At 40.8% G+C, this 144,179-nt stretch overlaps 1 protein-coding gene, 1 long non-coding RNA gene and 1 other non-coding gene across 4 annotated transcripts; 1 reads left to right on the top strand and 2 right to left on the bottom strand.

Annotated features, from left to right (window-relative positions):
- Positions 1-47,332: 47,332 nt before the first annotated feature.
- Positions 47,333-66,169, bottom strand: LOC144581302 (1,5-anhydro-D-fructose reductase-like). Its single transcript, XM_078364489.1, has 11 exons — positions 66,157-66,169; positions 65,943-66,079; positions 61,855-62,022; positions 59,656-59,772; positions 57,411-57,548; positions 55,657-55,779; positions 53,388-53,485; positions 51,376-51,448; positions 50,734-50,817; positions 47,894-47,976; positions 47,333-47,646 (listed from the first exon to the last, which is right to left on the bottom strand). Exons 1-11 carry the CDS (start codon positions 66,167-66,169, stop codon positions 47,604-47,606), a joined length of 1,077 nt encoding a protein of 358 aa, XP_078220615.1. The 3' UTR covers positions 47,333-47,603.
- A 58-nt stretch (positions 66,170-66,227) lies between these two features.
- Positions 66,228-121,463, top strand: LOC118155244 (uncharacterized). Of its 2 annotated transcripts, none has more exons than XR_013531934.1 (6): positions 66,228-66,332; positions 102,321-102,429; positions 108,417-108,477; positions 109,256-109,291; positions 114,393-114,452; positions 117,403-121,463. It is a non-coding gene; the product is annotated as an uncharacterized LOC118155244 (long non-coding RNA). The 2 variants fall into 2 exon arrangements; XR_004745466.3 differs by lacking the exon at positions 117,403-121,463 and adding an exon at positions 114,959-116,772.
- On the bottom strand, positions 82,745-82,885 carry LOC144581343 (U4 spliceosomal RNA). Its single transcript, XR_013531953.1, has one exon. It is a non-coding gene; the product is annotated as a U4 spliceosomal RNA (small nuclear RNA).
- Positions 121,464-144,179: the final 22,716 nt, after the last annotated feature.

Genomic DNA, 144,179 nt, shown 5'->3' with positions numbered 1-144,179 from the left:
TGGGTGCAAACGCGATATTGAGAAATATCTGCTTCTAAAACCAAAACGGAGCTACCTAACAGAACGGTCTTCAATGTATGCATTCAACTTACGGAGTTAAACAGATGTGTGTTTGCAGGAGTTTCTAAACCCTTTCTGTGAAGAAGTGGAAAACGCATTTTCCCAGCCAAATCCAGGCATTCAAGAAATAGCTGGAAATCTCCGTCTAAAACACAAAAAGAATGTATCTTGCAAACTGTTCGCTCAGCTAAGGGAGTTGAATCCGCCTTCAGAATCAGAGAGTGAGAAGCACGGTTCTTCCAGGAGCTGCGTTTCGTTATACCCGGGTGCATTGGAACAAACGCGGTATTGAGAAATATCTGCTTCTAAAACCAAAACGGAGCTACCTAACAGAACGGTCTTCAATGTGTGCATTCAACTTACGGAGTTAAACTGATGTGTGTTTGCAGGAGTTTCTAAACCCTTTCTGTGAAGAAGTGGAAAACGCATTTTCCCAGCCAAATCCAGGCATTCAAGAAATAGCTGGAAATCTCCGTCTAAAACACAAAAAGAATGTATCTTGCAAACTGTTCGCTCAGCTAAGGGAGTTGAATCCGCCTTCAGAATCAGAGAGTGAGAAGCACGGTTCTTCCAGGAGCTGTGTTTCTTTATACCCGGGTGAATGGGTACAATCCCAATATTTAGAAATATCTGCTTCTAAAACCAAAACGGAGCTACCTAACAGAACGGTCTTCAATGTGTACATTCAACTTACGTAGTTAAACTGATGTGTGTTTGCAGGAGTTTCTAAACCCTTTCTCTGAAGAAGTGGAGAACGCATTTTCCCAGCCAAATGCAGGCATTCAAGAAATAGCAGGAAATCTCCGTCTAAAACACAAAAAGAACGTATCTTGCAAACTGTTCGCTCAGCTAAGGGAGTTGAATCCGCCTTCAGAATCAGAGAGTGAGAAGCACGGTTCTTCCAGGAGCTGGGTTTCGTTATACCCGGGTGAATGGGTGCAAACGCGATATTGAGAAATATCAGCTTCTAAAACCAAAACGGAGCTACCTAACAGAACTGTCTTCAATGTGTGCATTCAACCTACAAAGTTAAACTGATGTGTGTTTGCAGGAGTTTCTAAACCCTTTCTGTGAAGAAGTGGAAGACGCATTTTTTCAGCCAAATCCAGGCATTCAAGAAATATCTGGAAATCTCCGTCTAAAACACAAAAAGAACGTATCTTGCAAACTGCTCTGCTGGGTGTTCGCTCAGCTAAGGGAGTTAAATCGGCGTTCAGAATCAGAGAGTGAGAAACACGGTTCTTCCAGGAGCTGGGTTTCGTTATACCCGGGTGAATTGGAACAAACGCGGTATTGAGAAATATCTGCTTCTAAAACCAAAACGGAGCTACCTAACAGAACGGTCTTCAATGTGTGCATTCAAATTACGGAGTTAAACTGATGTGTGTTTGCAGGAGTTTCTACACTTTTTCTTTGAAGAAGTGCAAAACGCATTTTCCCAGCCAAATCCAGGCATTCAAGAAATAGCTGGAAATCTCCGCCTAAAACACAAAAAGAACGTATCTTGCAAACTGATCTGCTGGGTGTTCGCTCAGCTAAGAGAGTTGAATCCGCCTTCCAAATCAGAGAGTGAGAAGCACGGTTCTTCCAGGAGCTTGGTTTCGTTATACCCGGGTGAATTGGAACAAACCCCGTATTGAGAAATATCTGCTTCTAAAACCAAAACGGAGCTACCTAACAGAACGGTCTTCAATGTGTGCATTCAACTTACGGAGTTAAACTGATGTGTGTTTGCAGGAGTTTCTAAACCCTTTCTGTGAAGAAGTGGAAAACGCAATTTCCCAGCGAAATCCAGGCATTCAAGAAATAGCTGGAAATCTCCGTCTAAAACACAAAAAGAACGTATCTTGCAAACTGCTCTGCTGGGTGTTCGCTCAGCTAAGGGAGTTGAATCCGCCTTCAGAATCAGAGAGTGAGAAGCACGGTTCTTGCAGGAACTGGGTTTCGTTATACCCGGGTGCATTGGAACAAACGCGGTTTCGAGAAATATATGCTTCTAAAACCAAAACGGAGCTACCTAACAGAACGGTCTTCAATGTGTGCATTCAACTTACGGAGTTAAACTGATGTGTGTTTGCAGGAGTTTCTAAACCCTTTCTGTGAAGAAGTGGAAAACGCATTTTTCCAGCCAAATCCAGGCATTCAAGAAATAGCTGGAAATCTCCATCTAAAATACAAAAAGAACGTATCTTGTAAACTCCTCTGCTGGGTCTTCGCTCAGCTAATGGAGTTTAATCCGCCTTCAGAATCAGAGAGTGAGAAGCACGGTTCTTCCAGGAGCTGTGTTTCGTTATAACCGGGTGAATTGGTGCAAACGCAATATTGAGAAATATCTGCTTCTAAAACCAAAACGGAGCTACCTAACAGAACGGTCTTCAACGGATGCATTCAACTTACGGAGTTAAACTGATGTGTGTTTGCAGGAGTTTCTAAACCCTTTCTGTGAAGAAGTGGAAAACGCATTTTCCCAACCAAATGCAGGCATTCAAGATAGCTGGAAATCTCCGTCTAAAATACAAAAAGAACGTATCTTGTAAACTGCTCTGCTGGGTGTTCGCTCAGCTAAGGGAGTTGAATCCGCCTTCAGAATCAGAGAGTGAGAAGCACAATTCTTCCAGGAGCTGGGTTTCGTCATACCCGGGTGAATTGGAACAAACAAGGTATTGAGAAATATCAGCTTCTAAAACCAAAACGGAGCTACCTAACAGAACGGTCTTCAATGTGTGCATTCAGCCTACGGAGTTAAACTGATGTGTGTTTGCAGGAGTTTCTAAACCCTTTCTGTGAAGAAGTGGAAGACGCATTTTTTCAGCCAAATCAAGGCATTCAAGAAATAGCTGGAAATCTCCGTCTAAAACACAAAATGAACGTATCTTGCAAACTGCTCTGCTGGGTGTTCGCTCAGCTAAGGGAGTTGAATCCGCCTTCAGAATCAGAGAGTGAGAAGCACGGTTCTTCCAGGAGCTGGGTTTCGTTATATCCGGGTGCATTGGAAAAAACGGGGTAATGAGAAATATCTGCTTCTAAAACCAAAACGGAGCTCCCTAACAGAACGGTCTTCAATGTGTGCATTCAACTTACGGAGTTAAACTGATGTGTGTTTGCAGGAGTTTCTACACTTTTTCTTTGAAGAAGTGCAAAACGCATTTTCCCAGCCAAATCCAGGCATTCAAGAAATAGCTGGAAATCTCCGTCTAAAACACAAAAAGAACGTATCTTGCAAACTGATCTGCTGGGTGTTCGCTCAGCTAAGAGAGTTGAATCCGCCTTCAGAATCAGAGAGTGAGAAGCACGTTTCGTCCAGGAGCTGCGTTTCGTTATACCCGGTTGAAATGGAACAAACGCTGTATTGAGAAATATCTGCTTCTAAAACCAAAACGGAGCTACCTAACAAAGCGGTCTTCAATGTGTGCATTCAACTTACGGAGTTAAACTGATGTGTGTTTGCAGGAGTTTCTAAACCCTTTCTGTGAAGAAGTGGAAAACGCATTTTCCCAGCGAAATCCAGGCATTCAAGAAATAGCTGGAAATCTCCGTCTAAAACACAAAAAGAATGTATCTTGCAAACTGTTCGCTCAGCTAAGGGAGTTGAATCCGCCTTCAGAATCAGACAGTGAGAAGCACGGTTCTTCCAGGAGCTGCGTTTCGTTATACCCGGGTGCATTGGAACAAACGCGGTATTGAGAAATATCTGCTTCTAAAACCAAAACGGAGCTACCTAACAGAACGGTCTTCAATGTGTGCATTCAACTTACGGAGTTAAACTGATGTGTGTTTGCAGGAGTTTCTAAACCCTTTCTGTGAAGAAGTGGAAAACGCATTTTCCCAGCCAAATCCAGGCATTCAAGAAATAGCTGGAAATCTCCGTCTAAAACACAAAAAGAATGTATCTTGCAAACTGTTCGCTCAGTTAAGGGAGTTGAATCCGCCTTCAGAATCAGAGAGTGAGAAGCACGGTTCTTCCAGGAGCTGCGTTTCGTTATACCCGGGTGCATTGGAACAAACGCGGTATTGAGAAATATCTGCTTCTAAAACCAAAACGGAGCTACCTAACAGAACGGTCTTCAATGTGTGCATTCAACTTACGGAGTTAAACTGATGTGTGTTTGCAGGAGTTTCTACACTTTTTCTTTGAAGAAGTGCAAAACGCCTTTTCCCAGCCAAATCCAGGCATTCAAGAAATAGCTGGAAATCTCCGTCTAAAACACAAAAAGAACGTATCTTGCAAACTGATCTGCTGGGTGTTCGCTCAGCTAAGAGAGTTGAATCCGCCTTCCGAATCAGGGAGTGAGAAGCATGGTTCTTCCAGGAGCTTGGTTTCGTTATACCTGGGTGAATTGGAACAAACCCGGTATTGAGAAATATCTGCTTCTAAAACCAAAACGGAGCTACCTAACAGAACGGTCTTCAATGTGTGCATTCAACTTACGGAGTTAAACTGATGTGTGTTTGCAGGAGTTTCTAAACCCTTTCTGTGAAGAAGTGGAAAACGCAATTTCCCAGCGAAATCCAGGCATTCAAGAAATAGCTGGAAATCTCCGTCTAAAACACAAAAAGAACGTATCTTGCAAACTGCTCTGCTGGGTGTTCGCTCAGCTAAGGGAGTTGAATCCGCCTTCAGAATCAGAGAGTGAGAAGCACGGTTCTTGCAGGAACTGGGTTTCGTTATACCCGGGTGCATTGGAACAAACGCGGTTTTGAGAAATATATGCTTCTAAAACCAAAACGGAGCTACCTAACAGAACGGTCTTCAATGTGTGCATTCAACTTACGGAGTTAAACTGATGTGTGTTTGCAGGAGTTTCTAAACCCTTTCTGTGAAGAAGTGGAAAACGCATTTTCCCAACCAAATGCAGGCATTCAAGAAATAGCTGGAAATCTCCGTCTAAAATACAAAAAGAACGTATCTTGTAAACTGCTCTGCTGGGTGTTCGCTCAGCTAAGGGAGTTGAATCCGCCTTCAGAATCAGAGAGTGAGAAGCACGGTTCTTCCAGGAGCTGTGTTTCTTTATACCCGGGTGAATGGGTACAATCCCAATATTTAGAAATATCTGCTTCTAAAACCAAAACGGAGCTACCTAACAGAACGGTCTTCAATGTGTGCATTCAACTTACGTAGTTAAACTGATGTGTGTTTGCAGGAGTTTCTAAACCCTTTCTCTGAAGAAGTGGAGAACGCATTTTCCCAGCCAAATGCAGGCATTCAAGAAATAGCAGGAAATCTCCGTCTAAAACACAAAAAGAACGTATCTTGCAAACTGTTCGCTCAGCTAAGGGAGTTGAATCCGCCTTCAGAATCAGAGAGTGAGAAGCACGGTTCTTCCAGGAGCTGGGTTTCGTTATACCCGGGTGAATGGGTGCAAACGCGATATTGAGAAATATCAGCTTCTAAAACCAAAACGGAGCTACCTAACAGAACTGTCTTCAATGTGTGCATTCAACCTACAAAGTTAAACTGATGTGTGTTTGCAGGAGTTTCTAAACCCTTTTTGTGAAGAAGTGGAAGACGCATTTTTTCAGCCAAATCCAGGCATTCAAGAAATATCTGGAAATCTCCGTCTAAAACACAAAAAGAACGTATCTTGCAAACTGCTCTGCTGGGTGTTCGCTCAGCTAAGGGAGTTAAATCGGCGTTCAGAATCAGAGAGTGAGAAACACGGTTCTTCCAGGAGCTGGGTTTCGTTATACCCGGGTGAATTGGAACAAACGCGGTATTGAGAAATATCTGCTTCTAAAACCAAAACGGAGCTACCTAACAGAACGGTCTTCAATGTGTGCATTCAAATTACGGAGTTAAACTGATGTGTGTTTGCAGGAGTTTCTACACTTTTTCTTTGAAGAAGTGCAAAACGCATTTTCCCAGCCAAATCCAGGCATTCAAGAAATAGCTGGAAATCTCCGCCTAAAACACAAAAAGAACGTATCTTGCAAACTGATCTGCTGGGTGTTCGCTCAGCTAAGAGAGTTGAATCCGCCTTCCAAATCAGAGAGTGAGAAGCACGGTTCTTCCAGGAGCTTGGTTTCGTTATACCCGGGTGAATTGGAACAAACCCCGTATTGAGAAATATCTGCTTCTAAAACCAAAACGGAGCTACCTAACAGAACGGTCTTCAATGTGTGCATTCAACTTACGGAGTTAAACTGATGTGTGTTTGCAGGAGTTTCTAAACCCTTTCTGTGAAGAAGTGGAAAACGCATTTTCCCAGCCAAATCCAGGCATTCAAGAAATAGCTGGAAATCTCCGTCTAAAACACAAAAAGAACGTATCTTGCAAACTGCTCTGCTGGGTGTTCGCTCAGCTAAGGGAGTTGAATCCGCCTTCAGAATCAGAGAGTGAGAAGCACGGTTCTTCCAGGAGCTGGGTTTCGTTATACCCGGGTGCATTGGAAAAAACGCGGTATTGAGAAATATCTGCTTCTAAAACCAAAACGGAGCTACCTAACAGAACGGTCTTCAATGTGTGCATTCAACTTACGGAGTTAAACTGATGTGTTTTTGCAGGAGTTTCTACACTTTTTTTTTGAAGAAGTGGAAAACGCATTTTCCCAGCCAAATCCAGGCATTCAAGAAATAGCTGGAAATCTCCGTCTAAAACACAAAAAGAACGTATCTTGCAAACTGATCTGCTGGGTGTTCGCTCAGCTAAGAGAGTTGAATCCGCCTTCCGAATCAGGGAGTGAGAAGCACGGTTCTTCCAGGAGCTTGGTTTTGTTATACCCGGGTGAATTGGAACAAACCCGGTATTGAGAAATATCTGCTTCTAAAACCAAAACGGAGCTACCTAACAGAACGGTCTTCAATGTGTGCATTCAACTTACGGAGTTAAACTGATGTGTGTTTGCAGGAGTTTCTAAACCCTTTCTGTGAAGAAGTGGAAAACGCATTTTCCCAGCGAAATCCAGGCATTAAAGCAATAGCTGGAAATCTCCGTCTAAAACAAAAAAAGAACGTATCTTGCAAACTGCTCTGCTGGGTGTTCGCTCAGCTAAGGGAGTTGAATCCGCCTTCAGAATCAGAGAGTGAGAAGCACGTTTCGTCCAGGAGCTGCGTTTCGTTATACCCGGTTGAAATGGAAGAAACGCTGTATTGAGAAATATCTGCTTCTAAAACCAAAACGGAGCTACCTAACAAAGCGGTCTTCAATGTGTGCATTCAACTTACGGAGTTAAACTGATGTGTGTTTGCAGGAGTTTCTAAACCCTTTCTGTGAAGAAGTGGAAGACGCATTTTCCCAGCCAAATCCAGGCATTCAAGAAATAGCTGGAAATCTTCGTCTAAAACACAAAATGAACGTATCTTGCAAACTGCTCTGCTGGGTGTTCGCTCAGCTAAGGGAGTTAAATCGGCGTTCAGAATCAGAGAGTGAGAAGCACGGTTCTTCCAGGAGCTGGGTTTCGTTATACCCGGGTGCATTGGAAAAAACGCGGTAATGAGAAATATTTGCTTCTAAAACCAAAACGGAGCTACCTAACAGAACGGTCTTCAATGTGTGCATTCAACTTACGGAGTTAAACTGATGTGTGTTTGCAGGAGTTTCTACACTTTTTCTTAGAAGAAGTGCAAAACGCATTTTCCCAGCCAAATCCAGGCATTCAAGAAATAGCTGGAAATCTCCGTCTAAAACACAAAAAGAACGTATCTTGCAAACTGATCTGCTGGGTGTTCGCTCAGCTAAGAGAGTTGAATCCGCCTTCCAAATCAGAGAGTGAGAAGCACGGTTCTTCCAGGAGCTTGGTTTCGTTATACATGGGTTAATTGGAACAAACCCGGTATTGAGGAATATCTGCTTCTAAAACCAAAACGGAGCTACCTAACAGAACGGTCTTCATTGTGTGCATTCAACTTACGGAGTTAAACTGATGTGTGTTTGCAGGAGTTTCTAAACCCTTTCTGTGAAGAAGTGGAAAACGCATTTTCCCAGCCAAATCCAGGCATTCAAGAAATAGCTGGAAATCTCCGTCTAAAACACAAAAAGAACGTATCTTGCAAACTGCTCTGCTGGGTGTTCGCTCAGCTAAGGGAGTTGAATCCGCCTTTAGAATCAGAGAGTGAGAAGCACGGTTCTTCCAGGAGCTGAATTTTCTTATACCCGGGTGAATTGGTACAAACGCGGTATTGAGAAATATCTGCTTCTAAAACCAAAACGGAGCTACCTAACAGAACGGTCTTCAATGTGTGCATTCAACTTACGGAGTTAAAGTGATGTGTGTTTGCAGGAGTTTCTAAACCCTTTCTGTGAAGAAGTGGAAAACGCATTTTCCCAGCCAAATCCAGGCATTCAAGAAATAGCTGGAAATCTCCGTCTAAAACACAAAAAGAACGTATCTTGCAAACTGCTCTGTTGGGTGTTCGCTCAGCTAAGGGCATTGAATCCGCCTTCAGAATCAGAGAGTGAGAAGCACGGTTCTTCCAGGAGCTGTGTTTCGTTATACCCGGGTGAATGGGTGCAAACGCGATATTGAGAAATATCTGCTTCTAAAACCAAAACGGAGCTACCTAACAGAACGGTCTTCAATGTATGCATTCAACTTACGGAGTTAAACAGATGTGTGTTTGCAGGAGTTTCTAAACCCTTTCTGTGAAGAAGTGGAAAACGCATTTTCCCAGCCAAATCCAGGCATTCAAGAAATAGCTGGAAATCTCCGTCTAAAACACAAAAAGAATGTATCTTGCAAACTGTTCGCTCAGCTAAGGGAGTTGAATCCGCCTTCAGAATCAGAGAGTGAGAAGCACGGTTCTTCCAGGAGCTGCGTTTCGTTATACCCGGGTGCATTGGAACAAACGCGGTATTGAGAAATATCTGCTTCTAAAACCAAAACGGAGCTACCTAACAGAACGGTCTTCAATGTGTGCATTCAACTTACGGAGTTAAACTGATGTGTGTTTGCAGGAGTTTCTAAACCCTTTCTGTGAAGAAGTGGAAAACGCATTTTCCCAGCCAAATCCAGGCATTCAAGAAATAGCTGGAAATCTCCGTCTAAAACACAAAAAGAATGTATCTTGCAAACTGTTCGCTCAGCTAAGGGAGTTGAATCCGCCTTCAGAATCAGAGAGTGAGAAGCACGGTTCTTCCAGGAGCTGTGTTTCTTTATACCCGGGTGAATGGGTACAATCCCAATATTTAGAAATATCTGCTTCTAAAACCAAAACGGAGCTACCTAACAGAACGGTCTTCAATGTGTACATTCAACTTACGTAGTTAAACTGATGTGTGTTTGCAGGAGTTTCTAAACCCTTTCTCTGAAGAAGTGGAGAACGCATTTTCCCAGCCAAATGCAGGCATTCAAGAAATAGCAGGAAATCTCCGTCTAAAACACAAAAAGAACGTATCTTGCAAACTGTTCGCTCAGCTAAGGGAGTTGAATCCGCCTTCAGAATCAGAGAGTGAGAAGCACGGTTCTTCCAGGAGCTGGGTTTCGTTATACCCGGGTGAATGGGTGCAAACGCGATATTGAGAAATATCAGCTTCTAAAACCAAAACGGAGCTACCTAACAGAACTGTCTTCAATGTGTGCATTCAACCTACAAAGTTAAACTGATGTGTGTTTGCAGGAGTTTCTAAACCCTTTCTGTGAAGAAGTGGAAGACGCATTTTTTCAGCCAAATCCAGGCATTCAAGAAATATCTGGAAATCTCCGTCTAAAACACAAAAAGAACGTATCTTGCAAACTGCTCTGCTGGGTGTTCGCTCAGCTAAGGGAGTTAAATCGGCGTTCAGAATCAGAGAGTGAGAAACACGGTTCTTCCAGGAGCTGGGTTTCGTTATACCCGGGTGAATTGGAACAAACGCGGTATTGAGAAATATCTGCTTCTAAAACCAAAACGGAGCTACCTAACAGAACGGTCTTCAATGTGTGCATTCAAATTACGGAGTTAAACTGATGTGTGTTTGCAGGAGTTTCTACACTTTTTCTTTGAAGAAGTGCAAAACGCATTTTCCCAGCCAAATCCAGGCATTCAAGAAATAGCTGGAAATCTCCGCCTAAAACACAAAAAGAACGTATCTTGCAAACTGATCTGCTGGGTGTTCGCTCAGCTAAGAGAGTTGAATCCGCCTTCCAAATCAGAGAGTGAGAAGCACGGTTCTTCCAGGAGCTTGGTTTCGTTATACCCGGGTGAATTGGAACAAACCCCGTATTGAGAAATATCTGCTTCTAAAACCAAAACGGAGCTACCTAACAGAACGGTCTTCAATGTGTGCATTCAACTTACGGAGTTAAACTGATGTGTGTTTGCAGGAGTTTCTAAACCCTTTCTGTGAAGAAGTGGAAAACGCATTTTCCCAGCCAAATCCAGGCATTCAAGAAATAGCTGGAAATCTCCGTCTAAAACACAAAAAGAACGTATCTTGCAAACTGCTCTGCTGGGTGTTCGCTCAGCTAAGGGAGTTGAATCCGCCTTCAGAATCAGAGAGTGAGAAGCACGGTTCTTCCAGGAGCTGGGTTTCGTTATACCCGGGTGCATTGGAAAAAACGCGGTATTGAGAAATATCTGCTTCTAAAACCAAAACGGAGCTACCTAACAGAACGGTCTTCAATGTGTGCATTCAACTTACGGAGTTAAACTGATGTGTTTTTGCAGGAGTTTCTACACTTTTTTTTTGAAGAAGTGGAAAACGCATTTTCCCAGCCAAATCCAGGCATTCAAGAAATAGCTGGAAATCTCCGTCTAAAACACAAAAAGAACGTATCTTGCAAACTGATCTGCTGGGTGTTCGCTCAGCTAAGAGAGTTGAATCCGCCTTCCGAATCAGGGAGTGAGAAGCACGGTTCTTCCAGGAGCTTGGTTTTGTTATACCCGGGTGAATTGGAACAAACCCGGTATTGAGAAATATCTGCTTCTAAAACCAAAACGGAGCTACCTAACAGAACGGTCTTCAATGTGTGCATTCAACTTACGGAGTTAAACTGATGTGTGTTTGCAGGAGTTTCTAAACCCTTTCTGTGAAGAAGTGGAAAACGCATTTTCCCAGCGAAATCCAGGCATTAAAGCAATAGCTGGAAATCTCCGTCTAAAACAAAAAAAGAACGTATCTTGCAAACTGCTCTGCTGGGTGTTCGCTCAGCTAAGGGAGTTGAATCCGCCTTCAGAATCAGAGAGTGAGAAGCACGTTTCGTCCAGGAGCTGCGTTTCGTTATACCCGGTTGAAATGGAAGAAACGCTGTATTGAGAAATATCTGCTTCTAAAACCAAAACGGAGCTACCTAACAAAGCGGTCTTCAATGTGTGCATTCAACTTACGGAGTTAAACTGATGTGTGTTTGCAGGAGTTTCTAAACCCTTTCTGTGAAGAAGTGGAAGACGCATTTTCCCAGCCAAATCCAGGCATTCAAGAAATAGCTGGAAATCTTCGTCTAAAACACAAAATGAACGTATCTTGCAAACTGCTCTGCTGGGTGTTCGCTCAGCTAAGGGAGTTAAATCGGCGTTCAGAATCAGAGAGTGAGAAGCACGGTTCTTCCAGGAGCTGGGTTTCGTTATACCCGGGTGCATTGGAAAAAACGCGGTAATGAGAAATATTTGCTTCTAAAACCAAAACGGAGCTACCTAACAGAACGGTCTTCAATGTGTGCATTCAACTTACGGAGTTAAACTGATGTGTGTTTGCAGGAGTTTCTACACTTTTTCTTAGAAGAAGTGCAAAACGCATTTTCCCAGCCAAATCCAGGCATTCAAGAAATAGCTGGAAATCTCCGTCTAAAACACAAAAAGAACGTATCTTGCAAACTGATCTGCTGGGTGTTCGCTCAGCTAAGAGAGTTGAATCCGCCTTCCAAATCAGAGAGTGAGAAGCACGGTTCTTCCAGGAGCTTGGTTTCGTTATACATGGGTTAATTGGAACAAACCCGGTATTGAGGAATATCTGCTTCTAAAACCAAAACGGAGCTACCTAACAGAACGGTCTTCATTGTGTGCATTCAACTTACGGAGTTAAACTGATGTGTGTTTGCAGGAGTTTCTAAACCCTTTCTGTGAAGAAGTGGAAAACGCATTTTCCCAGCCAAATCCAGGCATTCAAGAAATAGCTGGAAATCTCCGTCTAAAACACAAAAAGAACGTATCTTGCAAACTGCTCTGCTGGGTGTTCGCTCAGCTAAGGGAGTTGAATCCGCCTTTAGAATCAGAGAGTGAGAAGCACGGTTCTTCCAGGAGCTGAATTTTCTTATACCCGGGTGAATTGGTACAAACGCGGTATTGAGAAATATCTGCTTCTAAAACCAAAACGGAGCTACCTAACAGAACGGTCTTCAATGTGTGCATTCAACTTACGGAGTTAAAGTGATGTGTGTTTGCAGGAGTTTCTAAACCCTTTCTGTGAAGAAGTGGAAAACGCATTTTCCCAGCCAAATCCAGGCATTCAAGAAATAGCTGGAAATCTCCGTCTAAAACACAAAAAGAACGTATCTTGCAAACTGCTCTGTTGGGTGTTCGCTCAGCTAAGGGCATTGAATCCGCCTTCAGAATCAGAGAGTGAGAAGCACGGTTCTTCCAGGAGCTGTGTTTCGTTATACCCGGGTGAATGGGTGCAAACGCGATATTGAGAAATATCTGCTTCTAAAACCAAAACGGAGCTACCTAACAGAACGGTCTTCAATGTATGCATTCAACTTACGGAGTTAAACAGATGTGTGTTTGCAGGAGTTTCTAAACCCTTTCTGTGAAGAAGTGGAAAACGCATTTTCCCAGCCAAATCCAGGCATTCAAGAAATAGCTGGAAATCTCCGTCTAAAACACAAAAAGAATGTATCTTGCAAACTGTTCGCTCAGCTAAGGGAGTTGAATCCGCCTTCAGAATCAGAGAGTGAGAAGCACGGTTCTTCCAGGAGCTGCGTTTCGTTATACCCGGGTGCATTGGAACAAACGCGGTATTGAGAAATATCTGCTTCTAAAACCAAAACGGAGCTACCTAACAGAACGGTCTTCAATGTGTGCATTCAACTTACGGAGTTAAACTGATGTGTGTTTGCAGGAGTTTCTAAACCCTTTCTGTGAAGAAGTGGAAAACGCATTTTCCCAGCCAAATCCAGGCATTCAAGAAATAGCTGGAAATCTCCGTCTAAAACACAAAAAGAATGTATCTTGCAAACTGTTCGCTCAGCTAAGGGAGTTGAATCCGCCTTCAGAATCAGAGAGTGAGAAGCACGGTTCTTCCAGGAGCTGTGTTTCTTTATACCCGGGTGAATGGGTACAATCCCAATATTTAGAAATATCTGCTTCTAAAACCAAAACGGAGCTACCTAACAGAACGGTCTTCAATGTGTGCATTCAACTTACGTAGTTAAACTGATGTGTGTTTGCAGGAGTTTCTAAACCCTTTCTCTGAAGAAGTGGAGAACGCATTTTCCCAGCCAAATGCAGGCATTCAAGAAATAGCAGGAAATCTCCGTCTAAAACACAAAAAGAACGTATCTTGCAAACTGTTCGCTCAGCTAAGGGAGTTGAATCCGCCTTCAGAATCAGAGAGTGAGAAGCACGGTTCTTCCAGGAGCTGGGTTTCGTTATACCCGGGTGAATGGGTGCAAACGCGATATTGAGAAATATCAGCTTCTAAAACCAAAACGGAGCTACCTAACAGAACTGTCTTCAATGTGTGCATTCAACCTACAAAGTTAAACTGATGTGTGTTTGCAGGAGTTTCTAAACCCTTTCTGTGAAGAAGTGGAAGACGCATTTTTTCAGCCAAATCCAGGCATTCAAGAAATATCTGGAAATCTCCGTCTAAAACACAAAAAGAACGTATCTTGCAAACTGCTCTGCTGGGTGTTCGCTCAGCTAAGGGAGTTAAATCGGCGTTCAGAATCAGAGAGTGAGAAACACGGTTCTTCCAGGAGCTGGGTTTCGTTATACCCGGGTGAATTGGAACAAACGCGGTATTGAGAAATATCTGCTTCTAAAACCAAAACGGAGCTACCTAACAGAACGGTCTTCAATGTGTGCATTCAAATTACGGAGTTAAACTGATGTGTGTTTGCAGGAGTTTCTACACTTTTTCTTTGAAGAAGTGCAAAACGCATTTTCCCAGCCAAATCCAGGCATTCAAGAAATAGCTGGAAATCTCCGCCTAAAACACAAAAAGAACGTATCTTGCAAACTGATCTGCTGGGTGTTCGCTCAGCTAAGAGAGTTGAATCCGCCTTCCAAATCAGAGAGTGAGAAGCACGGTTCTTCCAGGAGCTTGGTTTCGTTATACCCGGGTGAATTGGAACAAACCCCGTATTGAGAAATATCTGCTTCTAAAACCAAAACGGAGCTACCTAACAGAACGGTCTTCAATGTGTGCATTCAACTTACGGAGTTAAACTGATGTGTGTTTGCAGGAGTTTCTAAACCCTTTCTGTGAAGAAGTGGAAAACGCATTTTCCCAGCCAAATCCAGGCATTCAAGAAATAGCTGGAAATCTCCGTCTAAAACACAAAAAGAACGTATCTTGCAAACTGCTCTGCTGGGTGTTCGCTCAGCTAAGGGAGTTGAATCCGCCTTCAGAATCAGAGAGTGAGAAGCACGGTTCTTCCAGGAGCTGGGTTTCGTTATACCCGGGTGCATTGGAAAAAACGCGGTATTGAGAAATATCTGCTTCTAAAACCAAAACGGAGCTACCTAACAGAACGGTCTTCAATGTGTGCATTCAACTTACGGAGTTAAACTGATGTGTTTTTGCAGGAGTTTCTACACTTTTTTTTTGAAGAAGTGGAAAACGCATTTTCCCAGCCAAATCCAGGCATTCAAGAAATAGCTGGAAATCTCCGTCTAAAACACAAAAAGAACGTATCTTGCAAACTGATCTGCTGGGTGTTCGCTCAGCTAAGAGAGTTGAATCCGCCTTCCGAATCAGGGAGTGAGAAGCACGGTTCTTCCAGGAGCTTGGTTTTGTTATACCCGGGTGAATTGGAACAAACCCGGTATTGAGAAATATCTGCTTCTAAAACCAAAACGGAGCTACCTAACAGAACGGTCTTCAATGTGTGCATTCAACTTACGGAGTTAAACTGATGTGTGTTTGCAGGAGTTTCTAAACCCTTTCTGTGAAGAAGTGGAAAACGCATTTTCCCAGCGAAATCCAGGCATTAAAGCAATAGCTGGAAATCTCCGTCTAAAACAAAAAAAGAACGTATCTTGCAAACTGCTCTGCTGGGTGTTCGCTCAGCTAAGGGAGTTGAATCCGCCTTCAGAATCAGAGAGTGAGAAGCACGTTTCGTCCAGGAGCTGCGTTTCGTTATACCCGGTTGAAATGGAAGAAACGCTGTATTGAGAAATATCTGCTTCTAAAACAAAAACGGAGCTACCTAACAAAGCGGTCTTCAATGTGTGCATTCAACTTACGGAGTTAAACTGATGTGTGTTTGCAGGAGTTTCTAAACCCTTTCTGTGAAGAAGTGGAAAACGCATTTTCCCAGCCAAATCCAGGCATTCAAGAAATAGCTGGAAATCTTCGTCTAAAACACAAAAAGAACGTATCTTGCAAACTGTTCGCTCAGCTAAGGAAGTTGAATCCGCCTTCAGAATCAGACAGTGAGAAGCACGGTTCTTCCAGGAGCTTTGTTTCGTTATAACCGGGTGAATTGGTGCAAACGCAATATTGAGAAATATCTGCTTCTAAATCCAAAACGGAGCTACCTAACAGAACGGTCTTCAACGTATGCATTCAACTTACGGAGTTAAACTGATGTGTGTTTGCAGGAGTTTCTAAACCCTTTCTGTGAAGAAGTGGAAGACGCATTTTTTCAGCCAAATCCAGGCATTCAAGAAATAGCTGGAAATCTCCGTCTAAAACACAAAATGAACGTATCTTGCAAACTGCTCTGCTGGGTGTTCGCTCAGCTAAGGGAGTTAAATCGGCGTTCAGAATCAGAGAGTGAGAAGCACGGTTCTTCCAGGAGCTGGGTTTCGTTATACCCGGGTGCATTGGAAAAAACGCGGTAATGAGAAATATTTGCTTCTAAAACCAAAACGGAGCTACCTAACAGAACGGTCTTCAATGTGTGCATTCAACTTACGGAGTTAAACTGATGTGTGTTTGCAGGAGTTTCTACACTTTTTCTTAGAAGAAGTGCAAAACGCATTTTCCCAGCCAAATCCAGGCATTCAAGAAATAGCTGGAAATCTCCGTCTAAAACACAAAAAGAACGTATCTTGCAAACTGATCTGCTGGGTGTTCGCTCAGCTAAGAGAGTTGAATCCGCCTTCCAAATCAGAGAGTGAGAAGCACGGTTCTTCCAGGAGCTTGGTTTCGTTATACATGGGTTAATTGGAACAAACCCGGTATTGAGGAATATCTGCTTCTAAAACCAAAACGGAGCTACCTAACAGAACGGTCTTCATTGTGTGCATTCAACTTACGGAGTTAAACTGATGTGTGTTTGCAGGAGTTTCTAAACCCTTTCTGTGAAGAAGTGGAAAACGCATTTTCCCAGCCAAATCCAGGCATTCAAGAAATAGCTGGAAATCTCCGTCTAAAACACAAAAAGAACGTATCTTGCAAACTGCTCTGCTGGGTGTTCGCTCAGCTAAGGGAGTTGAATCCGCCTTTAGAATCAGAGAGTGAGAAGCACGGTTCTTCCAGGAGCTGAATTTTCTTATACCCGGGTGAATTGGTACAAACGCGGTATTGAGAAATATCTGCTTCTAAAACCAAAACGGAGCTACCTAACAGAACGGTCTTCAATGTGTGCATTTAACTTACGGAGTTAAACTGATGTGTGTTTGCAGGAGTTTCTAAACCCTTTCTGTGAAGAAGTGGAAAACGCATTTTCCCAGCCAAATCCAGGCATTCAAGAAATAGCTGGAAATCTCCGTCTAAAACACAAAAAGAACGTATCTTGCAAACTGCTCTGCTGGGTGTTCGCTCAGCTAAGGGAGTTGAATCCGCCTTCAGAATCAGACAGTGAGAAGCACGGTTCTTCCAGGAGCTGCGTTTCGTTATACCCGGGTGCATTGGAACAAACGCGGTATTGAGAAATATCTGCTTCTAAAACGAAAACGGAGCTACCTAACAGAACGGTCTTCAATGTGTACATTCAACTTACGTAGTTAAACTGATGTGTGTTTGCAGGAGTTTCTAAACCCTTTCTCTGAAGAAGTGGAGAACGCATTTTCCCAGCCAAATGCAGGCATTCAAGAAATAGCAGGAAATCTCCGTCTAAAACACAAAAAGAACGTATCTTGCAAACTGTTCGCTCAGCTAAGGGAGTTGAATCCGCCTTCAGAATCAGAGAGTGAGAAGCACGGTTCTTCCAGGAGCTGGGTTTCGTTATACCCGGGTGAATTGGAACAAACAAGTTATTGAGAAATATCAGCTTCTAAAACCAAAACGGAGCTACCTAACAGAACGGTCTTCAATGTGTCCATTCAACCTACAAAGTTAAACTGATGTGTGTTTGCAGGAGTTTCTAAACCCTTTCTGTGAAGAAGTGGAAGACGCATTTTTTCAGCCAAATCCAGGCATTCAAGAAATAGCTGGAAATCTTCGTCTAAAACACAAAAAGAACGTATCTTGCCAACTGCTCTGCTGGGTGTTCGCTCAGCTAAGGGAGTTGAATCCGCCTTCAGAATCAGAGAGTGAGAAGCACGGTTCTTCCAGGAGCTGGGTTTCGTTATACCCGGGTGCATTGGAAAAAACGCGGTATTGAGAAATATCTGCTTCTAAAACCAAAACGGAGCTACCTAACAGAACGGTCTTCAATGTGTGCATTCAACTTACGGAGTTAAACTGATGTGTGTTTGCAGGAGTTTCTACACTTTTTCTTTGAAGAAGTGCAAAACGCATTTTCCCAGCCAAATCCAGGCATTCAAGAAATAGCTGGAAATCTCCGTCTAAAACACAAAAAGAACGTATCTTGCAAACTGATCTGCTGGGTGTTCGCTCAGCTAAGAGAGTTGAATCCGCCTTCCGAATCAGGGAGTGAGAAGCACGGTTCTTCCAGGAGCTTGGTTTTGTTATACGCGGGTGAATTGGAACAAACCCGGTATTGAGAAATATCTGCTTCTAAAACCAAAACGGAGCTACCTAACAGAACGGTCTTCAATGTGTGCATTCAACTTACGGAGTTAAACTGATGTGTGTTTGCAGGAGTTTCTAAACCCTTTCTGTGAAGAAATGGAAAACGCATTTTCCCAGCGAAATCCAGGCATTCAAGCAATAGCTGGAAATCTCCGTCTAAAACAAAAAAAGAACGTATCTTGCAAACTGCTCTGCTGGGTGTTCGCTCAGCTAAGGGAGTTGAATCCGCCTTCAGAATCAGAGAGTGAGAAGCACGTTTCGTCCAGGAGCTGCGTTTCGTTATACCCGGTTGAAATGGAAGAAACGCTGTATTGAGAAATATCTGCTTCTAAAACCAAAACGGAGCTACCTAACAGAACGGTCTTCAATGTGTGCATTCAACTTACGGAGTTAAACTGATGTGTGTTTGCAGGAGTTTCTAAACCCTTTCTGTGAAGAAGTGGAAAACGCATTTTCCCAGCCAAATCCAGGCATTCAAGAAATAGCTGGAAATCTCCGTCTAAAACACAAAAAGAATGTATCTTGCAAACTGTTCGCTCAGCTAAGGGAGTTGAATCCGCCTTCAGAATCAGACAGTGAGAAGCACGGTTCTTCCAGAAGCTGCGTTTCGTTATACCCGGGTGCATTGGAACAAACGCGGTATTGAGAAATATCTGCTTCTAAAACCAAAACGGAGCTACCTAACAGAACGGTCTTCAATCTGTGCATTCAACTTACGGAGTTAAACTGATGTGTGTTTGCAGGAGTTTCTAAACCCTTTCTGTGAAGAAGTGGAAGACGCATTTTTTCAGCCAAATCCAGGCATTCAAGAAATAGCTGGAAATCTCCGTCTAAAACACAAAATGAACGTATCTTGCAAACTGCTCTGCTGGGTGTTCGCTCAGCTAAGGGAGTTAAATCGGCGTTCAGAATCAGAGAGTGAGAAGCACGGTTCTTCCAGGAGCTGGGTTTCGTTAAACCCGGGTGCATTGGAAAAAACGCGGTAATGAGAAATATCTGCTTCTAAAACCAAAACGGAGCTACCTAACAGAACGGTCTTCAATGTGTGCATTCAACTTACGGAGTTAAACTGATGTGTGTTTGCAGGAGTTTCTACAGTTTTTCTTAGAAGAAGTGCAAAACGCATTTTCCCAGCCAAATCCAGGCATTCAAGAAATAGCTGGAAATCTCCGTCTAAAACACAAAAAGAACGTATCTTGCAAACTGATCTGCTGGGTGTTCGCTCAGCTAAGAGAGTTGAATCCGCCTTCCAAATCAGAGAGTGAGAAGCACGGTTCTTCCAGGAGCTTGGTTTCGTTATACCTGGGTTAATTGGAACAAACCCGGTATTGAGGAATATCTGCTTCTAAAACCAAAACGGAGCTACCTAACAGAACGGTCTTCAATGTGTGCATTCAACTTACGGAGTTAAACTGATGTGTGTTTGCAGGAGTTTCTAAACCCTTTCTGTGAAGAAATGGAAAACGCATTTTCCCAGCCAAATCCAGGCATTCAAGAAATAGCTGGAAATCTCCGTCTAAAACACAAAAAGAACGTATCTTGCAATCTGCTCTGCTGGGTGTTCGCTCAGCTAAGAAAGTTGAATCCGCCCTCAGAATCAGAGAGTGAGAAGCACGGTTCTTCCAGGAGCTGGGTTTCGTTATACCCGGGTGAATTGGAACAAACGCGGTATTGAGAAATATCTGCTTCTAAAACCAAAACGGAGCTACCTAACAGAACGGTCTTCAATGTGTGCATTCAACTTACGGAGTTAAACTGATGTGTGTTTGCAGGAGTTCCTAAACCCTTTCTGTGAAGTAGTGGAAAACGCATTTTCCCAGCCAAATTCAGGCATTCAAAAAATAGCTGGAAATCTCCGTCTAAAACACAAAAAGAACGTATCTTGCAAACTGCTCTGCTGGGTGTTCGCTCAGCTAAGGGAGTTGAATCCGCCTTTAGAATCAGAGAGTGAGAAGCACGGTTCTTCCAGGAGCTGGGTTTTCTTATACCCGGGTGAATTGGAACAAACGCGGTATTGAGAAATATCTGCTTCTAAAACCAAAACGGAGCTACCTAACAGAACGGTCTTCAATGTGTGCATTTAACTTACGGAGTTAAGCTGATGTGTGTTTGCAGGAGTTTCTAAACCCTTTCTGTGAAGAAGTGGAAAACGCATTTTCCCAGCCAAATCCAGGCATTCAAGAAATAGCTGGAAATCTCCGTCTAAAACACAAACAGAACGTATCTTGCAAACTGCTCTGCTGGGTGTTCGCTCAGCTAAGGGAGTTGAATCCGCCTTCAGATTCAGAGAGTGAGAAGCACGGTTCTTCCAGGAGCTAGGTTTCGTAATACCCGGGTGCATTGGAACAAACGCGGTATTGAGAAATATCTGCTTCTAAAACCAAAACGGAGCTACCTAACAGAACGGTCTTCAATGTGTGCATTCAACTTACGGAGTTAAACTGATGTGTGTTTGCAGGAGTTTCTAAACCCTTTCTGTGAAGAAGTGGAAAACGCATTTTCCCAACCAAATGCAGGCATTCAACAAATAGCTGGAAATCTCCGTCTAAAATACAAAAAGAACGTATCTTGTAAACTGCTCTGCTGGGTGTTCGCTCAGCTAAGGGAGTTGAATCCGCCTTCAGAATCAGAGAGTGAGAAGCACGGTTCTTCCAGGAGCTGTGTTTCTTTATACCCGGGTGAATGGGTACAATCCCAATACTTAGAAATATCTGATTCTAAAACCAAAACGGAGCTACCTAACAGAACGGTCTTCAATGTGTGCATTCAACTTACGTAGTTAAACTGATGTGTGTTTGCAGGAGTTTCTAAACCCTTTCTCTGAAGAAGTGGAAAACGCATTTTCCCAGCCAAATGCAGGCATTCAAGAAATAGCAGGAAATCTCCGTCTAAAACACAAAAAGAACGTATCTTGCAAACTGTTCGCTCAGCTAAGGGAGTTGAATCCGCCTTCAGAATCAGAGAGTGAGAAGCACGGTCCTTCCAGGAGCTGGGTTTCCTTCTACCCGGCTGAATTGGAACAAACGCGGTATTGAGAAATATCTGCTTCTAAAACCAAAACGGATCTACCTAACAGAACGGTCTTCAACGCGTGCATTCAACGTGTGGAGTTAAACTGATGTGTGTTTGCAGGAGTTTCTAAACCCTTTCTGTGAAGAAGTGAAAAACGCATTTTCCAGGCCAAATCAAGTCATTCAAGAAATAGCTGGAAATCTCCGTCTAGAACACAAAAAGAACGTATCTTGCAAACTGCTCTGCTGGGTGTTCGCTCAGCTAAGGGAGTTGAATCCGCCTTCAGAATCAGAGAGTGAGAAGCACGTTTCGTCCAGGAGCTGCGTTTCGTTATACCCGGTTGAAATGGAACAAACGCTGTATTGAGAAATATCTGCTTCTAAAACCAAAACGGAGCTACCTAACAGAACGGTCTTCAATGTGTGCATTCAACTTACGGAGTTAAACTGCTGTGTGTTTGCAGGAGTTTCTAAACCCTTTCTGTGAAGAAGTGGAAAACGCATTTTCCCAGCCAAATCCAGGCATTCAAGAAATAGCTGGAAATCTCCGTCTAAAACACAAAAAGAATGTATCTTGCAAACTGTTCGCTCAGCTAAGGGAGTTGAATCCGCCTTCAGAATCAGAGAGTGAGAAGCACGGTTCTTCCAGGAGCTGCGTTTCGTTATACCCGGGTGCATTGGAACAAACGCGGTATTGAGAAATATCTGCTTCTAAAACCAAAACGGAGCTACCTAACAGAACGGTCTTCAATGTGTGCATTCAACTTACGGAGTTAAACTGATGTGTGTTTGCAGGAGTTTCTAAACCCTTTCTGTGAAGAAGTGGAAAACGCATTTTTCCAGCCAAATCCAGGCATTCAAGAAATAGCTGGAAATCTCCATCTAAAATACAAAAAGAACGTATCTTGTAAACTCCTCTGCTGGGTCTTCGCTCAGCTAATGGAGTTTAATCCGCCTTCAGAATCAGAGAGTGAGAAGCACGGTTCTTCCAGGAGCTGTGTTTCGTTATAACCGGGTGAATTGGTGCAAACGCAATATTGAGAAATATCTGCTTCTAAAACCAAAACGGAGCTACCTAACAGAACGGTCTTCAACGGATGCATTCAACTTACGGAGTTAAACTGATGTGTGTTTGCAGGAGTTTCTAAACCCTTTCTGTGAAGAAGTGGAAAACGCATTTTCCCAACCAAATGCAGGCATTCAAGATAGCTGGAAATCTCCGTCTAAAATACAAAAAGAACGTATCTTGTAAACTGCTCTGCTGGGTGTTCGCTCAGCTAAGGGAGTTGAATCCGCCTTCAGAATCAGAGAGTGAGAAGCACAATTCTTCCAGGAGCTGGGTTTCGTTATACCCGGGTGAATTGGAACAAACAAGGTATTGAGAAATATCAGCTTCTAAAACCAAAACGGAGCTACCTAACAGAACGGTCTTCAATGTGTGCATTCAGCCTACGGAGTTAAACTGATGTGTGTTTGCAGGAGTTTCTAAACCCTTTCTGTGAAGAAGTGGAAGACGCATTTTTTCAGCCAAATCAAGGCATTCAAGAAATAGCTGGAAATCTCCGTCTAAAACACAAAATGAACGTATCTTGCAAACTGCTCTGCTGGGTGTTCGCTCAGCTAAGGGAGTTGAATCCGCCTTCAGAATCAGAGAGTGAGAAGCACGGTTCTTCCAGGAGCTGGGTTTCGTTATACCCGGGTGCATTGGAAAAAACGGGGTAATGAGAAATATCTGCTTCTAAAACCAAAACGGAGCTCCCTAACAGAACGGTCTTCAATGTGTGCATTCAACTTACGGAGTTAAACTGATGTGTGTTTGCAGGAGTTTCTACACTTTTTCTTTGAAGAAGTGCAAAACGCATTTTCCCAGCCAAATCCAGGCATTCAAGAAATAGCTGGAAATCTCCGTCTAAAACACAAAAAGAACGTATCTTGCAAACTGATCTGCTGGGTGTTCGCTCAGCTAAGAGAGTTGAATCCGCCTTCAGAATCAGAGAGTGAGAAGCACGTTTCGTCCAGGAGCTGCGTTTCGTTATACCCGGTTGAAATGGAAGAAACGCTGTATTGAGAAATATCTGCTTCTAAAACCAAAACGGAGCTACCTAACAAAGCGGTCTTCAATGTGTGCATTCAACTTACGGAGTTAAACTGATGTGTGTTTGCAGGAGTTTCTAAACCCTTTCTGTGAAGAAGTGGAAAACGCATTTTCCCAGCGAAATCCAGGCATTCAAGAAATAGCTGGAAATCTCCGTCTAAAACACAAAAAGAATGTATCTTGCAAACTGTTCGCTCAGCTAAGGGAGTTGAATCCGCCTTCAGAATCAGACAGTGAGAAGCACGGTTCTTCCAGGAGCTGCGTTTCGTTATACCCGGGTGCATTGGAACAAACGCGGTATTGAGAAATATCTGCTTCTAAAACCAAAACGGAGCTACCTAACAGAACGGTCTTCAATGTGTGCATTCAACTTACGGAGTTAAACTGATGTGTGTTTGCAGGAGTTTCTAAACCCTTTCTGTGAAGAAGTGGAAAACGCATTTTCCCAGCAAAATCCAGGCATTCAAGAAATAGCTGGAAATCTCCATCTAAAATACAAAAAGAACGTATCTTGTAAACTCCTCTGCTGGGTTTTCGCTCAGCTAATGGAGTTGAATCCGCCTTCAGAATCAGAGAGTGAGAAGCACGGTTCTTCCAGGAGCTGTGTTTCGTTATAACCGGGTGAATTGGTGCAAACGCAATATTGAGAAATATCTGCTTCTAAAACCAAAACGGAGCTACCTAACAGAACGGTCTTCAACGTATGCATTCAACTTACGGAGTTAAACTGATGTGTGTTTGCAGGAGTTTCTAAACCCTTTCTGTGAAGAAGTGGAAGACGCATTTTTTCAGCCAAATCCAGGCATTCAAGAAATAGCTGCAAATCTCCGTCTAAAACACAAAATGAACGTATCTTGCAAACTGCTCTGCTGGGTGTTCGCTCAGCTAAGGGAGTTAAATCGGCGTTCAGAATCAGAGAGTGAGAAGCACGGTTCTTCCAGGAGCTGGGTTTCGTTATACCCGGGTGCATTGGAAAAAACGCGGTAATGAGAAATATCTGCTTCTAAAACCAAAACGGAGCTACCTAACAGAACGGTCTTCAATGTGTGCATTCAACTTACGGAGTTAAACTGATGTGTGTTTGCAGGAGTTTCTAAACCCTTTCTGTGAAGAAGTGGAAAACGCATTTTCCCAGCCAAATCCAGGCATTCAAGAAATAGCTGGAAATCTCCGTCTAAAACACAAAAAGAACGTATTTTGCAAACTGCTCTCCTGGGTGTTCGCTCAGCTAAGGGAGTTGAATCCGCCTTCAGAATCAGAGAGTGAGAAGTACGGTTCTTCCAGGAGCTGGGTTTCGTTATACCCGGGTGCATTGGAACAAACGCGGTATTGAGAAATATCTGCTTCTAAAACCAAAACGGAGCTACCTAACAGAACGGTCTTCAATGTGTGCATTCAACTTACGGAGTTAAACTGATGTGTGTTTGCAGGAGTTTCTAAACCCTTTCTGTGAAGAAGTGGAAAACGCATTTTCCCAGCCAAATCCAGGCATTCAAGAAATAGCTGGAAATCTCCGTCTAAAACACAAAAAGAACGTATCTTGCAAACTGCTCTGCTGGCTGTTCGCTCAGCTAAGGGAGTTGAATCCGCCTTCAGAATCAGAGAGTGAGAAGCACGGTTCTTCCAGGAGCTGGGTTTCGTTATACCCGGGTGAATTGGAACAAACGCGGTATTGAGAAATATCTGCTTCTAAAACCAAAACGGAGCTACCTAACAGAACGGTCTTCAATGTGTGCATTCAACTTACGGAGTTAAACTGATGTGTGTTTGCAGGAGTTTCTAAACCCTTTCTGTGAAGAAGTGGAAAACGCATTTTCCCAGCCAAATCCAGGCATTCAAGAAATAGCTGGAAATCTCCGTCTAAAACACAAAAAGAACGTATCTTGCAAACTGCTCTGCTGGGTGTTCGCTCAGCTAAGGGAGTTGAATCCGCCTTCAGAATCAGAGAGTGAGAAGCACGGTTCTTCCAGGAGCTGGGTATTGAGAAATATCTGCTTCTAAAACCAAAACGGAGCTACCTAACAGAACGGTCTTCAATGTGTGCATTCAACTTACGGAGGTGGAGGTCACCGTGAGCTGAGATCGCGCCATCGCACTCCAGCCTGGGTGACAGAGTGAGACTCTTGTCTCAAAATAATGGAAATTGCTTGCCAGACGGGAACCCCAAGTGATGGTGGTTCCCCAGGCTCTAGTTTGACTGTATTAAATGGTTAGGTTTCCCAAAGATAGTTAGACCCATAGGCGATATCTTTTTTGGGTACTTCAGTTACCTCAATCTAAGAAGCAATCATCTAGGGGGAAAAAATCATCAAAATGACTAAAGCTAAAGAAACCAATGCTTTGTATGAAAGGAAAATTAAAAGATGAGACTGAGAAGCCTGGTGCTGTAGCTACTGCACAGGTAAAGGCAGTCAAAGGTCACATGCAGGCTGGGAGGAAGAAATGCTTTATCACAAGCTCGTATGGGAGGGCCTGTGTTCTGTCTCTGTGGACTACTTCCCCTCACGTTTAAATGTTTTGTTTGTTCTTTGTTTTTCTAGCAGTAGTCAGTTCAGTGAACACCAGGGTTAAAGTTTCTTTGGGGTTCCTTTTCCTACCTGACTTAAATACCCAAGTTCTTTTATTTGTTTCAGATATGATGTCAGTGAATATGAAGAGTATTATTAATAGAAGAAAATGGCTCAAGAGTTTAAAAAGAAATATGTAAGTACATTTATAAACATTAACTTAATCTTCAGAGAAATAAACATTTATTGACCACAAAATATGTTGAGATGCCAGGATGAAGGCTTAGAGAGGCTAAAAAACTTGTTTTTTGGTTAAGAAATTTCACAAAGTCAAATGGAATATTCAAGAACTAAAATTTGATCCTAGTACATCTGTTTCCAAAGCCTGCACTTTGTGACTAAATCACATTACCTCATACTTTAGCTAAGACAGACTAAGTCACTTTGTCAAAACTTGACTATAGTAAAGTAGGAAGAGCCAAATCATTTCTGAGTTAAAAAATTAGGATAATAATAACAGCATTTTTGAACATCTGAAATGTACCAAATACTTTTCAGCAAGCTTTACATCTATTTTTAAAAATACAACACTCATAAAAATTCTGTGAGATAAATAATATTGTCTTCATTTTACAACTTGGGAAACTGAAGGATAGTGTTTTAGTAGGTTGTTGGAGGTTGTACATATTTATTTATCTTACACTTGCTATAGACTAGGGAAGGTCACACATTTATTAAGTGTCCGAGCCTGAATTCAAATATAAAAGTCTGATTATAGAATCCACGTTCCTAACCAGACTTCTCGTGGTGCAAGTCTGAGGAGATGAAAATTAAATCAATGAAGAGCAATTTGACAAAGAGCTCTACAGCCTAGAGTGACTTCCCAGATACAGATGCATTGGTACATAGCACCTTTGTGGTATAGAATATATCTGTTCTTTTCACAGTGCCATTGGCAATCTTCTTCCTGATGGCCTGCCCAATGGCTTCTTCATTCAGATACGAATAAGCTGAGTCAATATGGCGGTAGCCTACATCTATTGCCACCTGGACGGCTTCTTCTACATTACTCATGGCAACCTGGAAGAGCATAAAGAGATAAAGACCTGTTTGGCTCAGAAACAGATGCTCACTTCTCTAAAGAGATATTCAAAAGAATCTCCCCCACCCCCTCCACTAAGGGCTAAGAGCTAGAGGTGGCAAAGCTAAATGTTGAGTAACAATCAGTGGTAAATGTTTAACAACTAACTCTGAAGAAGTTCTGGTTTGTAGTATTTGCCAATTTCTATAGTGTAAATACTCTTCCACCATGGCTAAGGTCAAGCTTGCCAAAATGGGCAAAGATGCTCATAATACACTCTTTTGAGTCCTCGTGAGCTAGACTCAGCACATCACAGCCTTTACACCTCTATCTATGTATTTATAGTATATATATGATCTATAGATTTGCACAATCTAAAGATTTACATTCCTAACTTAATTTCCTCTATAAGAGATTACAAAATTGGTTTTGATCCAATAATTCAATGCTAATAATTATCAACATAAAGACATAACTTTAGACACAATAAAATATTGATTTACCTATTTTAACTTGGAAAAACAAAGAACATTTGAGGAAGAACAAAAATAGATACAGTTTTAAAAATTATTTTAAAGGAAAATAAGCTATTTAAAAATATTTTAAAATAACTTTTTTGATTTTTAAAATAAAATAATTATTTGAAAAGTAAAACTATTTTTTCACTCAAAAAATCTCATAATTATTTCTTCTTTTGGCTGCTGTGCTGGTTCTTAAGCAACACTTTCTCCTTCACATCCTTCTTATTTTTCTTAGGCATTCACTATTCTTCTGGCCCACCAGCCTGGACTCTTGAAGTCATCCATAATTTTTCTGTTTGTATTAGAACCCTTTATACCTCACTCAGTAATTAAAATGCCTCTTGGGTATATTTGTTTCATTTTTAACTACTGTTGAGTCAACTGAGTCTGTGAAGATAATTTAAGTATCCCCAGGTGAAAGAGCCAAGGAATGGCAAAAGCAGTACTTCATGACAGTCTTCTTTGCAGTCCTCAGTGGTAAGCATCATGTTTCTCTTGTGTTGGGAAGCACTCCTACAACTTTTCTTAAATAATTATAATGTTCTTCACCAACAACCACTGAGATGTGCCCTTGTAAGTTTGCAGTGCTTGATCCACAAACATGCACGAAGCCAAGGAGAAGGGAATTTTTCAAGTACCATGTGAGTCTTTCATGGCACCGTCTTACCAACCTGGCCTCTCAGAGACCGTGGCCACCTAGACCACACAGCTCCCTCCAAGCCTGTCTCTCTTTTCCCAAGTTCCTATGCCCCAGAACTTTCTGTTGATATTCTTATTAGTGGTGAACAGGGAGGACTTGGGTATTAAAAATTACAACACAACTTTCTCACAAGTTTGCTGTGAAGTTTCTGGCACATGGTAATCATGTCAATAGGATTTCGTTTCTTCTACTACGAAATGGCTACAACTGGACAGAAGCCAGAGTAACAGCAACAGACTTACTCACCCCTGCATTCTGAACAATTGCATGCATACTTTCATCTCTCTTGATGGAGGGCCACTCCAAGCATGGTTTTGGACAAGCAGCATCTGAATCAGTTGGAAGCTTATTATAAACGTAAATTCTAGAGCCTCATTCAAGATCTACTCAATCAGAACCTTCAGGGATAAGGCTTCCTAATCTACATTTTTAACAAGATCCTCAAGTGTTTATATATCTACTAAAACATGGAAAGCCCTGACTTAATGTACAAAGTAACCTAACTTGGTGATAAGTGTGTTACAAATGAGAAAAGTGAGGCCCACCTGAATTTCCCAAACTCACATAATGACTGATTCAGGTCAGGAACCACCTGCTACTCCTCCACCCCCAATACCATTATGGTTACCTTCCTAGGGGCAGAAGTACCAAACCCCAGCATAGGCATGAAGTGTCCATCATTCAGGATTACAGAAAGCAGTCTGGTAGAACTCATCTTCTTTTACTTTCCTGTGAAGCAGGGGTTTTTCTTCTCTTTATTAAGGGAAATCTGTAGAGAAGAGAAAATACAATGACTATTTTTATAACAACTTTAATGAGATATAATTTACATACCATAAAACCACCTCTTTAAAGTATACAAGTTAGTAACTTATTAAGTATAGTCATAGAGTTGTGACCACTCCACAATTTTAAAACATTTTCATTATCTTCAAAGGAATCCCATACTCATGAGAACTAATTCCCCATTTCTTCATTCCTCCACCTTCTGCCAACTACTCACCCACTTTCTGTCTCTATGGATTTGCCTATTCTGGACATTTGACATTAATGAATTTATACAATATGTGGCCTTTTGTGACTGCCTTTTTTACTAAGCATAATGTTTTCATGGTTCCATTATGTTGTAGCATGTATCAGTACTTCATTACTCTTTATGGCTAAGTAATGTTCCATTGTATGAATATACCACATGTTATTTATCCAGTTGATTAACATTTGTGTTTTCTACTCTTTTTATTATTAGGCATAATGCTGCTATAAACATTCATGTACGTGCTACTGTGTGGACATATATTTTATTCCCCTTGTGTATATATCTAGGAGTGAAATTGCTAAGTCATATGACAAACCAATATTTAACCTTTTGAGGAATTGCCAAATGGTTTTTTCAAAATGGGGGCATTATTTACACTACTAACAACATTTTATAAGAGTTACCATTTCTCCATATCTTCTGTGATTTATTTTCTCTCTTTAATTATAGCCATCTTTGAGAGTGTATCTCATAGTTTTGATTTATATTTCCCTGAGTGATTATATAGAGCATCTTCTCAGATACTTATTGCCATTTGTATATCTTTTTAGGATAAAATGTCTGTTTATATCCTTTTCTGATATTTTCATTGGGGTATTTATCTTTTTATTAACAAGTTATATTTGTTTTGTATATACTGTGGGTACAAGTCTTTTAATATGCGTATAAGATATGGAAATATTTTCTCTCATTATATGAATGGTCATTTCACATTTTTTGGGTGTCTTTAGAAGCACAAAGATTTACAATTTTGATAAAATCCAGTTTATCTTTTTTGCCACTTTTGTTTCTGGTGGCATAACTAAAATTGCTGAATCCTAGATCATCAAGATTTATGTCTATGTTTTCTTCTAAGAATTTTATAGCTCTAGATTTTATATTTAAGTCTATAATCTTTTTGAGTTAATTTTTTACATGTAGTGTGAGGTAGGGATCCAACTTCCTTTTTTTTGCCTGTGGTTATCTGGTTGTCCCAGAATCATTTGCTGAAAAGACTGTTTTTCCCCATTGAATGGTCTTGGCACCCTTGTCAAAATCAATTGATCATAGATACATTGATTTATTTCTGAACTACCAATTAATCTATAAAATTGATCTATGAATTTTTAAAATACATATTAGTATTTAAATCACTTTACTTGTTAAAAGACAATTCAGATTATCTATTTTTCTAGTTTTAGTATTTTATATTTTTCTAGGAATTTGTCATTTCATCTGAGTTATGTTTAAAAGGAATTGCAATGTCTCCTCTTTCATTTTTGATTTAAAAAATTTGTATCTTCTCTATGTTTTGCTTGATCAGTCTAACTAAAGGCTTATTGTATCAGACAAATCCCTAAGTAACCTTGATTTGGCAGTAATACAAATAGCAAGTTTTATCTCAACACCAGTAGCTTAATAACAGCAGATACAAAACAGGCAGGAAAGGAAATAAGAGAGAAATATTTGTAGAAGACTCTCATTAACTCTATAGTTGCAGGTTAACAATTTAAGCCCTAAAGTTTTCTTTTCAATTTGCCCATCAGTTTTAAAATGCGCACAGGAATAAGCCAAAATACATAAGAAGCTGGATTTCTAGCAGAGCTGCAGGAATTTGAACTTCTGCAGGAATTCTTACGCTTTTTCCCTTTCCTGCTCTAACGAGTCCTCAGTAGCCAGCCTTTTTGCAGAAACAGCACGTGTGGTCTCCTTATCGTACTTTGAATATTTTAGCTACTTGCAATATGTGCTCAGGCTTTGCCTGTTTTCTGAGCATCCTGGTACTCATGTGATGGCTCACAAAGCTCAAGCAGTAGGGCAGCTCCACCCCACACACGTTTCCGGTTATCCCAGTATTCCCCTGCAGACACCCCTCCCTCGCGCATCATTTGGTACCTAGGATCCTGTTCACGACTCCACTTGTGATGAGGAAAACTTGAAATTGTGTAGAAAAGCCTTCTCCCAAACTGGGAGGGAGCTGAGAGGCCAAAGAATGACTGCAACAAGTCCGGCCTGGTGAGTAGATGAGTTTAGTAGGACTTTACATGGGGCACTCCTGGACAGCGGCAGAACAGCTCCAGAGATCGGTGCCTCCTCCTGTCTCTAAGCTGCTTTTAAGCAAATTTTCTGGCTCTTTGCCTGCTGTGTGCCTGTGATGGGGCTGTTTCTCTTGGTAGGTTCTCTGATCCTTTTGGGGATGTTTGGGTTCTCAGGGACACCTGCTCCTCAGGTGGGCACCTTGGCCTTGGCTTACCACCTGGTTTTCAAGGTTTAAGCAGCAGACATTCACCCTTAAGTAACCTGGTGGAAGACCCATCACTCTACACCCAGGTGATTTCAGTGTGTGGCTAAGACAGCTGCAGTCTGAAGTCCCTTTTATTCTCCAATAATTCTCTGTTTAAAACACATGTACACACACGCACAAACACACACACACATTTGGTTTGCTGGAAGAACTGGGCCAACTGTGTTGGCTGTCTGGAGAGAATATTCTATTATTGTACATTCTGGATTTTCTGATCGGTTCTTTTGGGGTGGTAGCTGGTTTCTCTATCACTTTCTGTAAACAAATATTGGATTTAAAGACTTGATTTGATTACACTTTTTATAATTTTGTGGTTACATAGTAGGTATATATATTTATGGCATACACGAGATGCTTTGATAAAGGCATGCAATGTGTAATAATTACATCACAGAGAATGGGGTATCCATTTCCTCAAGCATTTATTTTTTGCGTTACAAACAATCCAATTATATTCTTCTCATTTTTTAAAACTGTAAAATTATTATTGACTATAGTCACCTTGCTGTGCTATCAAATATTTAGTTCTTATTTATTCTATCGTTTTGTACTCATTAACCAACTCCACTTTCCTCCCCCACCTCCCCAACTACACTTCACATCCTCTGGTAACCATCCTTCCATTCTCTATGTCCATGAGTTCAACTGTTTAGAATTTTTGATTCCAAAAATAAGTGAGAATATGTGATGTCTGTCTTTATGTCCTTGGTTTACTTCACTTAACATAATGATCTCTGGTTCCAACTATGAATGGATCCCACTCTTTTTTATGGTTGAATAATACTCCACTGTGTATATGTACCATAGTTTCTTTATCAATTCATGTGTTGATAGACACTTAGGTTGCTTCCAAATCTTAGCTACTGTGAACGTTACTGCAACAACATGGAGTGCAGATATTTCTTCTGTATACAGATTTCCTTTCTTTGGGGCATATACCCAGCATTGGGATTGATGAATCTTAGGATAACTCTATTTTTAGTTTTTTGATGTGCCTCCAAACTGTTCTCCATAATGGTTATACTAATTTACATTTTCACCAACGGTGTATGAGCCTTACTGTTTTCTCCTCTGCAGATTTTTTCTGTTTCTTGTCTTTTGATATAAGCCATTTTAATTAGGGAGAGATAATAATCTCACTGTAGTTTTTGTTTGCATTTGATTTGCATTTCTCTGATGATCAGTATGTTGAGCACCATTTCATATATCTGTTTGGCATTGGTATGTCTTGTTTTAAGAAATATCTATTCAAATCTTTTGCCCATTTTTAAAAAATTGGATCTTTTTTCCTATAGAGGTGTTTGTACTCCTGATATATTCTGGTTATTAATACCCTGTCAGATGGATAGTCTGCAAATATTGTCTCCCATCCTGTGGGGATTATCTCTTCACAGTGGCAGTTAATGATTTCCTTTGCTGTGCAGAGCATTTTAACTTATGATTGCATTTGTCCATTTTTGCTTTGGTTGCCTGTGCTTATAGGGTATTAGTCAAGAAATTTTTGCCCAGACGAATGTCCTGAAGATTTACCCAATGTTTACTTATAGTAGTTTCATCGTTTGAGATCTTAGCTTCAAGGCTTTAACCCATTATGATTTGATTTTTGCATATGTCAAGAGAGAGGGGTATTGTTTCATTCTTCTGCATATATTCAGCTTTCCCAGCACCATTTAGAGAAGAGATTGTCTTTTCCCCGGTGTATGTTCTTATCGCCTTTGTTGAAAACGAGTGCACTGTAGGTGTGTGGATTTGTTTCTGGGTTTTCTGTTCTGTTCCACTGATCTATGTGTCTGTTTAATGGCAATACCATGCTGTTTTCGTTACTAAGCTCTGTAGTGAAACTTGAGATCAGGTAATGTGATTCCCCCAGCTTTGTATTTTTTGCTTACGATAGATTGGGCTATTCTGATTATTTTAGGCTGATGACAACTCAACTGTGTTTGTATATAAACAAAAAAATTGGCAAAAGAAAACTAATAAAAACTTTATGCTTTATGTCTGGACCCGTTTTAAAATTTTTTGTTTCTGTTTATATCATATTGTACTGTGTATGTCTCGAAAAGTTGTTATTCTTTGAATTTGTTCATCAATTAATTTATCTACTTAGGATTAGTTTACACATCACAGTTACAGTATTATAATATTTGTGTTTTCCTGTGTACTTATGGTTACCAGTGAGTTCTGCACTTTCAGATGATTTCTTATTTCTCATTAATGTCCTTTTCTTTCTGACTGAAGTGCTCTCTTTAGCATTTCTTGTAGGACAGGCCTGACATTGATAAAGTCCCTTAGCTTCTGCTTATCTGGGAAAGTCTTTACTTCTCCTTCAGGTTTGAAGAATATTTTCACTAGATATACTATTCCAGGGTAAAAGCTTTTTTCTTCAGCACTTTAAGTATGTCATGCTGCTCTTGCCCAGCCTGTAAGGTTTCTATTAAAAAGTCTGTTGCCAGATGTATCAGAGCTCTATTGTATGTTTCCTTTTTTAAAATCTCTCTCTTGCTGCTTTTAGGAGCCTTTCTGTGTCTTTGATCTTTGAAAGTCTGATTATTAAATGCCTTGAGATAGTCTTATTTGGATTAAATCTGCTTAATGTTCTACAGCCTTCTTGTATTTAAGTACTGATATCTTTCTCTGGGTTTGGAAAGTTCTCTGCCATCCCTTTGAATAAACTTTCTACCTCTATTTCTTTCTCTACCTCATCCTTAAGCCCAGTAACTCAGATTTGCCTTTTTTGAGGCTCTTCTAGATCCTGTAGGCATGCTCTATTGTTTTCTTTTTTTCCTCTGTTTATTTTAAAACCGCTTGTCTTCAAGCTCATTAATTCTGCTTAATTCTACTATTAAAAACTATGATGCATTCTTCTTTTTTTTGAGAGAAAAAAGAAAAGAAAGAGAAAAAAGAATGAAAGAGAGAAAGAAAGAAAAAAAGAATAAAAAAAAGAATGGAAGAGAGAAAGAAAGAGGGAAAGAGGAAGAGAGAACGGGAGTGTTGCTTTATTGCCCAGGCTAGAATGCAGTCTAAAAATGGGTATTGAAAACCTCTTTTATGCCAATAATTATGCTTAACAATGGAAACAGGAAGAAGTAAGGGAGAAAAACAACAAACAAGCAGCCAACCAATATTTCATTTAAACCTGTGAAATGCTATGCAATTACTGAGGAGTGATTTACTTCTAATTATGTAGTCACTTTTAGAGTAGGTGTGATGTGGTACTGCTAAGAATGTATGTTTTGTGTATTGGGGGTGGAGAGTTCTATAAATGTTTAAGTTTACTTGTTCTGGGTCTGAGTCCAAGTCCTGGATATCCTTGTTAATTTTCTGTGTTGTTAATCTGTCTAATATTGACAATGTGATGTTAAAGTCTCCCACTATTACTGTGTGGGAGTCTAAGTCTCTTTATATGTCATTAATAACTTGTCTTATGTATCTGGGTGCTCCCGTATTGGGTGCGTATATATTTAGGATCGTTAGCTCTTCTTGTTGCATTGATCCTTTTACTATTATGTAATGTCCTTCTTTGCCTCTTTTGATCTTTGTTGCTTTAAAGTCTATTTTATCAGAGGCGAGAATTACAACTCCTGCTATTTATTTATTTATTTATTTATTTTTGCTCTCCATTTGATTGGCAAATCTTCCTCCATCCCTTTGTTTTGAGTCTTTGTGTATCCTTGCATGTGAGATGGGTCTGGATGCAGCATACCGATGGGTTTTGACTTTCCAGCCAATCTGCCTGTCTGTGTCTTTTATTGGGGGATTAGTCAATTTAAATTTAGGATTAATAATAATATATGTGAGTTTAATACTGCCATTTGATGCTAGCTGGCTGTTTTGCCCATTAGTTGATGTAAATTCTTCATTATGTTGATCTGCCTGTCTCGGCCTTCCAAAGTGCTGGGATTACAGGCATAAGTCTGTAGAATTGGCCAACTATAGTAAAATTGTCTTGAATGTTGCAAATACAATGTCAAAAGACAATGACTGGTGAAAAGTTGGATATTATTATACACCTAGAAAATTGAAGAGATCCTAGTAAAAAAACACTCAATAGAATAAACTAGAAACTTCTGTATTGACTGTATACAAAACAAGTGCATAAAACTTGATCCAAAGCATCTGGAAGTGGAATGAAAAAAATGCTGCATTCACTCAGATAACAACTTCAAAATACTTAGGAATAAAGTTGGCAATAATAATAGAGTTTTCACAGAATAAAACTATGCAATATCATTGAAGGCATATAATAAGGTCTGAACAAATAAAATGTAAAATTTTGGATCAGAGGACAATCTATTAAAATGTAAATCTCATAAAACAATATATATGCCTTCAAGATATTCTATCTCAAATTCCAACTGACTTGCTTTTAATTAGATACAATATTCTTTAAGTGTGCATAAAAATTAATGCAAGACAGAAAATGTATGAAAAGGTAGAACAGTGAGGGAAACTTATGTTAATGAATCTCATATCATATTACAAAGCCAATATATTCTAAACAATAACAATCACATTGGTGTAAGGTTACACAAAAATATCAGTTAAATACAATAGGAAATTCAGAATTAATTATTATTTATATAAGAATTAAAGAAATGATTCAAAAGATGGTGCATATGTCATTATATAATAAGTTATTTAATAAATAAGGCTTGAAAATACATTATTGACCTTAAAAATAGAATTGGATACCTTGTGACATCATATATATCCAAAAATTTCCAGATATATAAATGATACAAAGCATAAAAAGGAGAAATAACTTACATGCAATGTCTGAGGTGCACTCTTGAGTGAAAGGAGGCCTCGTTTAATGAACAAAAAAAAAAAAAAAAGAACTTTGCAAGAGGGAGATATCTGGATATGTAAAAAATTAATCTTTTACATGGAAAATGTCCTCAACACAGTTAACAAGTAAACAGTAGATTTGGAAAACGTTTATAAACCAGGTGAACAGAGTTTGATATTAATAACCCGAGAGAGCTATTAAAAATTGTCAAGAAGAAGACACATAATATATAAAAATTAGCTGAGCTATGTGAGAGCTGCCCAGGGGGGCAAACCAAGACAGGGCAGGGTATGTCCCCGCCTGGAATGTGCAGCCAGCTGGGAAGGTCAGGGGACTTCACCCTCTTGGTGCTCTGATTTGAATCCTGTGCTTACCTCGTCCCTCCTGTAACCGACAGTCCACGAGAGCCCTGCCAGACCGAGGGTTGTCATGCAAATCTAAGCTGTGGCTCTCCCCGGCACGGCAAGTTGTTGCACTGACCTGGGCTGAAGTTTGGACTAACACAAGCGGGACGGACGGTCCCACAGAAAGAGGCAGAGCTGAAAGAAGGGAAACAGGCCATGAGGCTGGCAGACCCCCAGAACTCAAATTCGCTAGAGAGCTTGGTAGCAAATACACCAGTTTGACCCCAACCTGGCAGATCAAGCTCTGGGAAGGAGAGATACTAGTGGAGAGGCGGGGTCAATCTCACCTGCAAACAAACTCCAGGAAAGGACCACCCACCCGGCAACCTGACTGAATTTGTGAGAGCCCAGCATCGCTATCTACAGGCCAAAAAAGATATAGCTCCAATAGAGACTCCCAAAATCACCAGCTTCAAAGATCAAAGGGAGATAAATCCACGAAGATGGGAAAAAAACAGCGCAAAAAGGATGAAACCATCAAAGACCAGAACACCTTTTCCCCTCCCAGGGATCACAACCCCTCACCATAAAGGGAACAAAAAAAGACAGAGAATGAATTTTATGAATTGACAGAAGCAGGCTTCAGAAGGTGGATAATAACAAACTTCTCTGAGTTAAAAGACTCAGATTTTAACCCAATGCAAAGAAACGAAGAACCTCGAAAAAAGGTTAGATGAAATGATAACTAGAATAACCAGGTTAGAGAGGATCATAAATGACTTGATGTAGCTGAAAAACACAGCTGGAGAACTTTGTGAGGCATACACAAATTTCAACAGCTGAATTGATCAGGCAGAAGAAAGGATATCAGAGATAGAAGATCAAATCAATGAAATAAAATGAGACGGCAAGATTAAAGAAAACAGAGTGAAAAAAATGAACAAAGCTTCCAAGAACTATGGGATTATGTGAAAAGACCACTGTTACACTCCCACTAGCATCAGGGCTTGTACTTGCCAGCAAGTTAGATAACCTAGATAAAATGGACAAATATATAGAAACACATAACCTACCAATACTGAATCATGAATGAATCTTTTTAGATTTTTATTTTTATTTTCTGTGGGTATATAGATGTATATATTTATGGAGTATGTATTAGTCTGTTCTTGCATTGCTCTAAAGAAATACCTGAGACTGGGTAATTTATAAAGAAAGGAGGTTTAATTGGCTCATGGTTCCACAGGCTGTATAGGAAGCATAATGCTGGCATCTGCTCAGCTTCCAGGGAAGCCTCAGGAAACTTATAATCATAGCAGAAGGGAAAGGGGGAGCTGGCACTTCACATTGTTGAAGCATGAGGAAGAAAAAGGTGTGTGTGGGGTGCTACAAACTTTTAGACAATTAGATCTTATGAGAACTCATTCAGTGAGGAAACTGATCTAAATCATATCAGGGCATATAAGACGTTTTGATACAGGCATGCAATGTGAACTAATGAATTATGGATGAATCTTGAATACAATATGGTAAGTGAAATAAACCAGGCATAAAAGGGCAAATATTGTGTGATTCTACTTATACGAGGTTCCTAGAGGAGTCAAATGTATAAATCCAGAAAGTAGACTGGTCGGTGCCAGAGGCTGGAGGAGAAAGGAATGGGGAGTTATTATTGTTTAATGGGTAGAAAGTTTCAGCTGGGAAAGATGAAAATACTCTGAAGGCAGATGATGGTGGTGGCTGTACAACAAAAGGAATGTACTTAATACCACTGAACAGCAAACTTATAAATGATTAAAATGGTATATTTTATCACAATAAAAACATTTGAATATGTTTTGCACAGATTTTCCAAGCCAAACCCAAGACTTCAGAGTCATATTGACCTGTCTGGAAACCAACAGGCTACCACAGCTTCAAATTCCCCTGAGATGACTATTGACCTTCCCCTGCTGTTAGGTCCATTTCTGTATCAAAGTTTGATAAGCCATGTTCTAAAAGGTAAAAGCAATGACTTAAAAGACAAGGAAAGTGATAATTTTATTTCTCACAGGTGTTCAATTTTGAGTTGACCCCAGATGATGTGAAAGCCATTAATGACCTCAACAGAAATTTTTACTATCTTGACCCTCTATTGTAAGTACTTGTCTGTGTGTCTTCTGTTGCTTTTTGTGATTTGTGGTGCAGAAGAGCAGGTCCATGTTCACCAATGCCAAAAGCAAGAAGCTGTTCTCAGGATAAAGCATGGGATACCTGCTCCACCGCTCTAGGACTGGACTGGGTAGGGTAGAACTAGACAAGGTTCATCTCTAATCCTTCTCACTGAGGGGCTTTTATTGACTCTACAATTCAAATTGGATTCCTTAAAGGAAAGCATGCCATTCCAGTCAAACCCTTGGTAAAATGACCAGTTACTCCAATTGTGTCCTGTTACAAAAAAAGGACAATTGCAAATAACTATATTGCCATAAGTTAAGAATACTCACAAATAGTTTCAAAATTTTGGAGAAATCAGGTAGAGAGAAACAAATAGGCTCCAAATGGTGTTCACAGAAGTATATTTGAGTCAATTGTTCAAAGTTGTAAATAGCTTAAGAGTTTTCTTAAGTCTGAAAAAACAAAGCAAAGGATTAGCAGCATTTTAAGCAAAGAAAAAAGTTAAAAAAGATTATCTCAGTTTTTTCTCAGGTCAGTCAATTTAGTTAATTCCTGTTCTGCTTGATAGTCATGAATATTTCAGCTCTCCATGAGAGCCCTGGAAGTTTTTTCTCTATTCTAATGACATAATTTCCAAACTTATCAGATACCTTCATTTAAGAGCAGCTATTAGAGTTCTATAGTTGATTATAAATCATGTTGTAAAGAAGACCAAAATAGGGCAAAAATTGTCCATAGATGACTAAAGTCTTAGGACAGTCAAAGTCAAAAACACAACTGACAAGAAATTTGGTTACCTCTGTGGCACAGAATAATTTTATGTAACAATTAAAATTATTAATAACATATACTTTATATCAGAATTAAAGCAATTTCCCATAATTTTGGAACATATACCAATAACATATTTATACAAATACAGCTCAAAGAAAACCAAATACCATTTCATATTTGACAATGCTTCCTGTATGATTTTTATACCAAATAAGCCAACTGTCATTGTTGCATTAGTGCATTGATGTCAGACCTAATTCTTAATAAAACCTTATAGATAAATGTATCCAATCATATTTACTCCAACCATAGGTAAGATTCTTAAACACCTTTTAAAACTCTGTACAATTTTTGTTAAAGAGCAGATCATAAGCAGAGTTTTTGCTCTAAGAAAAACTGGTTGTGCTTCTATTTCAAAGTTTAGTTTACAGAAAAACTAATAATACCCCTTTAACTTTAGCCAATATGTTCACAAACAGAATTTCTTTTACAGGATTAATTTCTCACAAACCTTCCACAACTTGCTTAAACCTTCAGCTTTACTCTATCTAACTTAATACTTTATTCTTTTAGATAGAAAATAAGGGGTGGATTATTCCTGCCTCCCTTTTTTTAGATCATATATGGTTACTTCCCGATGTTGCCATGGCATTTGTAAACTGTCCTGATGCTAGTGGGAGTGTAACAGTGAGGATGACCAGAGGTCACTCTCATCACCATCTTTGTTTCGGTGGGTTTTGGCTGGCTTCTTTATTGCAACTTGTTTTATCAGCAAGGTCTTTATGACCTGTATCTTGTGTGACCTCCTATGCTATCCTGTGACTTAGAATGCCTTGGCCATCTGGGAATGCAGCCCAGTAGGTCTCAACCTCATTTATCTCAGCCCCTATTCAAGGTGGAGTTACTCTGGTTTAAATGCTTCTGACATTTATCTCCACTTTCAGTTGTCCCACGTTTCCAGACCAAACCAAAGTATACCTCACATATACTGATTGCTGTCTTATGTCTCTCTAAAACAAATAAAACTAAGCTATAACCCAACCACAATAGGCACATGTTCTCAGAACCTCCTGGGGCTGTGTCATGGGTCATCGTCCTCACATTTGGCTTAGAATAAATCTCTTCAGATATTTTACAGAGTGGTTTTTCTTTTTTTCTGGCAGCAAGTTCCTCATTGCAATTAACCTTAAATGAACTACTGTTTGTCCAGTCTGATATATCAAAGAATATTCACAATTATCTGAAAAAGCTCTAAATCCTCCTCTCTTTACCAACTACTAATTTATAAGGCTGGATTTTTTTTTTCATGAAGTTTAGCCAAGACATTTTTATGGAATGCAAACTCAGATATGAAATCTACTAAGCCAGACATTAAAGAAGTTTACAAGCATATAAAACAATGCCAATCTTCTAAATATTTTTCTTTTGTCTTGGAGAATATATTATGAGAGTTTAGTTCTGGTTATTATATACTACAATAGTTCTTAGGGGCTTACTTTCCCCATTGCTTTGTAAATGATTCCAACTCCTAATTGAATCCAATTCCTTTGTTTCTTCTAATAACATCTATCCCCCTCTGATAATTTCCTGAGGTTTCTTAAATGTTCTTTTGTCTTAAGACATAGCCCCACAGCCTCTTATATCTCTTCAGCTTTAAAATATCCCTCAAGGTAACAGACACACACAGAAGGAAGACCATGTGAGGACACAGAGGCAAAAGTCCTAAAGATAGGACTTGGAAGAAACCAAATCTGCTAACACCTTGACCCTGGAATTCTACCCTCCAAAACTGTGAGAAAATAAATTTCTGCTGTGTAAGAAAAAATATATATTATATATATATGTATATGTATAATATCCTCCTAGGACTTTAAACTGTTTGTTGACTGTTCTTTAAACTGTAGGGTTATAGGGACAATGGCTGATTTCCCAAGAAATTTCAGTTTGCCAACTAAATAAATATTTACAAATTATGCATCTGACAAACGGCTAATATCCAGAATCTACAGGGAACTAAAAAAGGCCCAACAACAACAACAAAACATGTAACCCCATTATAAAAGTAGGTAAAGGACATCAACAGACATTTTTAGAAAGACTTATGAGCACCTAACACATATATGAAAAAATGCCCAGCATCATTAATCATCAGAGAAATGCAAATTAAAACCACAAGGAGATACCATCTTACACCAGTCAGAATGGCTATGAAAAAGTCCTGGGACAACCGATGTTGGCAAGCATGCAGAGTAAAAGAAATGATTATACACTGCTGGTAAGAAAGTAAATTAGTACAACCTTTATGGAAAACAGTGCGGAGGTTTCTCAAAGAACTAAAAATATAACTACCATTTGATCCAGCAATCCCATTACTGGGTATCTACCCAAAGAAAAAGAAATCTTTATATGAAAAAGGCATCTGCACTTGTATGTTTATCACAGCACTCTTCACAACAGCAACGATATGAAATCAGACAAAATGTCCATGAATCCATAACTGGATAAAGAAAATGTGATGTGTATGCATCATGGAATACTACTCATACATAAAAAGAATGAAATCATGCCTTTTGCAGCAATATGGATGGATCTGGTGCCATTATTCTAAGTGAAATAACTTAGAAACAGAAAGTCAAGTACCATGTTCTCAGTTCTCACTTATAAATGGAAGCTAAACAATGGGTACACATGGACATACAGTGTGGAATAATAGACACTGGAGAATCTAAAAGGTAGGAGGGTGGGAGCCAGGTGTGGATTGAAAAATTACTTATTTGGCACAAAGTTCACTATTTGGGCGATGCGTACACTAAAGACCAGACTTCAGCTGGGTGCGGTGGCTCATGCCTGCAATCCCAGCACTTTGGGAGGCCAAGGTGGGTGGATCACTTGAGGTCAGGAGTTTGATACCAGCCTGGCCAACATGGTAAAACCCTGTCTTTACTAAAAATACAAAAATTAGCCAGGAGTGGTGGTGGGCACCTATAATCCCAGGTACTCTGGAGGCTGTGGCAGGAGAATTGCTTGAACCTGGGAGATGGAGGCTGCGGTGAGCCAAGATCATGCCACTTCACTCCAGTCTAGGTGAAAGAGCAAAATTCCATCTCAAAAAAAAAAACATGTCCAGACTTCACCACCACCTAATATATGTACATCAGAAGGCTGTACGTGTAACTTTTAAATCTGCAAGAACACAAAAAAATGAAATAAAAATAAAAAAGCAGCAGCAGTTCCAGCAGACCTTGCCTACCTCTGCTGTGTTTTCTGCTTGCAAATTTTCCTAACTTGCTTCTGTGTAAATCCATTAGACACCAGGTGGGATGACAGACCCAGGTGGGTCTGCCCCTGCAGCTGTCACAACTCAATCCAACTTATCTAACTTAATTTCAGAGATTCTCGTTTGGGGTAGTCTCTAGCTAACTGTATTCTCCTTCCACTGATGGAGCTATTTCTGTCTTATTATTTTTCAAGAATTAATTGCACCAGTTTCAGGTGTTGCCCAGAATATGTTCAGGGCTCTTTCTGCCTGTAGAATCTTCTTTACTAATGAGGGCTGTGATCTTTTTCATGCTCTTCAGCTCTGTGAGACTTTTCCACTTCCCCCTAGAGATGCTGATTTTTCTAGGCAAGAAAGTGCAGCCTCTGTATCTCCTTCTAGATTTAAATATACCTCCTCTGTTTAAAAATCAGGGCTGGAAGTAAATTAAGCATATAATGGCTTGAGTTCATGTGAGTCACGAGTCCATGTCTCAGAGTAATTGTTTTTCAATGATTTCCCAGGTGAAGTAATGTTGGTCACCTATGGAATAGAGTTTTGCAGGCTTAACGAGCTCTTCTGTTTTTGTCATCCCAAACTCATCAACACTGCCAAGAAGTGTTTGGTTTTCCGCTGGTGTCACACGGAATGGAGCTGGGTGTTCAAAAGTTCTGGCATGGCCACTGGGCCACATGCCAGTCCCAGGGGTGGAATGTGTCCTATCTTCTCAGAAATGAACACCAAAAGTCTCACCCTCTTTCTTATTTACATAGTTTAAAAAGATTAATTCCAAGATAAAGAACACATAGTTAGCTGATTCCCACATGGGATGTAATTAAAAGCCCAGCCTCTGAAACCAGATTTCTTGAGTCAAACTACTTACCTCACCTAATAGCTGGGCTTTTAATTTGTGGGCAATTTCCTTAACTTCTCTACTCCTTGGTTACCTCTTCTATAAAATGGAAATAATGGTAAATCCTACCTTTCTGTGAAGATTGAGCTGCAATGTGTAACATACTTACAGAATAGTACCTGGCACGCAGAAAGCATCCAGTTAGTACTAGCAAATGTTAGGGATTGGTGTTGGAACACAGATAGGATGCTAAGTGGCAGAGGCCATATGTGACAGAAATGCACACTAAAAATTGTAGTTTTCCTAGTTCTCCATGTGTTCAAAGTACCAGAAACCAGCTGATGAAGAGGCTTCCAGTCCAGCACCAGCCTCCTAGTGACAACTGGCAGGCCATGGAAACCGGAGCTGGAGTCACACCCATCGGCCAGAGCTCCCAGTAGGGAATCCCACCGGGAGTGACAATGACCACAGCACGGTGGATGTCACATCATCTAATGTTGCTAACCTATGTCTGGATAGTTGATCCGTCCCAGTGTATGGATATGTAAAAGAATTCGGTCCTGTGAAGATATGCTGCATACCAAGCAAAAGGAAACACAACGAGGACACAGAGTCTTGATCAATTTCATGATGTAAAATGAAAATGTGTCCTAACCCACCCAGAGCCTGTCACGTCACATGTCACTTCATGAGCCTGCCTGTCCCATTTCAACGTGAGTGTTTAAGGGCAAAACCAAGTCTTCCTCATCTTTGTAACTAAGGATAACAACAAAGAAAGCTACCTGGAGAGCTGGGGTGGTGCCTGAAGCATTGTTTTAGTCACATGAAGTTTAAGGTGCATATTAGATGTTTACATCAAGAAAAGGAAAAATGGAAGAGAGAGAAAAGGCAGAGAAAGAAAAACATGCTAAAATGTGAATTGTATAATTGATTAAATTTGGGAACTAATAAATAGTATCTAAATGCACAGTTCTAAAACTGTGCACCTAGTCACCCTGAGGCCCCACAGTGAACTCATGGGAATGCCATGGACCATTTCACCAACGACATACAAATGGCCAATAAGCCCATGAAAAGATGCATCATTAGGCAGTAAGGAACTGTAATTAAATCCACGAGACACCATTTAACACCCACTAGAATAGCTGTTACAACTACAGGGGCAGTCCAAAACTATATCCTGACGAGGGTGTGGAGAAACTGGAAATTCACACATTCCTGATGGGACTGTAAGCCTGTTTCTCAAAACAATTAAACATAAACTGCCACCAGTCAGCGAGCTCCTGCTGTCCTCCCCAAGGTCTGTTGCTCCTTGATGCCAGCCACACCTCCTGAATCTGCTTCCTGCTTTTTAAGCCTTTGATCGCCACTTATCCTTGGATTTTCCATTCAAATGAAATGAGAAAGTGCCATTGAGGAGAAGCAGCTACGGAAACAAGTGTCTGAGTATCTCCCAGTCTTAAAAGTCAGGAGAGATGCTCACAATCATTTGAAGCAGAGGGTCCCTTAAGGACACACGTTTCCACTTCCTATACAGACCCTGGTCTGCAGGCCCCAGAGTGGGGAAGAACTTACACAGAAATTCCCTAGAGAAAAGCAGGGATGGAGGAAGGGGAGGGCTTGTCAGCTTGTCCACTCAGAATGAAGAGACAAGAGGCACAGAGCTATCAATTACCAACTGAAAAGGAATACTGCTCCAAAACGAGGCTGCATATCCTCTGTGAAACTTTTTAAGCTTTGCAATTGCCCAGTGTTTGCTTATTTTTGCTATGCATGGTTTCCTTCCTGTGATTATACAAATTTGAAGATGTCTTAAAAATCAAAGACAGTAAAAGGCTGCCATCTCCCGTCAGAACTGCAAATGCACTGGAACGAGAAGTCCTTCCCGGCGCCATCTGGTGGCAGGCTTCACTCATAGTTTTCATGCCAGGGAAGTAAATCCATGCAAATACTGTAGTGGATCCTCATAGGCCAGCTACGGTGAGACATACAATGCATTATTGTTAACCAAGTCACGCTACTGTGCAATGCGGCGCTGGGACTCATTCCTCCCAATTGCAACTTTATCCTTGCTGACCAACCTCTTCTCATCACCTACCCATCCCTGCCCTCCCTGGACTCTGGTAACGGCCATGCTACTCCCTACTTTTAAGGTCAATGAAAAATGGTTTGGGTATAAGTGACAAGAAAAATTCACAAAATAGCAGTTAAGTTTCTGACTCTGTGAGAGATAACATACAAGTCACACACCTACACACGTGTGTGTTCACAAGAGTCCTACATGCAGATGACTGTCTCCGGCTCCATGTGCACTGTGCTACTTAATCCTAACACCTCTAGGTAGAGAGTGGCCAAGAGTTTAAAGGTTTAAGAGGTTAAGTAATTTACACAAAGTCACACAGCTAATGAATGATAAGGAGTCATGGACATGGAAAAATTAAAAGTGCATGGTAGTAGAGCTGGGCCTGATCATATGACGGTGTCAGGAGACCCTCCCATTTCCTGGGTCCTTTGTAAACAATCTTCTGATTAAACCTCTCCTTGGCAATCTGGTCAAACCATGACACCTCATCCTCAATCTTACCCCCACTAGGGTGAGCTTCCCATGAAGCTACTGCACCAGTCACACGTCTTTTCATTCACCTGCAGCAAAGTCCTCTCTTGGGGCCAAGCCAGAAGGTTCCTACATGTCCCTGCACATCTGGAAGGCTGGGCAGGGAGGTGGATGGCAGTGATACTGGTTGTAGTAACAATGCATTCTTGCTGGGACATATCCTGGGCCAGACACTGTCTCCACAATCAGGAGGCACTGCAATTCCTCCATTGAGTGGACAAGGACACTGAGGGCTGGGAGGTGAGGCAGTCTGCTCAGGACCACAAAGCTAGAAAGGCAAAGCTTTTATCTGAAGAATCCACACCCCTGACTCAGCTGGCATGCCTGTGATAAAGTGAAAATGGGAAGTGATGTGGAGGGGTACTGTCCCCAAACAGGCCCCTTCAGCCACTGGGCAACGCCTCCATGCCTTCCTTGAACCTGATGCAGAGGGAACAGGAAATGAGAGGCTGACTGATGTGGGGGACATGGAAGAGGGAGGAGACCATGGAGCAGACATCAATTTTCTTCTGGCTTAACTCATTTTGAATAGGAGCCAAGGGCCTGTGACTTGAGAAGTTATATCCCTGGAGATTTGGTGTGAATTCCAAGACATAGGAGCTAGGCCAGATTCGCTGAGCAGACAGCAAGAAACAGGGACCATGGCCTCTAGACCACACAAAATCCATTAAACCACATCCTCCATCAACGCCTGGGTGTGAACACCACACTCTGCAGGGCCTCTTCCTGATATGTGAAACTAAACAGGCAGATGAGCAGATGTGAGGAAATGAGCTGTATTTTCACCTCTGTTATGGGGGGTTCCACAGGTATAATCTGACTTATCAGAAGACCATATTAAAAACTAGTATTTAGAAATTAACCAGCTACTTGGGAGGCTAAGGCAGGAGTATCACTTAAGCCCAGGAGGTGGAGGTTGCAGTGAGCTGAGATCACTCCACTACATTCCAGCCTGGGCGACATAACGAGACTCTGTCTCAAAAAAAACAACTAAAATTCAGATTTTTAAGGAGAAAAAAGCCTCTCTATTGAACTGAAAAAGTGCTCCAGATTTATCCCATTTTCCTTCCCACTGGGGGAAAGGAAGGACTCCGCTTTAGAATAACCTGGGTGTCACTGGCAGGGCAGAGAAAGAAGTGAAGGTGACGCAAGCTGGCCTGGGGCACAATTGGTGGAGCTGGACAATGGGCCAGAGATGGGTTACACTGTTTTCTCGGCTCTTAGATGGCTTAAATAATTTCACAAGATAATGTTTTCTTAAAATGTGAAGGCAAATTTCATTAATGAGTTATCAGTGTCTTTTTTCAGAGTAGAGGCCACACAGGCTCTCTAGGAGAAACCCCATTGACTTCACTTAAAACATGCTCAGTTCTCCAGATTACTCAGAGAAGGAGACTCTTGCACCCTCCTCTGACTGTGTGGCTCCTGTCCCAGGCACAGCTGCCATTAACAGAGGAGGGTCAACATTGCTAACGGTGTCGGTGCATCTGGGCTGAGCAGAAACAAGGAAGGGGAAGTTGTCCTCAGTATTCTATGTGGAAAGGATAGTCTTTGTGATTTTTACTTCTGAAAAACAGAAAAATAAAAAATTGAAACAAAGAGTGATTTTTTTTAAGAGAAACATTTTAAATGATATACACGTTTAACCTCCCCAGTGAAATTAGCTTCACTCAGTGGTCCATCTTCAAACAGAAAAGAATTATAATGAGAATGTTTAATTAATCTAAAATGTATATGATAAATACCTATTCAGGCACCAACCATCCAATCTGTATAGTTTTCCCTCTAGTTAAAAAGAAGGAGCCATATTTACATGGGGAACGTGGCCAGTCGGAGATTCCTGTCTAGGCTGAGGATGCTATTCATATTGTGCTGTGTTAATTCAAAATCAAACACCTGGAACCAAAATACAATGTTAATAGAAAACTTAATTCAATTCACATTTAATGGGGCACATGTTACCTACATAGCACTGTGCTAGACCAGCAGGGGACATGAAGATGTAAAAGAAACACTTCATCAGACCCTTGCAATTTCCCTGATTCACAGCCTGGATTTCCCAAATGCCTTTTGATTTAGATTTTGCCTGGTGCTGGCTTGGCTCTGGCTACATTTAGGAAGCCTTGGAAAGATGGAATATATACTGCACTCATCTTAGTGGAATAAAGAACATATGAGAATAGTTAAAAGGTAAAGCACAGAATTTTTTTCCACTGACCTGCTACCCTCAAAAAAATCCAACAAAACCATTTGTTCCATACACCTGCCAACTAGGGAGCCACTTGGCCCCGAGACTATGAATAGTACCCATATCACAGAGTGATCCTTTTTTCTTCCTTGAGAACAGTATTCTGGCCCGCCCCTCTTTCCCTTTTTATTGTTCCCACATACTGAGGAAGAGGACCCATGGCCACAGCATCAGCGTCTACCCCAGCCTGGCAGAGTGGCTGTGTCCCATGGGGAGGAAAGGTGTATTGAGTGATTCCCAATGTGAGGAGCTGGAGCACCCTAGCCTCTCTCCCACAAAAGCCTCCCACTTCTGAGGCCAGGAGAAAGTAGCCTCTGAGTGTCATCTGGAGGGAGTGGGGATTGCTGGGGCCGTGGTAGGGGGATGCTTGCATTTAAGGGTAACAGTGAGCAATTCTAGAAGAGACCCTACAAAGGGCAGGTGCCTTGCAGCAGCAGTTCTGCATGGCACTGGGGCGATAGGTTGGCCGGGCCAGCACCCTGCACTGGGTGCCTTGTGCCTGCACCCCTCTGTGCCTTTCTTCTCCTGGCCAGTCTTGTGGACCTGGCTCCCACCTCCTCCTGACAGCATGAGCACTGCCACGGCCCCTCCTAACCCGCTGCTGCTCTCTGTCCTCAGCCATCAGATCACTTCTGCTTTGGCCCTCTGGTCTCACATCATCCTGGTCCTGTCTCACTGCCTGGGGATGGCATTTGCCTTCAGTGTGCAGCAGACCTAACAGAGGAAGGGGGCATCTCAGCTGGGCCTGAGGTCCCCATGTCACATTCACTGCCCCTAGGCCATGGGGATCCCAGGCATTGAGAGCCACAAGGGTGGAACTGGGGCCATCCCCTGAGCCTATGTCCCAGGAGCAATCCTGGCTGCCCTGCAGGGCACAGATGTGGAGCAGATTAAGCAAGGCCCCCATGTGGAGCAGACGCCAGTCAGTCAGCAATGCTCAATTCTAACCACCGCACGAGACCTGCAGCCTCATTCCAAGAGGCCTGTCAGCAGCCATCACAGAGAACTGAGTTTACAGCTTAGCCAAATCCATATTCTTCAGGCTTTAGGTTGGCTGGTCACCCAGAGCTGCTATGGGCCATTCAGAGAGCAAGATGCCTGAGGAAGAAGAGGAGAAGTGTGTGTGGGCAGCAGGTGAGCTGGATGAGGGCCCGGAAGGGAGAGCGCTGTGGACACCATGAGGAGCCTGCCCATACTCAGGTCGTCCCATCATGGGTGGCCTGCCTCTCCTGCCAATGGCAGGGCTATGCCCACCTGCAGCCAGCCTGGCATGCACAGTGAGCCTGAGGGCACAGGCACTGCTATAGATCGGTCAGTCAAGAAATTTGATGGAAATGCTCACTTAGCACAACCAAATCGAGCCCCGAGGATGCAGCAGTGCCTTTTGGAACTCATGAGTAGCTCAGACACCAAGAGGGAGCTGACTCCTGAGCACCAGTGCATGTTGTCTATCAAAATGCAGCTGTGCGGCTGGTCCCAGGCTCACACACACCCATGCTGACATGACCAATGGGGGTGAGCTGCCCCCGATGCCTGTCACTGCCTGTGAGATCACCACAGGTGACATCCGGGACTGGGGGTGACTGGCAACTAAGAGCATCAGGTACTTCCTCATGCCAGGCACTATGCCACCCCTTCATTGTGTCATTACATTTCACCCTCACAGTGGTCTTATCAGAGAGGTTTTCTAATGAAGAAACAAGGCTCAGAGAGGTCAGACAACAGTTAAATGGTGAGTGGGCCTGTGGGAATCCCAAGTCCACGACTTTGACTGGGTTATAGACTATGTCATCAGGGTTGAAGCCACACATAACTCCAAAAATAGATTTCACATGCTTCTGTGGGTCTTGGCTAAGGTGAAAGGGTTGCCTGAAAAGGACCACTGCCTCTCTGTGTTCTGCACACACTCCACCTGTTCCAGTCTTCACTTTTGCCTCGGAAGTCACTAAACAGGAGTTGGGACCAGAATCTTCCCACACAACTCAAAGCAGTGCCCTCAGGCTACGCAGGCATGCTACCACGCAACGGAGGTGGAGACCTGTCCACTGACTGCCTCCCCTTTCTCCTGAGCACACACTTAGGAGACATCCAGCCACCTCTGTGGGCTGGCACAGCCATGTGACAGATGCACACGCCCAAGCCTGGTCCATAAAAATCTTCTCCATGAGATGCTCTTCCTGCCTTCCCAATCTTGGGCTGGATAGAGAAGATACCAAGACCCTAGGGGAGAGGGGGCCCTAAGATGGAAGGACCCTGGGTCCTTGGATTGCTGAGTGAACGGTCAACCAGCAACGCCCGCAGTGCAGAGGGAGAGGTCCCTGCTGTATCAAGGCACTGTGTTCCTGAGGCTGTATGCTACCGCAGTCATCTGAAACCCTCTAACATAAAAGAAGGAAAACACCTACCTGGATATTCTCTTTAATCCGACCTGGGGTGATAGATTTGGGGATCACTATTACATTCCTCTGGATTTGAAATCGGATCAAAATCTGCAAGGAAACAAAAAGTCTGCTATCACTCACAGGGAAATCCCATGTAGTCTAAGTTATTTTCTAACATTTTGAGTTTTACTGTGCAGTAAGAGTCTAAGAGTCAATGACAGCAGCAACAGTTACTGGCATTTAACCAGTTCTGATATGTTGGTAATGACAGCCAGCAGCCCAAGGAGGAGGCCAAAGAATTGGCCTTAATGAGAATTACTTAACATGCACCCAGTCCCCCACTGGACATTAGGACAAAGAAGACTAAAATAAATAGCTCTTCTGTTCCATCTCATACTAACCATGCGCAGTCGGGGGAGGGGGGGCACACGGAAAGGGCCTGGAAACTTCTCCTGAGTCTAGACAGGCTCCGAGGCAAGGGTACATGGCATGAGGAACTGGGAATGCGACTGCAGATCAACTTCTGCTCAATGCTGGGAGGTTCTGATGAGTCATGGACTCATCTGGGTGAGCAAGTCCCTTCCTGGGACCTGCCAAACCCCAGGACTCCCCAAGGATGTGGAGTGGTCAGAGGACCCCCGGCTCAGAAGAGCCCTCACTGAGTACCTGAGCGGGAGACTTGTTGTGCTCCTTGGCAATCCTCTGGATCACAGGGTCGTCCATCAGGTCAACTCCCTCACTAAAGAGACAGCACAAGGCAGTGAGCCAGAAGATCTAACGTGGATGCCCCTTTCTTTAGAAAGGAGAAATCTTTCTCGAAAATGAAGGATTAATTTTCTGATCATGACACAAGCTGACTGTAGGAAATTTTAAAACAGAAAAAAGCACGTCACTCCAAATTTCCAGTCTGGAGATGACCACTGCTAACACGTTGGTGAACACAGCTACATGACACATCACTTTTCATGTGTATTTTGTGCTTTTCCTCAAGAACCTGGTGGCCACGTCAGTGCACGAGCCAGTGAGCTCCCGTTTTAACTCCCCCACGACTCTCAAGGGTCTCTGGCTTCTCAGCTTCCACTGTAAGCCCTAGCACAGCACCAGGAATCGCTATTTGTTGATGATAATAATTTCAGAAAAATTCACCCAAAATACCACTAAAAAGTGAATATTGTGAACACGTGGAACCTTTACTACAAGTGATTTTGAAGGTGATCATAGAGTCTCTGCATCCTTTATTCAGGCACGGGTGGTCCCTGGGAACTCCGAGGATTCACTGCTTTAACAAGCACGTACTGAGCCATCACCCTGTGTCAGGCATTGTGCTAGTACTAGTCCCCAAGGTCTCCTAAAGGAAGCAAACAGAGTGCACAGCTTCCTGCCCCAGTCAGTCTTTGAGAGCTCCCTGACTCACTCCATCGGAGGATCCTCTACCCCAAAGCTCAGCTGTGGAATGGACCCAGCCTTCTAGGGACTCTCCAGCTGGTGCCACGTTCAAACACACACGCACCACTTCACAAGGAAAACACACAAGTGGTAAAACTCAAGTAATTTCAGCCTTTTTGGCATTCCCAATATGTCCCAGGTGCTGAGCTAGGAGCTGGGAAAAGAAGAATAAGTAAGATACTTCCACTCAGGTTGTTTTGACTAGTGGAAGAGACTGTGAAGAAAATCACAAGACAGTGTGACAAAGGGTATTTAAGAAACATAAATAAGGGGTCAGGAGGGCTTCCTGGAGGAGGTGATGCTGAACTGAACCTTAAATTAGAAACTGGAGTTTGCCAGATTAAAAAAAATTGTGGATAAAGAGAACAGTATCTGCAAAGGCACAGAGGTGAGAAAACATGTTTTATCTGAGGAACCATAGCAGCTTCATGTGGGTGAAGCCCAGGATGTTTACAGGGATGGGTAAGAATGAGGCCAGAAGCAGGCAGTAGTCAGGCTGGCTGTGTCTCACAGGCCACGCCAAAACCTGAAGAATTGTTCCCAGGAAAGTGACATGATCATAAGGAGACAGCTCCTTTCAGCCCCGCTGGGAGCAATGGATTAGAATGGAGTGGGCCAGGGAGGGAGCTGAGGGGCTCCTCTAATGACCTCAGGAATTGTACTTAATTAAGGCAGTGACAGAAATGGAAGAAATAAAATCACGGAACAAAGTCCAACTTTTCCTGGCAGAATAATCACTAGACTTTGGTGCTGGATTGGATTAGGGATGTGGGAAGCGATGATTTCCAAGCTTCTGGCTTAGGTGGCTGAATGGCTGGAGGATCCTTAGCTGATCTAGAGAGCACAGGACAGTTGCAGGGCCTGGGTAAAGATACCAGCAGTCTTTGCCTCATCCAACCACTGAGAGGCCTGAGGAGCATCCTTGTCAAGATGTCAGATGACTGATGCCCTAATGGAGAACTCAGCAAAGGGGTTGCTCCAGGCTGGTTTATGTCTCTGAAGAGGTCCTGCCCCTCTCAGGGCAGCCCACTTACAGCCACTCCCCACCTTCCAGTAATAAGCCCTGCTTTCACTCCGAGGTTTGAGAGGTGTGGACAGCCCTCTATGGCCCCATCCCTCCACACCCTGTCAAAACCTCCATTAAGGCCTCCCCAAATCATCCCAAGGAAATGAGAAGATGGCATCTACTTCCTGCTCAGCCTCTGACTAACATGTCACTGATGTATCCTTACCTTGAGCCACCAAGAGGACGGTAAGCAGTCACGGACACACCTCTGGATTGACAAAAACTGATCAGATTCTTCTGATTAAGATATGGGTGGCACTCAATCTACAACAGAATCACAGCTTACATAAAATTCAGACCACTAGTGTCCTAGAGAAGCTCTACAGCAGAAGACCTCCGCTGAAGTCTTGGCTGTCACTGAGTACCATGGGGCCTATCTCCAGGCCTGAGGGTTTCTGTTGTGAGAAGCCTGGACAGAGGAGTCTCCAAGTGGCCAGCTGCTGTCATGGTTTCTGAGTCTGTGGCCTCAGGGACACCTAAGTCACCTGAATGCTCCAATACCGCCTGCTCTGCAGGGCCTTCCCCGAGCACTCAGGAAAAGAGTGTAATGCTCCATAGCTCCCATCTCCCCACAGCCTTATTTTCCTCCACAGTACCTATCACTAACTGACAGCCCATAGATTTTACATACTTGCTTATTGTCTTTCTGTTTTCACCAGGATCTAAGCCTCATGAACACAGAGATTTTGTTTGAATTTTTTTCTTTATGGATGTCTTGCCAACACTAAGAACAACTTATACACATAGAAAGTAATAAAAATATATCCACTGCATGAATGAATTAAACGAAAAAACTGCATATGAGAAATACATGCTACAGGTGACTTGGATGAATATTTTAAGAAGCCAGAAGCAGGATCACTGTCTCTTGCACATTCTCCAAACTCTCATATATAATTCCAGGTTATAAGAAGATTTAAAATACCTATTTAGTGTAATTTACAGAGAACTATAAATAGTGCTTTAACTCTCAGGAATATGCGAAGCTCATCAAGATCAGCCTCTCTGGGAAGCCTCCAAAAGAGAGGCCAGCTTCTGGCACCTTCTGAATCCTGTGTTCCTGGGTATCCATCCTCCCATCAAAAAGCAGACCCTCTACCCGTCCAACCCACCTTGTCTACTCGGACTGTGCCATAACCATTCCCAGGTATTTAAATTGCTGAACAACTAAAAATACTGACACAAAACAGAAGCTACTATGCATACACACATATATAAAAACTTAATGCATATAAGGTTGTATACAAGGCAAAGCTGAACTGTATTAGCTGGGCCAGAAGCCAGGTTGCTCTTCATGGCAGCGACTACAACAGGACCTAGAGGTGCTACTGAATGGCTGAGGGTTTTTTCCTTGTTTTGTGTACTGAATACTCGAGTTTGTTCACTTGCAAAAATTCATCAAGCTATGTATGCCTTTTATGATTCACACACTTTTCTGCATCTATGCTATACAGAACTGTTTAAAAAAGCATATTTATTGAAAAAAAATAGAGAGTGATGCTCTATTCTTAACAGTTCCAAACTGGAAACTGTCCAAATGCCAACTAACACACTAACAGCAGAATGGATAACTCAATTGTGGTCAATTCACACAACAGAATACCACAATAAATAGGAGAGCACCATCTACAATCACATGCACAGAAACAGTGCTGTGTGAAAGAGGCGAGCACAGAAGGGTTTATGACGCATTATTATTTTATCTGTGTAAAGTTCAGAAGCGAATCCTGGCTGCTGGGAATGAGAACGATGCTGTGCTCTGAGGGCAGGAGTTGCAGGGGTGCTAGGTGTGCTGTTCACCAAGCTAGATGCTGGTCCTAGAGCTATGCTCAGTTTATGAGAATTTACTCAGCTCCATTTTTACATGTGTACTTCTACTCTTCAATAAAAAGCTTAAGGACTGTATAAATGATCTTTATATAGTTTGTATCATTTATACTTATACATATAAATGATACAAAGCCAGTCTAGAAAATTCAATAGTTCTTTCCCCACAAGTCTTTTCTCTACATCAAAAACCTGCATCAGCTTCAGTAGCCTATAAGCCTGGCGTGAGGGCATCTGGTCATCCATGCTTTCTTACTGCAGTTTGCAGGCTAGGAAGAGGTGGAGGGGAGACCCATGTTCCCTAATGAGGGCGACGCACCTGCCAGGACCCTGACTACTTCTGAGCACACCTGGTGTAGTCTGCACTGCACATGGAGGGCCAAGTGCCAGCTCACACCCTGCCTGCTAACAGAACCACCTACCCAGTTGCACCTTCAAGAACGCCACTTGGCTAGCTGCTGCCTTTAGTCACCATTCTGACTGCTGTCAGAGAAGAAGATGCCTGATTTGTGCTTCACCCCATCCTCCCATTTCCAGGAGCCCTGTGGAGGTAGCAGCTGGGAAGCCAGCCACATAGGTTAAACTCTCTGATGCTTCCACTGGTTTACCTGGTTGGTTACTGGTTTGAACCTCAACTCAGGCTTATTCAGAAGCCTCTCAAGCTGCTCATGGTTGAAGTTTGACACCCCGATGTTCTTCACCAGTCCACTGCTCACCAGGTCCTCCATGGCCTGTAAGAGAACAACAACTCTGCTGAGGGTGAAGGTTCTGTCTATCGAACTGACAATCTATGTCCCTCAGCAGTTCAGTACGCTATTCTACAACTGGTTCCACCCAATATTTTTACAATATTTTACCTCAAGCTTCAGAAGCATTTCTGCACTCAAGGTATGATCCCAGTCCCATCTTTCCTGGCTAGGGGATGCTGGGAAAGTTGCATGGCCTCATTTGGCCCCAGTTTCCTCAGCTTCAGAATAGGGCAACCCTGCCTGTGCCACAGGGCTATTTAGGAGTTACGTGGAATCACAGAAAACATTAGCTAAGACTGGCGTCCACCACTCAACACATGTGAGCTCTTCCTGTTCTTATTCCTCTTGACGCCTGGCAAGCACATCTGTGGATTTTATTTGTTCACTTTTCTTTCCACTGAGACTCTGATCTTAAGCACACGGATGCAACATCATTCTCCTAACCCACCCTCTGTACTTACCATTTTAAGGAACTTGAGGGCAGAGTAACCCAAAGCTCTGAGCTAGTCATTGACCAGCAAGCCAGGCTGCCCCTGAGCTTCAGGAAGAGCATGGCTTTGTGCCAGGGTCCAGGGTCAGCAGCAAGTCCTGAGTGACCAATGAGCCAACATGCAGCAGTGAGTTACTGCCTCAGCTGCAACAATCACCGGCCCCTCACTGGTGCTACATGAACCCTAGAGTTTAACCCAAATCTTTCAGGAGATAAAACAGTGTAACAGAAAGGGTTGATGCCCATGGGCCCTGGGACTGACATCTCAGATCCCTTAGTTAGTCTTTGTCTTATGCTGATGGGGGTCCTAGCCTGGGACTCCTCTGTGTTCAAGGGCTCCCTTCTGGCCTCCTCCCTGGAGAGCTTCACCCAGCAAGCTCTGTCCTAACCTCAGCAAACTTAAGCTTGAACTCACTTTCTTCTTGGGCCTCAAATGTGATGTCACATCCTACATGCTGGTTACCAAAACCGTATGACCACACATGCTCAGTCAGCCATGCTGGAGCCAAAGCCTAAGCCTCACATCAGCCTGTGGGTCTACTACCAGGAGCCTCTCAAATCCACCACATCCTTAATTCCCTGCTGAAGACTTTACTGCAAGCCCTTGCAATAAAGGGCCGTTTTTGGTCTGAACCCTAGAAATGGGCTGACCTTGGTAACCACCCCCACATTGGTCTTACCTCCCCAGCCTAAGCTTCCATGCTGCCAACTTTATCACTCTGAAATGCTTAAGAGAGAATAAAAAGGAACTGTAAAACATTAACAGTGGTACCACTGGGTGACGGGAAAATAAATTTTTTAATGTTAGTTTAATACAGAAGAACTCTCCTGTGCTTTCTGAAATAAATGTGGTTAATTAAAAAAATATTTGAGAAAAAGCAAAGTGAGGTCTGTAATGAGCTATCCCTCAAATAAAGTGGCACGAGAGCTGCACCACACCAAACCAAGGGTAATGAGAAAGTCACTGAGGTGTCTGAGTTCTTCAGGTACTGATTCCTCATTAGTACTGCAAACCCCACATCTCAGGTAGATACCCTCGATGTCTTTGAACACAAGCAGCTCACTGCATTCTGGATGAAGACCCACACAAGATGAGGCTGCCTTGTGGTGTGGCTCAGCTTACCTCCCACGTGTCCAGGAAGTCTGTATCACTGGGGATGACCATGTTGGTACAGTCCACAGGCAAGTCGTATACTCCAGGATGTGAGAAGCAGAAGGAAAGGAGCTTACTGGGAATCATGATCCAGGCTGGATGAGGAGGCTACAAAGAAGGAGAGTTGAGATGTATGAAAAGAAATACTGCATGTGTCAGGAGACCTGCATCCGAGCCATGGCCCTGTCACTAAGCAATCCCAGCCTGGCCATGTGACCAGGCCCACTCTTCACCTTTCTAGGAAAAGACCAAGGGCTCATGAACTGGGTGGCTGGCAAAACCTCCACCAGCCTGATGTTCCCTGTTCATCTCTCACAAGATGGGAAAGGAAGACCCTGCATCCTCACTGATGCAAGGTCATCCTCTTCCATCACCTCCAGAAAACAGTTTACTAATTTCAGGTAAAGAATGGGTGCAGAGTGCATTTTCTTCATGTCTTACAGAGCCCAAGCAGCCCTCTCCTAACTCTGCTGGTAGGGTCTTGTCTTCTTTTCTTAGAATCTCCATCATCATGAGAGGTAAGGAAGTGAGAATACAAAGGTGCACAGGAGGTGGAGGGCAGAGAGACACCTTGAAAGGGCGAGACCCTCTAGTCACCTTTGAGAGAAGCTATGGGCACCGATATGCAATCCAGCTACCTCCCTCACCCATCCCTACGTAGGGTGTTAAGGGTGAATGGCACAGGCATCTTTATTTACTGACACCTAATCATATTCCTAAGCAACAGTGGAAGAATGTCACATGTTCCAGCCTAATCCACATGAAAGAGGCATTTTCTATGATGAGCTGAAGTAACTAACAGTCTCACTCTAAAACCATATCCCATGTTGACATTTAACTGAGGGTCCACAAAAATGCTGCGGAGGCCTCATACTCGGACCCTGATCTAATCGTTCAGCATCACACCAGGCCTCGCAGTTCCCACTGGCCAGAAGATATGCTGATGATGCTGCATTACCCTTTTCTGTAATTTGTTGTGTGATCTGAGACCTTCTCCTTTTCTCCCATCCAGAAATCCAAAGATAGGGATCTGCTAAAGGGTGAGGGTAGCAAAGTGTAAGAAATGTCTGACCTGAGCATATGCTTCTGGGCTCCAATAATCTAACTTCAACCTGAAACTTTCTGTGTCTCAGTTTCACCATCTGTCCAAGAGGGATGTCAGCAGCGTCAACTCTGTAGAGCAGTCATGAGAATTAAAGGAGCTGCTCTGTGTGAAGCACCTGAGACAGTGCTGGGTACATAATGAAAACAATGCTGGCTGGCAATGAGTACAGTAGAGCTACAGTCACTGTTTTAATTATGACTTTCTGCATGCGATGAATTTCAAAGACATGGATATCATTCTGAATCACCCCTCTGGTTTTGCCCTCTGGTTATCTTCCACTCTCGGTCAGTGTGACTAATGGATAGCTGCCCATATCATTTATGGAAACTAGATACAAAGCCTTAGTTAAGCAAAACTGTGCTAGGAATGAAGTGGTTTTTATTTCACTCTAAACCAGTAACTAACAGTGTGGCACACGTAAAGGGACCCTCTCACGGGCAGCCATGCGGAATACCCTGAGCAGCAGCCACCCACTCCAGTGTAGGGAGAACATCCCTACAAGGGCTTCTGTGTCTCACAGGTGTTACCCAGGCAGGCTGTCATCATGGCCCAGGGCAAATGTGCAGGGACATCCTGGCCAGGACCTGTGTGAGAAGCAGGTTGCCTGGAGTAGGGAAGCTGCATGGCCAGACTGGGGTAGCTGAGTGACAAAGCCATGGCTCAGATGCACGTTACAGACACACCGTGAAGCAATTAAGAGAATAAAACCAAGTGGAAAAGTCAACTTCCACCACAACCCACTGGACCCTGCTGCAGGTGAGTAAGCACATAACGCCCATATTGTAAAACAGCATTCACTCCCCAAAGAGGACAGAACGTGCAAGCAGAGACAAGGCCTAGGACTTCACTGGAAACTTTGTCTGAAGAGAAAAAACCTGTTGCTCTGTTGGCCTGGAGGAAAAGTGACTGGCTTGAAAGACAGAACTGTGGGGGCCTCAGAGATCTTCCAAGCCAAGCCTCTCCTTAACTAAGACCCCCAGACATCAAGAGGCCTGACCAAAGGCTGCAGCTAGCATGTGGCAGATGGCCCTGACTCCTCACTGCAAGACAGGGTATGACCACGGGAGGCAAGTCCTGCAAACCCGGGAACGAACCACCTACTGACAGTACCTTGAAACCCATGGGCCAATGCATGAGGTAGAGGTCCAGATATTTCAGCTTCAAGGCTTTCAGACTCCTGCAGCATGCTGTTCTCACCAAGGGCTTTGTGTGCCAGGTGCACCACAGCTACAAAGGAGAGGGGACCAGCGTCACACACGCCCACCCAGAACCAGCACGGCACCCATTCTCTAGCCCCACGAAGCTACGGTATTGGACCAAAAATAGCCAAGATGAGATGACCACAAATACAACACGGCAGGTTCTAACAGAAGGACAGGGTCATTATCCTCAGAAGAGTTCCAGGACACCTGCAGGGAGAGGCTCCAAAGCTGGGCTTCTTCAGCCCGACTCCTCTTCAAGGAAGCTCAGGACATCAAGAGATATTTGATGGTTATTTGGATCCATTGGGACCAAAAAAAAAAAAAGAAAGAAAGAAAATGAAATTCCTTCAAGCAGAAAATACATGACAAAAAAATCAGAAAAATCTCTACCTTGTTTTTCTCACTTACACATACTCCATATTAAGGGTTCTCTGTTCGTAAGGCATTGTAACGGTGCAGGCTAACCCAGGTGAGTTCGCTCACACTGCCTTACTTCTTTTAGCTGTTTTCCCCCACATTCCCTTTTAGTAGAAAAACTTGTGTTTTTCCCCTCCTATTTCCTTCACTATACTTTTTTGACTGTGATGTAAGCTAACCTGAAGGCTCCATCACAGCAACGGAAAAACAAAAATGATGTTAAATGAAAGTAAAAGAAAGGGGAGTAAAATAAACGAAAGCAAACGAGCACAGTATATTAACAAAAAGTACAAAATAAACAACAGAAGTAAATGCATTCCATTGTTAATCACAGTTGTGTATATGTATGATTTATTTATTTGATTATATTTCTATGACTTTTTCAAATGTCCAAAATAATGAATATATTTCCACTGCTGACTACGATCCACACAGAAGCAACTTGCTCCAAATTGCAGGGCAAGCCTTAGAAATCTCCAGTTACTCACATCCCTACCTGGACTATTCTCCCCAGTTGGGCAAGCACACACAAAGGCTTCTCTCTTACCACTCTCTGCTCTAGCACAGATAGGAATGGTAACTGATGAACATTTACTTCCATGAAGTAAAACAGAAGGCAATTCAACTATAGAAATAACATTGAGCCTTGAGGTATGAAATTTTAACTGGGAAGTTACTCAGGAAATTCTCAAATCCAGAGTCTCATTTTACAAATAATGAAGCTGTGAGCCTGAGCCATCCAATCCCTAATACCCACAGCTCCTGACATGGCACAGCTGGACTTCCATGGCCTACCCCATCCACCACTCAGCCTCACTTCTCGTTACTCCTGCAGCCTGACATCCTGTGGTCCTGGAAGACCAAGTGATTTGGTTAGGCTGTGTCCCCAGACAAATCTCATCTTGAATTGTAGCTTCCATAATCCCTACATGTCATGGGAGGGACCCAATGGGAGGTAACTGAATCATGGGAGCAGGTTTTTCTGGTGCTGTTCTGGTGACAATGAACAAGTCTCATGAGACCTGATGGTTTTATAAAGGGCAGTTCGCCTACGCATGCTCTCTTGTGTGCCACCATGTAAGATGTGCCTTTGTTCCTCCTTTGCCTTCTGCCATGATTGAGGCCTCCCTAGCCTCGTGAAGCTGAGTCCATTAAACCTCTTTATCTTTATAAACTACCCACTCTCAGGTAAGTCCCATAGCAGCATGAGAATGGGCTAATACACCAAGCTTCTTACGAACCCCTGCACCTGTCATGCTGCTTCATGTCTTATGCCTGTGCTCAAGCTGCTTCTTCCATCTGTAATGCCATCTGCACTGCACCCAGAGTTTCTCATTCCACAGAAAAGGGCTAGAATTTGGAATCTGCATTTAACAATCACCCCAGTAATTCTGAGTTTAGGAATCACTGTGTAGACAGAGTTCGTGAAGGCTACGTCTTTGTCACTCAATCAGTTTGAAGAATATATTGTTAATTGGGGCTTATTGGTGCACTCCCACCTGAATGGCCAAGTAAATAATATGAAACAAACCTGTACACAATATAATTCAGCATGCTCATGAAGCTGTGAATATTCTTGTTTATTCTGATTTGAGTGTGAACAGTCATCAGCTCCCATAAGGAAAGTAGAAAGCCCTTCAGAGATGTAGCAATACTCAAGCTCTGTTGGCTTTGCACAGAGCAATCCTACCTTACTGGCAATGAACAGATCCTCCCGTCTCACGACACCTTCCTGGATCTTGTAACGGATCCCTGCTCCAACCTCATGCTCGTTGTGATATAAGTAAGCACAGTCGAAGTGCCGGTAGCCTGCGTCAATGGCCACCTTCACTGCCTCTGTCACTTTCCCCGGAGCGGCCTGCAAAACCAACAAAACAAAGTGTCTTCCCACAGTCAGAAGAATGCAACACAATTCTCCATTTCACCCAAGCATGAGGAGTAAATAACACATAAAAAATTAAGCCACTGATTTGGTACTAATATAATCAGTCTAAAACCAGATAATGTCAGAGTCACAAAGGAATTTATAAATAAGTTCCAACTCCTTTACGTATTTTGGGGAAAAAACTACAGGTTATTTTTAGTGTCTTCAGAAGACTGAGCTAGATGGTGTGTTTCCTGAATGATCAAAGCAATAAAAAAAGTGTAGAATGAATAATAATAACTGAGATGCAAAGAGGTTCAAGACTCATCCTATACCCTCAGAGACCACAGTGTCCAGTAATAAAGGGGATGAGGTGTAGACTCACATGAAGGTATCATCACAAAAAGCATATAACAAAACCCAAATGAATGTATGATGCTATGAGCAATAAGGCAGTTCAGAAAGAGAACAGTCACTCTAAATGCAGCTAAGGCAAGGGAAGAGACTAGAACTAGGAAAGACTATGGGGCTGTGGCTTTGCAATCTCATTAATCTCGAGACTGACAAGGGCTTCATAGTTCACAAAACACTTGCTAACTGGAGCTTCACAGCAACCCTAAGAGTTAGAGCAGCATCATGATCTTCATTTTATAGGCAACAGATTCAGAGTGGTTGAAAGCAAATGAACCAAGTATCCTTCTTAAGTTAGAAAAAGTACCCAAGAAATTGAATGGAAAGGTTAAAAATATGATTAAGAATAACATCAATAAAATAGAAAACAAAGATGTAACAGAGAAGATTAACAAAGTCAGAAGTTGGTTTTTTTGAAAAACTTCAGTAAAATAAACAGACTTCTGGCTAGGTTGATGAAGAAACAGATTTTTTTTTTTTTTAAACTGACATGAATGAAAAGTAAAACATGAAGATAAAATAGACTTAAAAGAAAATATTACCAATAACTATATGTCAATAATTTGGAAAAATGAGATAAAATGAAAAAATTCCTAGAAAAATTTAACTCAAGAATAAAGCTTAGTTACATAATTATTAAAGAAATGAAGCAATTAGAAAAAAAACCCACTAGTTTCATAAAACTTTCAAGAAAAAAAAAAAAATCCCAGTGTAACACAAACTTTCAAACAGTAAAAAAAGATGGACTTGTCTCAACTCATTCTACAAAACAGGCACACAGATGGATCAAGTGGCCACTAAAAAAGCAGAACCTGGCTGGGTGCGGTGGCTCACGCCTGTAATCCCAGCAGTTTGGGAGGCCAAGGAGGGGCAGATTACGAGGTCAAGAGATCGAGTCCAACCTGGCCAACATGGTGAAACCCTGTCTCTACTAAAAATACAGAAATTAGCCTGGTGTGGTGGCACGCGCCTGTGGTCCCAGCTACTGGGGAGGCTGAAGCGGAATAATTGCTTGAACCCAGGAGATGGAGGTAACATGAGCTGAGATTGCGCCACTGCACTCCAGCCTGGTGATAGAGCAAAACTATGTCTCAAAAAAAAAAAAAAATGCAGAGCCCAGGCTGAGACCTCCAGACATCTCACGGCTTGTCTTGCTCTCTTGAGCTTCAGCCATCCTCTTGAGAACACTGCCTAACTACCTGGATGAAGGCGGGAGGGGTGCGGAGTCAAGTGGAGTAGCCCCTACCATCCCAACTGAGACAAGCCAATCCCTAGACAAGTGAGGGAGCCGACCAAGATCCACAGAGCTGCTCTGCAGGAGGAATACACTTGCTGCTGTATATCACTGAGCTCTGGCGTTTGGCCATTGATGCAGCATTTCTGGGGCAACAGATAACTGATGATAGGTCTGTGATGTTCATTCAGTATTAAAAATAGCCAACTAAAAATAAGCCTTTGCATAGAACCAGTGATGAGCATTTATGATTAATCCAATTTGATGCACTTGCAGTCGAAAAAAAACCAAAACAATATTTTGACCTCTTAAGCACAATTTTCACTAATTTTTCCTTATCCTGTGTGCATGAGTCTGGACTCCTGCACCAAACTGTTGCAGAAGAAAGGGAAGCGACACTCAACAGTTTATCGAGCGCTTACTGAATGAATGGCTGCCCGATGCACGTCCTTTACTAGATGCTGAGAACCAATATGAACAAAGGGACACTTCTGATCTCTAAAAGCTGGTAAGCAGGTAGGAGAGATAATTTATATTTGATGAGCAGGGCTTGAACATTCCATTTCTGACTCCTTCAGTAACTAACTTTCTCTGTGCCTTCTTAAAGGTTTTAACAACTTAGTTTACCTTTTTTTTTTTTTTAAGATCAAATTTTAAACACTTTTAGTCAGTATTTTGTCTCAAATCACTGGCAGGAACTGTAACGTTCAAAGTAGAGAAAAATCATAGAGTAGAATGGTGGTTATCAGAGCCTGCAGGTTGGGAGGGGGGTGAGGAAGGAGGAAACGGGAAGTTGCGGATCAAAGGATACAAAGTTTCAGACACACAGGAGACATAGCTTTTGAGATTTACAGCACAAGAGGATGCTTAGTCAACAATAATTTATTATAAACCTGTATTTCAAAACAAGACAATACATTCCAAACATCTCACCACAAACAACAACTGAAAGAGGTGCTGGATATGTTAATTAGCTTGATTTAACCACACTGCATTGTATACACAGCTCAAAACATCACAGTGCACCCCATAAATGCACAGAACGATAATATGTCCTTTTTCTCAGGCATCCGGGTGGTCTACTTCTAAACAGGGAAGAACATGAGGTCCCAAAGCGTCCTTTAAAGCCTACTCAGCAATTCCAATTTTCCTTTTACATTTCTTGTTTGGGTTTTGTTAGTTGCTGTTGTTTTTGAGCAGGGTCTGGCTCTGTCCCCCAGGCTGGAATGCAGTGGCGCCACCAAAGCTCACTGCAGCCTTGACTTCCTGGGCTCCAGCGATCCTCCCACCTCAGCCTCCCGAGTAGCTGGGACAACAGGCTGGCACCCCCATGCCCAGCTGATTTTTTCATTTTTTTGTATAAACAGGGTTTCGTCAGGTTGATCTGGCTGGTCTTGAACTCCCGAGCTCAGGCGATACTACGGCCTCGGCCTCCCAACGTGCTGGGATTACAAGCCTACACCGTGCGCCCCGCCCCAACTTTTTTCTTTTTTTGAGACGGAGTTTCGCTCTTGTTACCCAGGCTGGAGTGCAATGGCGCGATCTCGGCTCATCAGAACCTCTGCCTCCTGGGTTCAGGCAATTCTCCTGCCTCAGCCTCCTGAGTAGCTGGGATTACAGGCACGCGCCACCATGCCCAGCTAATTTTTTGTATTTTTAGTAGAGACGGGGTTTCACCATGTTGACCAGGATGGCCTCGATCTGTTGACCTCGTGATCCACCAGCCTCAGCCTCCCAAAGTGCTGGGATTACAGGCTTGAGCCACCGCGCCCGGCCCCAACTTTTCTTTCTCATTGCTGGAGAGGAGGCTTCGCGTTCCCTGCTCAGGCCGAGTCCAGTGCCGCCGCCTCCCCTCAGCCTCCCCGCTCCATTTCTGAGTAACTAAGGGGCTCGGCCTCCCCCCCCCCACCCAGCAGCCCCACCCAACGCCACCGCTACAGCCCCAGGGTCAGAGGTGCCGCTGCCGAGGTCCCGGTGACTCGCAGAAGGGAAGGCTGGGCCAGGCTCTGTGTGGGCGGCGGGCGGGCACCTCAGCAGCGCCTACCCGGGCGCCGGCCAGGCGGAGAGGAGGCCGCCGCACTTTCCCCCAGCCCCGGCCTGGGCCCCATTGGGCGCCCCCAAGCCCCGGGCCCTAGGTCAGGCGCGCCTCCCCGCCCTCGACCGCGTCACCTTCCAGGTGCCCAGGCCCACGGCTGGGATATCTCCCATGGCCGCCACCGCCCCCGCCCCCGCCCCGCGCGGGACTACCAACGGACACCGAGCGAGTTACCACAGCGTTGGCGACGAAGGGCGGCTGCGATTGGCTGAAAGTGCCTTGTGACGGCTGACACGCTGACAATGGCTGGAGGCACGAACGCCAGGCTTCCTCACTGGCTGCTGGCTTCGAGTGGCGGGCACTCTGATTGGCTGGTTTTTATCAAAGACAGGCATCCTGATTGGCTGAAGGCACAGAGCCAGCGGGAGCCCCACATGGCTGGAGGCACTCACTCTGGACATTCTGATTGGCTGCGGGGGCACGGACAACGGACTTTCCAATTGGCTTGCCGAGCCACGCAGGGGCGGGGAAGGTTTTCCAGTTGAGTGGCAGTGCCGCTCAGGTCCCTGTAGGCTGGACCGCCTGGGTGCCTTCTCCTTCACGCAGGGTGCACACGCAACTGAGGTAGGGCAGAAGTGTTTGTCTGGTGGGCAGGGGTTTCTAACCTTTCCTGGGGGTCTCCATGGCGGGGCCATCGTAGGGCAAGCTCTAGGGTCAGGGCGCAGAGTCCTGCCTTCCCTGGAGCAAAGGGCACGGGAGTGGACCCCGCTTTCTTGCACCAGGGATGGCCTTTCTCGGGTGCCCCGAGGTCCCCAGGCTGGGAGAAGCTTGCCTGGCTTTGGTTCCCCGTCAGGGACCTACTGTGCCCTTGGAAAAGGCCTTCCACACTTTGGGGTCCTTCCCGGCTGCGGGGGTCCTGGGCGGTGCGGGGAGGCAGAGCCCTGCAGGAGGAGGGCAGCGTCCTTGCTGCAGCCTCGGGCCCTCATTTGGAAGCGGATGGGGTGGACGGGACACCTACGCTCATGAGTGGACTGGTCTCTCCTGGGGACAGTGGAGGGAAAGAGGCGTCAAGGGAGCCTTCCGACACCCCTCTTATCTCCCCTGGAGCTTGCAGCTCCCCTTTGTTGCCCCCCTCAGCCCTGGGAATCCCACTGCCTTGAGGACACCCACACCCAGGCGAGGGCTTGTTTCTGGGTTCCCTGCCTGGGTCTGCAGTGCCAGCACTGGCCGTCAGGGGACGCAGTGTCCATTCTGCTCAGTGGGGCCGCTGTAGCCAGAGAGGCTCCCAGGGTCACTCTGCGTGTCCCCCTGCCTCTCACCCCACTTGCATCTCCTGTTAGTAGCATCCATCTCCACCATGTGAGCTGCTCACAGGTGGGAAGGGAGCTTTTCGATACTCTCATTTATTCGTTCAAAACCTGTGCTTGGAGGATTTACCTGCGCAGGGGGCGGGTTAGGCCACGGTGCAGTGCTGGAAATGACCTGCATGGGCCTTGCCCTCAGGAGCTCAGCGTCTGGAGGAATGGATGGACAGAGGATAAAAGCAAATGCAGGTGAAAGAAAAGAGCAGGTGCCCTCTAGTAAAGTAAAGCAGGTGCTCGCAGTGAGAGGCGGGAGGGACAGAGTGAGGGAGTCCCCCAACACCTCAGCGAAGCGGCATTTGTGCTGCAATCAGAAAGGTAAGACAGAGGGGACCAGCCTGCACAAGTCTGGGAACAGTGTACCTGGGGGATGCTCAACTGCACTGCAATCGTGTATGATTCTATTTCCTTGTTTTAATAGAAATTCCAAAGTCTATGACATTGAGCATCTTTTACTCTGCTTGTTTGCCATCTGTGTATCTTTGATGAGGTGTGTTTTCAGGTCTTTTGCCCATTTTTTATTTGGGTTGTTCATTTTCTTATTGTTGTGTTTTAAGAGTTATTTGTGTATGTTGGATAAGAGTCCTTTATTAGATGTGTCTTTGTAAATATTTTCTCCCAATCTGTATTGCTTGTCTTCTCATTCCCTTGACATTGTCTTTAGCAGAAGAAAAGTTTTTCATTTTAATGAAGTCAGCTTATCAATTATTTCTTTCATTGCTCATAGCTTTTATGTTGCAATTTAAAAGTCATCTCGAAGGCATAAGAATGATATAATGGACTTTGGGGGCTCAAGGGGAAGGGTGGGAGAGGAGTGAGAGATAAAAGACTACACATTGGATACAGTGTACTCTACTCAGGTGATGGGTGCACCAAAATCTCAGAAATCACCACTAAGAACTTTTCCATGCAACCAAACACCACTTGTTGCTCTGAACTATTGAAATAAAAATACAAATTACAAAATTAGAGACTAGACAGAAAAAAAAAGTAAAATTCTAAAATAAGAATATCCTGGAACACGGTAATCAGTATAAAAAAATTTAAAAAAATCACTAAACCCCAGATAATCTAGATTTTCTCTTATTTTCTAGACATTTTATAGTGTTGTGTTTTATATTGAGGCCTGTGATCCACTTTGAGTTAATTTTAATGAAGAGTGTGAGATTTGTGTCTGGATTTAGTTTTTTGCCTGTGGATGTCCAACATCGTTTGTTAAAAAGACTGCATGTTCTCCAGTGTATTGCCTTTGCTCCTTTGCCAAACATCAGCTGACTATATTTGTGGTGGTCTATTTCTGTGCTCTTTTGCTCCACTGACCCATTTGCCTGTTTCATCAATACTACACTGTCTTGATGACTGTAGCTTTCTTGTAAGTCTTGAGGTCAGGTAGTGTGAGTCCCCTACCTTTGTTTTTTCATTATTGAGTTGTCTAGTCTGGGTTTTTTTGCCTCTACATATAAACCATAGATTCAGGTTGCCCACAAAATAATTTAGTAAAATTTTGACGGGTTTACATTGAATGTTTCAATTAATTTGGGGAGAACTGATGTATTGACTGTATTGATTGATTGTATTCATGAACATGGACTATCCATTTATTTATTTTTTTACATCTTTCATCAGAGTTTTGTCATTTTTCTATCCAGGACTCATACGTATTTTGTTAGTTTCATACATAAGTATTTCACTGTGGGGTGTGCTAATGTAAATGGTACTGTGCTTCTAATTTCAAGTGCCGCTTGTTGAATTCTGGTATATAGGAAAGGAGTTGATTTTTGTATAGTAATCTTGTCTTTTGTAACCTTGCTATAATAGCTTGTTAGTTTCAGAAACTTTTCATCAATTCTTTGGAAATTAAGACAGCCGATAATGTCACTGGTGAACAAAGACAGTTTAATATTTTTTCCTTCCCAATCTGTATACCCTTTAGTTCCTTTTTTGTCTTACTGTTTTGGTTAGGATGTCCAGTATAGTGTTGAGAAGGAATGTGGAGAGGGGACATTTTTTTGCCTTTTTCCTGACAGGAGTGCTTTTGAACAGTATAGTCTCCCTGTATGTGCACTGTTAAATCAGAAGGTTATGGTGGGTGTTTGGGACCTTCAGTCTGGACGATTTCTAATGGCCTCATGGACAGATGCATTTGTATGTTACGGTGTAACTTCACACTCAAATTACTTTTGTCGTTGTTATGGCATTCTGCTATAGTTGCTAAGATGCTGAGGCTTAAGAAATTCTTCTTCATGAACACTTACTACTCCCTTCTCAGCCACTGTCTTTTTACCCTTGTCGCTGTTTTCAGTGGACACTGGGATTTGCTGATTGTAGCTGTCATCTTGGTGATCTGTTTCTTGTGTGATACACTAGATCCATTAGTGTCTCCTGCACATCCCATGGCTGAGGGTGTGAAGAGTAATACATAAAAGAGCCTCCCATGGAAATAGCTAAAGGGTTAGTGTGTTTGGGAGAGGAAACTAGGAAAGTTCACAAGTAATTATAAACTAGAATAAAAAAGTAGCATGGGATAAATATAAATGATATTTAGTGGGACTCTCAAAGGAAGAAATTGTATCAAGTCGTGAGGAATATATGATTATTGAAATTAGCCTTCAAGATTAGAAGGACTAATGAACAGAAATGGGGAGAAATAATTCTTTGGTGGTTGAGTAGTTTTATTTGAGACAGAGTCTTGCTCTTGCTACCCAGGCTGGAGTGCAATGGCGTGATCTTGGCTCACAGCAACCTCCGCCTCCCGGGTTCAGGCAATTCTCCTGCCTCAGTCTCCTGAGTAGCTAGGATTACAGGCATGCGCCACCATGCCCAGCTAATTTTTTGTATTTTTAGTAGAGACGGGGTTTCACCATGTTGACCAGGATGGTCTCGATCTCTTGACCTCATGATCCACCTGCCTCGGCCTCCCAAAGTGCTGGGATTACAGGCGTGAGCCACTACGCCCGGATGACTACACTTTTTAAAAGTGCATTTTGGTAGTTACATGGATGGCCTGTTATCAAGGATGAGGGAAGTTACCACTGAGAGTGAGTGAGTAGTTTTGGTTTAGATAATAGGCATCTCTTTATCCATTTGCTTTCTTGGATATCATACACTCAATGATAATGTATAGGGAATAGTCTTTCTGGGGTATCCTTTGCACAGTGGCTCATTCTAAGTCAGTGCATGCATTGAGCGAATAACACACATGTTCTGCAGCCTGTGTGCATGTCTCTTGATGTTTGACACAGCTTCACACAACCTTCATCACCACCTCAGCAAACTCAGGGCTAAACCCTTACCAGACAACAGAGCAACAAGTCTGATTTCTTTGCACACATATGATGTTCAGGGATGAAGACAGGGAGAAGAAGTGCAGAAACAGCAGCAGATCTTTCGTTTCTTTGCAGCTGGGCAGATAAGCACACTCGGGAGAAAAAGTAGGGTCCGCTGCAGTTGAGAGAGTAGAAACCAGACGACAAATGCCAGCCGCCCAGGAAGGATCACAGAAACAGCGAACAAAAGCTAAGCCCTGTTATGCTGGTGGCAGATCTGCTAAGCCTGTTCTGATTGACTCAGATTTTCGCACATCTCACACCAAAGCACTCAGCCTTTCAGCTCTCGCTTCGAGTCACTTGTTTTAATAACGACATTAACCAGGGAACAGCACTAAGCGGTTCTGTTTGGGTTGAAGCCAACAGAAGCCTAAGGACGAAATGTGTCACTTCATGCGGGATCTTTACAAACACTGCTCCTGGCACTAGAGGTTTACTTGCCTTTTCCTCCCCACAGCAAAGGGACCTATCTGTCTTCTGCCAAGGTTTCAATGGAGACGACCAATCGGAGTCATCTTAGCCAAAATAAATCTCGTTTTGCCCCCCAAGAGCAGATTTGCTTGTGTGGATGATGCAGCTGTTGTCTTGCCAAGTCAGCAACTTCAGAAGTCAATAGACTACTTAGAGACCAGGGATTATACATGTGCAAAAAGGAGAAAGATTCCACGAAGAGGATGGGAGACTTACGACCTTTGAGAAATAGCACTTGGCTGAGCCAGTGATGACAAGACCAAGTAGGGAACAAGAAATTCCATCTGTTTGCTCACTCGTCAGGGCTCCAAGTATAGTGTTTTGTCTGATAAGAAGCTAAAAAGGCCCAATTCAGCCCAAAGGAAATACCATGGCCACTCAGACGGCAGCACTAGCTTACAGAACCCGGACAAAATTCGGCTGCTGTAATGGAAGGAGGCTTAAGAAGGAATTCACTGAAGTCTATATCTTAAGTTCTGTTTGAAGTGACACAAAAATAACAGCTTGTCATATGAGCGACCAAAAAAAAAAAAGGCATCATGTTTTTTAGTCGTAAATGGTGTCTTGGGCAAGAATTTGGGAGAATAATGTAAATGGTAAAGATGTAAACAAATGAACTGTGCACTACATTCTTTATAATGAAAGAATTGAATCTCTAGATGACAAGAAGGTGGTGTACATATTAGTAAATTTTAAAGCCCAGTTGTGTACACATGAGAATGTGGAAGGAAAGAGACTCGCACATATTGAGGGGACACACGTTGGACAGCAACTTGTCAACCTCAGACCGTGTGGGGACGTACCCTTCGAAGCAGCAGTTCCTCTGCATGGCAGCACTGTGTGACACAGAGAAAAAAATAGAAACAAATGATGTGTCTGTAGCAAGGTTGCTTCTAGAGGTATTAATTTATACACCTCTCCTCTCCCTGCTTCTCCTTCTTCCCTCTGCCTTCATGTCTTGCTGGAGTTCAGCTTTATAGCTCCTTGTCTGAAAGATCCGGGCAGGGAAGGAGGCAGAAACTTCCAGAAGACAAAGGCCCTTCAGGCCAAGTGCCCTGGGTGCAGGGTAAAGAGAGGGAGCTTTGGAAAGAAGGATCCGAGGGTAGAGCTGGCAACGCCTCTCCCGCATCCAAGGGTGGGTGAGTGACCGTTCCCTGGCCTATGGCTGCTACTTCATCCCCTGGTGTGGTACATCAGAGGGAGGACTCACAGCCTGAAGGAGGATGTCCTGTTCCTCTGGTCCAGAAGCAGCCAAAGTCTGATAACTGGGAGACAAGAGCAGGGGCCATCCACCTTCAGCAGGGACTGGTGATCCAACTGGCTTCTTCACCAGCTTGGTTGGAATTGAGTCCACAGCAAGGAAACAATGTTTTTAAATATGAATTTGAGTTTTTATATTGGAATTTGTTCTGCCTTAAACTGGAGGAATATAGACTGAATGGATGAATTATAGAATCTGTAAAAGGGAATATTCTGCCACTACTGACATCCATGTGGTACAGCCACACGTGCTGATAGGGAAAGTGGCCAAGGTCCCCCACTTAGTGAAAAAGCAACACATGTGATACGGTTTGGCTCTATGTCTCCACTCAAATCTCATGCTGACTTCTAATTCCCAATGTTGTTAGCGGGGTGGGGGGGATCAGGTGGGAGGTGATTGCATCACAGGGGCAGATTGCCCCTTCTTGTTCTCATGATAGTGAGTACTCATGAGACCTGATGGTTTAAAAGTATGTGGCAGTTCCTGATTCGCTCTCTCTCCCTCTCCTGCTCCGCCGTGGTAAGACATGCTGGCTTTCCCTTTGCCTTCTGCCAAGGTTGTAACTTTTCCGAGGCCTCCCCACCCATGCAGAACTGTGAGCCAATTAAACCTCTTTTATTCATAAATTGCCCAGTGCCAGGTAGTCATTTATAGCAGTGAGAACAGATTAATACAATGTGGAATTTGATAAATATGACACACATAATATACTGTACACACATACATATACAAACATATACATATGCAAACACATGCATACATAGAAATACAGAGGCACCTATACAGACATACACAGATGTACTCACAGACACATACACATACAAGTACATAGACACACACGCACATGTATACACACATACACCTGCATACACATATATAATATGCATATACATATACAGAGATACACATAAACACAAATAGACACACATATAGACACACACACAGGCACATCCCCCCATAGGCACATACACATTCATATACACATACACATTCCATCTATCCATCTGTATACTCCATATGCATAGAGAATTTTGCAGCAAATGAGAAATGTAACAGTGATTACCCGTGGGAGGGAGCAGTAAGGCATAAGATAATTTTTCAATGCTGGATGTTGTGAGAGTTTTACAATGTACGTGTCTTAATGTATAATTTTAAAAATTAGTTCATAAATTGAAACAATGTGAGAAAAGGCATTTTTATATTTACTTGAACAAGCAAGAAATGTAATGCCAACATATTTTTATCAGCCTCATTTTCTAAATAATTATTGTTGATTATTTATCGATCAATTCAGAGAAAATTCACTAATTGTAAATCAAGTTGGCTAGAATGTACTTGAACTTTGGAAATGTTTTGTGAATTGATTTAATTCAATTGACTTAATCAATTCAAGATGAATTGACTAATATAGGAATAAAACTGAGGAAAAATAATGGTATAATAAAAATAGTTCCTACATATTAAGGGACAAGTTTCCTTCTAAGAAGTTGGTGAGACCGTTGTAAGGACTTGATAGGTTGGTTCTTCCTGCCCTCTAGTGGCCATTGCTCAAAATGCAGACAGAGCTGTGTCAAGGTTAAACAATGAGATGGAGTTTTGCTCTTGTTGCCCAGGCTGGAGTGCAAGGGCAGGATCTCTGCTCCCTGCAACCTCTGCCTCCCAGGTTGAAGCGATTCTCCTGCCTCAGCCTCTTGAGTAGCTGGGAATACAGGCACCCGCCATCACACCCAGCTAATTTTTGTATTTTTAGTAAAGGTGGGTCTCACCTTTGGCCAGGCTGGTCTCGAACTCCTGACCTCATGTGATCTGCCTACCTCAGCTTCCCAAAGTGCTGGGATTACAGGTGTGAGCCGCTGCACCCGGCACAAAGAAATTACTAATTCAACCAAGGCGGTGACCCACAGAAGCCTGGGTAATACTCCAGTTTCCTCATTTTAATTTTGTAACTTAATCATGATATCTTGATTAGTCTCACTTGATATTGCTGACATAAAATTGAATTACGCCATCTCAGGTATTTGACTTGGATATTAAATTATCCAAAGCTACAGTAATTTTCTTTAAAACTTTTACATGTATAGCATATTCTTAGACTTTACCATATAAGGGGTGTTTCTCAAATAAGAAAATAAAAACACTTTTAAGTGTACTTACTTTTTTCCCCTACTGTTAGGTAAGTCCTTTAAATATTCTAGTTTTTGTTCCACATTACCACTCTGTATGTTCTGTGAAGTGTACACTCATTATTCAGATTCTACAAGGAATAGAATGACTCCGAGGGAGGCTGGTACACTCGATAATTGGCAGGCCCAGGGGCTGGAAAACATTCTGACTCCTGAGTTTATGTCTAAGCTCTCCTTCTTGTAGAAATCCATAGGGTTAATTGTGAAGTGATTTTTAAGTCTTTAACTAGAATGAGCTGATAATGTGCAACTTGTAAAAGCTTGTAAGATACAATTTTGTTTAAGGTAATGTTCGTTTACTTTTTTTTTTTTTTTTTTTGGGAGACAGAGTTCTGCTCTGTTGCCCAGCCTGGAGTGCAGTGGTCTGATCTTGGCTGACAGCAACCCCTGCCTCTCAAGTTCAAGCAGTTCTCCTGCCTCAGCTTCCTGAGTAGCTAGGATTACAAGCGCATGCCACCACACTCAGCTAATTTTTGTATTTTTAGTAGAGACGGGGTTTCATCATGTTGTCCAGGCTCGTCTTGAACTCCTGACCTCAAGTGATCCACCTGCCTTGGCCTCCCAAAGTGTTGGGATTCCAGGAATGTGCCACTGTGCCTGACTGGTTTACCATATTTTTAAAAAAGTGTATTAGCCTCAGAGTCCAAGTTTATAAATCAGGCTTCTTGATTTTAGGGGAGCTAAGTTTTTAGAATATCTAAAAGGAGGTTTTTAATTTTTTAAACCAAAATTTAGAAGGAGAGCCTACCCGGCACTAGTCATGAAAGTCTGGTCCCTCTGGTAGGGGCCAAGTGAGTGCTCGTGGCTCAAGAGAAAGTAAACCCTGAGAAAGATGGACTGAGTCAATATGGTTTTAGTAGAAAGGATGTTACCTTCAGAAGAGTTTTTTATAATTGTGGAACTCTAGACTCAACATTCTTAGGGTTTCTGGTCTAAAATAGCTTCATTAAAAAAAATGCTTGGGCATTCCACTGATAGCCGCTGTTTCAGGTGGGGTCATTTTAAGCTGTTGGTCATCTCTGGACCAGTTGCTGTGATCGTTCCAAATGATTTTCCCTCTTGGACTTCGATGATATGTAGGCCAGTCTCAAGGGTTCATGCCTATAAGCCCTGCACATTGAGAGGCCAAGGTAGGTGGGTCACTTGAGCCAGGAGTTCGAGACCAGCCTGATGAACATGGCAAAAGCCTGTCTGTACTAAAAATACAAAAAAGAAAAAAAAAAGAAAAAATTAGTTGGGTGCAGTGGCTCATGCCTATGCCTGTAATCCCAGCTACTCAAGAGGCTGAGGCACGAGAATTGCTTGAACCTGAGAGGCAGAGGTTACAGTGAGCTGAGATGATACCACTGCACTCCAGCCTGGGCAACAGAGTAAGACTCTGTCTCCAAAAAAGAAAAGAAGAAGGAGAAAAAGGAGAAGAGGGGAAGAAGTGAAAGAAGGAGAAGAAGGAGAAGAAAGAAGAGAAGAGAAAGAGAAGCAAGAAAGGGAAAGAAAAAGAAATAAAGAAGAGAAAAGAAGGAAGAAAGGAAGAAGGAAGAAGAAGTCAGTGGTATCTGGCTTATGTATGCAACTCGTACAGTGCTAACATTACACAGCAAGTATAGCAGGAGCAATGAAATGAACTAGAGAAGAATCAATATCCCATAGGAGTTAAACATATCAGATGTTTGCAGAATCATCAGTGAGGCATCTGGAGATGTGTGACTCCCTGCAGTGTCAAAGCAACTCCTGGGAAGTCTCAAAGGGGCAGAAGAAAGATTCAGTTGTAAATGCAAACACTAAATCTGGCCAACCGTACTGCCTGTGAGAAAAGCATATTAAAATAATGAGGCAACTCTTTCGAAGCTAATTTAATAATAAGAGCTATGCAAAATACTTAGAACCCAACTGTTTTAAGTATTAATTCAAGCAAGTCCCACTTCCACCCTACAGCTGGGGTATTCTTTTTAACCTTTCATGATGGATAAACTGAGGCACAGAGAATTTCAGTAATTTTTCCAGGATTCTAGTCTCATAAGTGACAGGGAGGACCAATTCCTGGGCCCACCTGGCATAGAACAACACTGTGCTGCCTGTGCCATGGCCCGCCTGCCTGTGCTGCAAGCTCCCAAGGACGGAAAGTATGTGTTACCTTTCTGCTGCAGGTCCAGCCCCTTCATCATTGCTGCTTTCCCAGTGCAGTGTGTTTGGAGTAGGGGAGTGTTCAGAAGGCAGGAATTTGCTTTTTTTCCATAGCAGTGCCCTGGAGACAGGGACCAGATCTTCAAGGGGGAATATTACTTATTCATCATCAATTACGGTTGCAGTGTGAAACAGAAACAATACAGACATAAAATACACAGTACCTGCTCTCACAGGCCTCACATCTTCTTAAGATGACAAAGTGATATTAATTTTAAGATAAAATTCTCATTTACAGGGTAACTTCTATATTAATCCTATATGACTGTTGGCTTAATATTGGAGTTTCAAAATATAGGAATCAAAAGCTGATAGAACTGAAAAGAGGAAATAAGTCTGCAATTCTAGCTGGAGATTTCAACACAGTAACTAATGGAATGAGTGCACAGACAATCTGTGAAAAGACAAGAGCGAGACGAATTTACCCTTCCTAGAACATCACTGACCACACCCAAATGAAGCAAACACACATTCTGCTCACAGGCACTTGGGACATTCACCAAGAGAGAAGAGACCACATTCTGGGTCATAACATGAATGTGAGTGTGTTGGAAAGGATTGAAGTCCCGCCACATTTGCTCCCCAGCTGCAAAGCCTCTACCTGGGTGCAGGTGGAGAGAACAAGCCTACAGTTGGGGTGATAGGCAGCACCGATGGGCGGCTGTACAGGCTTGCACTAAACAACCTCAGAGTGTGCAGAAGAGGAGAAGCTGGTGAGACATGTGATAGAGGAGCCATCAGCAGGACACGACTCCTTGCAGCAACTGTGGGGCTCGAAAGAGGAGTAACGGCCAGGAATATTCACTGGTTCCTGGCTTGGGTAACTGGGTGGTTATGATTTGATTCCCTAATCATAAAAGTGCTAGGCAAGAGGAAAGAGTTGGAATGAGTCTGTGCGTCTGTGTTATTGTGTGTGTGTCCATGTTTGTATGTGTCTCTCTGTGTGTCTGGGGGTGTCTGTGTGTATGTCTGTGCATGTGTGTGTGTGTATTTCTGTGTGTATCTGTGTATGACTGTGTTTGAGTATGGTTGCATCTGTGTATGTATCAGTGTGTGCCATTAGTTCAGTTTTTCTGTCTTATCTGTTGGAGAGAATACCCATTTGAACACAAGTGAGATAGCTCTCCTAGATAAGTGGATGTCCAGGTCAAGCACATTTGGGCGGTGGACAGGCCCGAAGTTGTGAGTGGAGTGGGGAGGAAGAAGTGATGGGAAAGGGTCTTGAACATCTCCATTAACAGGAACATTGACAGAAGGGCAGAAGCTGAGACCACAAAGCTTGGACCATGGACCTAGGACAGGAGAACCCAGTGGAAGGAGTTTGGCAGGCATTGCTGGTGGTCCACCCAACAAGCATTGCTCCTCCATCCACACTGGCAGAACCTGGCCACCCTTTTCCCTGTGGATCAGGATAGTCGTGATGAGCGTAAGCCTGTCCCGTAGTCCTCTTCCATATGGGATTGAATCATTTAGAGGGAGGAATGGCTCCTAAGTTCAAATAGGACTTCCTCTACTTTGGAACTCGTAAGCTAAGGGGAGTCTTTTCCCTCAAGGCTGTGAACCATTTATGCTGGGATAAGGGGCTGCCAAAGAATTCCTAGAAAATGTTTTCAGGCTCAAAGCCTGGGAATAAACAATTTCCCTGCATTTGGTGGATGGTGTTGTGTCTGGTTTTGGTCTTGCCAAACACAGGCACTCTCACACAGTCACACGTCACACATGCACACATGCCAAACACAGGCACTCACACAGTCACACGTCACACACATGCACACATGCACACATGCCAAACACAGGCACTCTCACACAGTCACACGTCACACACATGCACACATGCCAAACACAGGCACTCTCACACAGTCACACGTCACACACATGCACACATGCCAAACACAGGCACTCTTACACAGTCACACGTACACACATGCACACATGCCAAACACAGGCACTCTCACACAGTCACACGTCACACACATGCACACGTGCACACAGCACTCTCCGTCTCTATTTCTCTCTGTTATTCTCTCATTCTCCTTCTCTTCTTTTCTCCCAATTTCCTATGCCCTCTCTCTCTCTCTCTCTCTCTCTCTCACACACACACACACACACACACACACAGCTCAAATGGCTCAAGCCCCTACATCAGAACAACATCTGAACACGGTCACAATGAAAAAGGCAGCGGCTGTGTCCTGACGATGCAAGCCCTGATGATGAATTAATCTTAGAGACTCCAGATATTGGCAGCTCTTTTGCCAAGTGTAGCTAACTTATCTGAGATAATAAAATTCCTTATAGAGTCTTTCATTTTTACCCATTTTTTAAAAACTTAAAGCTAAAGATATTCCAATTTTTATATGGTGGCATCGCAGATATTCACCTGCAAAAGGTGAGGCAGTGACAAGATCATTGGTGACTTTTACACAAGCAGCTTCAGGGTGACCCACATGAATGGAGGATTCATCATCACTTAAGATTAGAGAGAGAATGAAAAGTGAGGAGGCAGGATGTGCAGGCCGTACACTCTTCTCTGCAGAATTTGGCTGTGAATGGAGAGGTTGGGTGAAAGCCAGATGAGGTCAGACTGACAATCCTTTCTTTTGTTTAGGGTTTAGACTCCTTTTGCTCTTGTTATTTTAGTTTTGCTTTGTTGCCTGTTAACAGGCATTGGAATGTGTTTATGTGCTGAGGGGAAGGATTCACTAAGAGAGGAAAAACTTGGTACAAAGAAGAGAAGGGATGTCATCAGCTCTTGGGCAGAGAAGCAGAGAGGAATGGCTCTTTAAGGAGAAGTAGGACTGTCCTCTGTCCTCAGGAACTAACTGGGTTGTCTGCTTGCAGAGTTGTCATGCAGCAGCCCTTACACATTCCTCAGCAGAAAGCTATAGCTTCCTCAAGGAGTTAGACTTTGCACTTATTAATTCTCTGCTCCAAACAACACCATTAAGACCCTGGCCATTTGTGAATGATACCTGTGGAGGGACAGTAAACAACCCATGATGTTGCTCTCAAGCCCCAGCGCTGACAGAGAACAGCCCAGGAGTTTTTGTCCTGCAGTCTCCTAACCAAGGGTCTCCAGCAAAGGTGGAAAGAAGACACCCTGGGTCTGTCCTAAGCCTCTGTCTTTCAGGTTCCTTCATCTGTCTGCTCATCCTGTCTTCCATTCCTTCCAGGATCACTGGGTCTTATTAGACACTGCTGTAATTTTGCTGTGCAACTCACAGTGGAAAGCCTCTATACACATTGGGAAAGGCTCACAGTTCTATGAGCCTTTTATTAAAAGTTGCTGTGTCTGTACATAGATAGACTTATTTGTAGTAAAGAACTCTCCGCATTCATTTTAAGTTTGAGATAGTCTGTGAGTCTGAAGGGCATTATGGACAGTGAAGGTAGAACTGCGGAAGAGGATTATCTCACTTCTACTCACTCTGGGCTCCAGCCAGTTCTCAGCAAAGTTTTAAGGATGTTGGCTAAGGAGACACGAATCACGGTCACATCCTTCCTCATGAATCCACCATGTCAATGCTATTTAGCCCAGAATAGTTCAACAACCATTATCAGGTTCTTATTATGGGGCAGACACTGGGCTAGAAGCAAGGGATATAAATATAATACCACTTGCAGAGTGGCAGAGTGGGAGGCAGAGGCTGGCGGATCACCTGAGGACAGGAGTTCAAGACCAGCCTGGCCAACATGGTGAAACCCCGTTTCTACTAAAAATACAAAAATTATCTAGGCATGGTGCCTATAATCCCAGCTATTCGGGAGGCTGAGGCAGCAGAATCGCTTAAACCCAGGAAATGAAGGTTGCAATGAGCCAAGATCGCACCATTGCACTCCGGCCTGGGAAACAGAGGGAGACTCTGTCTCAAAAAAATAATAAATAAATAAATAAAATACCACCCTAATTGTTCTCCAGGAACTTAGTCTTATAAGGAAGGCAACCTTTAGATAATTCACTTTTACATATTTGCATATGAATGTATACCCATATATACTAGGTATCTGAACTACCTATTATAGTACACATAAAAGAGGAAAATAGCCTTTTCTTAGAGAATGAGAGGTTGCCTGAGTGGATCACATAAAATATGATGAAAAGATGTCTTCATAATAAATATGGTAAAAAAAATTCCAGGAAAAGACATAGTGCGAACAATATGGTAGAGTCACAGAAATACAAAAATTTGGCCCTTGTTGACCACAATATTTCAGGAAAAGGGGAGAAGAGATGAAGCTGCAGGCTTTTGCCAGAGTTCCATTTTTAATATGCTGAGGAATTTATACAGTTAGAGATGAACGGGGTCTTTGGAAAGCTAAGAAAGAGCCATGATTGATATTCTACTTTGGATGGATGGTGCCAGGACTCAAATGGATTCAAGTGGGGATGAGATTGGAGGAAATGACTAATGTGGCATTGCAAATATTTCAGGCAGAAGACAATGGCACTGGATGAGAAAGGATGTGAATTATTCTAAAAATGTTTGCAAAGCGAACCCAGCAGCATGTAAAAATGGCATAATGTCGTCACCGTGTGGGGTTTATTCTGAAAATGAAAAGTTAGTTTAATATTCAAAAATTAATCAATGTTAATAAACTATATTAACAGACTAAAGAAGGAAAAGCGTATGATCTTCTTTTGAGATGCAAATAGAACCCTGTAATAATATTTATTCATTCAATACAATAAAATGTCCTCAGCTCAAAAAAATAAAAAAAAAAAAACCCTACAAAATACCTACAACTAAAGTCATGTTTATTAGTAAGCAATTGAATGGTTTCTTTCTAAAATCGAGACAAGACAAGGATGTCCCCTGTTGCTATTTTTATTGGTCATTGTAGGTAGTTCAATAAGGAGGAAGAAAAAAGAAATGAAAGCACGTGGACTGTAGATAAAAAACAACTGTTTCTCTTTACAGATGCTGTAATTGTGTAAGAAAATACAAACGAACCCATGGAATGCTACTGGTGCTGAAACATGATATTAGCAAAACAGTGTTTAAAAATCAGGCCAGGTATGGTGGCTCCTCTGTAATCCCAGTACTTTGGGAGGGAGAGGGAAGAGGATCCCTTGAAGCCAGGAGTTTTAGAAAACCCTGCCCAACATAGCGAGACCCTGTCTCTACAAAAAAAAAAAAAGAAAAAAAAAACTAGCTGGGCATGGTGATGTGTGCCTGTGATCCAAGTTACTTGAAAGGCTGAGGTGGGAGGATTGCTTGAGCCTCCAAATATGAGGCTGCAGTGAGCTATGATTATACCGCTGTACTCCAGCCTGGGTGACAGAATGAGACCCCCCCATCACAAATAAATAAATGAATAAATAACAGTTGCATGTTAATATGCTATCAATAAGCAATTTGAAATTGAAATTAGTATAAATGTAAAAACTCTAAATGACCTGTATGTCAAAAAATAAAAAAAAAAACCACTTATGAAAGAAACACTAATTAAAGCCCAACTAAAAAGACATAAAGATGAACTTTACGTTTCTCTTCCCATCATGAACTGGAAGACTCAGAAGTGATATTGTCACTTCTCCCCAAATTAATTTATAGAATTAATGCAATTTGAGTCAACATCACACACGACTTTTAAAATAGGAATTGACATAATCCTTTTAAATTTAGTAAAAATTCAAAGAAATAACCCAAACCACACGGAAAAAGAGAGAACATACTTGGAAGGATCACGCTATCTGGCTCAAGGCTCACTGTAAAGCTGTGGTGGTCCAGTCAGTGTGGCGTTGGCAGAAGGACAGACACCTGAACTAATGGAACTGAAAAGAGAGTCCAGAGATAGTCCTGCTAGGTATTATCAATTGGTTTTCTGCCAAGTTTTGCAAAGCAATTCAACTGAGAAAGAAAAGTATTTCTAGGAGTTGATGCTGGGACATTCATATACATACAAATTGCACTTTGACCCATATCTTGCACTGTATAAAAAAATTAACCCAAAATAGATTATAGACTTAAGTATTATGACCTATAAAGTTTCTTTTTTAAAATTTATTTATTAATTATATATTTTGGAGACAGAGTTTCTCTCTGTCGCCCAGGCTGGAGTGCAGTGGCATGATCTCAGCTCACTGCAACCTCTGCCTTCCAGTTTCAAGCTATTCTCCTGCCTCAGCCTCCCGAGTAGCTGGGATTACAGGCACCCACCACCATGGCCAACTAACTCTTGGTATTTTTAGTAGAGACGGGTTTTCACCATGTTGGTGAGGCTGGTATGTATGTATGAATTTATAATTCAGTCCCCATAGAGACTGCCAAAAATTGCCAATGCCATCTATATTTCAAGTTGTCCTGGCAGGGTATTGGGAAAAGTTTTCAATTAGCAATAAACCCACCTCTGTGAAACCTCATAGTCTACGATACTGCCACTGCGCAAAGCTCAGGCTGGTCTTGAACTCCTGGCCTCATGATCCACCTGCCTCGGCCCCCCAAAGTGCTAGGATTCCATGTGTGAGCCACCACTCCCTGCAAAAGTTTTTTTTTTTTTAATTATTTTACTTTAAGTTCCAGGATACGTGTGCAGAATGTGCAGGTTTGTTACATAGGTATACATGTGCCATGGTCATCTGCTGCACCTATTGACTCATCCTCTAGGTTCCCTCCCCTCGCTCCCCATCCCCCAAAGTATGTGTTGTTCCCCTTCCTGTGTCCATGTGCTCTCATTGTTCAACTCCCATTTATGAGTGAGCACATGCAGTGTTTGGTTTTCTGTTCCTGTGTTAGTTAGCTGAGGACAGTAGTTTCCAGTTCATCCATGTTCCTGCAAAGGATAAGATTGCATTCCTTTCTGTGGCTAAATAGCATTCCATGGTGTATTTTTAACCACATTTTCTTTATCCAGTCTATCATTAATGGGCTTTGGGTTGGTTCCATGTCTTTGCTATTGAAAATAGTGCTACAATAAACATCCACGTGCATGTGTCTTTATAGTAGAATGATTTATATTCCTTTGGGTATATACCCAGTAATGGGATTGCTGAGTCAAATGGTATTTCTGGTTCTAGATCCTTGAGGAATCACCACACTGACTTCCACAATGGTTGAACTAATTTATATTCCCACCAACAGTGTAAAAGCTTTCTATTTCTCCACAGCCTCATGAGCATCTATTGTTTCTTGACTTTTTAATAATTGCCATTCTGACCAGCCTGAGATGGTATCTCCTAGTGGTTTTGACATATAAAATTTCTAGAAGTAAACTTGATCATAAGTTCAGCAAAGAGTTGCTAGATATAAGACTAATAACACTGTCCTTGAAAGAAAAGATCACATATAATTAATTGAAATTAAGAAATCCTACCTTTTGAAAGACCTTGTTAAGAAAATAAAAAGACTTGGGGGGCCAAGGTGGGTGGATCAGGAGGTCAGGAGTTCGAGACCATCCTGGCCAACATAGTGAAACCACGTCTCTACTAAAAATACAAAAATTAGCCAGGCATGGTGATATGCGCCTGTAAACCCACCTACTCAGGAGGCTGAGGCAGGAGAACTGCTTGAACCCGGGAGGCAGAGGTTGCGGTGAGCCAAGACCATGCCATTGTACTGCAGCCTGGGAAACAGAGCAAGACTCCATCTCAAAAAAAGAAAAAAAAAAAAAAGACAAGCCATACACTATGAGAACATGCCAATAAAACATATATTTAATAAATAAGTGACATTCAAAATATATAACACACTTTCAAAATTCAATAGTGAAGAAAGAAAGCAATAAATAATTGGGCAAAATATTTTATAAGATTTCACCAAGTAAGATATATGAATAGAAAATAAACATGAAAAGATACTCAGTATTCTTAATTTTTACAGGAATTCAAATTAAACCACTATAAAATACTACTATGTCTCTATTAGAATAATCAAAATAATAAAAAGACTGTTGGCAAAAATGCTGACCAAACAGAACTCTCCTCTGTTGCTGGTAGAAATGCCAATGGTATAGTCACTTGGGGAAAAAATGTTTATTGTGGCTTTGTTTGTAATCCTCCCTGCAGACTAGAAACAAAGAGACCTTTCTACCATATTCACACATTTACCCACTCCCAATCTTTATTTTACTAGGAATCTCCCAAATCAGGGGCAATAAGAATTTTGAATATAAAAAAATTGAGGTCTTTAACTTCTGAGGATTAGTGATAATGTACATGTTGGCACATATGTATTTTATTTTTACCTTTGTGCACTTTATTTTGCAAATCAAAGTCTCCATTAACTCTGAGACCCCCGTTCCTTCATTTCATCCACATGTGATAAACTCTGGGAAAACTTTAAAACACGTTTACAAAGGACATGATTGCAACTCTTGCATGCTGTTTCAGCAAAGCTAAATTCAGGATACAATTATTTTCTTCAAAAATTTGGTTGACTCAACATATTTTCTAAAGAGGAAATTCCAAGGCATTGAAAAACACATCTGTGTTATACAGAAAACATTTTCTAAGCAGGAAAAGTCTTTCTGACTCTGCAAAATGTCATCAGATTTTCAATCACATGTTATCCTTATCCAAAGACTCCTTTTCCTTGAGTCAGTATGGTTTAGAAACGGGGAAGCAAGTGGTGGTAATGTCAGAGGCTTATCCAAACTACTGTGAAAAACGGATACTGTATTAAGGGATTTTCTTAGGACAAAACAGCAGCTTTTTAAGTCAGCTCTGCATCTCCGGTTTGCAGGGTTAGGCTTGATAATGCATGCATCTCAAAAGCACGAGATGAGCAACGCCTTCAGCTGCTCTGTGTAGACGTACTACCGACCACTGGTAATTATGTCTTTATTCTTTCGAAGTAAAATGTTGTTGATTCTTTTCAGCTTGCATTTTTCTCTACATCTCATTAAAAATCTACAGTGAGTAAAAATAATAGATGAAAAGTTGACATTGATGATAGAATCTAGAAATGAAACTTCAGAGCATGACGCATCATCCGGCCATCACTGTTTTTCAACACATTTATTCTGCCCCTGGTGGAAAGAGGTAGGACCTGCACTTCCAGCCCATTGGAACCCCTGGGGAAGCTGTGGGATAGATACTCCAGTCCCCACCTCTGTGTGTTCCAATGTGACAGGTCCACTCCACCGGAGGACTTGAACACAGAGGTTTGATATAAGACCCGAATCTAAGCTGCACAACTCTGTACTTCTAACAAGCAGTTTCAAAAATACTGATATTATCATATTCATAAAGAAAACCAAGTTAAAATCATGCATGTTTCAAGAAGTTGATCATTTCCTTTATTTTGAGGAAGGGTATACTGAGCTGTGGGAAGATGGACAAGGTTAGTTCCAGCACAGAAAGTCATGCTTTCGAATGACATTGGCCTGGACACAGAAGCACAGGGTTCAATGCTCCTTACCAAGCCAGAAAATCCTTCTGTTTCCAGCCTACTGGGAAACCTTCTTCAGAAAAGGCAGACTCTGTATACGCTCATTCCTCTTTGTACCCCGAAAATCCTGAGAGAAAGACATATCCCTAAACTAGGCAAATGCAAATGTTCAAGCACTCATTCTAGATTCTGAAAACAGGGGGAAGTATGATTTGCTTCTTGTTGTATTTGTTTGTTGTGTTGTTTTTTGTTTATTGTTACCCTTCCAAGTCATAATAGATAAAATTTGAGAAGCTGCACTAAGGTGTCAAATGTCACTCTTGATTACAGGTGAAGTACAATTTCAACAAATACTATTTTTAAAGTGAGTGATTTCTTAACAATGCAACATCCTCATTCTGGCGGATGGGCCAAAGAGGGTTAGCTTTATTGCTTTGTTAAAACTCAGTCACTCTGTGATGAAAGATGCTCTTTTGCACGGCCTACTCTGTAGATCAACACAGGAGACCTCCCTGAGCTGTGGCTGCTCTCCTGCAGGATTAGGTAGGGATGCACTCTCCATGGTTCCTGCCAGCAGGAATCCCTCCCTCCCCTTCCTGGTGCCCCTCCTCCATAAGTACATAGTCCACAGACCTTGAACTTAGGTGGTGAGAGTAAGAAAGAAAGGGAAAAGAAAAGAAAAGGTAAAAATAAACATCTATAAGTTCCATATACACTGCTGTGAGCGAGTATGTGTGCTTTAGCAGGAGAAAAGTATTTTAGTATTGAACAAGCCAACTCAACCTGGACTTTTCCTGCAGAGTCCTCAAATAATTAGGCCTCCAATGGAAAAAATGAAGCCAGTGGCCTAGTTTCAAGAACACCTGTATGTTAGACATTCTTCACTCTTTCACCTGATGGGCAGGTTGAAGTCTGGCATTGCCTTAGGACCTGATCCTTTACTGAACACTAGAAAGGAAATCACCCCTATGATTAGTGAACATGTATCTGTGTGTCTGTTCTTCTTCTCATTTAACAGCTACATAAAGTATAAAAGCCTGGATTTTTTTCTAGCACTAGGAATTTGGATGATTTAAAACAGCTAATCAAATTCAGGTAGAATAAAACTAGTGCAGAAATCTAGCTATGAAGGAAAAATTGAATAAGAATAAAAGATCAGTGTCTTGTTTGCTTTCCCATCAAATCTGTACCTGGATAACATAGGCTCAGATATGTAAACATCTAAAAATTGAGAAACGTGGCATGAAATGTACACAAAATTTAAAACATGAAACTACAGCAAAACGGCTATGTACTATTGTTAATTTGCTTAGAAACAGAGTATTTCAAGAATTGAATTTAACAATGCATGAACTTATTTTAATTATGAACAGCTTTCAAAGGCATATTTATCAATTTTAATACCCAATTCAACAGTCCAATAAAAGTGGAGAAGCCCTTAGCACTTCTTGTGTCTTTAAAAGATTGTAAATTTTTAAGAAGACTTACAGCTAAATCTCTAAATAAGAATTAGCTATTTTAGCATTAGAAGATAACATTTTTTTAAAGGACTGCATCATTTTTTGCTCAGCAAGTTATGTGGAAAAAGACCTTATCTTCACCTCTCTTTCTCTCCCCCCCCCCACACACACACACCCCACAATTCAAGTCTTTTCATTTAAAACAAATACTTTGGATGAGGTAATTGTAAGAGTGTCTGAAAGACAAACTGTCTCCTTTTTTTGGTGGGGAAAAGGATTAAATTGGAATGAAATCATAAAAACAGAGATGTAGACAATTAGTTGGAAGAAATAATAGTCACGCTTTTAATGAAATTTTAAAAATTCACCTAAAGTCATTACTTTATTCATTTGTTTTTAAATTAAATCATCTAACAACTGTTAATTAACACCCACTAGGAAGTGGAAATTAAAATACTTAAGCAAGTCTTTTTGGTTGCAATTAACAAAACCCCTCTGAGCTGACAGAATGCAGCACTGAGGGCTGTTGTACAGTTTTGGGGCATCTAAGGGAAGGCAGAGGGGCAGCAGGGCCTCCCAGGGGACCATGCCACAGGCTCACTGTGACTCATGGTGGCGAACCTCTCATTTCTGTGTCTCTCCTCTACTTTGTTCTTTTTCTTTCCTTGCAAACCAACATGTTCTGATGTTTGTTGTGCATGAGTCAAACTGTCCAAACTCTTCTTAGCTCTGCCTGCAAGACACCAGTTAAGCTGCTTACAGGCACTGGTTAGAGTTTGAAATCCAATTGCAATTCCAGGAAGAGAACGGGCTGTTGGCTCTGCCCTCCTCTCATGACATCTCGGGTTCATCAGTTTTACCTAGAATGGTTCTCAGGATGGGGTTTCAGCTTGGAGAGTGTGAATTCAGAACAGGGCTTTCAATGCAAGGGTGCCCAACATCCCTGCTTCATGATATTGATAGAAAATCTACTGATAATGTTATATAGCCACACAAATAATGTTTGAAAGTCAACATACTGCCCTAATGGTAATGTAAAGGAGAAACAAAAGGAAGATAATTTAAGATAAAATGATAGGATTTTAGTATTTAAATACTTGACACCCCCAGATGCACATCCATTATGTGTAAAATAACTGTGAAGATGACAGTTACATTCAAATACGTAGCAATTCCATAGAGGTGAGTTCTAGTGGGATGATTAAATGCCACAAGAACACTGCTCTTTGTGATGATTTTTCTGAAATATGGAGATTTGAGGGTACATTTCTGAACTTAAACTACTATCTTCTCTCAATTTTAATGTTAATTAAATTTCTATAAAATTTAGTGTATATTAAAATTATGCAAAGTTGGCTGGGTGTAGTGGCTCATGCCTATAAATCCCAGCACTTTGGGAGGCTGAGGCGAGTGGATCACGAGGTCAAGAGATCGAGACCATCCCGGCCAACATGGTAAAACCCTGTCTTTACTAAAAATACAAAAATTTGCTGAATGTGGTGGCATAGGTCCATCATCCCAGCTAGTTGGGAGGCTGAGGCAGGAGAATCACTTGAACCCAGAGGCAGAGGTTACAGTGAGCAAAGATTGTACTCTGCACTCCAGCCTGGCAACAGAGTAAGACTCTGCCTCAAAAAAAATATGCAAAATTGTGTGATTTATTTAAGCTTGTGGAGGCTCAGAGAAGTAGATTAGTATCTGAGTGTCTGTGAGTCCCCAGCAGGGCCCTGGCAGGCTGTGCAGGTGGAGGACAGCTCTGCATGGCAGTGGCGGCTGCCCGACTCACTGGGACATTCCGATCCCCTGACATGCTCTACTAAATAATAGTGACACCCACCCCCATTGTAACACTTGCAGACATCCCCACACCTTTCAGGCTACCTCTCCTATGAAGGGCCATGGTTTTTAGAAATACAACTCCTGAAAGAGAACTTCAGAAGCATTAGATCCCACTGCTTCCCTGCCTTTCAGTTCCCAAACCCTGCACTTTCTCTCACTGAAGTTTGTCTCTTCAAAGTTGCCAGTATACACCTTAAACACATTGGTAATGTTCAGCCCTTATCTTACATGACCTAGATTTCTCTGGCTATATTCGTGCAGTTTCCCAGCAGTCATCTCTTTAGATACCATTTTTAGTGTTGATACTTCTCTGATCTCAGTCCTTCAGTCTTTGCTTTTTGTCTCACATGCTCCCAGGAGCATCCTTTTCTCTCTCAGACCTTCTGTGATTAGCTCTGGGCTGATGGTTCTAGCATTTATATCTTCAGTGCAGACCTCTCATTAGAAATCCACAGAGAATGTTCTGCTGCCTCCTAAAATTCTCCATTAGTCCCATGGGGACCCGAAATGAAACACCTACAAAACCACCCTTCACGTCTCTTCACCCACCTGCCTTTCCCCTGCCCCAGGAACCCTATCTCAGTTTACTGGAGTAGTAAGTGGAATAAGGCACCCATAATCAGGAAGCTGTTGGCTGCCCTTCTGGGTGGGCAGAGATAGATGTTCACATGAGAGCACAGTTATCTTTGATCCTCTAAGTCATTCCAGTGATTCTCTTGGTTATTGAAATGTTAGACTAGCAGATGCCTAGGCTCTGACCAAAGACGATGCTACAATCTTCTGGTTCCAGGTGAGTGTGTGTGTGTGACTGTCGTAGGAAAAGCTGAATTTCTCTAGGATCTTGGGTTCATGGAGAGGCAGGGCAAGGTGAATAGGAAGCCAGGGGAACTTGCAAGGAGGTGACTGAGATTCATCCCTTCTTTCCAAGGTAGGTAAAGAGGAACGTGGAGGGGCTGAGCTTGTGGCTCAGACAATGATCCAAGGATACCACAGACTTGAAGATGAGGTTGGTGGGATGTTGCCATAGAAAATGCTGATGATCCTAGTATCTATTCTCCTCTCCTTTTCAAAGTAACTGAACCTTCCTTCTAAGTTTTAGCTAGGAATGTGGCCACTCATACTGGCCATATTCCTCTGTTCCCTTCCATCTTCACAACAGACTTCAGGCCAATCGAGCGGAGTGAAGGGAATGTGTGTGTGTGTGCATGTGTGATTGTGTGTGTGAGTGTATGCATGTGTTTGTGCTTGCGTGCGTGTGTGTGCGCATGTGCCTTTGTGATTGTGTATGCGCATGTGTGCATGTGTTTGCATGTGTGCATGTGTATGCATGTATAGTGTGCATGTCTGTGCGGACATGTATGAATCTATGTGTGTGCATGTGTTTGCATGCATGTGTGTGCATGGGTGTGTGTGTGCACCTCCGCCACAGAGATCTCTACTCTGGACTTTCCTTTCCCATCTGCTATAGAACATGGATGTGGCAATGGCCTGTCTCCAAACCTGCAAAGTAGAACAAGCCTGCAGGGCAGAGAACCTTAGCCTGGGTTTCCACGAACTAGTTATGAAAAAAATAATTATTACCTTATTTGCGTGAACTTCTAAAAAAATTTACCATTGCCTTTCACTAGGAATGAGGAAAAATGAAACAATAGCATTAAGATGATTCTGCTGAGGTGGAAACCTCAGCAGGGATCTCAGATGGAAATGAGGACAGTGTTGCTGGAAATGTGAGGAAAGGAAATCCTTGTTGTAGAGTGGCAGAAACTTGCCTGAGCTGTATTCTGAAGTTGAGTGCAAAGGACAATTTGTAAGCAATGAAGTTGGGTATTTAGCTGAAGGTATTTCGAGGAACGTGAAGAAAGTAAGGCCTGGTTTCTTCTTAATCATTATGGTAAAATATAAGAGGAGAGAGATAATTTGAGGAAAGAATGTTGGAGCAAGAAAAAACATCAGAGCTGATGACTTAGGAAGTTCTGAGCCTTATTGGATAGCAAAGGATACCGTAATGAGGAAATTCACTGTGGCCAGAGAAAGGATGTTCTGGAAGGAACACTAAGGTGGTGCCCAGAAAACCTTTGGCTGAAAAGGTTAGGCACATATCGTGGATCCAATCTCAGCAGAAGCCAGGAATAGAGATAGGGATACCCAGGAACAATCCCAGAGAGCCCTTATGTCTAATGACACAGATTCCCTTGATATACACAGGAACCACTGAGGATTTTGAGAACGTTAAACCAGTAGAAACACTACCATCTTGGAATGAAAGGGACAGAGACAGGACAAAATGAAGGAAAGTCATGGGACTTATAAACTGTACAAGCAGGAAACAGGGCAGTAGAGCCACTTGGCAGCCAGCATGCTCTACCTTTTCAGAAAAAGGAAGAATGACTCCAAGGACAGAGCAATGGATGCAGAGACTGACTGGGCTACCGCCACCTGCACCCAGAAGCCAATCATGACGCTGCTGCAGGCCCAGGGGCAGGGACCACCCGTGGAGCTGCTGCGGGCCCAGGGGCAGGGACCACCCATGACGCTGCTGCGGGCCCAGGGGCAGGGACCACCTGTGGAGCTGCTGCGGGCCCAGGGGCAGGGACCACCCATGACGCTTCTGCGGGCCCAGGGGAAGGGACCACCCGTGGAGCTGCTGCGGGCCCAGGGGCAGGGACCACCCATGACGCTGCTGCGGGCCCAGGGGCAGGGACCACCCGTGGAGCTGCTGCGGGCCCAGGGGCAGGGACCACCCATGACGCTGCTGCGGGCCCAGGGGCAGGGACCACCCATGAAGCTGCTGCGGGCCCAGGGGCAGGGACCACCCGTGGAGCTGCTGTGGGCCCAGGGGCAGGGACCACCCGTGGAGCTGCTGTGGGCCCAGGGTGTGGCAGATCAAGCTGCAAAAGATTGTTCTCAGGCCATTAAACCCAATAGAATGTGCTGTGCTAGGTTCTGCTTAATTCCAGTGTCCCCTTTATCCCTCCAATTTTTCTCCTTTTTGAAATAAAAGAAAAAACAATAACAAAGGTCTTCTTAGTTTTAAAAGGAGAAGACGTAAGCACACCAATGTATCTTTGGAGCAGATAACTTGTTTGTTAGATTCACAAGTCCAGAGAAGGACTTGTGAAGTCCTAGGATGGATCATACTCAAAGTTTCATGTGTCTGATTTAGATGATTAGCTTTGGTGTCTTTGACCTGATAATATTTTTATTATTTTTTTTGAAAGGAAGAAAGAAAAAAAGGAGGGAAGGAGAGGAATAAAGAGGAAGAAAAAGAGGGAGAGAAAACAGGAATGTAGCTTTATTCTAAAAATGGGTATTAATAATGGCCAATAAATATTTTGTGTATTTAAGGTGGAGAGCTCTATAAATATTTATTGAGTTTACTTTATTGATGATATTTATTGACCTGATAATATTTTTAAGAGATTTTAGACTAAGAATAGATAATCCAATGGGTTGAGGCTGTTAGGGATGTTAGGGTGGGGTAGCTGTCATCTTCTCAAGGGGCAGACATGGATGTGGAGTAGACAGTAGGCAGACTGTAGAGGGTTCAGTTGGTGCCTCTTCAAAAGATAGGTCCACTGGCAACTTTAGAATGTGACCTTTTTTGGAATAAAGATTTTTGAAGATGCAATTAAAGGAAGGATTTCAATATGACATCATTTTGTGTTACGATTGGCCCTAAATCCAATAACCGGTCTTCTTAGAAAGGAGATTCAGGGTTGAGACACATATACACAGCTCCCAAATGCAATCCCGGCCCTGCTCCCATTGGTTGTTTCAGGGACAGGGAGTTTCTTTGTTCCAGTCCCAGTGATGTTCAGGACTTCATTTAACGATTGGATAAGACACTGGACTGTAGGCTTGGAACTGCAGCCAGCCATTTGCTACCAGAAAGGAAGGCAGCCTGGGTGTGCAGCCCATATACAAAAGGTGGGCAAAACCAGGAAAATCAGAACTGCAGCATGCATGAAAATACTTTTGAAAGTTGAAATACGAGAAGTTGAATCCCTGAATAAACGAATAACAAGTTCTGAAATTGAGGCAGGAATTAAGAGCATACCAACCAAAAAAGGCCAAGACCAGGCAGATTCACAGCCAAATTCTACCAGAGGTACAAAGAGGAGCTGGTACTATTCCTTCTGAAACTATTCCAAACAATAGAAAAAGAGGGAAGCCTCCCTAATTAATTTTATGAGGCCAGCATAATCCTGATACCAAACCTGGCAGAGACACAACAACAAAATTTCTCTCTCAGGCTAATATCTCTCATGAACATCAATATGAAAATCCTCAATAAAATATTGGCAAACCAAATCCAGCAACACATCAAAAAGCTTATCCACCACAATCAAGTTGGCTTCATCTCTGGGATGCAAGGCTGGTTCAAAACATGCAAATCAATAAATGTAATCCACCACATAAATAGAACTAGTGACAAAAACCACATTATTATCTCAATAGATGCAGAAAAGGCCTTCAATAAAATTCAACAGCCCTTCATGCTAAAAACTCTCAATAAACTAGGTATTGATGGAACATACCTCAAAATAATAAGAGCTATTTGTGACAAACCCACAGCCAATATCATACTGAATGGGCAAAAGCTGGAAGCATTCTGTTTGAAAACTGGCACAAGACAAGGATGCCCTCTCTCACCACTCCTATTCAACATAGTATTGGAAGTTCTGGGCAGGGCAATTAGGCAAGAGAAAGAAATAAAGGATATTCAAACAGAAAGAGAGGAAGTCAAATTGTTTCTGTTTGCAGATGACATGATTGTATATTTAGAAACCCTCATCATCTCAGCCCCAAATCTCCTTAAACTTATCAGCAACTTCAGCAAAGTCTCAGGATACAAAATCAATGTGCAAAAATCACAAACATTCCTATACACCAATAATAGAGAGCCAAATCATGAGTGAACTCCCATTCACAATGGCTACAAAGAGAATAAAATACTTAGGAATACAACTTAAAAGGGATGTGAAGGACCTTTTCAAGGAGAACTACAAACCACTGCTCAAGGAGATAAGAGAGGACACAAACAAATGGAAAAACATTCCATGCTCATGGAGAGCAAGAATCAATATCATGAAAATGGCCATACTGCCCAAAGTAATTTATAGATTCAATGTTATCCACATCAAGCTACCATTGATTTTCTTCATAGAATTAGAAAAAACTACTTTAAATATCATCTGAACCAAAAAAGAGCCCATATGGCCAAGACAATCTTAAGCAAAAGAACAAAGCTGGAGGCATCACACTACCTGACTTCAAACTATACTACAAGGCTACATTAACAAAAACAGCATGGTACTTGTACCAAAACAGATATATAGACCAATGGAACAGAACAGAGGCCTCAGAAATTATGCCACACATCTACAACCATCTGGTCCTTGACAAACCTGACAAAAACAAGCAATGGAAAAAGGATTTCCTATTTAACAAATGGTTTGGGGAAAACTGGCTAGCCATATGCAGAAAACTGAAACTGGACTCCTCCCTTACACCTTATACAGAAATGAAATCCAAATGGATTAAAGGTTTAAACATAAGACCTAAAACCATAAAAGCCCTAGAAGAAAACCTGGGCAATACCATTGTGGACATAGGCATGGGCAAAGACTTCATGACTAAAACACCAAAAGCAATGGCAACAAAAGGCAAAATTGACAAATGGGATCTAATTAAACTAGAGAGCTTCTGCACAACAAAACAAGTTATCACCAGAGCAAACAGGCAACCTACAGAATGGGAGAAAAGTTTTGCAATCTATCCATCTGACAAAGGGTTAATATCCAGAGTCTACAAGGAACCTAAACAAATTAACAAGAAAAAAACAAACGCATCAAAAGGTGGGCAAAAGATACGAACAGACACTTCTCAAAAGAAGACATTTATGCAGCCAACAAACATATGTAAAAAAGCTCATCATCACTAGTGATTAGAGAAATGCAAATCAAAACCACAATACAATACCATCTCATGCCAGTTAGAATGATGATTATCAAAAAGTCAGAAAACAACAGATGCTGGAGAGGATGTGGAGAAATGGGAATGCTGTTTCTCTATTGGTGGGAGTGTAAATTAGTTCAACCATTGTGGAAGACAGTGTGGCAATTCCTCAAGGGTCTAGAACCAGAAATACCATTTGACCCAGCAGTCCTATTACTTAGTATATACCCAAAGGATTATAAATCATCCTACTATAAAGATAAATGCTCATGTATGTTTATGGCAGCACTATTCACAATAGCAAAGACTTGGAACCAACGCAAATGCCCATCAATGATACACTGGATAAAGAAAAAGTGGCACATATATACCGTGGAATACTATGCAGCCATTAAAAAGGGTGAGTTCATGCCCTTTGCAGGGACATGGATGAAGCTGGAAACTATCATTCTCAGCAGACTAACACAGGAACAGAAAACCAAACACCACATGTTCTCACTCATAAGTGGGAGTTGAACAATGAGAACACATGGACACAGGGAGGGGAACATCACACATTGGGGCCTGTCAGGGGTGGGGGGCTAGGGGAGGGACAGCTGTGGTGGGGGCATAGGGCAGGGATAGCATTAGGAGAAATACCTAATATAGATGACGGGTTGATGGATGTAGCAAACCGTTATGGCATGTGTATACCTATGTAACAAACCTGCACGTTCTGCACACATATCCCAGAACTTAAAGTATACTAAAAGAAAACAAAAAAGAAACTTGAAATACTCTGACTTTTCAGTTATGTGTCAATAACTTTCCTTTTTAGCTTGAGCCAATTCCAGTTGCGACTTGAAGTTACATTTTGGTTACACTGTCACATTTGCTAATACAATTGATTCATATGATTTAATTTGCAGAATGCACAATGTGTTTTAAACCATGCATTTGCAGCACATGTTTTGGAGGATATATGCTGTGAGAGCCTTGGCAATTTTATCTGAGAACTGCATTATTCAGAACTACTTAAGATCATACACTTCAGTCCCTCACTTCATAAATGAGAAACTGAGGCCATCAAAAATAATTGAAATTGTCCAGCTTAATAGATGTAGATAATGACAAAGTTAGATCAAAAATTAGTTCATTATTGACACAAAATCACTTTTCCCAGCACAGGACATGTTTCATTATGTTCCATGAACGGTGAAAAATATTGCAAGTAACTAAGCTAAGCCGGCAAGAAAGGTTTTCGAATGTGGGAAGTCCTCTTTCACACCGGGAGTGGAAATTGAGGACAAATCATGAAAGACTGCAGAATCCATTTCGGGCCTTGGAAAGACTTCCACTTGCCTCACAAAGCAACAGCTACCAACACTAAATGAAAGCACAGGAAGAAAAGAAGCAAATACCCGCTGCTCTCCCACCTTCATGGATTAGTTTATTTGACAAGTGCTATGTGTTACTTTATTTCAGGCCCTTTGCCAGCTCTTGGTGATAAATGATGAACAGAACCCTTATGGAATCCAGTAGGAAGGAGAGTTCAGCAATGAGATGTCATCTCACACCAGTTAGAATGGCGATCATCAAAAAGTCAGGAAACTAGATGCTGGAGAGGATGTGGAGGGGAATTCCTAGGAAGGAACTGGGATCAGAGAAATCTTCCTCAGACTTCAGAGCGGAGAATCTAGCAGGTGGGAGTGGGAGGACTGCATTTCAGACCAAAGGTTTGTGATTGGGAGAAACAGGAAAGGAAATCTGGAAAATCTGTCATTCATGTGGCTGGGGGATGGAGTGCAGGGAATTCTGAGCCCCCAAGAAAGAACCCCAAGATATCAGCAGAGGCAGAAGCTCACAGGAATCTCCACAGGACTTAAACACCTCTCCATAAAATAACAATAATGAACCCTTTGTTGCAGATAAAGGTTGAATTTCCAGCTATAATCTGGATAGAGACTTGGTAATTTAAAAAATCATTTACAAAGCAAATGAATTTTATAATTTTTAAAGGCCATATGCCTACAGCATTAGAAATCATATGTTTTTGATTTTTGCTTATAGAAGCATGACAGGTGGTTTTTCTTTCACACATTCTAAGGCATTTTCAGGTTTAGAAAACTGGAATGCATAATTGAACAAAATTCCTGTAAATAAACATTTATTTTTCTGTGTCTTTGCAGAAACTAAAAATTGCTCTCTTTAAAATGTTACTGCAACATAATTTTTCTGCAAAGAGATACCTAGATCACTTGAGTATTTAAACATTTTATTTCTGATATAGCCTAGTCTCATTTGTCTTAATAACATATTTTTTTCTTACTGTATGCATATGTTTGTTTAATTACATCCTGGGTACTCTTGAAGTACTTTGAGCAAAAAGAGCAGATGTCGATGTTTCCCAGCTTTATGTAAATTATTTTAACATATGTAATCCCCCAGTCAATTGTAACTTTTTTCTAATTAAGAAATATTTGTTGGATGCATCTTTTCTATGTTAAACTATGTGTGCCTCATATATAGGCTCTGCATTTCTTAGAATAATATCTATAGTATTGGTGGTTAACCAATCACTTGCCACATTCTGGATATATTAATGATGGCCAATCTGTCAGAGAAGCAGGAACCAAGAAGGGACAGTGTAATGCCTTTTTAGTTCAATTCCATTCTGAGACTAGCAAAGCACATGCCTTACTGGTCATGACCCATATTCATGGGATGTTTGTATAAAAGGAAACAGCCTAAAGTTACCTGCAAGGACACACTCCCACAACAGAGTCCAGATGTTCCAATACTCATAACAATGTATGTTTTGAAGGTAATAATGGTTATGCTTTGATGTACTCACACACTAGACTGTCAAGGCTAGTTTTCTTTAAATCAAGAGAGTAATAAATTTGTCATGATGCCTGCCCACCTGCACATAGATGCAGCTTAGCTTGTCTTTACATAGACAAGACCCCTCCATAAGGAAAACTTAAAGACTGGTGGTTTCTCCTCTTGCTTTCTGTGGGTGACCTACTCTGTAATGGAGTAGCTTTTAATACACCCACTTTTTTCACTGTACTTTGTGACTCACCCTGAATTCCTTCCTGCAAGAATCTTCTTTTGGATTTCACAAATCCAGTAACAAATCTATTCCCAAAATCTACCATGATCTCAAATTTCTTTCTTAAGAATTATTTTTTTTTGGTGGGGGATTTGGTCAGAAACTTGTAATTTCTGTGGCATTTATGTGTTCTTTTAGCCAGTTTCAAGAGCTCCCAGATTCTCAAAGTAGCAAGGAAACAGGAAGCTTGCATTTAACCACATCTATGGATTGCATTCAATTTAAAAAAATTATACTTTAAGTTCTGGGGTTCATGTACAGAACGTGCAGGTTTGTTACGTAGGTATACATGTGCCACGGTGGTTTGCTGCATCCGTCACCCCGTCATCTACATTAGGTATTTCTCCTAATGCTATCCCTCCCCTGCTATCCCTCCCCTAGCCTCCCAACCCCTGACAGGCTGCAATGGCAACAAAAGCCAAAATAGACAAATGGGATGTAATTAAACGAAAGAGCTTCTGCACAGCAAAAGAAACTATCATTAGAGTGACTGGCAACCAATAGAATGGGAAAAAATTTTTTTGCAAATCTACCCATCTGACAAAGGGCTAACAACCAGAATGTACAAAGAACTTAAATAAATGTACAAGAAAAAAACAAGCAATACCATCAAAAAGTGGGTGAAGGATATGAACAGACACTTCTCAAAAGAAGACATATATGAGGCCAACAATCATATGAAAAAATGCTCATCATCACTGGTCATCAGAGATGCAAATCAAAACCACATTGAGATACCATCTCACGCCAGTTAGAATGGCAATCATTAAAAAATCAGGAGACAACAGATGCTGGAGAGGATGTGGAGAAATAGGAACGCTTTTACACTGTTGGTGGGAGTGTAAATTAGTTCAACCATTGTGTAAAACAGTGTGGCAATTCCTCAAGGATCTAGAACTAGAAATACCATTTGACCCAGCAATCCTGTTACTTGGTATATACCCAAAGAATTATAAATCATTTTATTATAAAGACACATGCACATGTATGTTTATTATGGAACTGTTCACAATAGCAAAGATTTGGAACCAACCCGAATGTCCATCAATGATAGACTGGATAAAGAAAATCTGGGCCGGGCACGGTGGCTCGAGCCTGTAATCCCAGCACTTTGGGAGGCCGAGGCGGGTGGATCACGAGGTTAAGAGATCGAGACCATCCTGGTCAACATTGTGAAACCCTGTCTCTACTAAAAATACAAAAAATTAGCTGGGCATGGTGGCGTGTGCCTGTAACCCCAGCTACTCAGGGGGCTGAGGCAGGAGAATTGCCTGAACCCAGGGGGCGGAGGTTGTGGTGAGCCGAGATCGAGCCATTGCACTCCAACCTGGGTAACAAGAGTGAAACTCCATCTCAAAAAAAAAAAAAAAAAAAAAAGAAAATCTGGCACATATACACCATGGAACAATTCAGCTGTAAAAAAGGACGAGTTAATGTCCTATACAGGGACATGGATAAAGCTGGAAACCATCGTTCTCATCAAATTGACACAAGAACAGCCAACCAAACACAGCATGTTCTCAATCATAAGTGGAGCTGATCAATGAGAACACATTGACACAGGAAGGGGAGCATTCAATTTTTAAAAGCACACAGGGTGTTAAAAGTTCTGTGGTGTCTTTAATTAATTCCTTATAGTCACACATCTGAAATGTAGTGTAGAGTGAAAAGAGCTCATTGTTCCTAAAATAGCTCAAAACTTGAGTGCACAAGGTGCTCTCATAGAAAATGAAATGCTCTATTTTTTGTCATCTTCATTCAGGTATAATTCGCATACAATAAAAAGGAAAAATTTTAAGTGTGTGCTGACGTGAGCATCTTCACTGTACATAAAAGCCATCCCAGGGTTTCTCCAGCCCTACTCACGCATCGTTCTATCACTATTGCTCGGTTCAGCCACAACTTCAAATAAGTGGATGCACACTGTGTGCATTTTTTTTTTCTGGCTTTCCTTGCTCAGTATGTCTTTGAGAGTCATCCATGTTGTGTGTTTGTTCTTTCTCATTGCTAAGTAGCTCTCAATTATATGAATATGCTGCAGGGTTTTTCATTCCTTTGCTTGTAGCTGAACCATTGAGTTGTTTTTGATTTGGGGTTATGTACAAGTCTTGCCATGTACAAGAAAACTATAAATAGTTTTATTTATTTTGTGTAAGTATCAATGTGTAGAATTGCTTGGCCATAATTTTAAATTACGAACAGCAGCATATGAAGTATGCAGTGGCTACGCATTTTTACTAAAAGTATTGTTAGCTTTTCATTGTCGATATTATATTTGTTATAAACTGGTATCTCATTCATTATGGTTTTAATTTGCAGTTTTCTGATTGCCAATCATATTGAACATCTTCTTATATATTTATTGACCATTCTGTTGTGAAGTAGTGCTTACTTAAGTCTTTTTGGCTCGTTTGTCTTATTAATTCTTATTGTAAAAACATTTGCATATGCTACATAATTACATTTGTATATTCTAGATAAATATATATTTTTCCTCCATGTCTGTGGTTTATAATTTTATTTCCTTAATGCTGTCTTTAGAAGGGCAGATGTTTTTATTTTTTATGATGCTTAATTTATTATTCCTAAAAACTGTATGTTTTATGCTTTTTGTGTTTAAGAAGTATTATAATTTTAGCTGTTACAATAAGGTCTCTCTAATCCACTTCAAATAAATTTCAGAGTGTGAGATAGAGGTTTCTTTCCTTTTTTCATACAAGTGTTGAGACACCATTTGTTGAAGAACTTATCTTTTTACATCGAAATATATTTGTGTCATTGTAAAAAAATAATTGACTGTATATGTGTGGGTCTATTTCTGACTTTTTTCCTATTCCACTTATACATATGTTTAAATTTATACCAACTCTGAAATACCTTGGTTATTGTTCCTTTATAATAAGTCTGGAAAGAATTTAGTGTAACTCTTTCAACTTTTATTTTTCAAATTATTTCAGCTTTTCTAGGTTATTTGATATCCACTTACATTTTACAATCAGCTTATTAGTTTCTGTGAAATATCTGTCAGGATATGGATTGAAAATGCATTTACTCCATAAATAAATTTGGTAAGAATTGACATCTTATTGATACCATTGCCATACTGTATTTTTTCTATTTGGACTTTTATTACTCTCAGCATTCTATTGTATTTTTCATCATAGATGTTATCCATAATTTTCTTGATTATATTTCTAGGTATTTTATGGCATTTATGTTATTTAAAATTACATTTTCTAGTTGTTTGGAATGTATTTAGAATTCTAATTTATTTTTTCAAAGGATTTGCTACCTAAATCCTTGCTAAATTTATTAATTAATTTTAGCAGATTAATTTGTTACTTAGGATTTTATAGAGGAACAATTATACAATCTATGAAAAGAGGCTATTTTAGTTCTTCATTTCAAATCTTTTTTCTTTTTCTTGCTTTTTTGCACTGACTAGGATTTCCAGTAAAGTGTTGGCTACAAGTGTGGAGAGCAGACATACTTTTCTTTTTTTCTTTTACTCTTAGAGGAATAGCATTTAGTCTTTCACATTAAGCATTTCATCAGCTATCGTTGTTGTTGTTTTTAACATGGCCTTAATCCGATTAAGACAGTTTCATAGTGTTTTTGAGAGTTTTTCATGGATAGATGCAGAATTTAGTCAAATGCACTTTTATCGTAACTCGATGACAAATATCACAGTATGATTATATGTGTTTGAAATTATAAATGTGTAAATCCTTACAGTATTCTATAAGTGAAGCATTATTCAAATTAATTTTTCATTTAAGTAGGTAAGTTAGTGTGTTTTTATAGTAGATTCAAAAGCCTATGCAGTTTTGACCATGCCCTCATGTCCTGGGTATTAGAATGTCTAGTGCATTAGTATGTTAGTGTATTGGTATCATTGTTGCTAATCCAGCCTGCCCTTCCTTATTTTACGGTATCATTGCTGTTCTGTTTTCCCCGAGTGCTAGTGCTACTTAGCATGTTGAATATTGACAAGAAAATGACACAAAGCAACTTGCCAGTCATAACTTTGCACTTAGTTCCATATATACTTGGAGTTAGCCAACGGCATTTCAGCTAACACATATTTTATAGGATGCCTTCAATCATAAACTACTGCTTTTATTTTTTGTTCCTCTTGCTATGTTATAGATATGGCTGATGACATTTTTCTCCTTGTGGTGGATAAAGAAAAAGCACAAGAAAAACCATTTCCAGGCTGTGATCTCACAGTGGCTTGTGGGGCAAGCATATAAATAAGGTACTGTGGATAATTTGCATGCTGGTTTAGTACTTTTTAAATCTTCCTTTTAAAATGCATTTTAGAAGGAATATATCAAGCATACATCAAATTTATGTAAGTGCTGTTGGTGGAAATCTTACATATTTCCCCCTTTCAAATTGAAATTTTGAAACATTCAAACATGGTATTTATGTCATAAAATGAAAGGTCTCCTTAATTCTATCTAAACATGTATTTCTCAGATTTTATATATTTATATAAAAATCATGTTTCTCTTAACATTTTGTTGGTGTTCTCTCTTGTCATTACTTATATAAAAAGATCTAATTTAGTATTTGCCAATGTTTTATTTACAAATGTGTTTCATTGAAGAAGTAAATGGTTTAAATATTTTTATGATTTTATTTGGTCCGAACAGTTCTAGACCACCATTTACCCAAATAGATTTGCTTTTTTAAACTCAAAATGCCAAAAAATTGTATTCGTAATATCAACATTTGGGATGTTTAGTGAAAGTTACTATTATGTTGATATTGGTATAAATTGCAAATTTTCCGGTAGTCACTTTTAAAACCAGGATTTGTTCAAACAACAAGTAGTAAATTTATTTGAGATTATTATTTATACACATAAAAGATCTCTATTTCTTTTATGTGTATAAATAATAATACCTGAGGTATCTATTCTTAATGAAGATGAGAGTCAATAACTCAGAAATAGCCAAATAATATTTGGAGGGAAGTGACCTGCTAGTGGGACCTCACACAGTGTTAATTTTGGTTATATACTAAAACAGCAATGATAGCTAACATTTCATGAGTAATTACTACCCACAAGGCACCATAAATTATGCCTTATATATATTATCTCATTTAATCCTCACAACTAATTTATGAGGTAAATAATACTATTACCATTTTGAAAGCAGATAAAACTGAGGCTTTACAGATATTGCAGATATTGTCCACTGTCATTCCACCAGGAAGTATCAGGAGGGAGTCTCTAACTCCATAACCTGTGGTCTTAGCTACTGCTCTACACAGTTAATGGTAAACAGAGGGTTTGGGTTACAAGACTGGTACCTGCATGGATCCTAGAGGCTCTAAATAAATATATTTGCATGAATAAAACTAACAACACAACAGCCTATACTTGTGATTGTGATATTTTTCATCAAATCAGGATATGAGGTCTGACAGGTATGAGTAGCTAAGGAAACAGGCTGGACAGGATCTCTGATACTCTGGCCATCTTACACACTTTGGGAATAATGATTGTTGTAACTACAGGTTATATGTGCTGAATTACAATGAACCAGTCACAACATTGCCTTTTCCAAGTCATTCATGAAAGATGTGATGTTAGGTCGATTGCGCATATTCCTTCAGGCCAATCCTAGAATATTGTCCTTATGAAATTCCAATGTTGTGTTTAAGAATACAGTATAGAAAAAGAGAGAGCTACCGATAAAGTGATGAAGGAGAACACACTTTCCTGGTGTTATCTGGTCGTTAAGCTAAACAAGATGGAGGCAATTGCATTTTAAAGTTATAACTGTTAGACATACACTTTTTGAAATGTAAGCAAAGGCCATATAAATGTAATTACTTTCTGTTTACTTCTTATTTCTAACTGTAATAAGCAGTTACTTCTCCAATTAATATTTTTGAAATCCATTTCGATAAGAAACAAGGAAAAAAGTAGCACAGATTAATTTTTTAGCCATCCTTAACCCCTGTCACATTTTGAAATGTCTTTCCTGTTCTAAAATGTGGCACGTATGCACTTGGAAATATAAATTGAAGCTTGACTTCATGGATATGGTCCATATTAAAAAAAATAAAGTCAGAAAAGGCATTTTTTGAGCTGTATTATTAACTTATTGTTAAGTATAGGGTATAGACAAATGGCTGCTAATGTAATAGGACTTCAGCTTGGTCTGAAAAGAATGATCAGTGTCTGAATGTTGGCTTTTCGCACAGGACAGATGGATGCACTGACCTTCCAGGGGCTGTTTATTTTGGGATGGAGAAGCAAAATAAAAGAGAGAATAAGGGTGCATAACTGTTCATCAACATCAGAGCTGGAAGTGTTTGATACTTCTTGGTCGTTTTCCAGACCCATTTTCATTACCTATTGGCTTTGTGCGAATGTCTGAATGATGCCACATGAGATGCTCAGAATTTTGGACTGAGAAGCCTGCTGATCAGTGAGATACATCCAGTGATCACTGGATTTTTCTAAATAATTTCTGTTGTTCACTCTTCATTTCCCTACCTGGCGATCTCAGCAACCAGCAACTCAAATAGGAAGGAGATGTTATTCCCATAATACCTTTGTTTCTTCTCTGGAAAGATTGTCTTGAATATCCTTACCTGCACATAATTAGATCATATGACCCACTTAGCCACCTTTAAGGCCAAACATTCCCTCAAAGGAAGGGCCTGGGAAACATGCTTTCCAGCTACTTCTAACTAGGGTAGAAGACACACTAGCAGCTTGATTTCACGTCAAGTGATGTGGGTGGCTTTCTTCTAAAGCTTGATTTCACTGTGTGCCAGAATGCCTGTGTGGAAGTCTAGTCTCAGAAGCTAAGCTATCATCAATTTGTACTTCGGGAACTTCCAGGTGTGATGAGATTCTAACACCAGGAGCAATGAACCATGTGGTAGGGCTGGAGAGGGAGAATACTGTCATTCGCAGAGTGAGCACACAACATTACCTTGGGTAATGTCTTCAGTCTCAGGAGCTTGCTTCCTCTTGGGTTTTCTATAGTGTGTGCTGTTATAAAAATAACTGCACATGACCTAAAAATGTGTTTAGGGAGGACTGCTGCTCTCTCCACTGACCCCAGGATATGTTGTTGGATAGGTGATCCCTAGTAAATCCTACTTTGGAAGAATATTAGAACGTATGTCATGGATACCTAAAGACAGTGATGCTTCCACAACATTATGTGAATGTGTTTTTCATGGATAGGAAGGAGAATAGGGAAAGAACAAAGGACGGGAGGTCAGAGGCCCTGAATAGAGGCTGAACTTTCAATTACTGAGGTTGAAATCCTGAATTCATAATTTACTTAAGAACAACTAAGAGTTAAGTAAGAAAGCTATTCTTTTATTAGCAAGGTTCTTTACTGCTATCAAAATATATAGATGCATCTAAGAAACTTGAGATTCAAGAGAAATAAGGTCGTCACGTTTTTGCAGATCTGAGTTGAAGCTCTAAATTTTGCTCTCCATTAAATATTGCTTTTGACTGAACCTGTTCATGTGTAGGTTAAGTATTATATACTTGTGTGTGTGTGTTTATATTGTCCTTTTTCAATTTCTGAAAATATTTCATTATGGCTTTCTAACAATCCTCCGATATTTATTCTGAGCCTATTATGTACAGTAAGATACAATCATTGACTTTAAGAAACTTACGGTTCAGTTGAGGAGTCAGAACTTAGGTGTATATAGTCATACTACAATGGAATATAAATGCTAAATATATGACACAGACAAATGCTAGAGTGTTTTAGTTGAGAGTTAACTGCAAATTGCTTGGGCTATCTAGAGTAAAAAAATCTTGGAGCTTATGGGATGCATAGTATACGATAAGCTGTCAATAATAATCATTGTTAATGGTTAAAAAAAATGTGTGTGAATGTGTGTAATTTGGCTCCATAGACTTGTATTGAGAGAAGGAGATGTGAATGGATGGAAACATTAGAATGACGACTCATATAGTTGTTGCAGCAATTAAGAGATTAGAAGGAATGTTTCATTGTTATAATGGAAAGGGGCTAGAGAATTAAAGAGCTCTGCTTACTATCCTGATGGATCGTATGCATGCAGCAGAAAAGGAAAAAAGAAGTACTGCTGACGACCTAGGGTCTTTTTAGCCAGAGGTCTCTATGGACACATTATCAATAGTAATGGCAACCATAGTGTATTACATGACAATGTGCTTAGCCAGAGCTCAGGTGTTGAAGATACAGACTTAGGCGAGCCCCTTGTTGAGGTACTTGAGGTATCCTGGTTTCAGTCAGATCAGGTCCACTCATTTAATACTGGCCTGAGTCCCAAGGCCAAGATACAAGGACTGAGACTGGTCAGTGATTTGAAGCGGTGCCTGATTCATGCAAGAAGCTAGAAATGTCAGCTGCTGCTTGAGGTAAACATTTGTTTTCCAGGGTAAATGTGACAGCTTCTGCTTTTCATAATAGTGTCACTCAAGCATGTGTCTGAAGGACAGCAAGACATCATGGAAATAGCTTTCATTCCTAATTCATATTTGTGTTTAACTATAGAACCATTTAATCCACCATCTCATTGTGATCATCAAAACAGAGAAGCTGCAAAAGATTTCCTTCATTATAAAAATAAAACCAAGTCCTGCTCTCTGCTTCAGATCCCTTTGAATGCTAATGCATAGCAGCCAGGATTAAATTAATCTCAGCTGTCTCAGTCACGCTTGGCTAATGAATCATAAAATAGCTTCATCTTCGTATGACAAGTTGCCCTTGATGGCAAATTAAAATCTTAATAAGGGTTTTTAAAATACACATGCATATATACATGCACAATCTCTTTCATTAGAGCTCAATGTCAAAATACGAATTCTTTTGCTTTGCATTTCAGATATCGTAAACTTTTGAGAACATCCTCTAGATCTTTTATCTGGTGGCTTAAAATTCTGTATACACAATGCCTTTAACTTAACTTTCAAAATAATTGTTTTGGAAATCTTGCCAGAGTTGTTGGACAATGGTTTGTTTTTAAAAATTATTTATATGTCATTTATTAACTGTTTATTTAAATAATGCAAATATTAATGGTCTAATTTTCTACCTCCCATGCTTCCTCAATAATGGTGGCTTCTTTGGTGTCATGATGTGACAGAGATGTCAGAGCCCAATTACAGAGGCAGATTCCTGCAGTGCTATGGAGGGGAAGATTCTGGAAAAGGAGATGAAACAAATAACAACAGCAGTAGAAGCAAATTAAACCTTAGCATGAATTTTATACAGCACATCCTGGTAAAAATATTGTTTGGAATAACAGTCGCTGTATGGAACAGTGCTGCTCAAACTTTAACATGCGTGCACATCACCCGGAAATCTTGCTGAGTGTAGATTCTTACTCAGTAGCTCTCAGGTGGACACAAGAGTCTGCATTTCTAACCAGCTACTTGTGATGCTGGTGTGGCTGATCCATGGGAAACACTGACAAGCAAGGTACAGCATAATGTACATATAAACAGAATATTTTATTTTGTTTGAAGATGCAAATCCAATTTTAGAAAAAGATGTATCTAGGCAGGTAGTTATACTTTTTCTAAATATGGTGAATTAGCTGGCTAACTTCAAATACATTTGTCTACCTACCTTTGAATTCACTTTCTTGGAATTCTCAACATTGGCTTAATATCATAGAGATTTGACTCAGAAGGAATTTCTAATGAGATATATTAGTTTAGATTTTTTAAAAAAGAAAAACAACAAAAAAGAACACATGGCAAAATATAAATTAAATAGAAAAGCATAATTTAAAAATTACAGTTTGATTTGTTGGCTGGAAAAGGGTATGGTGTTTTATATTTCTAAAAGAGGATTTGAAACAAGATTTAGAATATTACAACTAATTCTAACCACTTACCAATAATCAATAATTATTACTTAAAGTACCCAATCTGATGCTCACTGGAACAGGCGTGTATTCAACTGTAATACTAACATTTATGCCAGGTCAAAACTCCATTCCAAATGCCAAGACATTTAAAAAACTAAATTCTTAGATGTTATCTCAGGACTTTTTTTTCTTTTTCCAAAGAGAGAACAATATTATTGGTGCACTGACCTTTCTCCCAGATTCTAAACTCAAATGATTGTTTAAAAAGCAGAACTCTTACAGTCAAGCTGGGTATTTATTATTTGAATGTTTCATAGCAAATCCCTTTAATAGGTTATTAGAATATAAATGTTTGCTGCGTATCAATTCTATTATCCTTATTTATAGAATGCAGAACAGAGGTACACTGAGATATCCAAGACTTTGCGGCCAGTTCAAGAAAAGCCAAGTATAAGGAACAGGAGTCTGTCAGTGGCTTATTTTACAGATGAGTCATGTAAAACCATGTGGGAAAGACCAGAGGAAGATTTACCAGTTGTTAAATTTCAATTCATCTGAGTTATTGGAATTTAATTTTAGAAATACATACTTGGATTATGATTTTTTTCCTAATGTGACAACACTATGAGATAGGACTCAAACAAAAGATTCCTAACAACATGAATATGCTACTCTATCGTTCAAAAACTAGGAATCAGGGACTTTTAATGTCACACACCTGTTTTTATTGCAAAGTATTTTCATATATTAGGTGCCAAATGACTAACAGCTAAAACAAAATGAATTTTTACACATTTAAAAATTATAGGCATTAGGTTTTTAAAACGAACCTTTTTATTTTAGAGTGACTTTAGCTTTATAGAAAAATTGTGACAGAGGGTTTTCACACATCCCCCACTGTCTCCTCCTTCTGACATTAATATCTGGTCTTACTATGGCACATGTGTCACAATTAACAGTATCAACATATTGTTCCCTAAAGCCCCTAATTTATTTAGATTTCCTTGGTTGGTTTTTACCTATTTATTTCTTTTCTGTTCTGGGACCCCGTCTCACCCAGGACACCATGTTAATTACAGTCATCATGTCTTTGGGGTCCTTCTGGTTGGGACAGTGTCTCAGACTTTGTCTCTAAGACCTTGATGGTTTTGAGGAATACTGGTAAGATGTTCTGCAAAATCTGCCTAAACTTGAATTTGTCTGTTGTTTTCTTTTTTCTCAATTAGACTGAGGCTGTGGTTGCTGGGAGTCAGAATGGAGAGGTAAAACACCATTTCCGTCACATCAGTACTGGCTATTTGCTGTTGGTTTTAACATGTCACTGTTGATGTTAGCCTTGAACACCTGGTAAGGTTAGGTTTTTCACGGGTTTCCATGACAAAATGTCCCCTTTTGTCCACGTTTCCACTCTGTATTCTTAGAAAGGAAAGTCACTATGTAGTCACTGCCACTCTTAAGAAGTAGGGAGTCCTGTTCCAACTTTCTGATGGCAGAATATCTACAATAATTATTAGAAATTATTTTGCATGAGATGTTTGCCTATTCTGCTTGTTAGTTGTTAATATTTCCCTGTTCATTCATTCAGCTATTTATTTATATCAGTGTGGACTCATACATATTTATTTTATATTTTGGATTATGATCTAATCCTATGTGCTTTATTTACGTTGCTTATTTCAGTTATCCCATCTCTGACCATTGGGAGCCCTTTCAGTTCTCTGCTGTGTTCTTCTGACATACACACATCATTGTGGGGCTGTTGTTCTTTTGTTTGTTTTTAAACTTTCTGACCTTCTGGCACTACAGTGATTCTAGGGCTTATCTTGTAAATTACCTGGACAAGTCCTGGACTCAACCACTTCTTCAGTAAGCCCTGGTTCCTTCTACTGGAAGATGGTATTAGAAAGCAAGATCTAGGTGCTAGGTATGCATGCTGCTATTGGTGAGTCGTTGCTTCTAGACCCTCTCAGTTGGCAGAGCACAGAAATGCATGTATGTACACTATCCCATGTAGGTATGCATGCCTATAAATATAATATTTTAATATATAAACGTGTTTACAAAAACTGAATTAGTAACATTAAGCTGTGTATGAGTTCATACTGATGCCTCCACCTCAAATCCTAAGGATCATTGTAGCTGCCTTCTCTTCACTATCTGTAACTTCCCACTCCTGAAACAAACACCTGGGTGGTAGCAGCTACCATCTATATACTTAACTGCTCAATTTAAGTATACATGCATAGTGGTTTCCCTAGTGGGAATCAACTTTATCAGCCAGACTGCAGGATGAAGGTATAGTTTCTTGTGATTTAGTCTTACAGACAACTCTCATTTCAAAAAATACTTAGATCAGTACCTCTTTCCTTCATGCCCTTCATTTGGTTGTTTTATACATTTTTAATATAGTTAAGTTAGACTTTTTAGTCACATGTATTCCATGCTGGGCTCCCCTGACCTCCTAACTTATTTTAAGCTTGCATGCAGTAAGGTTTACTCTTTGAGTTATAAATTTCTGTGAGTTTTGTACTTATCATTACAGTACCATAAAGTTTCACTGCCCTGAAAATTCCCATGTACTTTACCCTTTTTTTCTACCTCTCCCCCCTTTCTGACCACATCTTATTGTTTTACAATCTCTATAGTTTTGCCTTTTCCAGAATGTCATAGAAATGGAATGATACACTATGCAGTCTTTTCAGACTAGCACGTTTCACTTGGCAGGAAGCACTGAAGATTCACCCATGTCTGTGTAAGGCTCCGTGACTCATTCCTCTTTATTTTTGAGAAGTATTCCACGGTGCACCACAGTCTGAGTATCTATTCAAGTACCGAAGGGATGTATTGGTTAATTTCTGTTTTGGGAAATTATGAATAAAGCTGCCATACATACTTGCTTGCAGGGTTTAGTGTAAACATACTTTTCAAATCAGTTGTGTAAATACTTAGGGGCATGACTGCTGGGTCATATGGAAGACATGAGTGGAAACTGCTCAGATGTCTTCCAGGGTCTGCTGCATTTTGTAGTCACTAGCAATGAATGAGAGTTCGGCTGGCTTTGCTTTCTTGCCAGGTATTGCTGTTTTGGGGGGTTTAAGAATAACAATAGATGTGTCGTGAGTTTCATAACTAGTTTAATTTATATTTCCACAATGACATATAATATTGAGCATCTTTGTCTTTTCGTGTGATACTTTTACTCTTGATGAGGTGGTCATTCAAATTTGCCCATTTCTTAATTGAGGCACTTGTTTTCTTACTGTTGAATTTTAAGAGTTTTGTATTTGTTAGAGTCCAGCTTTTTTATCACACATGTGTTTTGCAAATAGTTAATCACTTTCTTGGGTTTCCATTTTTATTCAGTTAAATAAATGTCTTTTGCAGAGCAGACATTTTAAATTTTAACAATGCCTAACCTCGAATCTTTTTTTGTGTGTGAATGGATCATGCTTTTGGAGTTGTATTTAGAAACTTATATCAAATTGAAGGTCAGGTAGACTTTCTGCATTTTCTTTTAGAAGTTTTGTACCTTACTATTTTATATTTGACGTTTATGCATCATTTTGAGTTAAATTAAAAAAAAATTTTATTTCCATAGGTTATTAGAAGACAGGTGGCATTTGATCACACAAATGTTTTAGCAGTGATTTGTGAGATTTGGGCGTATCCATCACCTAAGAAGTATACGCTGCACCTGATTTGTATCTTTTTTTTTTTTTTTGAGACGGAGTTTCGCTCTTGTTACCCAGGCTGGAGTGCAATGGCGCAATCTCGGCTCACTGCAACCTCTGCCTCCTGGGTTCAGGCATTTCTCCTGCCTCAGCCTCCTGAGTAGCTGGGATTGGGGCACGCGCCACCATGCCCAGCTAATTTTTTGTATTTTTAGTAGAGACGGGGTTTCACCATGTTGACCAGGATGGTCTAGATTTCTTGACCTCGTGATCCACCCGCCTCGGCCTCCCAAAGTGCTGGGATTACAGGCTTGAACCACCCCGTGCGGCCGATTTGTATCTTTTATCCCTTACTTCCTTCCCACTCTTTTCCCCTGAGCCCTCAAAGTCCACTGTGTCATTTTTATGCCTTTGCATCTCATTTTGAGTTAACTTTTGTGAAAAGTGTACAGTCTGCGTCCAGGTTCATTTTTTTGGCAATAGGTATGCAACTGTTCTGACACAATTTGTTTAAAAAAACTGCCCTTTCCCCATTGAATTGCATTTAGGACAATATAAAAACTTAAGTGACTATGTTTGGATCTATTTATTGGCTTCATATTCTGTTGATTGATTAATGTGTTTTGTTTTTGAAACCACGCTCTCTTGATTAATATAAACTTTATAGTGAGTCTGGAAATTGGATGATGTGAGCCCTCTAACTTTGGTCTTCTTCATTAGGGGACAATTCTAGATCTTTTGCATTTCTTTGTACTTTTGAATCAGGTTGGTGATATCTAAAAAATAGCTTGCTGGGATTTTGAACATGGAATATATCTTCATTTATTTAAATCTCATTTGATTTCTTTCATCAGTTTTGTAGTTTTTCACATGAAGGTACTTAGATATTTTGTTGGATTTGTTCTAACAAAGTAGTTCATTCTTTTGGTGCTATGGTAAATTGTATTCTTTTCTAAATTTTACATTCCAACTGTTTACTCCTAGTTTACAAAATAATTATATATATTAATATTGTTCCCTGTGACCTTGATATACTCATTTGTTACTTATAATTTTTTTTTTAAATCTACACATAAAAAACAATGAGTTTGTGTCCTTTGTAGGGACATGGATGAATCTGGAAACCATCATTCTCAGCAAACTGACACAAGAACTGAAAATCAAACACCACATGTTCTCACTCATAGGCAGGTGTTGAACAATGAGAACACATGGACACAGGGAGGGGAGCATCACACACTGGGGTCTGTTGTGGGGGATAGGCTAGGGACAGTGGGGGGTGGGGAGGTTGGGGAGGGAAAACATGGGGAGAAAAGCCAGATATAGGTGACGGGGGGATGGAGGCAGCAAACCACCTTGCCATGTATGTACCTATGCAACAACCCTGCATGATCTGCACATGTACCCCAGAACCTAAAGTACAGTTAAAAAAATCTACACAGTCATTCGTATGACAGTTTTATGTCTTCCTTTCCCATTTGTATATTTTCAATTACCCTTTTCTTGTTTCATTGTGCTAGTTAGCATTTCTGGCACAATGTCAAGTAGAATTATGTGGGGGGACATCCTTGCCATTTCTAATCTTAAGGGAAAATTATTAAGTTTCTCATTATTAGGTAGGAGATTAACTGTAGGTTTCTAGTAGAAGTCTTTTTATCAAGTTGAAAAGTTTCCCCTCTGTTCCTAGTTTACTGAAAATTTTTATTTTGAAAAGTTGTGAGGTTAGTGAGATGTTTTTTCTGCATCTATTGACACGAGCATATGATTTTTCTTCTTAGCCTGTTGTCATGGTGGATGACATGGATTGAATTTTGAGTGTTGAATCATACTTTTGTATCCTTTACTTCAGGAATGAAATGATCCCACTTGGTTGTAGTGTATTTTTAAAAATACATTGTTGGCTTTGTCTCATTAATATTCTGTTGAGATGCAATTATAAGAATGTTGGAGTCTGGATTACTCTTTTGCAATGTTTTTAATGGTGTTAAGGTAATTCTGGCCTCATAAAATGTTCTGGGAAGATTCCCTCTGCTTCCATTTTCTGCGATGAAGTTTATAAAGTTTAACCTAATTCTCCTGGTTTTCATGCCTAAGTATCACCCACTACTGTGCCTTACATGTCCCAGTGTAAGCGCTCTCTGAATCAATTTCTTTCTGGGTTGGGGAGATATGGTTACTAGTTTCAGATTCATGACTATAAATATACAGTTTGATAAAATAAATAAGACCTACTGTCTGCTAGATTAGTAGGGTGACTGTAGTTTACAATAATTGTTGTATATTTCAAAATATCCAGAAAAGAATAATTTCAATATTTCTAGCATAGAGAAAAGACAAATATTTAAGGTGATAGACATCCTAATTGCACTGGTTTTATCTTTATTGTTTACATGAATGCAGTAAATTATCACATGTATCCTGAAAGTGTGTACATTATGAATCAATAAGAAAACATTTAAAAATGGTAGAAGGAACCGTGGATGTCTGATCACTGTTTATTCCAGCTGTCTATTGGCCCTCCTAGTTTTGAGCCCTGTCTGTTCACTCTACATGCAAAACTCAGAACTTCTCGTTGTTTATCTTTCCCTGTTCTTTAGTGAAAAATCCTCTTAGGATTCAGCTTCCTTTGTTCTGCCGTCAGTTTCCTCTGTCTCCCATTTAAATATTTGTTAATGTCTCTCATCCACTGCAGCCTCTCCATTCAGTCACCTGCCTGTGATTTTAGTGGGATTTGTGGAAGGAGCAGACATAGGTGAGTGTGTGTCTAATCTACATTTACCTAGAGTTCCTGTAATTTATTTGCTTAGAAATGTTATGAAGCTCTTACAAAATCATATGACATCCATATTGCATTATTTAATAGAGCAGAACCTTACATTTTATGAGTTTATCGTTCATGTAAAAATAATAGAAACCTGAAGGAGACTTGAAAGGCTTGAGGCTGAAAAGCATCTAATTTATGGAATTTGAGAAATGTAGGATCCCTAAGGTAGAGTTGGGTGTTCTTCTTTGTGGCGGATCTTCTCCTTACTCTGGAATAAGATGATTTGATGAGTATAGCTGCATGCACATGGTATAGTTTCAGTATAAACTCATGCAGGATTGAGGTTAGAGCTTAGTCATTATTCTTGATACAAAGGATTAACCCAAATGTAGTTTCTTCATTTGGAGCTACTGTACCTTTATTTAGAAATGGAAATTGGGTATAGAAACAAGGCAGTATCTTTGTACAATAGAGCATTTTACCCCTAATTTTAGACTTGAATCATTCAATGAAGAAACATGAAGCATGTGCTCAAGAATGTGGAGGCCACACTACTGTTAGAAGCATGGTCCCCGCTCAGTACTCTGTGAAGAAAATCCCATGACAAAGGATTGGCTTGACTAACACTTCCAACTAATGATTAGCTCTTCTTTGCAAGGTTATTTAAGAGTGGATAAATATGACTTTGGGGAAGGTGGAATATTTCATTTGTATTTTTTGGTGAACAAACCATTTTTGAGTTTCTACTTTCTTCTTAAGTAAATAGCTATCTTTATTGTGGATTAACATGGACCTGGAAAGAAGGCAGGACCCGGATTTCTACCATTGTTTTGAGAATGGATATTGGCAGGTTTTCTCAAGCCACCTCTCCTCCAACCCTCCTTGACACCCTTTGTCCTGAAATCTAGCTCTGCAGACATAGTTATGGTGGCGGAGTGGTACATATTCTCAGAGGATAGGAAGTTTACAGAGAAGAGGGGAATGAAACCCACATCCAGAGACAGAATTACCTGAAACTTTAACATCCAGGGACTCTTATTAGATAAATTCCTCCAAAATCTTGGGAGAGGCTTCCTCCATGGCATTATGTTTTATAAGTTATGTTTTATGAATGGCTGCTTTTTATAGAAATGTACTTAATGAAGAAGAGAAAATCTGATTCAAAACCTGAAGAATGGATGAGTCACATGCCTATTTCCTACTCTGTCCAGTGCTCCTTTCTTCACTGGAAATTTCTTAGCCAAAAGCATCATTTGGAAGAAGCAAAGACAATCCTATCTAAATGGATGTGTGCAGAGAGGACATTCTATTTACGAAGAATTTATTTCCTGCTTCCTGTAGATGGAGCTAAACCCTTAAGCATATGTTTACATGTGTTGGAATTCCTGGGAAGGTCTTTGAAAGACAGTAATAATGCTGCTGCTGAAGGCTTTTGATTCCTTTGACAATAAGTGGGGCCACAATGTGCACAATTTGGTGCCAAAGAAAGTTTGTCGGCAGAATTCTGTACCTGCCTTCTAGTCTCCGCAGAGAGCAGAATTCTGTACCTGCCCTCTAGTCTCTGCAGACAGCAGAATTCTGTACCTGCCTTCTAGTCTCCGCAGAGAGCAGAATTCTGTACCTGCCCTCTAGTCTCTGCAGACAGCAGAATTCTGTACCTGCCTTCTAGTCTCCGCAGAGAGCAGAGAATTTGTTGTTGAATAGAAATGGCCAACAGTGTTACTATTGCTGTATTTTGCATTTTATCTAAGGTCGTATTCAACTTATTTTTTTCCCATAAAAAATTAAACTGTTAAACGGCCTATTATCCATTGTGCTTTTTACACGGGTGTTTCCTGGACTTGTCTGTTGCTCAGTGCGATTGAATGACCATGTATGACAAATAGTAATGAGCTCATAGTATTTCCCTTAGTCAGTTAATAAACACTGCATGTCTTTGCAAGAAGAGACGCACTTTATTACTTCCCCATATGGTTTCAAAGGGATGTGAGAGCACAATGAGTCAGGCCAACAGGAAGCTTAAAAAAAGAAACAGAAAAAGAAAAGTTTTTAAAGAATTCTATTGTGTTCCTACCACGTTGCTCATAGCACTATATTTGTTTATTAATTCTCAAAATGGGCAAAGAAATTTTATACTTTAATAAGAAAAGAAAAAGACAAATAATATTTCAGGGAGTTTAAATGTCAATATTTATATGGAAAACAATTTTATTAAGTGAATTCACCCATGTCTTAAGTGCTTCTTGGTATATCCAAGAGAGCATTAAATGCATGTTACTTCTTAAAAAAAAAAATGACCCTTAAAAAGTTTTAAAGATATTTTTCTATTTTTTTTTCCATTCAGCTTCCATTTTTGTAACTAGTACACTAATTCACAGGCAAAGTAAAAACAGATTATAACACAAAATATTATTTTGAGCTATTTTGATTGTTTTTGAACTTCATAATTATTTGAAGTCAAGAAGCAAGAAATGCTGGAATCAAAGTTAATTTCAGGCTCTATATTTTTAAGCTGTATATTAAAATCTCTCTCACCCTATGTATACTTTAATTTTTTAAAATTCTGACATTTTCAAAAATCAAGTATAAATTTTATCTGGATTAATACATAAATTTGTACATTGAGTTAATTTAGTCATACATGAGCTTTACATTTATATTCCAAGTAATTTTCAGAAACATTGGAGTACTCAGTTTTGTAGGCTGGTTAGCATTTTGTGTATCATTTACTATTAGTTTTTAGAGTTAGAGGATTAATGAAAAGAAATATTGGTACTAAATTGGCAAGTTCTGAAATCTGTGGTTTCCAAGTCAACATTCAGGATTATTCTTTTAAAAAAATAGTTAAATTTTCTCAGTGTTACATTTACTATATTACAAATAGTGCCTTGTTTTGATTTGTTAGGAAGACATTAATGGCATATTCTTTTTTATGCAGTTTTCTTAAGACTCCATTAAAACAAATGGCTTTCCGGTCTGTGTTCCCTTCCAGGTCAGCTAACAATTTTATATTGATTTGCAAAAGAGACTCCATTATAAAAACCTTCTGTAATTATCTAAATTCCATGTGTTTAGGAAGCTTTTGAAGCATCCAGGAATAAGCCAATTTCCTTAATGGTGAGAAAGAATTGTATGGTGGATAGAATAAATGCTTGTCTACTTACTTAGGCTTGTGTATAAGTCTGTAAGTATATGATTTGCCAATTTAAAAAAATAGTAAAAATTCTAATCTTCATTGGTAATGTTTTCTACATAAAAAAGCAAACCATTAGCAATTATAGTTCTATTTCTTAGTAATAATACTGCCAATCAGCTATCTTGAAGATGGAACAGGAAAACCAGAACTTATATTCAATGTGATAAGGAAACCTGAATTCATTTTATATACTCTAAAGTTATTAATAAGTAACCATAAGAATAGATTAAATAGATTTGTAAAGATCATTGAAAAAGTCCCTAACTTTGCCTACATACCTATAGCACATTTACACTTTAATATTTTAATATCAATATGCCTTCTTATGAGTTGTGTGTTTGCAAACTGACCATGTTTTTAAATTTGTTATTTCAAATTCCCCTTTGTTTAGGACTCTTGAAAGCACACAGGACTAACTGAGTTAGGACAATGGGCTTCCACTGTCCCCGTGGCTGTTGCCTTATTTAATAAGGCCTGGCTTGTGCAGTCACCAGTTGGATTGGATTATGTTCTTCCTGACATTTCCATTCACTCTGTTGCCCAGCCCTGATATGTTAAGCAAGATGAGATATCCTGGGGCCAGGATGATTTTCCTTTTAAAGCATTCTCATCAGATTTAAATATTTACTGCTTTCCCCCATGTCAAAGTCAATTAAATATTTTCTCATAGGATTTATGAGAGCCAAAATGCAATCTGGAAAGGAACACATCCAAACCCACTGACTCAATTGTAGACTGAGAAATGAAAATGTGGATTTCACTGGAGTGTTCTGGCATGGCAGTTTAGTTAACTTTAGGAAGCCTGGAATGTGGCCCTAGGAAGGAAAATCCTTGAGCATTGAGGGGCCCCCTTAATGAATTTCTCCATTTCTCTATGATCTTTCCTTTAGTTCCATAGCCCCCACCTAAGTAGAGCGTGAGGTCGGTGGGAATAAGGAAAGACATAAAGCAAACGATGCTGTCAGCTGTCCAAATTGTATAACCTTATTCATGCTGATAACGTACTGCAGGGACATTCAAAAATGAGTCTGCATTTCCTGAGCATATCCTACCTCACCTTTGCTGTGAATAAATCACAGACTGTCCTAGATTCCAGAACTCCCAGCCAGCGAAGCTGGCATTCCAAGAGAATCCCCTGATTCTTTTTGGCAAAACTCAGTCAAGAACATATTGTCGGTTCTTCATGGGCTCAACTAACTGTGGATTCCATTCACAATCACTTTGCTTTGCGTGTCGTGTACACTTATGACTGTTGTGTTTATCAGCAGTTCCAGAGTGCAGCTGCGAGGTTGCTTCCAAATATTACAATATGGTTACACAATGTTTGTAGAATTTGGAATCCATTATTCTCATATTCAAGGACAGGTTTCAGATTTCAGCACTGAAAGATGTCTTCCCAGCTCTTTCATTGCTTTCAGGGCACTCAGCTCACATGGCCAGAGACAAGAACTGTGCAGCCTCCACAGCCACCTAAACCATACACTTTCTAGAGGACTCTATGAAAGCCTGTTTCATGTGCAGCAGGATGGAAGAATACAGATAACTTTTTCAATACTAGAACCATAAAAAGTCACTGAATCTATATTACCTTTTTGTTTATCCTAAAAGAGACAAATATTCACCCTATCTAGAAACCGAGAACATCTTCAAATGCACCTCTGTGTTGTTGAAAAAGGCATGATTTGGGGAACTTTAAAGATGTTGAAAAATGAAGAATTCTTTTATTTATTCCTTTGATAATTCTACTAGAAGTGCATTTTTTAACAAGAAGACAGTTTCTTTGTTCTTTGTTCATTAACATGGTTTTATTCATCATAACTTTGAATCAAATTATCCCTTTCACAAAACTGCTCACGTTGTTTCCTGTTCCTTGGCACGATGAAGCAATGCATATGTATGATGCGTCACCAAGTGTCATTTTAGGAAAGACCCTGTTAGTGTGCCTATGGAGAGAAGCGGAGGTAGAGTATCGTAGCCATGGAAGCCACTTTACTTTGCAGCCTTTAGCTTCCTGGAGGGAATCTGGCGATGGGAAAGGAATTCCATTTTGCATACTATATTGTTAGTGTGCAAATGCTTCACTTATTTATATCATTCAGTTCAATCTGGACATCTTATTTTAAAAATGTGTATCTCAGTCCCTCTTTGAAGAAACCTATAACAAAAATATATGAATCAGAGCTCACAATTTTACATTATTTATAGATCGTAATAACGATCTTGGCATTTGTATTTACCTTATGTTGAGATGGGAAAACATTTTGGAAGGTTTTTTGGAGCAATAGGAGAGGGGAATGAAGTACACCATTAAAACAGGAAGGACATTGCAGTCACCTAATCAGACAGCCTCAGGACCACCAGCAGATGGTGCAATAACCTATGTAATAGTATTATCAGAAAATAACCAAGAAAGGCGTCTTTCTTTTTTTGCGAATTAATTCTAAATACACCTAGAAGTAATGAGTTTAATGATGCATTTAAAGCAATAAACATAGACTCTGTAATAATTTTGTAATAATAATTATACATAATATCTGACTTTTTAAAAGAGACTTTAGAACTCTCTGGTTCTAGCCTGCTGTTTATAGCTGAGGAAAGTAAATTTCTTAAGTTTAAACTTCAACCACCAGCTAAGGAGTGTTGTGATGAGCATTCTAGTCATATGACTGAGCCCATCGCTCATTGATTGAACAACATTATCCCTCAGCAAATACCATGTCTAGTCCAATAATCAAAATTTGGCCAGCAGTGGGGTGGCATTTGATCATCATCCAAGTTAAGATTTCTCAGCAGATGTTTATCTGCGAAGAGTCCTCTACTTTTAGAACATTCATTGTTTTAGGAAAGAGGCATTTTCTGGGAGAACATGCTCTCCTGTCCTCCCTGTTTCCAGCAGCTGCAAACTAATGTGTCATTTTGCCAAATGCTTCCTGTATAGCTTCTGGCTATTTCTGCAAAAGAGCAAGAGAGAAAGAAAGAGAGAGAGAGAAAGAGGAGAGATTTTTTTTTTACACCTTTGCTTTGTACTAGGAAAATATTTCTCATACAGTTAACAATGGCATACTAATGGGAATGATTTAAGAAGCCCTAGCTTCTACTCTGTTGCCAGAATGCCAACGGGAATGTATGCTACTATTAAAAAAATAGGTATTGACAGTAGCCTGCACTATTGCACTGCAGTGAAAGAGTGCGGAAAGCTTCAGTTTATAAAACATGCTTGATGCGTCAAAAATAATCACCTTCCCTGATAACTGAAAAGGACAGAGAATTAATACGACAGTCATGGACTCTTAAAAATTTATTTTTGATAATTAACATTATTTCTTCTTGACGATGTTGCCAAAAGGCTTGAACACAGTCTGAAGAAGATGCACGATCATTTATGCTGAAAACAAAAGAAATTAGAAGCTTTTGTTGCACAGATAAGAAAAGATGACATTTCTGAACACCAAACATCCTATCAGATCTATCCATATTTGTTTTATGAATGGGTAACATTTTCTATTAGCTAATGAAAAGATGGTAGTTTAACAGTGAAATAATTTTTAATGTATTATAATCAGAGAATACAAGGTAAGCAAAAGTACAACCAAATGTCTGACTAGAAAAAATATATTATCTTACGGAATTAAAAAATATTATTTTATTAAATAAAATATGGTTTTCTTTTGAAAGTGTCTGGAAATCAAAATGTAAAGATCAGTGCAACCATTTAATTGAGTTTTATTTTGACAAAAGGCATTCTGTGTATATGCATGTTTTAGAAATAAGATGAAATGCATAAATTCAGGTAAAGCATTTTGCCCACTACCTGTTTCAAATTATTGGTTATTATTATTGTTATTACCATTAGAAGACAGAAGAAGGGCCATCCAATTTTCAGCATATACAACTCTTAAGCAGAAGGACCTTTAACAAAAGCTAAGTGTCCAGGCCTTGGCTTACTCATCAAAGCCAATGACCACATCAGATGTTCCCTGGACGCCTTCTGACGTTTAGCATTTGGTGATTTTATCATCTTACTCCAAATAAAGGAAGCAGCAAAACCTCTCTGATTTTATTTTGAGATCTCTGCTTAAATAACTATAAAATGTATTTGACCACATTATGAGAACATTTGGTAAAATAAATTTTATTTGGAATGCCAACTTGAATTGGGAATTAACTATTAGAGGATGTGACTTCCCTGATGCTTCCCTCATTACTGGACAGAATTGGGGCATCCTATGGGATTGACTAGGAGAGCATATTTGCTTTTCTTTGTTTGGTCTTTAGTTGGGAATGAGGGCAAAATTTAGGGAAGCTGTCAGTTATTAATCAAGGGGTGGTCATTTTGGGCAGATTGCTCAGAAGTGGAGTTTGTGGGTCAGACTACTATTTTCTTTTTCTAGAGACAGGGTTTTGCTCTGTCACCTACCCTAGAGTGCCGTGAATGATCATAGCTCATGGCAGTCTGGAACTCCTGGGTTCAAGTGATCCTCCCGCCTCGATCTCCCACAGTGTTGGGATAACAGGTGTGAGCCACTGCACCTGGCCAAGAGTACCATGTTCATATATGGTCCAGTTGTAAGCCTTTTGTGTAGTTGCCCTCTTCATGTAAGGCAGCTCTAGTGGTAGTTACAGATTTTCTAAAAGGGAGAGAGGTACAGGGGTAAATTTGTGAATGGAGACTCTCAGGAAATTGATGACCCTGCATTTGCATAGAAAACTCCCTAGTTTTTCTTGGCCTATTTGTTTACATGGAGCAGCTTCTGAGCAGGACCCACTGGACAAGAGGCTGTTGGAGCCTGTCCTGTGTCCCACAGTCCACAGCTGCAGAGAATTCTTGTGTTAAATCCATCTCATTCTCATGGAGGTGCTGACATTAATTTTCTAATTGTAATCAAATAGCAAAAAGACTTTAAGAACAGTCATGAATTTCAAACCTTAAATAAAACATTCTTTTTTTATGCAAAACTCTCTCCTAATGAAGTATGCTACCAAATAATTTGCTTTGCAGTTCTCAGGGAAGTTATTGAGAAAATGATGAATGGACAGAAGGGGGAAAGAATAGAAAGATTGGAAAGAGAGATGGGCTGAAGAGCTTCTGAGTAACTTGAACAAAATCAAATACTAGGAAAATTAATGATTAATCAAACTAATTGATTTATAAGATGAATGCTCCACTCAGAATAAAAATAATGATATTAAATGGCAGAATAACTGCATTTGAGGTTATTGAAAGGAAAGAAAATCTCTGCAGTGACTGGAGTTAATGACTTGCTCCTGCCCTGCTATCAACTTCCTTCATTCGGAATATATATATTTTCTCTCTCTCTCTTCCTCCCATGGAATATTAATATCTATATGACGATTGGATTTGCTCACAAATCATAATAAAGCAAAATTATGATTTGAATATTACTTCCATATTTTGAATACTCCCCGAAGTGCCTTTTGAATGATTAGAGTGATTTTTCATTTAGTGCATGAAGACACTGAGTTAAAAATGAAGGCTGTATACACAGCCCCTAAATGCATAATATCATTTTACATTTTTATGAAGATGTTCATCTGAAGCTTTCAAAGCCCATTGCTGATTTAAGGTCGTTCACATTCAGCCATGCAGCTGCTCTGAAGACACAGGAACTGTGTAGCTCCCTATGGGGAATGTCAAGGACTGAAAGGTCTAAGATGTTACCCTACTTGCAACCAACAAGTTATGCAGCCACAGTTTTATGGATGCTGTCAAAAGGCATGACACTCCTGGGTAAGAGACAGAAGACTTTACTACTCGTGGTGTAGCAGCCAGCTGGAGCATCTTGTTTTTTGAGTTAATGCCACTTGTCCCCTAAGTCCCACAGGTAAGGATACGAATTTTCCCAGATGGAAGCTTAGAAGCATGCATGCATGGGGTGGTAATGCTGGAGAGGACCTCTGAACTTGGAGCTCAGAGCTTTAACAGTGGTTGGAAAGTGTATCTTTCACCTGCTCTAGAAAGAGACATGGAGGGAGTCTCCTTCATAAAAGACCTTTCATACTGTTTGGTATTCAAATACCCTTGGAAAGAGGGGCTGAGACACAGGGTGGCCAGTGCCTCTGCTCACAACATGTACCCAAATCCAGAGGCACATGAAAAATTATCTTCCAAAACAATGGTGAACTTTCCCATAAGCGCACCACTCCACTAGCTACTGTGATGAATCTGTTCAATTATTCCCTCTCTAGCATGCAATTTAGCATGAGGGCAGCCTGCAGTGGTGACCTAAGGTATGACACCCCACCCCCAATCCTAGATGCAGCCAATGGCAAACAGCATGAACTGGGAGGCGGCCGACCATCGCTTACGCCTCTGCTTCGTGCACGTGTTTTCTACTTTTCTTGCACTGTAAAGGCAGAGGTTGCATCAATACCCTTATGGCCTGCAAAGCCCAAAATAATTACTGGCTGACTCTTCTCAGTGAACATTTGCTAACCCTGTCACAAACCATCAGGTTCTACCGCAGATTGCCCTGTGGCTCTCGTTAGGTTTCTGTGTGGACGTTTCCACGTGGTCTGAGGCATTCATCCAAGAAGAGCATGGTGTGTTAGTGACTGCACAGATTCTGCCTTGGCCCAAAAAGAGAACATCCAGGGCAGTCCTGTCATCTGTAACAATGCTGGCCAGTGAGTTGAGGCTGACCTGAATGCTGTCCTGGGCTGAGATGGTGTCACTGATCACTTCAGCCGAAGATGGGAAATTTCTTAGCACCTGGTATGATTTGCTGACTTCCATGGTCAGGATAAGGGGTCTCAGGATGCATGGAAATACCACGCTTCTCTGGGAAGCTTCCCTGAGTTACCAAGGGATCCTCATGTCTGAGAGACCTCCACTGTCATCTGAGGGTCACATGGACTTTCCTGCAATGCTTCAAGGTCTCCTGTGATAACCCCTAAGATGGAACTCCCAGTGTTTTGGGGAGGTAGACTGTGGCATGCAGTTTTGACAAGTGCTCAGTAGCAAGACAATGGCTGCTTTTCAGAAGTGCACCTGGCAAGCCCAGCACCACCTGGGCACCTCTGAGTGAGGGCTGCCTCACTTTGTCAGAAGATCCTGTTGACGAAAACTGCCAGTTTTAGCTCAAGGGGAATAACTCAAGGAATCACTGGGGTTGGGGAGCCCCAAAGGTAGCAGGTGGGCCACAGCTTACTGGACTTTCCAACACAGCTTGTTGATTTGAGCTCCTCTAAAAGGATGTTTATTTGTGCTTTGATCAATAGAAAAGGCATGAAGGATGCCCAAGCTAGGCACATGCAGTCTGCAATACCCAGAGTTCAGGAAGGGACTGGGCTCCTCTCCAGGCTCTGGTGGTGATTTGGGGGAGAGCAGGCAGCAGAGGGACAGCTGTGTTTAGTCTCATGTCGGTGGGGATATGGAGAGTTTAATGGCTCTCATTTCACCCACACGATGCGAAGAAACATTACCTGGTCATAAAGCCCCTAAATTGTATGTGGTTTCCCCTCTAACAGAGGTGTTAATAATCCTATAATCAGGGCCACTGAGGCAAAGGCTTCTGACTTCCTGACCTATAGTGGGAACTTTGGGCATAGTGGGAAGGAGGCACTTGCATTGAGCCCTGACCTACACACCAGGAACATGTGGCTGAGGGGGTTCCTCCTGCTGGTCCTGCTCTAACTGTGGCTCTTACTGATGGAAAGGCAGCACTTGGAAGTGGAAAGCACAAGTGTGGAACATTTCAATTCCTGCTGTATGCTGCAGAAACTACCACAGGGCCCCAAGTACCCTCCTACCCTTCCCCACTAAGCACCCCCTTAACTTCATCACCTGAATTTGGGCTCCCATAGAACATGATGGGTGGAGACCAGAGAGTTTTTATCCAACAGAACCAGGCAAGCTTGAGGCTCACCTTCCCATTCCCCAGCATATTCCGCTGGGTAAGTGTATGCTTCAGTCCCTCTTGGGGACCCAGAGACTTGGGCACCATCCTTAATCATTTATGCCTGAGGTTGCAATTTTTTGAATTTGAAAAATCAGACCTGGGCGATGACCTTGAGAAGTAGTTTACAAACAACTCTCACATGCTTAGCATTCCAATAATGGAACACTAGGCATACATTGATAGGGTGCTTTAAATGCAATTGATACTCTGCAAGGATTCATTAAATAAGTAGAGAATGACTTTAAATATTTACCCATCTAACAAAGATGCATGACTAAGGGCAGATGTTTTGCACTTTTGTCTCTGCAGACGGTGCAGTTGGGTTTAGCTTGGTCATCTTCTTCTTAGACTGGCTGCTGGTGACAGTTTATTGAACCAATATGGTAAAGTGGTGTCCTTGTCTGTGTGCTTTGGGGTCCACAGCCCTCTTTAACAGCCTGTTCTAAGGTTCTCAACCATGTCACCATCTAGCTAACATTTCAGTAGGTGAAACCGCAGGAAGGCTTAAGAACCATGTTGCCATGTCCGCATCCCTATTCCTGATTCTTTTCGCAGACGTAGACCTGCAATCTTATGTCTCTATCCTTACTTTCAACTGGTTTTCTCTTTTTCTTCTCCTTTTTCCTGACCTCCTTTATGATTTTCATTTCTCCACTGTCTGAATATACCAAACCATCCTTTTGCTTCCTCTTTTCTCTTCATTAATTATTCCAGGGGCTCTTTTTAAATTTTAATTAGGAAGATTTATTATTTTAACATGCTTTATAAAGTTAGTGGCATTAAGGAATTAATGTCCTTGAAAACTCATACATGTTCATCTACTAGAACCCTCTAAATCCAAGGAGCAAGAACATGCCATCTCTGAGTGTCCGCAGGAACAATACCAGATCGTACGCCAAACACCCCAGAAAAGACTCAATAAATTTAACCCTTCAGTGCTCACTGTGGCCAACATGTATTCAATATGTATAGTTGCTTGTTTTTATATTTGATGAAGTCCTGCTATTTGAATTAAAGTAATCAAAACAACGACAACAACAACTACAAAACCCATACGTGGTGGTAGCGTAGGCGAGGGACTAGCAATTTCCCCATCTTTCCTGTCCTGTCTTTCCCAGTCCTCATCCCCCTGCTGAGAAGAGACAGACATATCTCGGAGATTACATAGGTTCTAGTCAAGGATTTTATTGTGAAGTTCGTGTCACATTTTCCCTGGGTAAGGACTAATTAAGAGTTGGGAGAAGTATCCCTATGTTTTTGCAAGTTTACCCATGTTGTGTGCTTTCTCTTGATACATTTGTTAAATCTTTGCTTTATATTTAGTGTTGGAAATCTACTTTCATACACACACACACACACACACACACACCCCCCTTTAATGTGGTAAAATATGCATAACATAATTCCCATTTTAACAATTTTTTAAGTGTATAGTTCAGGGGTAAGTTCATTCACCTACTTGCAACCATCACCACCGTTTTTCTCCCGAATTTTTTTATTATCTCAAACTGAAACTCTGCACTCATTGAACAAAAACTCCCAATTCTCTCCTCCTCCTAGACCCTGGTAACCCCTCATCTATTTTCTGTCTCTGTGAATTTGACTGTTCTAGGAGTCACATTAACGTAGACTCACACAGTATTTCTCCTTCTGTGACTGGCTTCGTTCACCGCACACAACATCCTCAAGGTTCCTCACTCCTGAAATCCCAGCACTTTGGGAGGCTGAGATGGGTGGGTCACTTGAGGTCGGGAGTTTGAGACCAGCTTGGCCAACATTGTGAAACCCCATCTCTACTAAAATACAAAAATTAGCTGGGTATGGTGGTGTGCACTTGTAATCTCAGCTTCTGGGGAGGCTGAGGCAAGAGAATTGCTTGAACATGGGAGGCAGAGGTTGCAGTTAGCTGAGATGGTGCCACTGCCCTGCAGCCTGAGTTTCAGAGCAAGACCCTGTCTCAAAAAAACAAAAACAAAAACAAAAAAACAACTCAAGGTTCATCCATGCTGTGGCATGTGTCATAATTCATTTCTTCATATTCCTGAAATACTTTTTAAAATATAAAGTATTCATTATTATTTTTATTTCAAGTTAAGTTTATCAGATCCTGTAGTCAAGGGACTTTACACTCTTTGAATTATCTTTCTTAGACAATGTGGGAGCTCTTTTGAAAAAACTGAATACAATTTGAATACACTAAATCTGAATCATGCCATAGATGAGGACATAGTGTCTTAGTGAGAAGAAATTTGATTCTGCTGACTAGGATACTCAAGTTTGACCTTTATGGTCATCTCTTAATAAAATAAAAGGAGAGCACTGGGCTATTAAATAGTTTATTCATGGATCATAGGGTGAATAAGACCTAGATCCTAGAGGAAACACTTCCCACAGAGACACTCAGACTTTCATTCCTGTCAATGTTCTTGTGGATTTCCGGGAGCAATGATGGCTGTAAATCTGCGACTCATAGCGTTTCAGGCTAAACACATTCAGCCTTTATCACCATTGTTCACTTGACCTCTTTATCCAATTTTTTTCCACCCACTTGCCAATATCACCTTGTTCTTATGTAGGTTGTGTTTCAGCCAGCTTAAGCCTTACTAACAAATGAGGTGAAATCCATCTGAGGAGGAAGCTGGGGCATGCTGAATTGAAATAGCTTGCCTCAGGAGCAGCAAATTAGGTGTGCGACAAGAAATAGAACTCCAGAGTACATGTTCCCAGTCATTGGCTTCAGCTGGAGCCCAGCATCCTTCAATGAATCAATCAACATTTACCTATCTGTCCCCCACAGTAGCTTTGCAAATTGCTTTCAAAAATTGTTGAACCACTAACAGTTTATCCACTTTGCAAAATATACCTAGCTCTCCCCATATCCAGGAGAGTTATCCCTTCTCAGCTGCATTCAACTCTTTTTATAACCCCTGATTTCAATAAGCAGCAAATATATCCACCAGCTTAGGGAAAATACTCTTACCATATAATTGCCTCTTATACTGAAACGTCCATGAGACCCTCTCATGAAATAGGACTAGATAAAACACAGGTTTCCCCCAACTCAAACATGCCTGCCTCGTACATGTCATGCCCTTGAAAATGGCTAGCACTGCTCTCTGCCTCCTCGTCAGGGTTAAGGCCTTCACTGTCTCCTGCCACCTCTGATGAAATTACTAACACATATATTATCCTTACCCTTTGGCTTCTAATCCAGCACTTCAAACGCATCGAAGGTCCAGAGAGGAACTTCTTCTGGTCACCTTGACCTTGTGATGCAAGGCAGGTGGGAGCAAGGGCTCCCTATCTGCAGACACAGAGACACTGTGGTCACCATGCTGGTGTTTTAGTCCTGATTTCCTCTGCTGGAGTAGATGGTGACCTCCTGCTTGTTCCCTAATATAACTTCACTTTCCTCACCTGCAAAATCAAATTAATATTTCCTCCCTCATGCGGTGCTTGGTGCCCCTCACCTTGCATTTACACCGTAAGACAGATGATATCGTATCTATTATTTTGTGAGTGGGGCAAAAGGAATTGAAAGTGAGTGTCAGGAGCAGCAAATTAGGTGTGGGACAAGAAATAGAACTCCAGAGTACACCTTTCCAGTCATTGGCTTCAGCTGGAGCCCAGCATCCTTCAGTGAATCCGTAGAGCCACTAAAGGCGACATCCTCATTCTGCAAACTGACCTAAATAATTTGGCTTTCACTAATAGATTCGTTTGGTCAGTTATAGCGTTTAGAGGGAGAGGAAAGAGTGTACATATGTGTATATGTGTGTGTGGGTTGTGTGTGTCTATGCATGTATATATGTGTGTTAGGACAAATACCTAATGTATGTGGGGCTTAAAACCTAGATGATGGGTTGATAGGTGCAGCAAACCACCATGGTACATGTATACCTATGTAACAAATCAGCACGTTCTGCACATGTCCTCCAGAACTTAAATATATTTTAAAAAATAAAGTCTATTTATAAAAACCAGAATCAGCTAATCTGCTTTGGTAGCTCTGTTCTGTGCTGTCGGGTGTTCCATCCTGGGTGTGACACAGGAGGGTTTCGATGGCAGGACCCGCCCACTGCGCATGCTGGGTCAGGTGACAGAGACCTTTGGAAAGACAAGGCCATAGGACCAGGGGCTTCTTGATGACGCTGAAGGTCAGGCTTCAGGGATGCCAGGGACTCATAAGATCTTTGTCAGTGAACACTATGCTGAGCGTCATTCATTTTACCAGTGAAAACATATTTGTGACATCCTTTGTGCTTTTTAGCAAAGCCTGCGGTATGGATTTGCATGATACTCAAATTGCCGAGTAACCACTTTGGGAGGGTTCTTGATTAGGGCACTAAAAATGTCAAAACGACACCCGTGGGATGTAGATTAAGGTCAGCTTGTACTCGTGCGTCTCTCCTAGTGTACGTGCCAGAGTCTTAGTATTTCAGCTGACAAAGTCTCTGTCCATGTACTTCCAGCGTTGCCTTACGAATAAGCTACAGGAGGGCAGAGACAAAAAGTTGACTTCATTAGAAACTTTCGGAAGTTGCCCAATTTAGGAAAAAGTGTTAATAAATCAGGAATTTTAAAAGAGCTTTTTGGTAAATCTGTAGTTATTCAAAACAGCCTCAGCATGATAAGGCAACACTAAAGATTATGAATAGTTAAGAAATAAAAATTAAATTCCAGCCAAACAATTGATCCTTTTTTTTATTTTGAGATGGAGTTTTACACTTGTTGCCCAGGCTGGGGTGCAATGGAGCAGTCTTTGCTCCTTGCAACCTCCACCTCCCAAGTTCAAGCGATTTTCATGCCTCAGTTTCCTAATTAGCTGGGATTACAGGTACCCGCCACCATGCCTGGCTAATTTTTGTATTTTTAGTAGAGACAGGGTTTCACCATATTGGCCAGGCTGGCCTCGAACTCCTGACCTCAGCATCCCACCTCAAGTTCTGGGATTATAGGCATGAGCCACTGTGTTCAACTGATCCTTTATGTTCAGTAAAACAAATGTTATGTTGCCAGCACATAGGTCAAGTAGCCATTTTGAAATTGACCACAGGGTGACCCTTCTTCTCCTCTTCTGAGGATCTTGAGTTCTCATCTCCGTCTTGAATGTCATGAGACCCCTTTCTCTACTGTGGTGTTAGTGAACCTAGGAAGGGATCCTATGTTGCACATGAGTGTAGGAAAGGGAGACTATGGCTTGATGTCTTAGGGAACTGTTTTTTGTTTCCCCGAAGGCTGGCAGAGATGCTTTTTCTCCTGTAGTATAGTTCTTTAAATATCACACTCTTTTACAATCCTATCTAACTCTGTGATCATGTCTTCCATAAATACACCAGAATCCCAGTCCGAATATGCCTTGTAGAAAGGGACTAGTCTAGGACTCAAATGATTAGATGAGTTCAGGGAATATGTCTAATGATGGATTTTGAGCTGGATTTTTGAGTGCTGTTCTCAGTATCTTCATCATGTCCATCAGCTCCCAGTTTCCTATAACTATCATGGAATAGTTATATATAAACTAATATATATAACTATTTAAATATAAGAATAAAACCAGATTGGATTTTCCCAGTCAGCATTGTCTTTGTCTGATCTTCAGAGGTAAAGTCCAGATGTTGTAAGCCTTGGGTGGTGCGATGGTGCAGGGCTAACAGCATGCTACAAAAAAATGAGGCCCATGCAGTCCTGGGGAGGAAGGGTCTACGAGTGCAACATGGCAAAGGAGACGTAAGAAAATATGTGATTGGCTGGGCGCAGTGGCTCGTGCTTGTAATCGCAGCACTTTGGAAGGCCCGGGCATGCAGATCACCTGAGGTCAGGAGTTTGAGACCAGCCTGGCCAACATAGTGAAACCCATCTCTACAAAAAATACAAAAATATTAGGCGTGGTGGTGTGCACCTGTAATTCCAGCTACTTTGGGAGGCTGAGGCAGGAGAATTGCTTGAACCTGGGATGTGGAGGTTGCAGTGCTCCAAGATCGCACCATTGCACTCCAGACTGGGCGACAAGAGCAAAACTCCATTTCAAAATAAAATAAAATATTTGACTTGGGGATTCTGCCACCTTGCCTGGTCCTGGCACAGGACTAGTGGATACCTGACCATGACTGGTTGTCACCAATGAAAATTAGCATCTTTAAGCTTTGTGAGGGAAACGACAATCGTTCAAGGACTGAGTCATCTTTTAATTTGCCTTTTCTGTCTTCCTAATAGTCTGCTAACTATATTTCGGAACTCGTGCAAAATAGATCTGGAGGTCTCTGCCTTCCTTTTAAAAATGAATTTGCTTATCTTAAAATAAAATTAATTGGCAACGGTCTACATTAAATTAAATGTCCATTTTTAATGTGCAGACTGACGAGTTTTGACAAATGGGATCACCATCTTGATCCAGACACAGACCATTTCTGTGACTTTGGAATGGTCCCACCTGTCCATTCACAGTCCCTGTGTCTAGCCCCTACCCTGCACCAGGCAGCCTGAGCTAGCTTTCACCACGCTACGTTTTGCATGTGTTAGAATTTCACATAAATTGAGTCATATAGATTCACATGTTGGCTTTATGCTTTTAAGATTCATCAGTATTGTGGTATGTGTCAGATCCACACAGAAAGTGTGTTCCTTTTTATTGCTGAATGGTGTTTCATCATTTGACTGTACATCAATGGCAGACATTTGGGTTATTTCCAGTCTCACTATTAGAATAAAGCTGCTCTAAACACTGGTGTATAAAGTTTTGAGGACGTTGCTTGCTTGTTTAAAAATTTTTCATAGATAAATACATTGGACTGGACTTGCTGGCTTATAGCTTTAGTTTTATAAAAAGCTGCAGAACTATTTTCTACAGTGGGTGTGGAGTTTTACATTCCCAACAGCAAGGTATGTGGGTTCCACTTGCTCCACATCCTCATTAAATTTTGGTATTGTCAGCCTTTTTAGTTTTAGCCGTTCAAGTGTGTGAAGTGTTATCTCATTTGGCACTTCCATGATGAGTAATGCAGAACATCTTTCCATATTCTAAGATTAAGAAAAAGCTTAATACCTGAGTGTCTTAGTTTGTCTGTTTAAATAGTTAGCCATGCTGTTTTTAAAAAAATTACATGGATTGTTTGCTTTCTTATTATTAACTTGTTATATTTAAAAAATATTATGAATCCAATACGTGTGTATGTGAGTGTGTACATGTGTATATGGTGTACATGTGTATATGGTGTACATGTGTATATGGTACATGTATATATGGTGTACATGTGTATATGGTGTGCATGTGTATATGGTACGTGTGTATATGGTGTACATGTGTATATGGTGTGCATGTGTATATGGTGTGCATGTGTATATGGTACATGTGTATATGGTGTGCATGTGTATATGGTGTGCATGTGTATATGGTACAGGTGTATATGGTGTACATGTGTATATGGTGTGCATGTGTATATGGTACATGTGTATATGGTGTACATGTGTATATGGTGTACATGTGTATATGGTACATGTGTATATGGTGTACATGATTTACATGTTGTACCTTTTCTTTCCTTGTAATTCAACTAATTTGCCTTTTAAAAAAATAGCATTTCTTTTAGGAAGCATATATTGCTTTTTATCTAGTCTGAAAACATCTGCCCTCTGATGAGATTTTTAGTCTATTTAAGTTTAACGTCATTATTGACATAGCTGTATTTAATTCTGCAATTTTGTGATTTTCTTTCATTTGTCCCTTCTCTTTGTTCCTCTGTTGCTCTTTAACTGCTTTTATTTTATGAAAAGTATTTTTAGAATCCCACTTGATTCTTTCCACTGCAATTCTGAGCTAGTAATATTTTTAACTTATTTTTAGTGGTTGCCCCAGGGCTGACGATACGAATCCTCAATTTATCAAAGATTATGTAGAGTCAGCATTTTACCATTTCACACTTTATACTCCGCACCTGACAGTTCACAATTCACATGTTATCATTCATGCTGCCTGCTTCCTTCCACTCTGAATACACGCTACTTTCCAGATGTAACGGAATTATGGGATTGCAGTGTCACTCGCCTGCCCGCCATCACCCATGCTCTTCTTGTCACACATCTTATGTCTATAGATGCTATAAAATTTACCTTGTGATGCTATTTTTCAACAGTTTTTAAACAAAATGAAAAAACAGAAAAGTCTTTTATTGTGGGGCCACAATAGAATTTCCCCTAGGGGATGGCTTCTTTGCCCAAAGTGAAACATCTGGCGTCTCAGCTCTGTGCCAGGGTTGTTGATGAGATGTCAGTAACATCTCTCCATCATAGCAGGCTGGAATCCCAATGTCCTTGGGTAGGACTCTCCTATCTCTGTCCTCCCCTTAATCTCTCCTTAACATAAACCCCTTAAGCAGGTTTATGTTAAGATGGCAGCAGTCATAGCTGCATAAGAATATGCAGCCAAAACTCATGATGGGTCCCCAAAGGGATGCTTGGGATCTCCCCGATGCCCTCTTCTTCTGCCCCACAGATTCCCAAACCACCCATACTCCGACCCCTGCCTTCTCACCTCCGTGGAGTTGCCATTCTCTGCATGGGGGCCAACTGACTGCACTACTGTTTAGGCACTTGGTCCTTCCCACAGAGAGCCAGGAGAACCAGGAGTTTCCCTTGTCCCTGTGGTCATATTATTAAGCTGCACATAGTCCAATACCTGAAAACAGTCACTTCATAGATATGGTCTAGCTTGGTGTGTGTTTGCGAGACCTGCCCATAAAAATGACTCTGTCATAGTCAGTGACATATTTAAAATTCTATTAAACTCATCGTAGTTTTTAGAGCAATAGCTCTGTTAAACAGAATCCCCGACACATAATGAGTGTTTCTACCCGAGTTGCTGGCATCGTCTTGCTTCACTCTTCATCAGTCAGGGGAATTAGGCTCACAATTTACTATCCCCATTTTAACAATGTGGAGACTAAGGCTGAGGCAGAGTGAATAATTTATTCCGTTATGTACTAATAAGGGCAGAGCAGCAATTTAAAGCCAACTTTGAATGACTTCAAAAGTCATGCACATGATATATGGCCCCACCCAAATCACTTGTGCATGCTGCCTTTACCAACCAAATTGTACAGGAGGAAGCTGAACGTTTGAACTGATAAAGACTCTATAGAAATGCCCCAGAAAAACCACCTATCTCCAAATATTTTGGAAGAAACCTCTAAATCACATCTTTCTTGAACCTGTGATTGAACCTGTGATTGCCCATTATTGATTCCCTGCAGAAAGCAAGCAAATACAAAAAGACAAATGGAGTACAAGTTTTCTTGAGAACTAACTAGAAATGAGTATATAAATAAAAGTAAGGGTATATCATTTTGTAAAAATATGAATGCTCATATTAATTTTCCTGAAGCTGAAAATCATCTGGCATGGATGTTTTCATCAGCTCTTGCTGCAATATTGCTGTGGAAAAAGTCATGAAGACAGAAAAACAAGACCCTGTATTTCTTTCTCATGGGATTACAGGTCATTTGTAACTCCCCTGGCTAAACTCAAGTCCAAAATTTGGACTAGAGGCTTCAGGATGCTGGTGCAGTTCGAGTCTGGTCCACGTTTCCTCAACCTTTGAGGGGCATTGACTACTCCGAGTATCTTCTTTTCATGGCGGTTCAATAGACCTGCACACAAGTTTAAAGAGTTCTGCATATACTTCATTCCATTGCTAAAGCAATTTACATGACCAAATGTAACATCTCTGGGCAAGGACACGCATGCATATATCTCTACTGCACTGCAAGGTCACATGGAGGAGCAGATCATAAAATGTGATCGATGCAAGGAAATGACAATGATCAACCTACCATCATGGACAGGCCTGTATGTTGATACTAAGCCTCAACATGTTTTCTTTAGTAAAACAAGCTAAAGAAACCAGAACTATCTGCCTTTAGCTCAACAGTCTGATTAAAAACTTGAAATCTGGAAAAAATGGTATCTTGAAAACCTACCAAAAGTGGCTGTGGGAAAATTCAATTAATGCCAATTCCATTAATTAATCAGGGAAATTTGATCCAATAAGCTAAAATATAAACATATGTGAACAGGTCAATAAGATTATCTTTACTTTTTAAATTCTTTTTCAAGATTTAGAATAGTTTTCATAAAGAAGGACATGAAATAATTATTTTAATTTTTTTGAAAAGGAAAATAGTTGTATTTTAAACACTGTAATTAAGTTCATTATTTTAAAATTAGAATATCAAAATGAAAATATATTTGCATGTAATAAAATGTAAGATGTATATTAGCTCTTGTTTCTTAAAATACAAATATGATGTATTGGCTTTTCGGACATTTAGAAAATAATAGCTCATGCTATCCAGTTCCTTATATTGTGAATATTTTAAACCAGAAATCAAGTCTCATGGAGTTTTCCAGTCCTCACACAAACAAAAGTTCAAACTTACCTGTATTATTTAGAAGTAAATTATTTGACTACTTTATTCATGCTCGGTCATTTCTAACTATCCTCATTAGTATTCTTATGTTACCCTTCTTTAAAAGTAAATTTCATGTAATTATTATTTCATATAGATTTTAAAAATATTTTACTATAATGCAGACTTATTTTTAAGCTCTAGGTGAAAAATACTTCTTAGTGCAGATATTTATTTTTTTACTTGGTAGCTTTTATAGTGTAAACTATTAGTCAAAAAATATGGTTACGATTCAAATAAGGTATGTTATTTATTGAATAAAAGCAACAGTTCAATAGTTTAAATTCTATATTTACCTTCTCAGAGTTACTTTCTGTCAGTAAGAGGCAGATTTATGCAAACATTTAATAAACAATAGTGTATTTCAACATCTTTAATGCACTTTAGAAGAAAGAGTCTATGTAATTCAAGAAAAATAATTTTAGTATAATATTATTCTTAACATATATACACTTATTTAAGAGTTTATTTGACATTTTCATGCCTTTTTTTACAGAAATATCATAGAGGCTTGAGTAGAATATAGAAAATTTTAATTTTCACCACTCATATGCTTTGGGCTGATAGTGTGTGAGTTTTGGCAGAAGAGAATTTAGCCAGAGTAGAAGGAGGAGGGGACATTTAATAAGAGGCAAAAAATGCTTTCTCTAGGTAAGAGATGTGGTCTTCATTTGATGCTCAACTTGAAAAAGTAAAAATTCTACCGTGGAAAATGTGTGATTTATTAGATATGTTAACAAGTAATGAAACCTAAGAAATGGGTTTGTATTTTTTTAGCTGGATAAAAATGTTAGTTTAGCTGTTAAAATGTATCGGGCAGTTATTTAGGTCCTCTTTCTCTTTATGTGCCCAGTACTATCCTCTTTAGACCTTATTAATGCTAGATGTCTTATTCGATCATTTTATATCATATTTTATTCAGCCTAGTGATGTGAATTACAATATGTTTACATTTCACTTTGGTTCCTTGTTGTATATCCAGAGACTGAATAACTGATAACAAGAGATAGGACTTGATTCTTTTTGATAAAGCGGTCTCTACACTGCGTCTTCATACAGAGTACTTTTCTCTGTATCTGTGAATAAATTTGGTTATAGGAGAAATGGAACAGTTTTGGAGTATGGAATATCAAAGCAGAGCTCATTAGTGATGTTAATAATTTCTTAATATATTAAATGTGGCATGTTGAATGCTGTTCTAAATGCTTTCATGCATCGATGCATGAGCGTGCTGTGTGCAGTGATGCCGGGTCACCTTGCCAGGATGATCCTCAAGGACTGAGTGACACATTTGCAGGACTGTCAGGACAGTGGATGCTAACTGATCACAGCCGAGTCTGTCTCCAGGAATAACTCCTGGCCCGAGCAAGCAGCCTCCCTCCAACTGGAGACGTCTTTGAAGGGTCATGGGCCAGCGCAGTTCGGGAAGTCCCCCTACATTAGTATTTATATTGTGTGATTAATTCAGCTACTTATGTTGCATTTATATTTATGTTGTTTGATTATTGCTGTATCTTTGTATTTATGTTATTTGACTCTAGTATTTATGCTGTTTGTTTAATTCAGTGTCAATTAAAACAAAGGATGAATTAATGGCATCCACAAGCAACCTGGATGAGACTGGGGACTATTATAGATGAAGTGACTCAGTAAGAGAAAACCAAACATCGTGTGTTCTCACTCATAAGTGGGAGCTAAACTAAGAGAATGCAAAGGTATAAGAACAACACAATGGACTTTGGGGACTCAAGGGGAAAGGGTGGGAAGGGGGTGAGGGATAAAAGACTACAAATTGAGTGCAGTGTATACTGCTCAGGTGATGGGTGAACCAAATCTCACAAATCACCACTAAAGAACATACGCGTGTAACCAAACACCATCTGTTCCTCAGCAACCTATGGAAATAAAAAATTTAAAAATTGGTCTAGAAGAAGCTCTTAACACTGTCTTGTGGTCGCAGACATTTGCATCCATATTTTTATTGCAGCAAAATAACATAAAGCACTTTCAAGTATAGAAGCATTTACATTAATGTAAAAGTCTATGGAAGAAATGGCATGATATTTATATTCAAGGAGAAGAAAAAATCATGTAGAAATGCCAACTGTTATTTGAGATTTTTCATATATATTTTGAATGGATGATTCGAGAGAGAAAATCTTCCTGGTATTTAGATTTCACTGGGGACATTTAGGATCACGTGTCTAATTTTTAGTGGACCCTTTTTTATTTTTAAAACTCCCATATTTGCCGATACAAAAAGTACGTTCTTTACAACTATTCCAACTTAAAACCAAACTTTGTAGCTGCCACTTACAGTTGCAACATTGTAGAAGGGAATATATAGTTTTAAAATTTATTTTTGGTGTTAAAAATCGGCAAAAATTGCCGTCACATGAGGTGATTCCGAATTGCCTTTTGGCTAAAAATTCAGTGATGCTTTCTTGTTTATTCTAGCAGGAGAGTCAGTCTAATCCAGTCTTTTGTGGTGATCACCCATTCATGGTGAGAAAGAAAATTATTAGCAATGGAAGAAGTAACATCAGGAGGCATACCACAAACGGGAGGTAGCAACAGACGTTAAGATTTTTGGAGAAAGTACAACAACTGATTCAGTCAACTGTTAATTCGGGAATTCTCTCTCCCAGTTGATGATCTAAAGTTTTGAAATCCAAAAAAAGGTCTACAGCAGCCTCCTGCTCACCGTCTTAAGTCTTGACAGAACATAATAAAAAAAATCCAATGAGATTAATATTAATCAAAGCAATACTTAATTAAACTTAGTCTTCCCAGAGAAAGCTGCCATACCAATGACCCCAAACTCCACGGCTTAAAACAACAGACGTTTATTTTCTCACAGTTCTGGGGGCTAGAAGTACAAAATCAAGCTGTTAGCAGAGCTGCACTTCCTCTCAGGTTCTAGGGGGCATCCTTCCTGCCTCACTCAGCTTTTGCCACCTCCTGTGTCTTGGCTTCTGGCAGCATCTCACCCATCTCTGGCTCTGGTGTCATAGGGTTGCCTCTGAGTCTCTGTGGGGAACTTTGTGTCTCCTACAAGGGCACTTTCCTCGAATTTAGGGCTCACCCCACTCCAGTCACCCTCATCCTGATCTTTAATGACACCCACAAAGATTCTATTTGCAAATAAGTCATATTCTGAGGTTCTGGGTGGACATGAATTCCAAGTGGACACTATTCAACTCACTGGGATTTTATATATGCAATGTTATCAAATAGCCTTATAACTCAACAAGAATAAAAAGAAGAAAGGAATTGTTTGAGAAAGAAACTCGTCATATCTCACAGATGAGGCAATTTAGGTAGACTGACACCTGCCACAGTCAAAGCTGAGATTGGATTCCAGGACCTCGGGTGGTAAGTGCCATTCTCTGCACAGCTCTGTGGTGCTGGCTGCTGCCCTGTCTCTCAACCTACTCCATGTCTTCATGAGGACCAGTGGCGCATGTCCCCATCACTGGCCTTGTATAGGCGTCTCCTTGGTGTTGGCCTCACTGAAGACCAGGGAGAGGGACATGTTTGATGAAACCTTTTATGAAGCCTCCAGGATAAATGCAAGGTTCCAGCTCTACACATTCTTCCCAGCCCAAGAGATGACCTTGATTTAAACAACAGAAAAGTGCTTTCCAGCAGATTAAGTACCCTGTCCAAAGGATGAGTCCATAAGAGACTGCATCATCCAGCCCTTCAGGTACTAAAAGCATGTGATGCTCAATTAAAGTAGACAGTCTGGCTTTCTGTGTCCTCATAACTGACCCCGATCAGAAAAATATGTTTAACTGCTATGGGCAAAACACTGCAGTGTGCTTCAGGAATCACGCTGATCTTATTACTATGTGACCTTTTGCATTTGTGGCACTTATGTGTTGTCCTTAATTATTGTGTGAGTATTTTCAGGATAAGAAACAGCTATGATTTTTTTCATGCAATCCTTTTTTTAGATTGCTTTAAAATGAAATATGTTCATCACCTCTGACATTTTATTCTATTTATAAAAGAAATATATTGTAACTGGAAGAAAATTGTGTTCCCTTTATATATTTTTAAAGACTCAGAAAAAGCATAGATTTCTTCCTTCAAAATGGAGAGTCACTATAAGCAGGGGGTGATGGAATTGTGTGGAGGTATAAAGAAGGCAAATGATGATTCCATTCCTCTGTAGCACAGTTGGAGGTCTGACTTAAAGTCTATGGATAGTCAATGGTTCAACTGGAAGAACTGCTTTCTCTCCAGGCAAGAAGCATCATTCAAGATTTTTCATATATATTTTCAGTGCATAGTCCGAGAGAGAGAATCATCTTGGTATTTAGATTTCACTGGGTAAATTTAAGATCACGTATCTAATTTTTAGCTGACCCTTTTTTATTTTTAAAACTCCCATATTTACTGATATGAAAATGACATTGTTTACAACCATTTAAACTTAGAACTTTGTGGCTGCCACAATAGAATAAAGAGTACTTATTCTATTGCACATTTCAGAAAATTGACCCACTACCAGCAAGAGGGGCAGTGACATTATATTGATCTACTGGCAGGGTTGTAGAATTCTATTGATTAACTCTTGCTTGTGGCACTAAACACTCAAAACATCACCAGCATATTTACAAACTTGTGGATTTTCTACATTTTCAAACTACAATAATTCTGGTCATTGCAGCTTTATAATTTTATTAGAACAAATGTTAGAGCCAAACAGACATTATGTTTTCTTCCCTCTGCTCTTCCAGCTGGAATCATTGCAGGAGTTTTGCTCATCTGCCAAAACTTAAATCAACAGCTTTATCTTGTTAAGAGTGGAGCATAATAAGAATTACATTCACAACAGTTGTCAAAGTGTGGTTCATACTTAACTATTATAATGAAGTTTTTAAATTAAGATTGAATCAATATATGTATACATATGAAAGTGAAAAGGCAAGTGGGGTAGGGTTACCATCGATCTCTGAAAATGAGAGATCTTCCCTTCTATATGAAAAGAAAGAAGGACTGCCCAAGCTGATCTGGAAATAAACTACACTAGCATTTACAACAAACCAATGGCACTAAGAGAGATAAATATGGCTTATATGAATATATTAATGACATAAGATTGATGACATTGGAAACATAGAGAAAATAAATATATTAATAATGATACATTTATTAAGTAAATTTACTCCTTAATTGTCTTATGAAAGTAAAAAGGAACTTAGTCTTAGATGTTTTGAAAAATTTAGAAAGCTAAGACTTTATGTAAGTTTAAATAAAGATATCACTATAAGCTGATTAAAGTGTGAGGAAGGAACCTCTCTCTTTAGAGTGGAGAGGAGCTGGATGGATATGGTGGCTCATACCTGTAATCCCAGAACTTTGGGTGGCTGAGGCAGAATGATTGCTTGAGCCTCAGGACTTTGAGACCATCCCGGGTAATATAATGAGACCCCATCTCTAAAAGATATATATATGTATGCTTCTTGCCAGGACACAAATCATTCCTCCAGTTGAACCACAGAATAACTGGATGAAGACTTGAAGTCACAGGGGCATGGTGGTGTGTACCTGTAGTCCTATCTACTCAGGAGGCTGAGGAAGGAGGATCGCTTGAGCCCAGGAGGTTGAGTGGCTGCAGTGAACTATGATCACAGTACTGCACTCCAGCTTAGGTGACAGAGTGAGACCCTGTTTCAAGAAAAACAAAACTAAACATTTTAAAAATAAAAATAGAATAGAGTAGATGGGAGAATTTAAGTGTAATCAGAACACATGTTAGCTTTGCCAGGTTTAATTGTGCTGTATTATCTAAGCAGGACACAAAACATAAACTTCTTCACCTCCCCTGTCAGAAAGTGCAAATCTGAACTTGCTGTAAAATTAAAGCTGATGTTGTTTTGCAAGACCTTTAAGATCATAGGTGAGCGTTTTCTCACAGTTACTTAAAATTTGGTGAAGTGAAGGTTCATGTTCTATAGAAGATTTGGATTTTTTTCCTGGCAAAGATAAATTGCAGTTGTAACATTTTCCCAAAATTAATGATACTAACAGATTTGCCTACAAGACCAGGGTCATAATAACTCATGATCATCTGGTTGGACACACCAGACACACGATTTTCTTGTTGTTCATTTGTTTGTTTTTTCATTTCATATGATTCTAATTAGTGGTAAATGACTAATGTACCAAATGTGACAAACTAGAATTATTTTCTTAAATGGAATGTTCTGTCTGTCAGAGTTTTCAAAATAGCACATTGTGCAATGAAAAGCAAGCTCCCTGGAAATACTGATTGTTATTTAAAATTTCCCCACTACCAACAGGTCTTAACCAAGTAAATGTTGGTAAAAACTTATTCCTACAAAGCGGCTTGAAGTTATAGCATGGAAGAAAAGACACCTGTGGATACAAGATCCAGGGAAGCATGGGGATCCCCATCTAACAAATTAGACGCCCCTCAGAGTCTGAGAGCTATTGGTAGCCTTAAAAGGTTCATGTAGAGTCAAGTTCACCGACAGTGGACCATATTGTTCCATGAGAGTCGATGGGCCATTCTCACTGGAAAGGAAATCACGTCACAAATCACGGGCTTGGATCTTATTTTAAAGGGTCATGCTCAATTAATGTGTATACACTAAGCTGTTTTCTGAAATTATATTGTCCTAGAATTCTGAAATGTGTCATAAATTATTCTTGTAAAATGTCCCCAGTGACCCTCCTCTGGCAGCTATCATGAGAATTTCAAGTTGTTCTAAAATCTACATCTATAAAAATAAACAAAATATCACGATTGTTTCAAAATGTTTCTCCTGTCATATTAATAATATCCACAGCCACACTGAGTATTCATTGACAATATAAAAATATAAAACTGACTCTGATGATATGAAGACAATATTGGTCCTTCTCCTCCTGCCCTCCGTCTGCGGAAGACCCTGGTCTTTCTTTTCTATGTATTGACACATTCTCCATGGAGAATTTCTTAATCTCCTTTATTTGGGAAGATTCCAATTGATCCAAGTTCCTTCCTCCTTACCACACAATTAACACCTCATTATACAGCAGTTCATGCACTGACTATTTTTGTCTAGCAATTTAGCACTTGATAATAAATAATTCTGTTCTTCAATTTTCTTGGACTCTGCTGCCTGGCCCCCAGTCCTGTTATAAACATTGTATGCAGACCAAGGCGCTACTGCCTGGGATTCAGCCCTGATCCTTTAATTACAAGTATGTGTCATCTCAGGAAAATTACACAGACTTTTTTTTTTTTGCGTTCAGTTTTATGGGTTGCTGTCTGAAGTAAATATGATTACATTCAAAGTATGTAGAACTCTCTCGGAGATGTACTCGTGTTATATAATGTTAGCTGTCATCATCGTTATTTTATTGTTACAGTCATTTTTATCCTCAATACCGGTGACCCTCACACCGTTTCGTTTGAACTATGCCTTGCACAGGCTTGGTGACTGCTCCGTGAATATAGTCTCCTTGTGCATGAATGTGGGTGTGGCTCATGTTTAAACTCTCAGCAACACTGCATTTGTTTATCCGTGTAGGTCTATGCAGCCATAAAACACAATTGTGAGATGCTAATGAGACAACAGGAGAGATATAAACTCATAACACATCAATAAAAAACAGTTCCGCTTCTAGCGCAAAGCTTTTCTGATGACACAGAGTGGAAGCACTGAAACAATCTCGGGAAAGCTCTGAGGATGACATAAATGTAGCAGCTATTGAAAACATTTTTGTTTCTTTAATTCTATTTACTCATCTAAATACATTCAACGTCATCATCTTTGAAATTTCAAGCTGGGTACGGTGGCTCACACCTATAATCCCAGCACTTTGGGAAGCCAAGGTTGGCAGATCACTTGAGCCCAGGAGTTTGAAACCAGCCTGGACAACATGGTAAAGCCCTGTCTCTTTAAAAATACAAAACATTAGCCAGTCATGGTAGCATGCACCTGTAGTCCCAGCTGCTTGGAAAGCTGAAGTGAGAGGACGATCTGAGCCTGGAAGGTCGTGGCTGCAGTGAGCTGTGATTGTACCACTGCACTCCAGCCTAGGCAACAGAGCAAGACTATCTCTCTCTTTCTCTCTCTCATCTCTCTCTCTCTCTCTCTCTCTGTCTCTCTCTCTC

This window comes from Callithrix jacchus, chromosome Y (genome assembly GCF_049354715.1).
Source record: "Callithrix jacchus isolate 240 chromosome Y, calJac240_pri, whole genome shotgun sequence".
NCBI classification, from domain to species: domain Eukaryota; kingdom Metazoa; phylum Chordata; class Mammalia; order Primates; family Cebidae; genus Callithrix; species Callithrix jacchus.
This window is presented reverse-complemented; position numbering and strand designations above follow the sequence as displayed.

Excerpts from the sequence above, each read along its gene's own strand:
- LOC144581302 (XM_078364489.1), bottom strand. Across the intron at positions 53,486-55,656 it reads TCAAACCAGTAACCAACCAG|ATTGAGTGCCACCCATATCT; the intron begins GTAAACCAGTGG and ends ATTCTGTTGTAG. Across the intron at positions 51,449-53,387 it reads CGTCCTCTTGGTGGCTCAAG|TGAGGGAGTTGACCTGATGG; the intron begins GTAAGGATACAT and ends CTGTCTCTTTAG.